General features: G+C 35.0%; 4 protein-coding genes across 8 annotated transcripts; 2 read left to right on the top strand and 2 right to left on the bottom strand.

Annotated features, from left to right (window-relative positions):
- Nucleotides 1-899: 899 nt before the first annotated feature.
- Nucleotides 900-38,683, bottom strand: LOC149776899 (uncharacterized). Its single transcript, XM_089941597.1, has 7 exons — nucleotides 38,536-38,683; nucleotides 36,456-36,648; nucleotides 32,001-32,191; nucleotides 29,468-29,600; nucleotides 17,245-17,426; nucleotides 12,250-12,423; nucleotides 900-11,372 (listed from the first exon to the last, which is right to left on the bottom strand). Exons 1-7 carry the CDS (start codon nucleotides 38,551-38,553, stop codon nucleotides 10,746-10,748), a joined length of 1,518 nt encoding a protein of 505 aa, XP_089797723.1. The 5' UTR covers nucleotides 38,554-38,683; the 3' UTR covers nucleotides 900-10,745.
- A 256-nt stretch (nucleotides 38,684-38,939) lies between these two features.
- On the top strand, nucleotides 38,940-54,121 carry LOC149776898 (tRNA-specific adenosine-34 deaminase catalytic subunit ADAT2-like). Its single transcript, XM_089941595.1, has 2 exons — nucleotides 38,940-39,025; nucleotides 53,510-54,121. Exon 2 carries the CDS (start codon nucleotides 53,589-53,591, stop codon nucleotides 54,102-54,104), a length of 516 nt encoding a protein of 171 aa, XP_089797721.1. The 5' UTR covers nucleotides 38,940-39,025; nucleotides 53,510-53,588; the 3' UTR covers nucleotides 54,105-54,121.
- A 174-nt stretch (nucleotides 54,122-54,295) lies between these two features.
- LOC149776897 (uncharacterized) lies at nucleotides 54,296-87,358 on the top strand. Its single transcript, XM_089941596.1, has 7 exons — nucleotides 54,296-54,771; nucleotides 58,126-58,351; nucleotides 59,917-60,087; nucleotides 63,077-63,236; nucleotides 67,077-67,315; nucleotides 71,447-71,591; nucleotides 74,892-87,358. Exons 1-7 carry the CDS (start codon nucleotides 54,464-54,466, stop codon nucleotides 75,020-75,022), a joined length of 1,380 nt encoding a protein of 459 aa, XP_089797722.1. The 5' UTR covers nucleotides 54,296-54,463; the 3' UTR covers nucleotides 75,023-87,358.
- A 934-nt stretch (nucleotides 87,359-88,292) lies between these two features.
- LOC149776896 (vitamin K epoxide reductase complex subunit 1-like protein 1) lies at nucleotides 88,293-104,959 on the bottom strand. Of its 5 annotated transcripts, none has more exons than XM_089941593.1 (4): nucleotides 104,770-104,959; nucleotides 103,372-103,481; nucleotides 96,639-96,894; nucleotides 88,293-95,458 (listed from the first exon to the last, which is right to left on the bottom strand). In XM_089941593.1, exons 1-3 carry the CDS (start codon nucleotides 104,946-104,948, stop codon nucleotides 96,656-96,658), a joined length of 528 nt encoding a protein of 175 aa, XP_089797719.1. In that variant the 5' UTR covers nucleotides 104,949-104,959; the 3' UTR covers nucleotides 88,293-95,458; nucleotides 96,639-96,655. The 5 variants fall into 5 exon arrangements, with proteins under 5 accessions (XP_089797719.1, XP_089797716.1, XP_089797717.1 ...); XM_089941590.1 differs by having other exon boundaries at nucleotides 96,644-96,894; XM_089941591.1 differs by having other exon boundaries at nucleotides 96,649-96,894.
- Nucleotides 104,960-115,431: the final 10,472 nt, after the last annotated feature.

The raw sequence follows: 115,431 nt of genomic DNA, 5'->3' as shown, positions 1-115,431 counted from the left end.
TATGTCAGTATTGTGTTTTCATTTAAAAGATAGCTAATATAGTTGCCATGTCAACCATCTTAAAAATCTTATTATTATTACTTCTCCAAACATCATCAGTATGGGAGATTTCCATCAGGAGACTTCTTTAATGATGTCTTGCCAGTCCTAAATGAAATTGTGCCAACATCTAACGGTAAAATATTGTTATTGCTGAAGGATATCAGAGATGGTTTCAACCTTTTAGAGTTAAAAGGAAGAAATGGTAATATCTTGAATTCCTGGAAATTATTTTTGCCCAGTAAAGCATCAGTACATTCAGGATACTCATATTAAATATTACAACTGATCCCTCTTCAGGTATCTACAGAGTTGTTGACCCTGTAACAGTTTTTAATCTTCTGTTAACTATTTTGTTTTACTACTACAGATATGTTCATTATTCTAATGGTTGGTTTGCTTTTTTAATTGGTAGGCTATATTTGCTTACATGTGAGAGTAATGCCAGTTTTACTGTTCAAGAGAGCACCACTCACCATATCCAAGCATAAACAATAAGGATGAAAACTAATCCTTAGATGGTGTGTCATTGTTGAGGGTTTAATGCCATTTGTCGGCACACAATAGACAATACATAGCAGCCAATATATTTGGTGGAGAAAGGACCCACAAAAAACTTTGTCCACTGAACAATGGGAACTTACTGGCAACCTTTCTCACATATCCAAGTTGGCCAAGACTGAGTCTCAAACCCATGCAGATAGAGGTGAGATGTGTAAAGTTTCATGAGAATATCTGGAGAGTTTCAAAAGCTACATCATGGAAAAGAAACTAATAAAATATTATATTTCACATTGTATAGATGTTGATCTTGGAGCTAGGAACCACATTACTTTAACTGATAAGAGAACTAGTTATGATATAAATCTGGACAAAGTTTAATCCAAATATCTTCAAAGAATGCAAAGATACTGACCAGAAATGCAAATGCGAACATTGTCAGGAAGACAACATCATAACAAAAGATTATAAACAAAATGCAATTTTTAGAGAAAACCAATGCAAATGTAGACCATCATGAATAAGCTGGTCTTGAAAAGAAAATTACTTTTAAGTTGAGAGACAAGTTATATTCAGATGTGATAAATCAATATTGTAACTCCATATGAATGCAATTGTATTATAATTCAGTATGAATACAAGTTTTACTGACACGAAATGACTACATACCATAGTGTAGCATACCATATATCAATTTTATCCATACACAACAGCATGCCCACTTTCAAACAGCATAGACCAAAATCTTTCATTACATTTTGCACCAGCATATTATGTTCTATGAAGGTCATCTTACTTGTGATATCATCCCACAGTACACACACTAATAGTATGCTATGGGCTGGCAGATCTGAGTTTGCACTTGTCTCAGAATTACATGCATTTAACACAGACAAATATGGTTGTCAACATTTCTGACTTAAACATACCTGCCAAATCACATTACCGAAGTTGTACAAGCACTTTCAAGTTGTAAAGTTTAGTAAAATACAGTAAGATACGGTAGAGATGGTCTGTATTGCTTACAATGTTGTATCATGCTATATAAAGCAATAACCATTTCCAGTGCATTATGTATCACAACATTATCTCATACCAATAAATCTCCTGAGAACAATGCAGTTGTTATAGGGTTTAACGCCATTTTTCAGCACACGATAGGCTATACATGGCGGCCAGTAATAATGGTGGAGGAAGAACCCGAGAAAACCCCGGAAAGAACCACCGACCCACAAGAAGCTACTGGCAAGCTTTCTCACATACCCACATTAGCCGAATCTGAGACTCGAACGCACGCAGACAGAGGTGAGATGTGAGATGGCAGTGATCCATAACATAGAGCACTTTAGACCACTTGGGGCCCCAATAATGATGCAGTAATTTTGGATACTTCACATGCGAAAATGGCTTGGATCAATGCAGCAGTCTATCATGTAGAATAGATGAATTTACCATCATGAACAAAAAGCATTTTCTTTTCAATCTGTTACATTTTCAGATATTTGAAAATAATTTTAAAACACTTTTATTATGCACTTTTACACAAGTTCAAGAAACAAATTATGAAATGGATTAAGCATAAAGAAATAAAAAAATAAAAAAATTCTCATGGAAATGAAAAGAGATTAACTAGAATGAATAAAAACATATATTATTAAAAAACTCTTTACCACCTCAAAAGTATTAATAACTGCTATCTCATGACTAACAAGATCCCTCTGAAAAGTTGAATTTTGAAAATGTGTGCATTGCACACATTTTGGTAAATATAGTAGGTATTAAGAAACAGTTTTTATACATGGTTAGTGCAGCTTTTGAATTACAGTGGTATCCCTCCTCTAAGTGCACCATTCTGTTGAAGGTAAGTGGCTCATCAGATCAGAGTGATGGCCTTTCTAGAGGGGAAACACAGATGTGAGTAATAACTACCTATAAAGTAAGAAAGGCATAATCATTTATGAAAATCACAGAAATGTTATCAGGTTATGACTTAAATGCGATAAAACTTGTATCAATGTTATTTAAAATAATTATTAATAATCAGTCATAGTGCAAAACCACCTTGACAGTAAAATCGGGTCAGAAACATACAACTGTAACTACACCTGTCCACTGATTCCGTTTTATCTCTGCAGTTGAATGTATATTGTTGATGTTTATTTGAATCTTTCTGATATTTTCTCAAAGGACATACCCCCTTCCATTTGGTCTAACTGCTTTCACATTTCATTCTAATTGAGAATCTCTGACAACATTTTGCACTTTTTGCAACAATACTTCTCCTTCACAGATAATTTGCTGTTACTGCACGAGATGGTTAGTGTTTGCAAAGGAAGTGAGCTTGTCATGTGATCAACTTTCTTTCTAAAAATCAAAATGGAGACCTGCCAACACTAACAAGACGTTCTCAGTAAAGCAAGTATATTTTGTAATGTACAAGACAGGACCCAAAACGGCTAACATGCCATTTTACTATCTGGCAAAAGGTTGTCAGACTGACAAGCTACACAACTGTGCTTCTCAGTGGTTAAGTTTAGTGGTCTTGATAACTATCAGTGGAAATAACAGCCAGTAATTACCAAAATGACATATCTAACAACAAAGGAACACAGCAGTATAGATATATTCATTACTTCCCTATCTGCATGGACTGAAGTTACTTTACTTGCATGTTCTAACAACTGTCAATGAACGTGTCAAGTTTAGATTTATATTATCAAGCTTTCTTTCTGTAAACAACAATTATGACCACTCATGGAAGGTAAATCTGAAATATATTTCATTATTATGCTATTAAAGGGGTGCTTGTCCTTCAAGAGAATTTCTGACACAAACTTATCAATGCCATGGGTTTCTGCCCATATAAAGCAGGTTGCTGCTGGTCTGGGAGGCTGTTTGAGAGTGGGACCACTGTTTAAAGACCTTGAAACTTCTTTTAGTGAATCAGCATTCTGTTTGCATTCTGAGTACATTTATATTTCAACTATTTTGTTTTTCAGTTACTGTTTAAGAAATGCATTCTGATTTTGCATTCTTTGCTTCAGTACAGTTTTTCTTTTGATTTGGTTGCTGGAGTTTCTGCTGTCTAGAGTGTGAAAGGGAGGGAACTACTGCTTTCATATTTTGTTTTTAAAAAAAATGTAAATGAATAAAACAGCAAATTCATACAATGCACAAGAGAGCACTGAATTTAAAATAAATAAAACTGCAACAACAATAAAGGTATAAATATAGCTGCAGAGTATTTGTCAGTAAAATTTTATTTTAATTTGTTAAAATAAAAATTCACAGATAAAACCACCACTGATGGTGCCATTACTTCAATAGCAGTTACATTTGCTTGATAAGAAAAATGTCATGGATTATAAGGAGTGAAAAGAATTCCAGATAATCATGCGAAACGACTTTCAATAGAGGAAATTTATTGGCAACCTGAAAATAATCAACTTTTAAATCCCTTCAGGAAATGCGTTCATATCTTATTCTGTTTTACTTATTATTTAGCATTCTTTTTTCGGCAGGTTCAATACCCACACAGGTCTAGCCTGGGTCAGTAGCCTTGGGAAACGGACTTAGCTTCTTGGCATGATGTAGCAATAATCTGCTAAAAGTGCTGTTAAAAACAAATACACAAAAAAGAATGCTCCATTTTCCTTCAAAATGGAGACCTGCCAACACTAATTAGATGTTGTCAGTAAAGCAGTTGATTTTTTTTCTCTGTAAATTGGACTATTTTTAGTAAGGCATAACATAATATAATGTACTGCTATTGTTAAGTCCAGAAGTGATATTCAAGCCTGATGCACTGATGAATGATGAGCATTATGTTCAACTCAAAGTTTGTAAAGTTTACTTGAACCTTAATTACCTCCAGTCCAGTTTCTCAAACTGAAGTTATAAACCCTATTGAGCTCAATGGCTTCTAGTTATCACTAAACTTTAATCCTTATATCAAAATAATTTTCATGAAATTATCTTTCCTACCATGTGGCATTATCATGTCCACTAAATGTAATAATTACCCTTTTCCCCCTAAGAATCTGAATATTCCCCTTTATTCTTCTCCAGTATTAAAACTTTTTAACAGGTTTACTGTCCCTTTGGTCCTGACATGTGGCTTGTTGAACCCCATTTAAAAAAATGACAGCTGGATCATGTAGACATCTTGCATTATAAAAAATGCAGTCTAAAGCATCTGAGGTACTCTTGTAATGTTAGCCTGGTTCCCTGGCCAATTCCACTAATCTAATATGTACCCTGGATCTGAATCAAACACTGTCAATCCTGTATTCTGATTTTACCACAATCATATTTCTGTAATTTGTGTTTTTATTCCATTAAGTCCGTATTTTAATGGTCGTTTCTGTAAGGCTTCTGGCAAATATCATAAGGGTTGACTATAATGTATCATTTTGTTTGCATTCATTCTAAATTTCATTTGCATTCATTTTGTATTCTGTTTTCATCTTAATGGAAATATTACCCGTTCCTGGAACTGTAAGAAAGACAAGAAAATGTTCATCTTACAGTTAATTCACATTTCATTCTACTGTTGTTCAGCATTGATAACCTGAATCTCAATCATGGTAAGCTATCAGCAGAAATATTGCCAATTATTGATGCATAGATATCAAACCACTTCCAACACAGGGATAAATATCACTGCAAAATATAATCCAAGAAAAAATCATAAGGTAATTTTGAAGATCATTTTTCCAACAAAAAAAAAAACGAGAAATATATTGAATTTTAAACCTAAATGGTATTAATTGGAAAAAAGTGGTAATCCCAAAATCTTAAAGAGAAGTTCACTGATCTCCAGCAATAATGATATAAAGCATTTATTCTGTTTTACCAACAGTGACTTTTAAATTATTTGAGAAGGGGTGGCATAGTGGGACAGTGGCTTATCATCATAAAAGGTTTTATTATTTGTAAAGCTGTGCAAGATGATTGGCTTATCATTAAGAATCAGTTCAATCATGGATTTGTCTGGTTTGGTGTTTTATGGCACTGTAACATATGAAGGCTCTTTAGTGCCAAGGCAATTGGGGCAAAGTACCATGCCCAAGTCATACAATGGCAACTGACCTGGGTTGATCTGATTTCAGTTGCAAGTCAAGGACATTAACCACTCTGCCACCACAGCTCCTTGATCATGGGAGATTTAAGGTGGTGTGAATTTGCTACTTCTCATAGGCTACCAAGTTTCATTGGTTTCATAAATACTACAAACCATAAATTTAAAATCATCACGAACAATCATCCCTCTGTGGAAATAATTCAACCCTATCCTCAATCCACAAATACTGATAAAATTGCCTCTTTTTGTAAAACCATGAAAATTGTTACGCACGAAAAGCAAATTTTTCATAAATTAGGTTTCACCTAGAATTCCTACCCAATCGTATTAACATTAGGAATATAAGCCCTACAACGCCCCCGAATCCAGCCTTCCAAAAGATGAAAATTCGTCTTAACTATTTTATAGAGACAAAGGGCAATAACTCTTACCCATTACCTCCCCTTGCCATCTACAGGTGGCATTAGCTTTAAACTGAGCGAAACATCATGTAACAAGATGCTTGCATTGCAGGGGTATTAAAGTAATGTGATTGATAGGCTAAGTATTCTAAGACAAACACAATTTATTGAAAAATTTGCTTTCACCTTCGAATACATTCCCTGATCACATTAATGTTAAGAGAATAGGTAATTGGCAGAGGGAATGTTGAGCATCCTACATATACCTTGGTTAACCTATGAGGGAAGAAAATTGCATTCCCCATATGAAGGTTAACCCAACTTGTGAGCAGCACAATTGGAGGTGTCGTGTTTAAGTCTGGGAAGAAGAAATAATATCTTACCACACAAAATTTCCGAGTGAATCCAGCGATATCGGCACAGGGTGCCCATTTGGAGGTTGTGCTTTGTCAATTTGTCTGATAGACACTTGTGCAACTGAGACTGGGTTTACCAAATCCAGAGTTTCTCACTGATGAGCTAAGTCTCACAGATAAAATTTGAGAAAGCTGACAGTGCATGCCAACAGGTGGCAACAAAAATGCTGATAGAGAAATGACCATCTAGGCAAGGAACACTGAGATTCCTCTTTTCTCCTAAGCAAAGATCTTCATGATGCTGTTCTGTTCAAGTGATACGACAGAGTATGCATAGCTTATTCCCCTCTTCAACAATGATGAGAGGGCTTGAGGGGTTGTGAGTTATTCATACCTATGCAAGTCAATGCTGAACAGAAAGTCAGAGAGGACTTTGTGGTGAATAAGATCCTCCCTGCCATGATGATGGAACATGCCTTTAATAGTAATCAAAGACAACTTTTTCTTTTACCCCTTGAACAGAGAAAGAAGTCAGCTACTTGTGGGACAGAAGCACTCAAAGTGACAATATTTGTTTTTTACTTGTACCAGTCCCTAAATATGCACTTCTTCACTTCATAAACCATTAAAGAGGCCTTCTAGCTTGTGCTGTTCTTTCCATGATTTGAACTCTTTCTGCTGCAATGCACTCTGGACAATTGTTAAAGTGAAGATGAAGATGGTCTAGGCAAGGATGTAACATGCAAGTCAGCGAAGATTCGACCTTGCTTGGGATTTTACTGGGTAGATCTATCACTTGATAAAGATCACTGATCCAGGATTTGTTCTGGTGGAGAGGGGCAATCAGAATAGATTTGAACTTCTGGCCCTTAAATTCCTGTAAACTAAGATCGCTTTGGGGGGGGGGGGGTTTCAAAGGGCCACAAACCCACCTAAATGAGAGAAAGTGTGTCAACAGACCAAGCCTTGGAATCCTGTATTGGGGAAACAAGGGTTGACAGTTTTTTTATATTCCACCTGGTTGTAAAGAGATCAGTCATCAAATGCCCCCATCACTAGCAAATCTGATGAAAGACCAACAGATGGAGGGACCATTCTGTATGGAAAATTCCCTTCTTGACAGAGAATCAGCCAAGACACTAAGTCTGCTGGGAATATGTTGGATCTGGATGTCAATGTTGTGTTAATGCCCTGACCAGAATGTAAGGTCGGGGTGTTAGGTACTGCCTTGTTTGAGGAGGTATGTCACCACCGCTGTTTTACAACATGATGAGCACCATCTTGTCCTGAAGATGGCTGCTCCAAAAATGAAAGACTTTGATGATAGCTTTCAACTCCAAAACATTGATGTGGCGACCCGTGTAATCTGGACCCCACTGATCATTGACAGTGTTAAGTCCAGTAACCAATGGGTTCCTCAAACACAGGTGCTTGCATTTATACATATGGTCATATCTGAGCATAGATGTTTGAGAGGTATTCTTGTTATGAGTCAAACTTGGTGGCACCACTGGTCCAGGGCTGATACTATTTCACTTGTTATGTTGATTCTGTAATCGAGAGGCATGGAAGAGAGATGACTTGAAATAACAAGGACATCTGCAAAAGAGTGAATTTAGAGGCAACCCAGTGGGATAAGATCCACTACTGCACAAAACAATTAAAGGAGTTGCAGAAACTCCTTGGTTGGAATACGAGGATGACAATTTTGGGACTCATGGTTATTACCATTTTATGAAAATATTGGGTAAGGAATTTGTAAAGACATTATAAGGAAAAATATCTTGAATGTAAGGACCAAACACCATCACAACTCAGCCAATTCCATACGTCCATACTGAATGAGTCCATGGATTTTTCGAGGTGTGCCGATTGGTATACTGACTTAAGTTTCCTGTTATCGGTCATTTAATTGTTTATAGTTTGATAAACAAAAACAATATATTAGTAACAGTCACAATGAAGCTGATACTACCATGAAAAAACAAGAACTGAAGCCCATCTGTAACAATCTGGATTGCCCACTCACCTGGTGGAAAGAGATGTCAATGTTGTTTGAGAAAACATGAGTCAGGCACCTACTGGATAGCTGCTTGTGGGTGGGTAGGGACATAAGTCAGTGGTGAGTGGTGAGATTGGGGAGGAGTTTGGGTAGAGAAAATTTGTTTCCGATCACCTCAATATGACTGCCTCCAAAATTGATTAGCAGATCACCTTCATGTATAGGATTGGGATCACATCTGGCATTTGGGTTGTGCAGTGGATGATGATGTTATTCCTAGTCTCCAGTCATCACATCATTGAGGATGAATCACTGATGATCTACAATGTGATGGTTGCTATGCAGAGAAATATAGGGACAGTTCTTGGGCTGCCTGCCTCCACAAATCCTCTAGCTTGTCACCGAACAGCAGAGTCTGATCCAGCAGGAGGTTTATCGGGTTATGGGTGGATGTGCATTACTGGCCTTGTCTGCAAGCCTGAAAAACTGCCACAGACACCAGTTCCAATAACTAAGATGTGGCCACTATATTACAAATGAGCTTCCAAGTGGTGTGCAGAATGTCTTTATTATTCTTATAGAAGCAGACAAAGTCAGATTGACTGCAGCTTAGTTCTTGTCTAACACCAGGAGAGATGTGAAGAAGGCACTGGAATGGATCTTATACCAGCAAGATTACAAAGAATGCTGGAAGCTGACTCTCACAAAAGGAAACAAAAAGGCTTTGGAATTGTGTAGTTTCTGGTCCTGGCAGATAGACTCTTGGCAATATCAATAATTTCCCAACTGCATGAAGGCCAAATTCCTCTTTGTCAAAAACTACTGAGATCTTGACCCTACATACCAGTGTAGAAGGGGTGTGTGCGTGTGTGTGTGGCAACACCCTATAAATTTCATTGCCACCGTATAGCTATAATGTGTCTACTCTATGGTGGGATCTGAGCACGAACCATCATCAGATTTATCTCCAAACTTGGTGTACAGGTTGTCCTGATCAATATCAATATTGATATACTTGGTGGCTGTTATCTCTATGATTGTCACAGTACTGTCAAAGACGGTAAGCCATGAGTAAATGACTAGGCTTATCAGGAGAAAGAAGTTGTTAAGTCAGCATGGGCAGCTTGTCAAAAACAAAACAGACAGTACAGATGTCAGGCATACAGATGGCAGTGTAGACGGCTGTGCTGAGTAATGGTAATCCTAGGCAGGAAGCATCTATCAAGACCCCCAGTAATGTTAACTTTCATTGGCTTAACTTGATGAGGAATATGATGTGTATTGAAAGCCATATATTCACTGAATGGTATGGATCAAGAGCTAATGGCTGAATGGTATGGTTGGCAGCTGACATGGCATTAAAACTAAGGTGCAGCTAGACAATATGGACTGTGAGCCAGATGGCTAGATGGTAGGGTTGGCAGCCATAAGAGTATTAAAACTGGGGTGTGGCTAGATGGCGTGGCTCATTCAAGTTATTTATAAACCCCATGCGCTTGTGTTTACAGGCCCAAAGGCCATGCATGGACATACAAGGGAGATATGCCAGCTGGACTACCTAGAACTGCATGGAAACTCCTCCAGGTATTGAAATTCTCCGGACGTAATGGCATCCACCATGCCTTTTTGCTCACCAAAGACTTTATGTGAATGTCCAGAACATCAGTATTCTTGGTACTTTGATTTTCCACATACTGCATGTAACCGACAATACACACTTTATATATGTGAGACAGAAGTCATAAGATTTCTCATTTGCTTGCATTTAGCTTACATTGTCATCATAGCTGATTCTGAAATGACAAAGAAAGAAAAGAAAAAATGGAATGCGCAGTTAATTGCATTACAAATGCCACAGACACCCACTATAGCAGGGTGATAAATAAAAAGTGTGTGCTAATGCAAACTTCTACACTTCTATTACAATGTAGTCATGTAGAACCATGTGGTAAGAGAACAAAGAATCAAAGTCTGCATAGTTGAAAAATATCAAAATTAAATTTAAAAAAGATATACCACCTGTAGAATAATACTTAAAATATCTTAAAATAACAAAATCATCAATAGATGTGATGGAAAAAAAAACAAAAAATTTGGGATTTCAGGATGCAAAGTGCATCATATCAAGCGAAAGCTTAAAACTTGTACCACCCATTGTCTTTGGAAGGGCTGGATTCAGGAGGTAGTAGTGCTTATATTCCTAAAGTTAATGTGATCGGGGTATATATTCAACAGAGAAATAAGTAAATTCACACATCTGTGATGCATATTAAGTATACTTTTGAAAAGAAATGGAAACAAAAGCAAACATTTGTTAAAGTTGTACTACTAGACTGCATATGGCCAAACAGTAAATATAAACTCTAGTTTTGCTTTCTTCTTTTTGTTGGTGGAGTGTCCTGAACTTCAATAACAAGTGTTGGATCATCAGATTTTATGCTGTTAGTGGAATCTTGTTCAGGTAAATGTGTTAAGACTGCCTCTTTTAAGGAATCACAATTCGGATTTATCACATCAGTTCCTGGATCATCTTCCTCCTGAGTGAAATCGGCATCCACAATTTTTACTGACAACAAAGTGCCGCTAGCAGGAGGGTCCTTCTCCTGAACAATTTCTATGTGTTCAATTTTGCCAAATAAAATGTCCATTTGTTCAGAACCTGTTTTAGCATCCTGCTCTGAAATTGTTGTCACACCCAAATTTGATGGATGCATGCCCGTATGGTTATGATTGCTGCTGTTTATTGTAAAGTTCATTTCAGAATTTGAAGTGGTACAGGTATCAGCAACTGAAACGGACAAGAGGCTACCTTGGCTGGCTGTATATTCTCGTTTAACCTGCAAAAGCTGTTGACGTAGAAGATTGCGATGCTGGATTTCCATCTGTGTCAGTACATCCTGAATACTCTGACTCATAGGGATACTTAACTGATGTAGCAGCACCTGCTCACGTCTCTCATAGTTTGCTATCTCAAAATTCTGTTGTTGTATCTAAAAAAGATAATACAGAATCAAAGATGTTATATAATTGGTTTGCTTTATTATATGTGGCAAAAGATAATGGGAATCAATTTTATATTAAGGTTTCAAATTCTCTGATACTTAAGAAAACAACATTCTTTGATACTTAAATGCTGGCAATAATGGGGTTGATCCTAGGTACACCAATAATAATTACAGTAAATAGGCAGCAATGCTCTGGAGAAACCACTGAAATAAGCAATGCTGAAATCAATATTACCTGTACCCTGTGAGCTATGGACCCAATATTCACTTCTGTACAGTCCTCACTCATTATAATGCTGTACATGGGAACCAAGTAGAATACTGCCTTTTAATGAAGTACATAATAAGCATATCCTTTAATAACTTGCAAGCATCACAGTCCATAAACATCGACAGCATAATAAAACATCGGTGCCAAATTCAATAATTTGGTGCACTAGTTAATTCCTCAAGACAGCAATTTCAAAGGTCATTGTTTCTTTGTCAACAACACATGACAGTGACTGAGTACACCCTCATGCCTGACCTAATATTATAAGTGTGTTAACAAGTTATCTGGGCACAAGATATTGAGCGGGAGGTGTATTTTCCAGAAATGACAGTGATTTCATTCTATCTAAGATATAATTTTCAGGCAAAAATGTGTAAAATGTGGTAATTTCTTTACATAATCTTGCAAGAAAATCACTAAACTTACTGTTAAAAAAGGTCGCTTATGCATACTGGAGGATACATCAGGTTCACCCTTCCTATCAGTGTTAGACACACAGAAAGAACCGATTTTCAAACAAAGGTAAATAGCTAAAACATTTTTTCAAGTTTTTAAGGCTTAGAAATGGCATCATGGCATTAATTGCTTTACCTTTTCATTCAGCTCATGAATCTCAGCCATGTACTTCTCTTCCATCTCCTTTTTCTCCCTCTCAAGCTGTTGACATCTCTGTGCTAACTCATCAAATCTTCTGTCCCCCTCCTGACTGTCTCCTTCTAGACCATCACTATCATCCCCTCCTCCTCCTTCATCTTGATCCTCATCCTTCAGGAAGATAAAGGTAATTGATGTTATGAATTTAGCTGCAGTGGGGTTGTGGAAAATGTGTTAAAGATACTTATCTCTGAAATAATGTTCCTAGCATGATAAATATGATGAGGTTGTGGTTGTCGTTGTTGTAGGGTTTAATGCCATTTTTCAGCACAAGATAGGCTATACAAGGCGGCCAGTATTAATGGTGGAGGAAGAACCCGGGAAAAACCTGGAAAGAACCACTGACCCATGAGAAGCTACTGGCAAGCTTTCTCACATACCCACATTAGCTGATTCCGAGACTTGACGACAGTGATCCGTAACGGAGAGCATGTTAGACCACTCGGCCACTCGGGGCCGCTGATAAATATGATGAGAAATTCCAAAATATTATGTCTTCCCTGTCCTCTACATAACACATATACATGTGTTTTCACTTTCAAATCACCTTGACCTTGCATGAGAGTCAGAGGAAGAGGAATACATAAATATGAAATTACTGATTTTACAGTCCAAATAAGATAGCCGTCACCTGGAATTTGGAAAATATAAAAATTAAAAAAATAACCAAAAACAATGCCAAGACTTTTAAATGAACTATACCTTGCCTTGTGGATAGACCAACTATATATGAATAATTATCCTACCTAGGTTTGAGACTTATTGCCGTAGTCATTAACAACAATATTAACAGAAAACTTAAGCAAGATTTTTAAATGACCTTGACCATGCCCGGAGGTGCAATTGAGGAAAGAGGTACAAGGACATGAAAGAGCAGAAAATCCAAATTCTACAGTCTAAGTATGACCTCCATTCCTCCCAGGTCCATACAGAAAAACTTGAACACAAAACATAACCAAATTGTGACCATGCCCGAGGGCCAGAGGGAGGATGTATGGATGTGAAATAGCAGAACATTCAAGTATGAGAGCTATACCTGCCAATTTTTGGGGTCTTATGACAGGGATCGTCCTGGGCTTCGCCAATGTCGCAAATTGCGATTTTTTTTCCTTATTGGCGACTAAAATATCCCATCTGGCGATTTTTTTGGCGACATACTTTTTGGTTATTTAATTTGTACATACAATCATGGATTTGGACTGGATAAATTAAAAGGCAGAACGAAAGGAAGCCACAAACTTGACTAAGCAATGCATTGGAATCAATCTGTTACACAAACGATCCTTTGTTCTTATTGACAACCCCATCTTTACAGTGCATTGTTACATCATAATCTGCTCATGCTGACATCTGGGCTGAGGACTGTATGCTGCGATACAGTCAATCATGCTACCGCACTATACCTACAACTGACCGACTTCTGAAGACGCGAATAGAACAGATACAATTAATTGTATGGCTAATCCTTCTGTTTTTTTTTTTTTAATACATATACCAATACAATAGTTTTGCTGAACCTTCATAGAAAACTGATAACCTTTCAAGTACCGACTACTGTGTATAAATACAAAACAAATGGAAAAAATCTCAGTCACAATTACATCTGTCGCCAGTGCAGCATTTTACTCATTGATCTTTTCCTTTTGCCATCAGTCTCGTGTTACGGCTGCAGAGACTTAAACTCCGCAACAAGAAATAGCAAAAAAAAAAAAAAAAAAAAAAAGTTTTGCATAATTAATAATAATTATTTATTTCTCAAAATACAGGAGTGAAAGAATCCCTAAATTGGGTGTGAATTTATGCTTATATATATGGTCCAGTATTGCCAGGTGTTGACTCGTGTAAGTTTCATTCGTGGGAACGGAGATCCTATTTTTCTTGTCGAGAAAATTTATACCGCATTCAGTGATCATTCTTGGGAGTTAGGAAGCAATTCGTTACAAGCTTTGGGAAGCTAGCCACGGGGGGGGGGGCTGCTGAGAGACTACTGGTGTCACCTGTCATCACTGTAGACTGTGAACGTGGATTCCGTATGATGAACCTCATAAAAACTGACATCAGAAATAAGCTCTGCATCTCATCTCTCCAGAATTTAATGAGAATCAGCATGTACAGATGTGAAAAATTAGACTTTGAAACTGCATTCAACAAGTGGGCAGCCCTAAAATCGCGACGGATCTTCATGTAACACTTTGTAACGTTTTGTTAATGCTTGTTGTAATTAAAGTATTAACTAACCCATCTTTTGTAATTTTCATTGCCTGTTACATTAATAGACTAAATTAACACTTGGAAAAATGTACACTACTTGTTTTGGCGACACTTTTTGAAAATTGGCGACAAAATATTGAGGTTGGCGATTTTTTTTGCGACAGCTTTTTAAAAGCCAGGACCATTCCTGTATGACTATACAGATTTGAACCTAAACCATAACTGATGTTGAGGCTGCCATTTTGCCATCTACAGTACAAGTGAAAGAGTGAAACCCTGCTAAATCATGTTTTGTTATAAAATGAATTTGGATATAGCAGTCATGGTGGGCCTCCTCATATTTTACAATAACTGCACTATTTTCTTTAAGTACTACAATGCTTTAGTGCCAAAACAAAATATAGTTTTATTTAGTAATTTGGCACAATGTGCTGAATTATTGAATAACAATTACTTATCAGTGCTTCTTGCTTTTATTTAAAAATTACTCCTTAACAAGCTGACAATTGATAATCTAATTATTACTGAACACTTCACAATAAAACCATTGTTTTCTCTGTGTTTGTCTATAATCCATCTGTGTACAATCATTGCTTAATCAAGGATAAACAATAGCAAACAACATAATTTTGCTCAGTCATCTGGCTTATTTATGAATCAATTAATTTACCTATCTATTTATGGGAAAAGTCCACCAATGTCTGCTCAATGAACTATTATTATCACACACATTTGCTGAAATAAGCTTACTGCCCAAAAATGACATCAGCCTTTCTGATCATCATCACACGCACCCGCTCTATATCTTCTTTATTTTCTAATCAGTTAAGCAGACAGACACTACTCCTTGTTTTTGTTCTACAGTAGTACAAACAATATAAACAACAGTTATTTTTATAATGCTAACATTAACTGGAACAGAACCATTTAGGTTGAAGAGATGGAGGGACTCTGAACTCCTGTTTTTGCTCAGCCTTAAATTTAAGTACAAGTTTCATTTTAGAAATTCCCAATCTCTGATTTCTGCAATTAATATTTATAAAAAAAATCAAAACCTTTGGACATGTGCAGCAAATATGAGTGTTTTGTTAAATAGTGTTTCATAAGATAGTACAAGTGTATTAGCAAGAAATTAAGTATTTGAATTCTAATGGAATCTAACAGATAAAAACATAGAAATGATGCTTCTTTGTGCATATTTTCTATGGATTTATTATTATGAATACAATCAAATTGCTGGCGAGTACCCATAGCCTAACTATTAACACTTCAACTGACAATTAATTTATACATGAATATTACTTCTAATGGTCCTCTACCAAAAAATAAATATTATGTATGTAATAAGTGTTTTAAGTGTTTCTCGTTTAATATGCATCAAATTTTTAACTGCATTACATAAGTCGTAAGCTTTTGCAGCTGCCTTTTCCATCACCATCTCATATAGTTGAGAGTATATACATACAATATTTTCTTGGCCGCATATTGTATGATACAGTATATAGCACAATTTCACTTTACCCATGTCTGCACTATGCTAATACAGGCACCCAAAAATACAGACACAGTAGAAAAAGATCAATTTCTGCACAAAGAGCATTCTCTTTCCCAAAGTTAATACAGAACTTGAAATACATAATCATGTGCTAAATAATATTTTCTACCAGCAACTGTATAATCACTTTTTATGAGACCTGCATTGTAAAGAATCATGATAAAAATTCAGGGACCTTTACCTCTGTAAAATTATACAAATAAATTATACACTGAATCACAAACAAAAATCTAAGAAAAACCTGGGAATGTAAAAAACATAGGTTGCAGATATAATTACCATATCTTGGTGACAGATGCAAAAATGAAAGAAACTGAAGTACCAACTAAATGAAAAACATAACATATATACCATATTAATTTTATTGGACAAAACATTTTGCCCCAACATGTAAAACGACAAAAGTTCTGGTTCATGTATAAATTACTGCACAGAATCCTTGCAACACTTCTTTTTATAGAAAAAAAAACCCTTAATTATCAAGAAATAATTATTCTTTTTCCACAGATTCATCTGAAACATTAAACTATAATTTTTGGGATTATGCTTCAGTGAAACTGTTTTGTCTGAGATAACAATACTAATATAAATTGTCCACGAGAAAGTTGTTATCTATTGTGGATAAAAATGGACTGAGGATGCAGGTCACAAAATCTTTTTTGTTTTGACATTATTTCTGAATGAAGCATTCCACACATATTTATTGTGACTTCATTTTTTCACACCCCCCCTTCCCCCGACCTCATTACACTTTGTCACCAAGTTTTGACCCCCCTCCCTCTCTCACTGCATGATGTCATATGTGAATGACCGCTGTGACTGATAGGTAAATTGTAAGAAACGATGAGCCACCTGTAATCAATATAAATGAGTTTGAGCCACGTTTTTTTGGACGGGGGGGGGGGTCTCTCACCAGAAAACGGCTTTTCTGCAAACTTTACTTGCCAATGAAACTTTTGGTTGAAATTTCGAGTAATTTACTCGCAACTTGGAGTCCTGCTTTCTATGGAGGATATTAAAAGAAAAAAGTCTACATCATACATCAACTCCAAGACAAAATTTAGAATTAAAAACAGTTAATTTTTAAGTCATGTTTTGGTGGGGCGGGGGTAGCCAACAGGTATTTTAAAACAGATTCCCCTGCTCAACATAAAATATACCCATACCCTACTGCACATAATCTGTGAGGTCAGGGTACTACTGATGTGTTCTCCATTGGAATCCTCCTGGATTATCATGATTGTCTGCGTGTCAGAGATGTCCACTGTCTCATTGGCAGCGACTGGAACATGCAAGTCATCATCAAGTTTCCCATTTGTCATGCTCACATGACTTGTCTGGTGGAAAGCTGTAACAAACATGATGTTGAAAGTAATTCTTGAGCCTGAAGCAGTATATTCCAGCAATTATCTCCAATGATACCTCATTTGCCTCATACCCTGAGTCAGAACTAAGTACAATATGGATTAAAAACGGACTGAAAAATGATTTCATTCTTGTGAACATGTATTTGTTTGGGGAGGGGGGGAGACTTGCAACTAATTTTAATTACGTAAGGCTATCAAATCTAATCCCTTTCCTAAGTAAGAGTACAAACTGACTGCCTACCCTAGGATTAGAAGTGAACCTCAATAATCCTAAAATGTCATTTTGATATTAGAAACCTAAATAAAACCTAAACAAAACCCTGAAGGAGACCTAAATAAAGAATACCAGCTAAATATCTGAAAAATGAAAGACTCTACCTGAAAACCACAAAAAATGCTTTTTTGCACACTTTTTTGTTAGGCAGTCAAGAAAGAATGCAAACTATGCAAATTAAAGACATCCAGTCATTTTATTCTATCATTCGTTTGATAATTTATCAATTTTTTAAAAATAAATGTTATACTCACAACTGAGATAATCTTATAACGGCTTTGCATCCTGAACCTAAAAAAAGTTTAAAACCTTGAAAAAACCTTACCCCCCATTGCTGATTAACAAAATTATTTTCACTTCTAACCCTGCTACTCCTGTCAGAATTGGCTGGTAGCTTAAAAGGAAACCATGCATTTACCTGATCTTTATCCCCAGACTGATAATGAACTCCACTGACTGGTGACCAGCACTTGAAGACCAGTCACCAGACAAAGACCAGTCCAGCAACAATGATCTGATGTACAAGCTTAGATCAGAACTATTAGGGCAAAAGTCACTGCACAAACATTGTCTGGAAGGCACACTGACCTTAAGAGGATGCTGCTACTCCCACATCTGAGGGTGGGGCCTTCTTATGTCTCCATTCACCCTATCACTTTAACAAAGAGTAAGAACACACATTATTAAAGCACTGTTTGATTATCAAGGTGAAAATCACCTAGAATCTCCCAAGACTGCTCAATTAACCTTTAACTATAGTGTAGTCTAAAGTCACTAACAGCAGAATCATGTGTAACACAAAGGAGTATGTACTATAAGAGTCAATTTCAGCCCAATTATTAAAGTACAACAATATATCTACAAGACCCTAAAACTGACAGCTCTCTTTATTAATCTAAGTGCAAGCCATCCACAAGGTTTGGTCAAGAAACTTACTCTGTAAAAAAAGTTATTGTGCAAAAGCTGCTGAGTTACAATGACCCTGCCCTTTTATCCCAAAATCATTAGGCATCTTCAATACCTTAAATGCAAGCCATCCACAAAGTTCATTCAAGGAATATGTTCTATGGGAAAAGTTGCAGCAAGTTGTATGCAAAAAACATTTTTCTTTAGTGACTCATGACCTTGAGAAATTCTGACCTCAAAATCAAATGTCATCTTTCTTACCTCATGTTCAAGTCATCCATAAACTTAAGAAGGTACATGGTTGAGAATTCAAATAGCTGTGCAGAAACAAATTTTGTTCTTTCAGTCAGAAATCCTGACCCATGACATCTGACCCCAAACTTGATAGCCATCTTCCCAACTCCAAATGCATGCCATCCACAAAATTTGATCCAGATATGTGAAGTAGAATAAATTAAAGTGTGCAGAAAGCATTTTTTTCTTTCAGTCACAATGACCTTACCCTCTGACCTTTTGATCCCAAAAATCTCAAGGTTTCTTCCTTACCTCCAGTGCAAACAATGTGTGATAACTGTATATGATGAGCACTTCAAGTTACTGTGTGGAAATGAAATTTGTAACAGACATGGACTGATAACATAATACAATATGGCAGACATGTAAAAACTATCAATGTGTACACATCTGATTTCATTCAAAATGATCTCATTAAAATGCAGGTAAAATGGCTCCTCAAAATCTAACAAAAAAAAGAAAACAAATCTTATAGTAAGTTATGTTTCTCCCTGAATACTTACCCAATCACATCAACGTTTGGGATATAAGCTTGCTACCACTCAAATCCAGCCCTATTTAACAGTGAAAATTCACCTATTTGGTCTATATCATACAGACAAATGACAGGAACTCTTACCCATTACCTCCCACTGCCACAGCTGTGTCGCCAATATTAATTGAGAAAACTATCACAGTGGGCTGGTTGGTAGGGTTTTCAAGTAATGTGATCAGGTAAGTATTCTCAGAGAAACATAATTTACTATAAAATTTGCTTTCTCCTTTGAATACTTTCCCCAAGCACACTAACCTCAGGAGAATAAGCAATAGGTGGAGCGCATGATTAGCATCCTATCTATACCTCAAGCATGGGGAACAAAGACTGGAATCCCTATGTGAACAATAAATCATTCTCCTGCTTAAAGCAACACAGTCTATGATCAAGTGATCTGTGATTGCTATATTTGTTAAGATGATTATTAAAATCTTCTTTCCATCAAAATTCACTCATGAATCCAGTGAAGCTAAGAGGTTGTGTGTTTAATTAGGGCTGGTGGTCACCTGACACCCAAGACACCCACCAAATTCAGATTTTGTCTCTCATATAAAAACTCGAGAAGGCTGACTCTGCATGCCAGCCAACAGCCTCTATGATGTCTTAAAATGTGCATATGAAAGTGTGGCTCACTGATATTGCTATAATTTCATGAGCTGAAATCCTGATGAGGTGACTTTGGTCATTTGAGACATAAGAGTACTCAATCATATAACCCACTTTAAGCCATGAATACAGGGGTTTAGAGGCGATATTCTGCTTTCCTACCTTCATGGTTAGATAGAGTCTTTTGCAGTTGGCACGACTTGTCTCTATATGTTATAAGGGGTGCTTGATGGTGTGGACAGGAACTTGCATGACTGCTGCTCTCAATTTATCTTCAGATCAGAGGAAGTGTATGATGACTCTCTGACTGTCCACTGACAGTAAAAGTTTCTTGACCAGGAAGCCTAGTTATGTCAAGACCACCAAACCATCCAATCTGAACTGAAGATAGCTTGGGTCACCATTGTGGCAGGAATATTTGGTTTCTAAATGAGGATACATGTGGAGCAGCCAATTGGAGTGGCAGTTCCTCAGCTGCCTGCCTCCAAATTTCTTAAATTTTTGCACCCAAACAGCATTGATGAGCAAACTGGGGTCATCATTAAAGCCAAGTGTGATACGGTTGCACATCATGATGTATCAAGTCAAGATTGGAAGAGCAATCATCCCATAAGCCAATTTATGGTCATCTGCTATGTTAATGATCCAGGCAATTCTAGGCATCTATTCCCAGGCATGTTGGTTGGTTGATTTCTCCAACAGTTGTTAAAAGAAGCCAGATCGAGCATCGAAGATGTGGCAATGCTTCGAACCAGCTTCCATGTCGAGAGAAACACATTCTTATCCACATTATAAAATGGTGGTTCAGACATGTTAACTGCTGTTACATTCTTATCCAATGCAGAGATTTCAGTATTGTAGGTGGTGGGATTTGTCCTGTACCAGCGTGACAAGAACACGGTTGGTACCTGGATTTTTGGAAAGAAAGGTTTAGCATTCCTTTGATCACAGGATTGTTCAGACAGCCAATCATTAATCTCCCTAAGGTTTGCTTACTGGGGAAGCAACAGGAAAGGAAACTCTTTCTCATCATTATGTCAACAAATGCTTCAACTTTATAGTCATGCATGGTGGTCAAGGGTGGATAGTATTCTAAGGCCAGCAACACCCTGAATAGGCCAAAACACCAAGCTTGGACAGCACAGGGACATATGCCCACTAGGAAAAATAATGTATACCACATGTTTATGAATCAGTACAGTGTGACCCCACTAAAACACGGTAGTTGGAAGTCATAGAACCTGACCGTGTTATGAATTGAACAGTGTTATAAGCAACCATGTACAGTACCAAAACATTTGTGGATTTAACGGGGTGAGTGTGTGTGTGTGTGTGTGTAATAAAAGCGGGTGTGAAAATGCATGCTTCACTGGCACAATTACCATTTTAAATCAATGTATATTAAATGAGAAAAACATTTGCAGTGATAACAGAAATTGCATATATAATATATTACTTTATTCAGAGAACCATGCATAGTTTATATATACATGTCTAATCTATAGCATGAATAGAGTATCAACACCATGTACTCACCAGCGAATCTCATAACATACATTGAATCCACAATACAAGTATTTTCATCGAAAATATCCACACACAGATGTAAAATATTCAATAATTTTGTCACAGATTATTATGTGACTGAATTCAATGGAAAAAAAATAACAAAAATTATGTAACGGGTGTACGTAACGAATGATGAAACAGTACATCCGAAGGTTAATTAACGGTGTCTGTATAAATTTCATACCACTAAACTTCTCATCCATCAATTGTAATACCTTATTATTGTTTGAAAAACTCTGTGATTTTCAGCTGCTTTCTGCTACTGTCACGTTTGCTCTTGGCAAAGTAAATTAAATTTCTCAGCTGAAGAATTCGAACATAGTCGATATCTTGCGTCTCCATCCATCTCAAAGCACACTCTAAACCTTTGAGTGCTTCTGTTGCTAATGGTGGATCATCCTCAGGTGTGGTGTCCTCGCTGTCATCATCAGAAGCATCACAATTGGTGTTATTGAACTTAATATTTTGAATAATTTCTGCATCCGAAACATGGTCTGCAACTGGGCAGTCATTATCAAAATTGAGCCATTCATCAACACTTTCACGTGACTGCATCAGCTCCCCAAATGCCCTCTCAGCCTTGAAGACATCATTCTCAGAAAATCCATCAAATAAACTATTGTCATCATCACTGATGTTCCCTGTTTTCCTGTGTAATAGGAAATGCTGCTCCAAGTCCTTTCTCCCAGCAGTTCTCAATGCAGTGTGGTGTAATGGCATCCCAAGATTTGCAGCCGAGGTACATTACTTCTTTCAGATTTAAACTTTTTAGTGTCGCCTGGACTGATGTTTCATCGCAAACAATCTTTTTCAAAAGTTCTCTTTGATAATTCATTTTAAAAACTGATATTATGCCCTGGTCCAGAGGCTGAATCCTGGAAGTTGTATTATTTGGGAGGAAGCTAGGTTTTATTTTCCCATCCTTAGTAACCAGGCTGTCGGCAGGTGGGTGTGCAGGGTAGTTGTCCAAAAATAACAATGCCTTCAGCTATATCTTCAGATTTCTGAGGTGGGATCGAAATGCTGGTACGAATTAATTTTGAAACCATTTTTCAAACAAAGCAGCTGTCATCCATGCATTTTTTGAAAATGGTTGGGTCTTCACATTCAAATGATGGAAGCACCTAGGAGATTTGAATTTTCCAATACATAGTGGTTTAAGTTTGTGTCGTCCCATTTTATTGACACAAAACAGTAACGTTAATCTCTCCTTTATTTTTTTAAACCCTTCATGTTTATGTTCATCTTTTTTCACAGCTAGGGTGGTGTCAGGCATCATTTTGTAGCACAATCCAGTTTCATCACAATTGTAAATCTGCTCTGGGGAATATCCACCTTCCTCTATTATTTCCCTCAATTCATCTGAATAGTTCATAGCAGCTTCAGAATCTGAAAAGCGAATTTCTGCATGTGACTAATCCGATGTCGCTTCTTACAACGGTTTAGCCAGCCATTGCTTGCTTTGAAGCTGGAATCTTGTGAGTTGGTGTGTAATTTTTTGGCTTGTGCCTTTAAAATTGGTCCTGATATAGGCACTCATTCAGCTCTAGTCTGGAGAAACCATTGATAAAGGGCTGCATCAAGTTGGGTGTCTCCTGCTAGTCTTGCTTTTTTCCTCATCATTCCTTCACTTTCATGCATATCCACAACCATCTCTCTTAATTTTGCTTCTTCCTTCTTCCATCCTCAAACCGTTGATTCATTCACACCTAAATCTTTAGCAACTTGTGATTGTTTAACACGGACTTAATCCTATCCAATGCTTCAATCTTTTCTTTAACAGTAAAAGCTTTACGTTTCTGTTTCCCATTCAAAATGTCCACTAATTAACACATTAACCCCTAGTGACAACTTAACGGGGCAGGAGGTAGTAGCCTACTGCCAAGCTCTGTAGCGTCATGGTCATGCATGATGCACTAAAGTGGGTGGTATTATAGAAAGGTAGACAGATGTAGCTCTTCAATAAATAATCTGCTTGCACTACAAAATACAAATAAAAAAACTCATTTTTTGGACCCGACTTTTTTAAAACCCAAAATTCACCCGTGGTCAGAATCCGATTTTGTGTCCGGATTTTAGACTTTTTCGTCTCAGATATAAGGCAAACCGGTATGAACTGCAAACAGACAGATGAGCCTTTGCAAAAAGTAGGATAAGATGGGCATTTGGAATAAAGAGTGGTCTCCATACAAAAATAATGGCTCCATTTAGCAAAAAAAAAAAAAATAAATAAATAAAAAGAACTCCAACTTTTACCCTTCTGCTCATGCGTGAGTCAAAAATCCAATGAAAAATGATGTTTCTAACACAACCAGACAGTATTTTATTGAAAGATGACCGGGGATTTGGTGTTTTATTCAGAAATAGCCTTCAAAATGTGTTTGCTACTCGATTTTCAGGTGAAAATGACAAAAAGCTCCAGGGGTTAATGTGTTAACACTTTACTCCTATCGGTTTGAAAGACTACAGCAAGAATAATTGTCATTAAACAATGGGGGTATATTTGTAGGAAATGGACGACATTATTTACTAGTCAACAGATTGCATAAAACAACAACGCCAAGCCATGCACACATGTTGGTGGCTTTTGTTTCTTTGATGTTTTATAAATTGTTGCCCCCTAATATGAACAAGTTTAGCTCGGCAGTTGACTTTGATGATGAGCAATGTACTTAAATTAATTGATTAATAAATTCTGGCAAGAATCTTTTATCAACCGCCGCATTGGGTGTTGCTTAGTTGTGCATGCAATTTAGAGAACATATGTCGGATATTATTAGACCAAGGATCAGTAATAATAATATTAACACTTATGAGCTGTCATTTTTCAACAATAAACAAAGATCAAAGTTCTCAAAAGGCCCAGCCACTGGTTCAGATACTCGTATTTCCGATGTTTATTTTGGCACAAAACTCTAAGAAATTGGTTAAATTTAAAAATTTTAGGAGCCACACAGTGATTGTTTTATATTCAAATTCATATGCGATTTCCTCCCCAAAATGATAATAAATTTTCTACACATTCTTTTGCGCACTTTTACGAAGAGCATGAGTATAATACATGTATATGATATTTCAGCCACAGTCGTCTTATATTCGAATTTATATGCAATCTCTTCTCGAAAATGATAATAAAACTCTTTACGTATTTTATTTTTCATACTTATAAGAATTTTTTGGTTTTTGAGAAAAATACCTGTAATAAGGTACCTGAAATTTCAGGAGCCATGCCACGACCATGTTATATCCGAATTTGCGTTATAACAGAGTGCGTTATAGCAGGGTCACACTGTATTAATCCAAATAAATCAGAAAATTTGAATGGATGGCTTGAATTTTACACTCAAAGCCTTGGATTAAATAGGAGGCTTTTTCTGAATGATGTTGTGTATGGAAGCAAAGCTTACAAACTGACTACACCTAACTGTGGCAAGGAAGATAACAGGCACACGTTACTGCCCTTGGTTTATTACAGACAGAAAGAAAAAAATTAATCTTTTAGTAGGGATGGATTCAGGAGGTAGCTGGTTTATATTACTAATGTTAATGTGATTGCAGAATGTATTCAAAGGAGATATTTAGAGCTAAGCATTCACAGAGACAGATGACAAAACAATAAAATAGGTTATAACATCAGTGGGAACAGAAATACAGACTAGTCAAGGTGATGGCCTAGTAGTCAGCACAATGGCATCCGCTGCCAGAGGTCCCAGGTTGTAAACTTGGTAGGCTAAAATATCTGTGTTCATGAACAGCTCCATTAGCCTCACTGGCTCATTGGCAGGTAGAATGTTAACAGTGTGCTATTTGACAGACAGAACATTAAATATTTATCTCCTCCATCAGCCTCATTGGCAGGTAGAATGTTAACAGTGTGCTATTTGACAGACGGAACATTATTTATCTCCTCCATCAGCCTCATTGGCAGGTAAAATGTTAACAGTATGCTATTCGACAGATGTGGACATTAAATACTTATCTGTGTGGGACTGTCACAACCTCTTCAGATAAAAGATCCCTCCCATTTTCATTCCAGTACCCCTGACAGTGTCTTCATGACTGGCAATTTACGCCATAACAATTTTCCCATTTTATTTAGATAATTCTGATACTGTAGGTGTTTTAAGGTGTTGCTCGTTGTTCCGTGCTGGAGAGAATTATTTGCACTTGTCTCTTAGAGAACATGACCAATATTTTTGTTGAATGAAAAAGATGCCAATGAAGACCTTCATATGCCTAAGTGACCCATACAGCAATTATACATCACCTCACTGATGGAATCATCAACTCCTGAAAACTCCTGTAATTTAAATCCAACAAAATTAAGTTTGCGACTAGTATCTTAAGTGCTGGCTGAAAAATCATGGTTTTTCAGTGACTATGACAAAACTGTACCAATTTACAGGGCTTTTCTCACTTAGATTTATATTCATGACTTTTTCTCATCTTTAAGTGGTGTGGACCTCCCACTACCACCACCAGAAATACATTTGTGTAGGCAGTGATTTGTCCGGAAGTTAATTTTTAGATGCTGAACATAACAAAAATTGGAAGATAGGCAAAACACTGTAATACTGGTTTCATTTACAAGGCTGAAAAAATTGGCAACAAATCTAACAAAAGTGGTACAGTGGCACATTACATGACCACCTGTGTTTAACAATCCTCTATGTAGATACATTAAAGTTTTGTGCAGAAACCCCTTTCCTTCTTTAAGTCATCGACCTCGACCTTTGAAATATTGACCCCAAAAATCTTCTTACCCTATGTGCAAGCCAATCACAAAGCTTGGTCTAAGTCTATAAAGAAAAACTAATGTTAGAATGCAGAAACCAATTTCTTCTTATTGTCACAAGCAGCTGCATTTTATTTGAATATATATCCAGAACCAGTATTTTATTCATAACGTGTGTTAAGTAATCTGATTTCTGTTTCCCTATGTCAGGTTTTCGTTACTGAAAGAAGTGTTGAGTAAAGTACATGTACCACTAAGGTTAATATTATATCATTTACACCTCATGAGAAGCCAAATTTATTCCATAAAAACCGAGAAAGACTCAAATTTTAATCCATACAAACAGGTAAGTACATGTAATCCAATTAGCCTTACTGCTGTGTTTTCATAAGATGTCCGGTTTAGTCACTCTGATAATTGTTAAGATTACAATTACTGAAAAGTAATAACAGCTGAGAAGTGGCAGTATCGATGTACAATACCCAAGTCAGCAGAAAAATGGTTTGATAGCCTTTATGGCTTCCCTTAGTAAGATGTTGAGCTTGTTCACTTTGATAATTAGTGGTTATTGCTACTGACAATAATTGTCAAAATTACGAATCCTAATGGCCACGGGGTCAAATCTGCGTGATGTTAATGGCACATATCGAAGCCATATTGGCTTCTCTCACTTAGTGTAAAGAAATGTATAAAAACAATAGAGTACCAGACTGCGACTAACGAATCACGTGACAACATCACTTCCTTTAAAAACACACGGCAATTTGTTTAGATGCATACAGAATTGTTTTATCAGTACTGTAGTTGGCAACACGAATAACTTACTGCAAAAAGATCAACAAGTCATCGAGGAAAATAAAAATTATCAGTTTAGAAGAGAAAGTGAAATTAATTCACCTGATTGAAGGGGGGGGGGGGGGGGTGTTGATGTTCCTTGCAGAAAACTGATGTCAGAAAAACTCAGATGAGCAATATCGTGAAAGATAATGAAACAATTCTGCAGAAGTGGGAAGGTGAAATGGACGGAGAAAGGAAGATTGTTTGAGCCAGGAGACGTTTGTAACCCGATTTGAATGACATGAAAAAGCAACAATTTTGTCAGTTGAATTGGGATATGACGACTTTACCGCAAGTAACGAATGGTTGCACAGATTTCAAGTGCGACACAATATTTTGTGTTCTGTCCTTAGTGGAGAATCAGCCGATGTTAATAATGAAGTTGTCGAAGATTGGAACAAAAGACTAAACGATATATGCAAAGGATATGACAGCAAGGATATTTTTAATTGTGACAAGACTAGTTTGTGTTTTAGACTGTTACCAACAAAGTGACAGATGATGTGATCTGTAACATAATTATAATGACAGTTTTAAAACTATATCAATGGTTATTCATAGCATTCTTTCGAAAACGATGACAGTTTGTTTTACATTTATTTCACAACTTGCATGTGATGTTTTAATGAAAATATTAAATGTTTTAGAAATAAATGTACTTGTGACTTTCTTCATATGTATTTACTACTCGCATGTCATTCCCCTCTAGAAAGGCCACCCTCATTATAAGGCCACTTCCCTGCTGCATTAGGGGTGGCCTTATAAGAGGGGGACTACTGTATATGTTCTTTTTCTCATTTTTACCTTGTATTTCAAGGGAAATAAATTATTTGTTAAATTTTACAAAGCTTGTTGTTTTCACTCTTTTCTTGTTAGTTTTGTAATAGCCTGAACACATTTGTCAGTGTTTTGCCTTTTAACCACAAAATCAATAGGCTTCTTTTTAATCCCAAATAGAGGACATCCATAAAGTTGGTTGAGGTCTGTGATTTAGAACCAATGTTATTGTGCAGAAACTATCTTCTTCTTTTGGTCACATTGAACTTGACCTTTTACCTTTTTACTCCAAAATTAATAGAGTTCTTCCATTCTCCAAGTGCAATATTTCTTCTTTCAAGAAGTGACCCTGACCTTTTTGGCTGCAAGATCAACAAGCTTCTTGTGAAAGCAATTTACAAAGGTTTGGTCCAGGTTTGTCATGGTAGAATTAATGATACTGCACAGAAACCTTTTTGCTTTTTTCAGCTACTCTCAATTTGACCTTTCAACTCCCAAAATCAATAGGCTTCTCCTTTACCCCAATTTCAAGACATTCACAAAGTTTGGTTCAGTCACAGTGACCTGGATCTTTGATCCTGTGACTCAAAAGGAATTTTTCTTACACCAAGTGCAAACCATCCACAAACTTTGGTAACCATATATGATGCAGAACTCAACTTATTGTTTCGAAACCATTTGTTCTCAGTAACAGTGACCATGAACTCTGACCACATAACCCAGAAATAAATAGGGTTATTCCTTGCAAGCTATCCACAAAATCTGTTTCATTCTCAGGCTGTTTTGGTGTATTCTAATGGCACTTTAAACAAAACTTGAGTTATTCTGATAAAACTATTTTTATTCTTTCAGTCACCATGATCATGACATTTAAGTTTTTGAGCCCCAAATCAATAGGCTTCTTCCTTACCCCAAGTACAAATCATCCATACACTCTTTTAACTGTAGTTGGTGGACAGCTCAAATTATTCTGCAGAGGAGACAAAATTAGTAATGGACTGATAGAAACAACATCTTAACATAATACACTGTCATACATAAGGCATATAAAAACTGCAGGTACACAATGACTGATTGACATATGCATCTTCAGATGTTGACCATAACAACAACCGAGTTGCACGGCAATCAACTGAAAAACTATGCAACTAGATACATTTAGAATATTCCATCAAAACTGTATTTAGCTGCAAGTATGCAATAACTCTATTAGTGAGTTATTTACTGAGTATTACTCAGTAATTTGATTTGTCAATTATGTACATCTTCAGGTATCATCTTAATTCTCAGGTTTCACAGCAATCCATTAAAACCTTAAGGACTAGCTGCATTCACAAGATTTTGGGACAGACAGAACAACAGATGGAGATGAGAAATCCTATATATCCCTGCCCCTAACAATGGGTGAATATTAAATATTAACAACGTTACTGTCATTTCTTGCTATCTGCATGTACTGTTAGGTAATAAAAAAACGTGTTCAACATACTCTGGTCAATAGCAGTAGACATGCAGGTGACAGCCTCTGTAAGAACAGGATGGATAGATAACTCTTCACTGTTGGTTGGGGTTGATGAGGTTGACTGATGCTCCAAACTTGGGTTAAATGGCTGGTTCACCTCCTAAATTATAGTTTTTAAAAAGTTTAAAACATAATGGTTAAAAGGAACAATCATCAAGTCCAATCTATAACCAGCAGCTTCTTGTTGATGTGCATGAAATAATATTTTACACATTACATTCTCAAAACCAGCTACTGACCCTTTGTCATGTGATAGAAAAGGAACAAGTTTAGAGATGCACAATGGGAAATATTATTCAAGCATCAATTCAAATAAAAGGAAATAATTTAGGATGCCTTTCATAGCTATGGTACAAAGTTTTCACCAAATCTAAAGAACTGTTCTTTTGAAATCCAAAATCAAAGATCACTACAAATATTCAAAACATCCTGGTTGCATTACATAGAAAGAGTCCCTTGAAGGGACTGACACTCTATTGAATTAAAAGACTTTCTGGAATTCAAAATAAAGTAATTTCTTCCTTTTCTCTGCTGAATGTTAAACATATCTCTAATATTCTTCTGTGATAACAAGATTTTCAAATTAGCTCTTGCAGTGGCCATATTTGATATCAGATTGGCACCATTTTCATTTTGGACCAGTTCAGGTTTCAGTGTACTAGAAACTAACCGTGTTTGTAGTGCACTACTTTCTTCATAAAAACCATATTTCATGTTTAAATCATGAGTGTGTCTTATAATGATTTAATAAATGTGAATAAATATACAAACTCAAAAAGAAAACAACCAACTTATCAATTGCATTTGTGATTGTGAACAATAAGAAAAGGCATAGAACTACATTTTGTAGCAGACACACTCACAGGGATTTGAGCAGTTCATTCACTCAGTCAATATACAATTGCCCGCAGCATATCATAACTTCATTCAAAGTGTAAATATGTATATCTGAATGTGATATAAATATAATATATGTATAGTATGAACGCTGTGTCAATGACATACCACAAGATCTATACATTTTTCATTAAAAGGAAACGAGGCTTGCATCAGATTGGAACCATTTTCATTTATGACCAACTAGACATCACGAGAATTAATCATGTGAAAACTTACATTCAGAATGAGCAGCAGTAACAAGATTTTCAAGATGGCTGCCATCGTGACCATATCAGATCAGCCAATTTACATCAAAAGAAGTCTTTCAGAGACAACCTCATGTTAATATAACTATCCATTCAGGAGAATCAGCAGTAACAATATTTTCAAGATGGTCTTTGTATTGGCCATACTGGATGTGCCAGCATCATCTTTTCATTTAGGACCAAGATAATGGAATAAATATGTGTGTAAAGTTTCATGGCATTCCTCCAAGTTGGATGTTGTGACAATAAACTTGTGCTAACAGGCAGGTGAACAATGGATAACAAACCATCCCATAAGCTCTCTTGGTCTACAGTTAGCAGAGCTAAAAACAGTTTTAAATAAACAAGACAAATGGTACATATGCATTCAACACATCAATCTTGTGTTTGAATTTGAGCTACTTCATACAGTATACAAATATGGTAATGTTGACACAATTATTCGAAATAACAGACCTAATGTGAATGAGAGATATTTGCTTATATTTATCTAAAAATCTAAATTATTTCTGAAGACTTTAAATGACTTAGATAAGCCAAAATCTTCAAATTAGACATACTGATGTCAAGAAAAGTTTGTGTCATATTTTTACTTCCGAGTTTAATCTATATACTGACAGCTCTCACATGTGATATAAAAGATATGAAAAAAGATAATTAAAAGTCTGCAATAAAAAGGAATGTTCCTGTGTTTTTCTCAGCCTTATGTTCCTTTCTTCAGTTTGATCATTATCTTAGTGCTAGCTCATCTGTAACCCCGTTCCTATGGTTTAAAATGGGTAGAGGGCTATATACATGTTGCATCTCTACTAATTATTCCTGAATAATATCCCAGAGATGCAGTCTCTTTCAAAACAGAGCTGGACATTATTCCTTATCTGACTGCAAAAGACAACTGAAACAGGGATTCAAACATGCAAATTTTACATCACACTGGGCAAGTGATTTGAAGGTCTTAACCCTCTAATCATTGATACACTTTTTATGGCCAAAACAAGAACTTCTTTTAGAAATAGCCATAAACTTCTGCAAAGCATTTCCATTTTGGTTTACTACAAACTGCATGTATATATTAGAAAATGTTATTATCAGTTTATATGCACAAGTGATACTACTTTTTCTGGAGGAAAAAAAAGCCCTTGTTAGCAGCCTGGACAAATTAAAATGCTGCTGGGCAAGTCAACTTTTGTACTTTTTCCGAATTTTATAAAGATTATTAGGAAAGTGAATTTCACCACACACTTGCATGAATATAATTTAGAAGTTAATGTCCAGCACTTCAAAATCAATGTAGCTGGCTTTGTGCTACACAGGATCATCCTGAATAACTTGGACAGAAAACTGATGTCTCATACCTGTGTAATTTGTATCTGGAAAGTAGTTTGGGGGTTGCGGAAGTGAGTTTTGTAATGCTTTATAGCCTCATCTCTCCTGTTGAATCCATTTCTGCATTTGTAGCAATGCCAGTGGGCCCCTTTAAACTTCTTTTCTCCTTTAATAATACCCACTATGTCACAATGGTCACAACATCTTAGAATCTTCAAACCTGCATTTAAAAAAATTTAAATCTGAATTTTCTCTGGATTCAATGCAGTCATAATAAGCAAATACACATCAATAATAAAATTCCAATACTTTTATGAACCAGACACTATTAAAAACTTCCTGCTGATGGTAAACTTTATCCTTCTTCATAATTCAAGTTCAATGTCAATTTCTAAAACAACTTTTACATTTATAAAGCCTTTAAAACTTAATTTTTACTTCAATACTACATGCTTACAATGTATTTATGGGATCTACATTACTGAATCTTCTGCATACATTTTTTCAGACCACAACTCAATCTCTGGCCAAAAATTCAAAACTAATCACCTTTTGTCTAAATGCTTATGCATGTGGTATAGTTTAAATGCTCACAAACACTACCTATTAGAGGCCGTCCATTTAGTATGGACACATGGAGGGTGGGGTCCACCGATAATGTACGTACGCATAGAAAACAGGGTGGGGTGTGAAACCTCAATAATAATTTGTCTAATACGTAACCTGTTCGACTGGGTTCAGTCAGCATTTGAATTTTAGCAGACACTAGACAAACTTTTTAAAGTTATGCAGCTTATTTATTTGATGCAGCCAGACATTCAACGTCAGTGGACTATGTTTTATTAAACACATTATCATTATTAATCCTTGATTGTCTCTACGTGGATTAAATATTGGCAGGTCTATAGAATTCGGGGGGGGGGGGGGAGGGGGTCAAGCGTATGTACACATGTGGTGGGGGTGTAAAAAAGTATACATGTGTAAGGGGTGGGGAGAGTGGTCAAGCTTTACCAGATTTTTGTATATGTACTAGATGGATGGCCCCTTAGGCAAAGGAAAGGCTTGGGTATGTTTGATTTCTTACTTATTTCTGGTTGATAAGAAGAAAAAAACTGCATCAGAAAACTGAACTGCAAGTGAAAATATGTCCCTGGAAACATTTCATTCCATTTACAAGCTCAGATGCCAACATCATCATATGAGAATGAAAAAAATCAATTCTATTGTTAAGATCCTCTGCATTCTCCAATTCAATGATGATGTCAAAGCCTGATAAATCAGTACTCAAAGCACCTATTAAACTTTAGTAACTACATGGAAATCAACCATTAAATTTTAGTTCTCTTTTCAAACTTCAGGATATCAAGCCCTAACAATTTGGTCACAATAAACAACAGGTGAAATCAATTAGGTGGGAAATTAATGGTAGAAGGTGACAAAAAGAAAAAGTATCACTCATGAAAAATTAAAGATCAATTATAAAACAGAAAAGGTTATATTTTTGCTAAATCTAGTAGAGCTGCATACATGCCAACCCCTGGCGAGGAAAACGTGTAATCCAAGTGGACAAAAAGAGTAATCCAAGCAGAAAAAGAGTAATCCACATATAACATGATAAAAATTCAATGAGCATATGTACAAAATGATTTATTTATCCCTCTGGACTTTTAACATCAATTACTGCTTCAAGTTTTCATATATAACACTTTGAGCTTTAAAAAGCAACAGACTTACATACTGCATTTCAAAACACTTTGTACCAGCCGAGACTATAGATGTTTTGCACACCAGTAGAGCACTAAGTACTGGGTTATTACAAAGCCTTGATCTAAATTCTGTTTTAGTTTTGTTAACAATGCTGAACAATCTGTCACAGTCAGCATTATGATGGTAAAGAACCAATATTCCTTTCATAACCTGACAAAGAAGAGGAAATTTATATCTTCCAGTTATTGGGTCTTTTAGCTGGCAAATAAGATGAAAAAATCAATTCTGTCCCCATGAAGTACATTGTCAGGTAGCGTGCCAACTTGATACTTCAGGAGTTCTACTAATTTATCAGCAGCCTTTCCAGCAGCATGGTGCATCATATGACAGACAACCTGATATGAACAATGATGGAGACATTTTTCAAAATATTGAATGCAATTCGTTTATGAATTCCAGTCATCACTGATGCAGCATCAGCTGAAAACCCCATACAGTTCTGCCAACTTATATTTATTCCAAACATTATCAAGCAAATAAAAAATTGTTTTCTCCAGTGGAATCTACTATCAATTCTAGTAATGAAAGAAGAGCGCTCTGACTTTGCCCTTTTCATTGTCAAAGTTTCTTACACAGACTGGGTACAACTTTTTTTCATCATAATCACTACTCCTGTCTGTTGCAATGCTAACAGCCCAATTTTCATGGCTTCTGCAATTTTAAGTGAAGTATCTTCTGCTAAACACCTAACAATATTAGATGATTTTGTTCTTGCACATGCATATTTTCTGCAACTTTGGAATCGGGAAACATCCATGTTCTTTTAAGAACTCGGTACATAATGCCACTCCATTTATAAAATTTGTGTCCACAATTTAGTTCTGCTGTAAAAGATAGAAGTTACCTTAGTACTGGAGTTAGTAAAACTAGCTAATTCAAGGTTATTTTGTTCTACCACCATGACCAATATTAAAATCCTTTCCACACAGCCTGCAAGGGGTGTGAAGCTGCCCTAGAATGGAACGCTATAATATGTAGTTCATGCATTCATTTCTGAATTGACTTTTCATCTTTTCTAATCCATCTGTGAAATTATTTGAAAAACATTTTTGCTCTAACACATGCAGCGACTAGAATAAATCCAACTTGACTTTTAGCGCCAAACACCTACAGACTGGTTCTGTACCTACCAGTTTTCAATTTGCATAAGGAATCTGTGAGCAAACAATACAAGTTAGAAAACCAGTCTGTTCTCTCCTAAGCCATACAGCTGCTATAAACAGAAACCAAGGTCAAAAGATTGAAAGTAGAAACGGCCTACTTCTTGGAAATAGGGCAACTGCTATAAATAGAACATAATACTGTTAGTAAAGTGCATGTAAGTCTACGGACAAGCATACTCTTATGTCGTAGTTACATAGAAGCCATCTTTTCTAGAATACAGTCTGTGGGATTAATTGAATGTTAATGAAAATGAGAAAACAAATAAATGATTTTTTTGGTGGGGAATATACCGAAACGTATAATTCGAACATGTTTATGCAAAAGACGTAATTTAATAGAAAAAAAGCGTAATGATTACACCAAAAGCTTAATGGTTGGCATGTATGGAGCTGGGTACCATCAAAAAAGTTTGCACTGCTGTATACTACAGAATTTCTGAATATACCATATGTACCACAGTATTCTGCAATTATATTAAAGACCAACAATTTCATATTCTGGGGCAGGGGCCTGACACTTTTTTGTTTAATTTCTGTCAGTCAATAGCTGAAGAATATTGTGCTCTATCTTTAGAGCAAAGTAACACCATACTATATCCATGACAGTATTTGGAAAAAATATTACTTATCTTGATATGAAAGAAAAACATCTTTCAGCTCAGAAGAAAATATAAACACTCCCCACTGCCCCCAAAATCCACAAATTTCTGATGGATAGACACAAGGAGGACGTGTTTAACAATAATGTTGCTACTTAACATGAATGAGACACTAATGCACTTTGACCATGTGAAAACAAAGTAGGAATGAAAAGTATTCTGATTCACACAACTGGCAAAAAGAAAAGACACATTACTGATTATGAAGTCTTTCAAGTTGTGCAGCATCAGTGCCAATCCGAACGGAAGTGTCCGATCAGAAACGAGGAACAGTTAAATGAATTGGATTATGACAATGACAGTGATAAAAAATTTGAAGGCTGTCACCTGAATACTTAAAAGAGGCTACAGACAAGCTACTTGATTCTGAATTTAAATATGTTAAAGCATTTAATCAATTGTTTTCATTCTTTGATAATGTCTTTTATTGGTTAAGTCTTAATATAAAAAGATATCTACATACATACATACATCCATGCATGCATGTACCCACACACACAAATACATAATGAATTAAAGGTTTACAATTACTTTAGTTCATGGAAGTTCACAATCACATTATATTATTATTGCTGACCAAATGAAACAAACTTTGTCTTGTAAATTACCAACATGATGACATTTTTACTTGAAAACAAGACAAATCTTCTTAGAATGTGCCTGAAAACGTTAAGTTCTAGAAAAAATTATAGTCAAGCAACATTCCAAAATTACAAGGCATTCAAATATTACTTTTGAAAAACAATTATGGTGTCTGAAAACAAACAATGTTGGAAAATATAATGTTAATATTTATTTTACTTGTGCCACTAATATTTAGATATTAGTGAAATGGGATAAAAGTTAAAAAACATTAAATGCACAGTTAGACACTTGTAAACTTTGAGATTCAAACCTGCAAACTCAATTCCCTTGTCTACATGTTTAACTCTGTAGTGAGCCTTGAGAATGACAGGGTCTGTATAACAATCAGTGTTGACACAAAATGGACAGTGCATATGAGGGGTCTTGTTGGGACATATCGAGTCAAAACACTGTACTGGATTGTAGTTGTTCTCTGTCCCTTTTATACGAATGCTGGGATGGGTCTGAAAGAAAATGTACAAAGGATCAACAAAATTAAAATTCAAAGTAATAATTGGTTACATACACACATACATGTATTCTTGAAGTAACTTAGCCTGTCAATGTGACATATAGATGTATAATCTTCAAACAAATTTTCTGGCTCTTTTATTGATTACTGCTATCATAACTGCAGGGATTTTGCTTCATATAACCTTGTGCTAGCCACATAAGACAGACATGTATCTTGATGTACCCATAAATATAGTAAAAGATAATAGGACTTTCCTTTTGGTAAGCAGCACACCAGTTGCCTTACCTCATACAAAAGACTCAACAATAGTCCCTCAAAAGGGCTGACACTCTAATAGCCAAGAATTCAAGATAAGACTTTCTTCCTTTTAACTGCTGAGTGTTCAAACTATTTGTGATATTCTATTTTTCAGGAATAATTTGATTTTTAAATCAGCTGGTGTAGTTGCCATAATGCATGTCAGATTGGCACCATTTTCGTTTAGGTCCAAGTAGACATAAAACGTATGCTGATAAAAAAAATCTACTGGTTTATAAGCCAATTTACAACAGTGCAAATTTAACCATTTGAAATCCTGGTTCTGTCACATGTATGCATATGCAAAAATGACCATGTTAAACTTGGGAAAGGCCAGATCAAAATCGGACTGTCTGCTATAGAACTAGTCCTACATGTAAGACATAGCACATGTTGATTTTGTTTAGGTGCTATGTCTTACTATCCAAATAACGGCCTTTTATAGTGTGTTCCAATGTCGTTGACATCGGAATGAGTAGTCCAAGTTTCAGGAATATCTCACAAATCTGGCAGCATATATCGACATTCTTCCACTAATTTATGTGTAATTAATATACTTACTATGTTGTCTTTATCATGGCAGAATGAAAATGTAACACTAGCAAATGGACACCTTTTCATGTTCGGTTGACATACATTTGAATTTGTTGCAATGCGATCGTAGTTGAGGTATGCCGAAGTATCTTTAAGTAGGTTCATGTGGCAGATATGTTTCTTGAACAAAACGAAACGTTGCTTTACAGTTCCAATAGGCATATTATATTTTTATTCGTTTCGTTAAAGAATAATATTTCCACTTAACTCGATTTCGGCATTCCGGCATTCATCGCTTTCCAGTCAAATGAAATACAGGCCAACGAAACTTGAAAACAGGTCCATTTCTTTTGTGAGAATTTGAATTTATTACAGAAAAGAGATCAAAGTAAGTAAAGTCTGACTAAAACATTATTACCGTACTTTGTAGAAAAGTGCTATTATTTTAGTTGCCAGTTGTCTGTGATATTCCTGAAAATTTGACTTTCGATACGATGTTAGTTGACATCAAAACACACTACACAGAGCCGTTAGTTAGGCAGTAAGACCCTGACGCCCAAAACATAAATGTCAGCGTCAGGTCTTACATGTAGGACTATTATAGAACCACCCAACCATGGAGTCAAACTGACCTCTTAGAGTTTAGGCCTGTGTGTTGACTATACCTTTATTTTGCAGAGTTTACTGATTATAGAGAGTATTAAATCATTTAATAAACTGTCAACATATATCGGCCTGCGCTATCCCGTAACATTTTTATTAAATATATGCCTCTTTTTGCAACAAGACAAAGAAACAACTTTAGCAATCTCTAATGAAGTGACCAGTTCAAGCTTCAACTGGTATTTTAAAAAATGCCAAATTTAAAAGACACAATCAATGAAAGAAATCGAAAGAGCATCAATTTCAGTGAAAAATGTAAGCAGGGAAATCCGAACAACTGTGACTGGTTAGCAGACAGCTCTCCTGGAAGGAGTCGACACAAGGGGCTGTTCCACTATTCCTTGCAGACAAAAGTAATATCGGCGTCAATTTATCAACTAACCACAAACGTAGAGTTCATTTTGTGACATCTGAACCATTTGCAAACTTTGTCAACGAAAAGTATTGTTGTGTTTCACAAAATTGATCAAATATTTGGGCTTCCCTCCTAACGTCGATGTGTTCACGTCATTAATATGTGGGTGCCCATGGCCGAGACTGATGACGTCATGCATGTGGACGGTGCTCAACCTTGATGGAAAAACAAATTACAGGGATGTTTCTACTGAAAAGAGTTTTATCGGGTTTGTTGCAGCAGATTTAGGTTATATATTCTATCATACATATGAAAATAATGAAACCGTTGAACATTTTATTCATTTTTATTTATAGCTGAATACCATTTAGGAACTAATTTAAGGGTATGAAATGTATTATGACACTTACTTTTTTTATTTTGTTCGTATTGAGTGATTTCCCTTTGGATATAAATTTCACGAAAGCTACGTTAATACAATTACTGGGACAATCTCATTTTAAAAGATAAATTCAGCGTACGTTAATGCTTACCATGCTTCCAAACTCATATTAGATAGTTATACTAATTATATGTTTATTAAATATTAGAGAAAATTGTATGTTTTAGGCACAAATACTTAGGTAACTTGTCATTCCATACCCAAGTTGTTTCTTACCCAAATGAGTCGTTTCGTACCCAAGGTTTTAGTTTTTATTTCATCAGAATAAACTATTTCTATGTTGCTTTTCCCCCTTTTTGATAGATAGATAGATAGAGACATACAAAATTACAAAGGTAATTGCACGAACGATCAATGCTAAAAAGAATCTACATATAAGTGGTGCAACGGCTATATATAAATGAATAATAATAATAATAATAATAACACGATTAATAATAGGAACATAATTAAGGGATAATATTATATGTATACTACATGACCTTGCATACTTTAAAGGGAAGCATAATTGAAATGTTAAGTTATCAAATGTTAAAATCCATGGATATTTAGTAAGTTAAAGCTTTCAAGCTTAATTCAATTTCATACATGTTTGATTATTTATTTGTTTTTGTTTTACTTTGAAATAATTACACGTTGTCTCTGTTTTTCAGCAGTCTTTTGATTCGGAAAAATCTTAACAAATTCTGTGTCAAGAATTATTTGACATTAATACTCAATTTACCTCAGTTGTTTACTGGGGTACTTTATCTTCGAAAATTTAAATCTGTTTTACTCAGGCACTTATAATTTAGTATAATGATCAGAAGGCAAACTTGGATTTATATAAAATGAATTAAAATTTATCATTAAGCCAAAGAGAATCAATTAGAAAATACATTCAATAATTCTCATGGGATGCATACATTGTTACTAATTGTCCCTGCTCTTACTCTTCTTTGTCGGTTACAATTGACATATGTTCCACTCCTGAAAAATATATGCCATATTAACTGGGGTGCTGTATTACAAACGTTTCAATACTGGCAGAATTAAAGCAAGCATACATATCTTCCATTATTTAAATAATTAAGTCAGTTTTAAGACACAGAAGTAAATATTTGTAAAATGCATTGCCAAGTTAAATTATCCTCTCTCTCTCTCTCTGTGCACAATTATTTATGTGCATTATATTTGGGTGGATAACAAAATAAAACATGCCAAACAGTGAAAACAAATTTTAACTTACCATGAAAAAATATTAATATTTATACCGAGTTGAAAACAGAGAGAATTTCAGTTATGCCACTAACTTGTTATTTTCTTGTGATCGGTGAAAGTTTCCAAAACTTTGCACAAGTATGCTAATGCGATGGGCAGTGTACCCAAAAATGGCTTGGCAGTCCGTATAGTATACCATGTTAAACACCTTTAAAATCATGTGATAAAAATTAAAAACACCAGTATTGTTCCTTGGAGAAGAGAAACTTAATCAAGCAACACTGTTTTATCTGCATTCAGCCCAATTTAAAAAAATATCGCAGAATTTCTAGTTTCTTTGATATGATAAAAATTTGCACCAATGTGTGCAGCCAAAATGTTCTGCAGATTTTTGCATGCTTTAAGAAAAAAGAATGGACTTACTATGTTAATTAAACCTGGCCAATGTTTTCTTTTTCTTTTTATGGCAATGTGAATTTTTGTTAATTCTTATAGTACATTGATGCTTATATACAGTGAAAACAATACAGTTACTGTAATTATTTGTGTTTGGTTAATTTTTTGCCTGAATATGCTTTGCTCATGCAGTTTTTAAGGTAGGAAAAATTTAGGCCTAGAGAGGGAGCAGTAAATATGACGATACTGTATATTTGACTTTGTAAATTAATGGGTACAAAATGCTACCACCTTGGGTACGAAACGACCAGCACCTCAGGTACAAAACGACTAGCACCTCGGGTACGAAATGACTAGCACCTCGAGTATGAAACGACCAATTTCCACTGGGTATGAAACGACTTGGGTATGGAATGACCATGTGCCAAATACTTATATGTACCATATGTCATATAAGAAGAATGCACAAATATGGGAGTGAGACATTTCTACCCCAAGAAAGTTCCCAAGGCATTTCAACCCCAGCCATGGGACAGTTTGACCCCAATTCATGCATTTCTAAAACGATGATTAGCACATTGCAGATGTTGTTGTTGTTGTTGGGTTTAACGCCATTTTTTAGCGCACGATAGGCTATGCATGGCGGCCAGTATTAATGGTGGAGGAAGAACCCGGGAAGAACAACCGACCCACAAGAAGCTAATGGCAAGCTTTCTCACATACCTACATTGGCCGAATCCTATATTCGAACCCACACAGACAGAGGTGAGATGGCAGTGATCCGTAACGGAGAGTGCTTTAGACCACTCGACCACTCTGGGCCCCCATTGCAGATGTTATTTCCCACTAATCACACGGTTATTCGTTGATGTCTGCAGTTAAAGAAAAGAAACTGCTAAATTGCCGAAAAAAGATGTCAGCAGTTAATTATAATTAAAGTCACTTTTGTTAAGTTAAACAATGCATGCTGATTTGAATGAAAAGGAAAAGGTTTGAAAATTAAGCGTACCACAAACAGTAAATTTGTATTAAAGCAAAAAAATGTCATTACATGCCAGTTTTTATCGTAAACTTTAATAAAGCTGTTTGGTGTAGATTTTGGATTAATTTCTAGTAAATATGGTCTATATTGTGACATTTCGATCGGATATATTTTGGTATAATACAAACTGAACTGTGTTAATTGTGACAGGCCTCGCCAGCTTGCTTTGTCTTGTAATAGATGTGGGGAAATGGCAGCATCGCATCTGTGATGCAGGTACATGTAATGATTCGTTATCTTTTTTATTGTATCAGTCTTCCATTCTTAAATATTTATTTATTTCTGAGTTGAACTTAGTGAGTAGCATATATGTGGTTTAAATATACATACATTATAGATATAAAAACATATATATAAAATGTTTATATTCCTTCAAGTTTACCAACTTCATACAGTTCTATAATTTATGTATTTTTTTAAAGTAATGTAAATAACTAAATATAGAATAAGTTAACGATTAGTAAAAAATTCTTACTGATTTCAGTATATAAGACTGACACCAAAATTGTTTGCAGTACATGCAAAGTATTAAATATTTGACTTTAAATACCAATATATCATGTTTTGTTGCTTCAAAAGTATTATATTTCTAAATTAATTATTACTGAGCATGAAGTTAGTAGCAAAGTCTTTGCAATAAATCAATACTATGATTACAGTTGTATATAAATTCTTTATAATATTTAACTTTGCAAAACACAATATATATATTTAATATATTTTTAGTAGTATATAATAAACAGAATACAAAAATGTTTCAAATGATTTGACATAGAATTAAATTGTTTTCTAAAATAAATCTGATGTCTTAAAATATTCAAAATGTTCCTCTTTAAATGAAAATCTGTAAAATGTAATGTAGTCAAAGGAAGTTGAACACTGTGAAGTCTTGAATTAAACTATTACCAAAGATTTAGGTGGTTTTTCTTATATTGTGAGCTCAGGCAGCAAGGAATGAAAGTTCACTCCCTTATAAGGGTATACTGGACTCAGCCCTTTGCTTTGGAGTTAAGAAATATTACAAGACCTCTTCGGACAATTTACAAAAACATCCAAATTTGTATGATTGCATCTTCCATTTTCCATAAAAGGCTTTATGATTTGGCAAATCTAGACTTCACAGTTCATGACCTTCGCAAAATGTTTTTTTTTCTTGTCACATATTTATTTTTTAAAAATCATCTAACCAGCATCCTGGAAAAATTAATGGAATTGTCAGTCGCTGAGCCAGCATCTAAATAATTTATTGAATCAGCTTTGCATCATGCTATTGAATTCGCTAACTTGGAACCCAAGAGAGATTTTTGCATTATTTTTATAGTGTATTTATGCAACAGTCACAATCTTTATGAAAATGATATAAATGTTAAGTTACAGCAATAAAAAAAATCATTTTGTAAAACTTCATTGAAAATTCAATCTGCACATGTATATTAAGTATATAAATTTTGTAAATCATTTATCTGTGATGCTTCTTGGCATCCGTCCGTCTACGGGAGATGATGGCATAGCTCCAAAGTACGCTTTTGCTTATCCTTCTTTTTAGCTCTCTTTTCAGCTTGCTTTATTCTTCTCTTTTCCTCTGCGTTTTGAACTCCCTGCCTGACAGCTAGATGCCAGCTGGAACGGTTGTTTGCACAGCTCTCCCAGTCGTTGACATTGATGTTTGCTGTCTTCATATCCTTCTTGCAAACATCTTTGTAGCGCAGATGTGGTCGTCCAGTTGGTCGTGCACCTTCTGCTAACTCCCCATATAACAGGTCCTTGGGAATGCGACCTGGGTCCATTCTCTTGACATGGCCGAGCCAGCGAAGGCGCCTCTCGCTGAGTATGGAGAACATGCTGTTCATGTTGGCGCGTTCTAGAACCTCTGTGTTGGGTACTTTGTCCTGCCACTGGATGTGCAGAATGCGCCGCAGACATCTCAGGTGGAAGCTGTTGAGTTTACTCTCGTGTCTTGCATAGGTGGTCCATGTTTCGCTGCTGTAGAGAAGTGAGCTGAGCATGCACGCTTGGTAGACATGCAGTTTGGTCTTCTCTGTGAGGTTGGGGTTGTTCCAGACCCTCTGGTTAAGTCTGGCCATCACTGCTGCTGCCTTGGCAATCCTGCCGCCCACCTCAGAATCAATGGAGAGTGAGCTGGAGATGTTAGACCCGAGGTATGTGAAGTTCTCGACAACTTCCAAATTGTACCCATCGATGGAGACAGAGGGAGGGGAGTCTGTGTCCTGTGCCATGACATTTGTTTTCTTCAAACTGATGGTCAGTCCAAATTCCTTACATGCACGGGAGAGGCAGCATACCAGCTCCTGAAGTCCATCTTCCGTGTGTAATGTCAAGGCTGCATCGTCGGCAAAGAGCAATTCACGGATGAGTACCTCTGTGACTTTAGTCTTAGCACGGAGACAGGCGATGTTGAACAGCTTGCCGTCAGCCCTGGTATGGATGTACACTCCCTCGCTGCAGTCCTTGAATGCGTACTGGAGAAGCATGGAGAAGAAGATGGCAAAGAGCGTCGGTGCAAGGACACAGCCTTGTTTGACTCCGCTGATGACAGGGAATGCTTCAGATGTTGCGCCATTGAAGCACACTGTGCTGTGCATGTTCTCGTGGAACGACATGATGACAGCAAGCAGACGTGGGGGGGCAGCCGATCTTCTGCAGGAGTCTGAAGAGTCCACTCCGACTAACCATGTCATACGCCTTCGTCAGGTCTATGAAGGCAATGTAGAGGGGCATCCGCTGCTCGCAACACTTCTCCTGCAGCTGACGTAGTGAGAAGATCATGTCTACAGTTGACCTGCCAGCTCGAAATCCACACTGGGACTCTGGGTAGACGCGGGAGGCTAGGATCTGCAAGCGCGCCAAGGCAACACGGGCGAAGGCCTTTCCGACGATGCTGAGGAGGGAGATGCCCCGATAGTTGTTGCAGTCGCTACCGTCTCCTTTGTTTTTGTACAAAGTGATAATGTTGGCGTCACGCATGTCCTGTGGGATGTATCCCTGTTCCCAGCAAAGGCAGAGGAGTGTGTGTAGGGGCTGGAGCAGTGCTGGTTTTCCGCTCTTGAGGACTTCAGGTGGAATGTCGTCGCTTCCAGGAGCCTTCCCACAGGCAAGGCAATCAATGCCTTTTCCGAGCTCTTCCAGGGTGGGCTGTGCGTCTAGCTCCTCCATGACAGGCAGGTCTGGAATGGCGTCCAGGGCAGTTCCAGTGACATTGTTTTGGGTTGCATATAGTTCGAGATAGTGCTCAACCCATCACTGCAGTTGTTTCCCCTGGTCTGTGATGACTTCGCCCGTCTTGGACTTGAGGGGGGCGGTCTTGTAGCTGGGGGGGCCTGTCGCCTTTTTGATACCCTCATACATTCCTCTTGTATTCCCGGTGTCAGCAGCTGTCTGTATACTGTTGCAAAGGTTCAGCCAGTAGGTGTTGGCACAGCGGCGGGCAGTCTTCTGGGCATTATTCCTTGCAATCCTGAGGGCTTGTAGTGTTCTGGGGCTAGGTGCAGCCTTGTATGCCAGGAGGGCTTTCCTCTTTGCCTCAGTCACGGGCTCCATCTCCTCCCAGTTTGCCTCATACCAGTCGACATTCTTTCGCTCCCTCTTCCCGTAAGCTGTGATGGCTGAATTGTACACAGAGTCACGGATATGGGACCACTTGGAATCAATGGTGTCATCAGGTGTTACTTTGGTGAGGGCTTCCTTCAGTTTGCTGATGAACTGATGTGTTTTCTCTGGGTTGCTTGCACAGCAGGTGTTGATACGTGGGTGACCCCTCTTCTTGGCGTGGTGCAGCTTCTTGGGTAATATTCGCACCTTGCTGGCCACGAGGGAATGGTCCGTGTCACAATCGGCACTGTGGTAGCTGCGGGTAAGGAGGACACTGGCCAGTTCTGCACGCCTGGTGATGACGAGGTCTAGCTGGTGCCAGTGGCGTGAACGTGGGTGTCTCCACGACACCTGGTGGATCTCCTTGCATTTGAAGAAAGTGTTGGTCACACATAGGCTGTGGCAGCAGCACATCTCCAGCAGTCGCTGACCATTCTCGTTGATCTTGCCCTTCCGTAAAAGCCGAGACAGGTGGACCAGGCCTCATGGTCAGCTCCCACTCTAGCATTGAAGTCTCCTAGTAAGTAAAGGCTTTCATTGTTGAGGATACTGGATATTGCCTGATCCAGAGCCTCATAAAACTTGTCTTTCTCCTCGTAGGTGGAGTAGAGGGTTGGGGCGTACACACTGAAGATGTTGACCGGGCCTAAGGATGTTGACAGCCGGAGGGCAAGGATTCTCTCAGTACCTGATGATGGAGGTTCAGTGAAGGCGATTAGCGTGTTCTTGACGGCAAAGCCTACACCATGCTGCCAAGGTTCATCCAAGGGCTTCCCCTGCCAAAAGAATGTGTAATTGGCTTCCCTGATGGTGCCGCTGTCAGCCAGTCGGGTCTCCTGGAGGCAGGCAATGTCGATGTTCAGTCGGGAGAGTTCTCTGTCAATGACAGCAATCTTCCGTGCATCGTCGATCTGCTGTAGGTCAGTGGTCAATCCAGGACACATGGTCCTGATGTTCCAGGTTGCAAAACGAAGAGTTGGAGTCTTTTTATTTCTTCTTTTAGTCTTTCCTGGTGCAGAGTTTTGTGGCCCACTTGTCGAGATGGTTCTCTAAGCTCCACGCACCCAGTGAAGCAGGCAGGCCATGGCGGGCAGCACCTTACTAACTGGGGGCTGCCCAGGTTGAGGCGGGCGGTAGCTGTCCAGTGAGACCTGATGATCTCTCCCACCGTCAGAAGTAACCCCTGGCGCCAAGCTCTACACCAATCAAGCTTTGACTTAGAACCGGTAAACTGCTACTTCTCGTGTTGTGCCGACGCCGTACGATGATGCTGGAGTGTCCTCTCCAGTGGAGCTATGAAGCCTGGGCAGGGTGGTATGGAGAATCAGCTGTTGTTCATGCAGCAGATCCCCCCTTTCCACGCAGCTGGTGTGCCCAAGGGAACGACGAATGCCGATACAGCTTGGCACCAACGGCGTCGCAGGAGTTGCCGGAATGACGTTGAAGTCAATGTCATACCGCCTTAGGGACTCCATCTCCGGATTTTCTGTCGGGGTTTACTCCCTTAGCCTTTCCCATGAGTGGGTATAGCCACAAGGCAGCAGAGGTTTGGAATCGGAGTTTTCTTTCTCCTAGATGAGCTACCATCCAAGGTTTACGAGTCCCATCTACCCGAAGCAACTGGTTTTAAGGCGCCAGTGGGCCGCCTTCACCCCTTCTCCTGTTAGTAGAAAACATGGTCTGCCGGGCTTCAAATCTAAGCCACTCGCGAAGGCCAGGAGCTGGATTTTAGTTGACAGAGGCAGTAAGAGACGCAGGCCGTATGGGGCATTTTGGAGGATTGGGGCGCTTGTCTCCCACTCCCACCCCGGGCAATGTCAACCTTAGACCACAAATCATTTATCTGTGATGCTTAAGGTATTGATTACCACTAAAAATATAAAAACTTGGCTTTATCAATTTACATATTAAAAAGTTTTCCTTTCACAGTTGGCATTTCTTTCCTTGGATCAATGCATATTTTTCAATCACTTTCAACCTTGACAAGGTTTGAATGACACAAGCCATTAAATACCTTGCTGTTTCTCACACCTTGTATACCATAGCTTGTATTATCTTTTCAACAGTTTGTTAAAAAGAGTTATAATCCCTATGGTACTGTTGTGTAAGCCTTAATCTAATTATCTTTGTAATATCACTTGACAGTACAAGTAATCAGATATTCCACACTGAATTAGAACTGATACACACCAACAGCTGGTTTGTGTTATACATTCACTAGGGTTTATGTTCCATGGGAAAAATACTCTCAAGGCAGTCTTTACTCCCCTTCCTAGCTGTATTGATGTCTTGTCTTTAATAAATAGACTAAGTGTAAAATGCCTTCTGCAATTATTCTTCAATAACAAATACCATTTCATGGTGGCAGCAGTAAAAACACAGGATTGAAATTATCAGAGTTAAAAATGGCTTCATTTCAATGTACAAATCCAGACAAATTTGACTTTTCGAGACCTGAAACTTGGGGAAAATGGTTTCAGCGCTTTGAATGCGTTCGTCAAGCGTCTGGACTTAGTGAAAAAGAGGAAGAAATTCAAGTAAATACCTTGATTTATTCCACGAGAAGTGAGGCTGATCAGAGATCGACTTGTAGTTGGACTGCCAATTCAAAACTGTTAGAAAAATTGCAGTTAGATGCAAATCTAACTCTAGAGTCTGTCGTTAGTCAAGCTCGACACAGTGAGGCTGTGAGAAAGCAACAACCAACTTTACTAGCAAGTGGAGAACAAATGACTGAAATGGATGCAGTAAAATTGTCTTCACTGAAATATGGGTAGTGTCAGCAGCAAAGGATGCATGAGATGTTTAAAGAAAATTAATCATTCTCGAGACCAATGTCCAGCAAGAGAAGCAGAATGCTACAAGTGTAAGAAAAGGGGACACTGCAGAATGATGTATGTCAAAATCAGCAGTTCGCACAATAGAAGTGAGAGCAGAACCTGGATTTATATGGACTATTAGCACAAAGGGTCAGCCATGGATAACGCGTGTGAGATTGAACAACGCTTCAGTTTTATTCAAGATTGATACTGGAGCTGATCTGATGTGACTGTAATTCCTGAGAAGGATTTATGAAAAATCGAAGACTAAAAACTATCAAAGTCTGATCAAAAACTGTATGGGCCTGGAAACTCTGAAATTGCTGGGAAAATTTACATGTGGACTGGAACCGAACAGTGCGTTCAGTGTATAAGACATATTTGTTGTAAAGGAACTGAATCAGGCACTCTTGGGCAAGCCCACAATTCAGGCTCGCAAGATTTTTGAACAGGTAAATATATCCTCAGTAAATTCCTCAAATAAAAACTCACAAAACTTAACTCTGGACAAAAATGCCAAACCTTATGCCTTATCTACCCCAAGAAAGGTTCCTATCCTTTTATTGAATAAAGTTCAAGAGGAGTTGGATAGAATGTAAAAAATGGGTGTTATTTCAAAAGTAGATGAGCCCACTGAGTGGTGTGCAGCAATGGTGGTTCTGAAGCAAACAGTACGATAAGAATTTGCATGGCTCTAACTAAACTGAATGAATCGGTTAAAAGAGAGAACCAACCACTACCATCAATTGAAGAATCCCTTGCAAAACTAGCAGGTACAAAGTTTTTCACTAATCTTGATGCAAACTCAGGCTTTTGGCAGATAAACCTGTCAGAAGATTCATGCCCACTTACAACTTTCATTACTCCTTTTGGTATGTTTTATTTTAATCGCCTTCCATTTGGAATCAGTTCTGTGCCTGAGTTTGTTCAGAAAAGGATATCAGAAACTCTGGAGCGACATGGGGGAGCACTCTTTCACATGGAGGATGTTCTTGTTTTTTTGGGGAAATGCAGAAACAGCATGATGAAGGACTAGAAACGGTCACGAAATCAATTCAAAAAGCCAGTGTCACTTTGAATGCTGAAGATTGTGAATTTTTTAGACTATCCATTTGGTTTCTTGGGCATGTTGTTGACGAAAATGGTTGCCAACCTGATCTGGTAAAAGTCAAAGCTATAATTGAAAAGGAAACTCCAAAATGCAAAACAGAGATACGACGATTTCTCTATGCAAATCAGCATGGCAAATTTAGTCCAAATTTGGCAGAAAAATATGTGAGCTTTTGAAAGGTAAAAACTCGTGGACTTGGGGTCCAGATCAGGAACAAGCTTTTAGAGACATCAAGCAAGAAAAGATATCTTCACCAGCTTTAGCACATTATGATCCATATAGAGAAATAGTTGTATCTGCAGATGCATCTTTTGAACTAGATGCTGTGCTATGGCAGAAGCACAATAGCACTCTGAGACTGTGGCATTCGCATCGTGAGGTATGTCAGAAACTGAACAATGCTATGCTCAAATAGAAAAAGAGGCCCATGCAATCACTTGCGTTTGTGAACACTTCAGTAGCTATTTAATTGGGTCACAGTTCAAACTTGAAACTGACCATAAGCCATTAGTACCACCAATGAGTACAAAAATCTTGGGAGATTTACCCCCTAGAAATCAGTGCTTTAAAATGTGTTTGATGAGATAACTTTTGTATAGTTCATGTGCTGGCAAAAGTCTATTAACTGCTGATGCTCTATCCAGAGTACCTTTAACAACTTAGAACTGAAGAAATCAGAAAACTACCAAAAGCAAACTGAAGAGAAAAAATATTATGATCGTCGACGTCACACCCGAAATGTGAAAAAATTTCAGGTAGGGAATAAAGTATGGATTAAAGATCATTTTCTTCAGGAATTATTAAATATGAGGCATCTACACCTCATTCATACATGGTAGTAACTGACGAGGGAGATATACAGCATAATAGGAGAAATTTAATTCCCGTGCCTACTTTATTATTGGAGCCTCTCAGAGCAACTGTTTCAAACCCTGATACTTTGACTGACTCAGATGAACACAAAGCAGTGCCACCCAGTCAAAATGGATATTTCACAGGTTCAGGAAGATTGTCAAAACAATCTGAGAGACTGAACTTGTAAAAATGAAGATGATGTAGCATGTTTAGAAATGCGGTAATCAGATCACGTTTCATTTTAATGTAAACTTCTCAGGAGGGGAGATGTAGTGTAAGCCTTAATCTAATTAGCTTTGAAATATCACTTGACAGTAAAAGTAATCAGATATTCCACACTGATTTATGTTATACATTCACTAGGGTAATGTTCCATGGGAAACATACTCTCAAGGCAGTCTTTCCTACCCTTCCTAGCTGTGTTGATGTCTTGTATTTAATAAATAGTGTAGAATGCCTTCTGAAGTTATTCGTCAATAACAAATAACATTACAGGTACTAGAACTGGAATGTATTTTTCTTCTTCTAATTATACATCATAAGTGAACTTTATTTCTTCTTTAACCTTTAACATTGTTAATATTTAGCTCAGTTTAAATCCTCACAATATGCATGCAGTGACGCATGCTTCTTTTGTGTGTAAAATTTGAACGCCTGACCCAGTGGTCTTTGTTGTATTTGACTGATCTTGTTTATAGAACCAAAAAGGTCTCTGACTGTTGCATTATTATATGACCACATATAAACATAATAAATTAAGCTGGGTCAAGTTGTCTTGGGGTTGAATTGTCCTTGGGATCAAAATGTCTGGGCCAAATTGTCTTTGGTATTGAAATGTCTTGGGGTTGAAATGTCTGATAGCCCACAAATATCATTAATGTATTAACTGCTTTGTTTAAGTGCACAGGTTATGAATGGTGTGCATGTAGGCAATTGTTGGTTTTACAAGTTTCAAACCCTAACTTGCACGCACAAAATATACACTGTATTGTATTTTAAGCTTCTATCTCAATATTCCCAGTTAGGAAGGTAGCAAAAGTGAAAGTATATTTCAAATAGTATTTGCATGGCCGCTGATTATCCTTGCTTTGTACAGTATGGTGGGTTCTATGGTATAGCATTTTTCGAAGTTTTCAGTATTTGTTTGCATTGTGTCACCTATCATGAGCTTTTCTTATATACACTGGATGACCATAAGTTACTAGTTCTGCATCACCAGTTGATTTTGGAAAAATTTCATGATTACTGTTTAGTACACTATTTTAAAAGTGCAGCCATGAATATTACTGTTTCCAAACATGGCCATACCACAAGTTTTCGAATAGAATATCTATCTTCTTAAAATCGATATCACTGTAACAGATCAGTTAACCATTTTGTTGTCTGTTAATATCCAACAATATTATGCAAGAGTTAGATCACATGATTGCCATATTTTTCAAGAAGCAAGAGGTAGCACTGCATTACCTGGAATCTACATGGCATCTGTTTGTCAATCATCTGATTTAAACTGAACATTAAATGCATTTTAATAAGGAGCAAATAACAACAAATAGACAACACCGCTCCAGTTGCCTAGTGGTTAGAGCATCCACCTCAGATGCAGAAGATTACGGGTTCAAGCCACAGCTGAGTCATACCAAAGATTTTAAAAGATGGTACTAACAGCTGCCTTGCTAGGTGCTCAGCTTTAAGAGGTTAGTGTTTGGACAGGTCAGCCTGGTGTCAGGACAATGTGGCTTGGTGAGAAATGATGCTTCATGTCTGTGGCATGATGCCCCTGTGCTAGACATCACTATAAACTGCCACACTGCAGACATTGTACCAGTCTGACTGAAACATTGCTAAAGCTACATTAAAAATCCAAATCACACACACATAAATAGACATATATATAGATCTTGAATGTAAGTATCTATTGTTCGCTGATAGCTGACTTTAAGACCACAATACCATATTACTCGGTTCTAACAACTTTAAATTTGGAGAGACTATTCACATGGCTGCTTGGTGCCCACAAGAGAAAAGACTATCCATACAGTGACCATTCAGTGCATTAGGTTTGAACCCAAAATATTCAGAATGATGTAAATTTATTTATACGTAAATTTATTTATACATGACAAATACCCATCAATACCATTACAGGTTTGGCAGCTGACTGAATAGACTACAAAACACACTAAAGAAAGGAAATTGTTCTATAGTGTCTGTTTTGTGTGGCAGCCATATGCTAAATTTTACGAAGTTAATTCCAGTGGTTGCCATTCTCTAACAATATTCACGCTGCAGACAGTACCTGTCTCACAGTTTGGATTATTATAATTATGCAATAGTGTACAAACATTTAGAGCCTAACCTGTAAATTAATGAATTTTCCAAGAGAAGAATATTTTGAAGATTCAATTTTACCTTAACAATCCAGAATATTGCTTCAGTAGAACTTATGCAAATAAATATTTTTTAATCCTATGAATCACTAGTTTAGTGGAACTATGTCGGCCTGTCATGCAAATGATCCAGTATGAATCCTACTTTTTTTAAAATTTAATTGTTATTATTATTTGTGTATGCTTTGATTTTTTTAATTATAGAAGAATGATTTTTTACTCAGATGTACTGTGGAAATGTACATTTTAAGTATATGACTGCAGAACATAAACTGTAAAAAGTAGACATTTCCTTAGACTAGCAAATTGTTCTTGAGCATTTCTTTTCCACCATCTGTCATGTCAGGCACAAAAAAAAGAGGGGGAGAACAATTCGTTGGTCCAACATTACCTAAGAAATGTACATTTTAAGTGTATGACTGCAGAACATAAACTGTAAAAAAATCGTTACCTTACATCAGGAAATTGTTCTTCACCTTTTCTTTTGCACCACCTATTATGTCAGAAAAAAAGGGGAAACAGTTTGTTGGTCCAACATTACCTAAGACATGTGCTACTTTCAAATTCTTAATACATTTTAGCTTGCCATCTGTATATATATTTTTAAAAAATTGTCCTGGGTGATTAAAAATTCTTGGTCTTGAGTGAAATATGGAAAAAGTTGATTGGGTAACAATACTGGAGTTCTTCACGCACAAAATCACTTGATATTTGTTCAAAAATTTCTTTCTACTGGAGGTGAAGGAGTATAGCATTGTGTAAATTTTAACAACAATGTCTGGCAGATGAGGAATTAAAGGTGATAAGGTGCAAAATATAAGTATATTTCACATATCACATATGTGGTCACCATACAAATAACTTGACATAAATTATGAACACAGCCGTTCGAATAGTCTTTCCAGATGTGTTACACAGCAGCAGTGAGAAGAGTCTTTCCCAGTAAGGTCAACACTGGCTGTGCAAAAAGCCTCCACTAAAATTAGGAATATAAAATGTTGATGACAAACATTTGCATTAATTTTATTAGATTTAACTGAGAATGTCTGTGCTCTGTGTTGTTTACATTGGATATCCAATTAAGGGCTGTGGGCTTAGGAATTGGAACCTCTAGTAACATGCTGCAGTTTTTTTCAGTGTGCTCCTCAGTTTTAACATCTCACAGAAGTAATTAGTCAGTCTCTAACTTTGGAGCCATTTAGTACAGTATAGAAACATGGAGACAGTTCACCAACACTGGATGGAGGAAACCTTTTTGCTGGCTGAAGAGGCTTTAAATCTTGGAGAAGTTCCTGTTGGTTGTGCTTTTGTTTATAAAGACCAGATCATAGCAACTGGAAAAAATGAAGTTAACGAGACCAAGAATGCATGTAGACATGCAGAGATTGTAGCCATTGATAAAGTTCTGAATTGGTGTGATGAAAGGGGAGATAAATCTGAAGATGTTTTCAGAGAATGTGCATTGTATGTGACAGTTGAACCATGCATTATGTGTGCAGGAGCACTGCGGCAAATTGGGGTCTCCTTAGTTGTATACGGTTGTAAGAATGACAGATTTGGTGGATGTGGATCAATAATATCTGTGCACCAGGCAGAATTACCAACCCTTGGACAAAGTTTTCAGTGTATCGGAGGAATTATGTCAGACAGAGCAGTGCAGTTGTTAAAGGATTTTTACAAAGGAGAAAATCCTAATTGCCCTGAGTCCAAAAGAAAGATAAAATCTGAATGAAACATCTGTCGTATGTTAAAAATTTAGTGCTCAGACAACAGAAGCAACATCAAATATATGTTTATTTTTCAGATATTAATGGCATTCAAGCCAACACAAGGAGAATGATATAGACATTTGTAAGCTTGATCGAACTTTCTATTCAAAGCTGTCATTAGTGAGTCAGCTTTCTTAATCTCATGTGTTATGTTACTGGACTGTTTTCTTAATAAAGTAACATTGTTTAGAGAAGTACAGTTATAGACTTCCATTTTCAATACCATACAGAAATCTCTATATATTAGCAAATTCAATGTAACTTAGGATATAATGACCTTGTTGCAATTTTTTTTGCAGGGGTGGGTGGGAATTAAATTGCAATGGACTTACGAACCAGATCTAACCTTTTTATCTGTGTATATACAGCAAAGTTAAGGATGCATTTGGTATTAAGAAAATCTAAGGAAGTCCAAAGAATGATTTCACAGTTGTGGAACCAATGCCTAAGAATGAAAAGCACTGACACAGGACGCAAAAGGTTAATAGTACTTGGAACCGGCTGGGCAAGCTACAGTGTTCTGAAATCCGTTGATAAGTGCAAGTATGATGTGATAGTTGTCAGTCCACGGAATCACTTTCTCTTTACACCTCTTCTGTGCAGCACAACAGTTGGAACACTGGAATTCAGGCAAGTATAACCCAAGAGTACATTTTATGCAATACTATGTATAAAGTATTCCCTGAGTATAGACTTCCTAGAGTAGTTCTCACAGTCCCTTATGTAACATGGTCAAATTAGTTTTAATATTTGTATTGATTGCATATTAATTTATGGAATTTAATATTGTATCAAGAAAGCCTGGGAAAACAATGGCAGTAAAAAAAACGGTAAACAAGACAAATAAATTGGAGGCAATTATGTAATTTTTTATATATCTTTGGTATGGTTTATCATGTTTTTTTTTTCATTTAATACATAATACCTATTTTTCCATACAAATATGTTCTTTCATATATGTAAAAGACAGTAGAAATATGTCTGTCAATTCAGATTTATTTTAGTTAAATTTCACATTATGCTAAATTATCATTTTGAAGAAATGCCATATGTACAAGTTAAGAATAAAGCTAATTGTATGTTACATCTCTATCCCATTCATAGATGAACATCCAAACAGGAGATGAATAAAAATGCACATGCTTTCTTCATACTATCATACCTTGATTCCTTATGCACTGGTATTAGTTAATCCAATATCAACTTTCTTGACCCAGTGTAATGCTGAACTGCCATTTTAAAAGTCTATAATGATCAATAATTTTCAACTGGAATTTTTTTTATGTCAATTAATGTGCAGATCACTCAAAAATCACAGTTGAATAAACTTTGTTATAACTGTATTATGATTAAATTGTAAAATAAAAATATGTTTTTAAATTTATAGCAGTTAATGCGCTCACATGATCTGTGTGACATCTACTATAACTATGAACATTGTAGACCAAGACTTGTCATCACATGCTTGGGTGGATGTAGTATTTCTTGTTTTTTGGGTTGAAGTTTACAAAGGTGGTTATTTTGCTGAGAGAGGCCTCATTTATCTATTTTAACATTGAAATGTTTTACAATTTTTATATGGGAAAATTTTAATTTAGTGTTTTTGATGGTTCACTTGAACCAGAGCTAATTCTGCTCATGGCATGATGCACTGACAGGTCGGAGTCTATGCTATACACTTCAAATCCAATGTTGAATGAACAGCTTGGACCATGATGTTCTAGGACATCATGTGTCAGCAGATCTAAGTTTTCTTTGCACATTGTGCATGAGTTTATGTCATAAAAACATAAGGGCTAATGGATGGATGGGATGGGATGGATGGAATAACACTTAAAAAATTGGATATTCTTGGGACCAAAAAGTTTGGCCAGCCATTGTAGAGACCCTTTCAGTTAGAAGGGGTTTTGACTTGCCTCCAAATGATGATGTCGTACAGGTATAACAGGTAAAACAAACACATGCTAGCTTAACCTGTACATAAAGTGGGATAGAGTAGTTTTATATATTTGTGTCCATTATTTATATAAATCCATCTTTGACAAGGTCCAGCTTTTATAATCTCAAGTTAATATGTAACTAAGCTTTACAGACAAGGCCCATCTGCATTAGGAATAATGTTTTTAACTTTTTATGTGTCTGTACATAGCACTTAAGGTCAATATAATTTTCTTGTGTCTAATTATCTTTGTGTGTATGTGTCTGTCTGTGCACAATTTGTAATTTTAAACCCCTCTGCTCAGCTACATGTATAGAATCGAATCACTATGGTAATGACTTAAGACTGTTAGAGAAGCTGTTATGTTGATGAAGTGCTGTTAATTAGGTAATTAGGTGAGTGATATTAGAATTTTCTGTGGATTTATTACATAGTCTCTGGTTTTTTGCACATATACCATAACATAAAGAACCCTTTAACCTCTAACAATCAGGCTTCCAACACAATTATGCATGCAGATGTAATCAGAATTCCAAGAGTACATGTATACCAAAGTAGTTAGAGACATTTTTGTTGTGTGGAATTTACTCTTTAACACTGAGCCATGCAAATGTATGTGTCTATATATGTTATAATAGCTCTTACTTATCATTATTAGTTTAGAGTTCAAGAAACAATTTTCACAATCAAATAATTATTGCAGTCGCTTTCTTTTGAGGAAACTAGATTTACAAATACAAAAGACCTATTTTTATACTTCCTTATAGAGATCAAGATTGACGATCACTGTCACAAACGCAAGTTGACATTTAGAATTATCTTAACGTTAAGAAATTACTAATTGAAAATAATTACATATACTTGATTATTATAAGGAATGTAACTATTAACCCTTTTCCCTCATTAGATAAAAAAAGTCCCTGTCAGAGGTCAAAATTGATTAACATTAAAAAGGAAGAAAATGGAGGAAAAAAAATACCTCTTTTGACATTGATTATATCAAGATTAGTAATATATGTCATAAAATCTAGGCTGATAAAAATGCTCAGAAGTTGGAAAATTGATTAATTAAAGCAAAAGCTGGAACGTAACTACCGTATTTATATGTAGTAGTTTTTAAGTCAAGTCCAACTGCAGACTGCACAGACCATGGCACATTACTAATATAAAAACCTTCAATGACTTATTAAGACTTTTCAAAAGAATTATACTAACCATGACATAACATAAACTTGCATGAAGGCCTTTCATATTTATCAAGTTATACAAATTATGCCAGTGTGCCATCAAATATGGCCACCATTGCTAAAAATAGACAACACATTTATCATATATGAAACCTCCCCAACCCCAACAGAATTGGACAGACTTTGGTACAAGGTCTTTTTTGCAAGTGGAGCATTATTTGTTCTTTTGAGTGACTCTCATAATGTAATAACCGGAAGTACATAATGTTACTATATGAAATTTGTCTCTTTTTATGATTAAAATAAAACAAAATGCATTTGTATGTTAAAGAAAGTATGTGTACTTTAATATTAATCCACTTATTTACTTTGTAGCTTTGTTAGATAAAGATTAATGTCAATATCAGAAATTGACTTATTTAATGTAGGAATGGTCTTTAAGCAAAATAAGAAACAATTTGTGGATTTCCTTGTGTGCATTTATTCAGTGATAACTTCAATATATTTGTCATACTATGGTATCAAAACTGGTAAGGGGGGAAATCAGCCAAACATACACATTGTATCCAAAGTTCACCTTCTTGAAATGGTTGCTAATTGTTAGATTGGCTTTATTTAGAATAAAATATGAGCAAACCTTCTGAAGGAAACAGGTTACAGAGGGGCCACTTTAAGAGGAATATTGCTAATTTTAACTTTAGATCCATTTTAACATTTCATATTATTACATACCTTATAAAGTTAGAGTGAATGGATAATTGGATTAAAAAAACTGTACTGTAGATATAAGGTAAAACTTCACATATAATAGAAGTGTTCTTAAATAATCTTGATATGTTGTTATTTTACCCAATACAGGTCAATCATTGAACCAATCCGGAATTTGGGGTTTCGGCAGACTGATCACTTCCATTTGTCATGGGCGGAAAGCTTGGACTTCTTAAGACAGATTCTACACTGTCAGAGTGTTCTTAAACCAGATCTGAAATATGAACTTTCATATGACAAAATCGTGATTGGAGTTGGAGCATTAAACAATACTTTTGGTGTACCTGGTGTGCATGAGCATGCATTCTTTTTGAAGGTGGGTAATATTTTTTTCTCTCACGATACATGCATGCAGTAAATTAAATTAAAGCATCTAGCAGTATTAACTTTTTAGTTATTTGGATTATGTTTAAGTCCACTGACATATACTTTTTTTACTGTTATTGAGGAATAAATATTGATAGGTAATTAACACAATCTTCACAATTCAACATATTTTATAAAATTGTGCAGAATATACCACTTTGATTATTTGCATTAACAGTAGCATCATTTTAAAAATTTGGCTCCCAAAGTCTTATACAGGCCAATGGGACCAGTGCCTTTTAAGAAAAGCTACTAGTCTTGGGTAGAATTTACTGGCCAGATTTTTGGATATTTTAGTAATAAACAAAACTTATTTTTGATGCTATGATACTCTGACCATGGGAATTTTAAACATGATGGCCTGAATTCCCATCATCTTATTTTTTGGGGAGGGGTCATTGTTGGTTTTAACATCACTAGTAGTAGTATTGGCCATATCATCATAAGGAAATGGGAGCTATGTATCTTTCATGAGGACATACTGGGGCAGATGACCAGGGCTGGCCATGGTGGGTATTGAATCTTAGGATTATGAGTCAAATGCTTTACCAAGTGACTAATCATGGATCCCCTTTTTTGCATTCACAAGATGTTAGATGATTCAAATCTGTTGCTGGCTTTTCAGATGTAAAAGATTGCAGCATACTGAACAATGCAGGACTGTCTGCCATCATACTTAGCTGTAGTGCCTTCAACCAATCAAAACTATTGTAAGAAATGTCCTCTTAACCAATAAGCTGTAAGCAGTCATACACTTTCAACACAGGGGATACTTTATTGTAATCTCCCTACAGTGAATAGTCTAGCACCTTAAAACTAATTTCATCTTTTTTCCACTCAGCCTGAGATCTTGACTGTATAAACTTGGGACCATACACAAATTATTGATAATTCAAATTTTATTGTATTGGCCATATTGAACCAGCTAAAATTGACTTGTAATGGTCTAGATCAAGTTTTACTAACCTTTGTCCACTAGACCAGGCTATTTGTTGAATATTTAGTATGTAATTAGAACTTTATGTTTTTACATTGATGAATTCCATTTACAGTGAAACCAGTATATAGAACCACTCCAGTGGCCTAGTGGTTAAAGCATTCGCCTTGGATGTGGGAGGTCATGAGTTTGATCACCAGCCAAGTCATACCAAAGACTTACAAATATGGTACTAACCGCTGCCTCGCTTGGCACTGAGCATTAAGAGGTTGGTGTTAGGACTGGTTGGCCTGGTGTCAGGATAATGTGACTGGGTGGGACATCATGCTACATGTCTGCGGCATGATGCCCCGTGCTAGACATCACTATAAACTGCTACACGGCAGACATTGTAGCTGTATGACTGAAACATTGTTAAAGCTACATTAAAAATCCAAATTACACACACACACACCAATATATAGGGGCACTTGAGGGACCACAAAAGTATATCCACCATGTAAAGGTGCCCTTAAATTTGATGATTGATTTAGCCAAGGATTTATGCCCACTAAGGCAGATTTTGTTGTATTTGACAGGAGGTGGCAGATGCACGCAAGATCCGTAACCGAATCCTCAATAATTTTGAGTTGTCAATTCAACCAGGTATTGATGAGTCAGAGAGTAAGAGACTGCTTCATACCATAATCGTAGGAGGAGGACCAACAGGTATTGAGTTTGGGGCAGAACTCTATGATTTTGTTGAACAGGTAAAACTAGAAAAGATTTATACTCCATTTGAATTCATTAAGTAAAGTTTAAGTTTTTCCCTATGTCAAAAGTGACTTGGAAGACCAGGTTCCATTTTTGTTTCACCTGTGAAGCATAAATGAGAGAAATTGCATGTCCAGTTGTGTTTTTGTTATTGTTGTCATAGCAGGGAAATTATTTGAACTCCTGTCAAACCTCCTGGCTGGGAGCATTTTCCTGTGAACATGTGACTACAAACTTGCTTAACATGCCAATTGAATAGCTAATTTGAAAACAATAGCCTAAAATTAATTATTGGAAGACACTTTGTTTGATCGGTAGTAATTCAGGATTAAAGACTTCAGTGGATCTTGGTTGGATTACTACAACACTCAAGCAATGTAAAACAATTAACATTGCTAATAGGTTCTTTCAGCAGGGTTTGGCTTCATTGTTTCAGGTTTGTTGTGATGGATTATACTGTGATCTGAAGTAACTTGTAAAGGATTAAAGATGTTAATGGATTATGGTTGGATTAGTCATTAAGAGTTCAAGTGGCATCAAAAAGGTCAGTTTGGTTTGGGTATTTAAAGTTTGTTGAGGTGTCTAATTATATCTCTCAATGCTAAAAATAAAAAATCTAAACAGCAATTTTCCACAAAATTGAATAATAGGTTGAAACAGGATTTTCACTGGTTGTAATCAGGTTCAAAGGGACATGAATATTTATTATGCCATTCCTGTAAAGTCGATTTTAAGAATAACTTCCCAAATTCAAGCCAGTAGCACCAGTCTTGAGCAGTTTGACAGGCAGATAGCAACCTGAATCTACCCACAGGAAGGAAACAATTTAAACTTCTTGATGGACTCGGTAGAGTGTACTAACTTTGCCACATTCTAATGCAAACACTGAAAGAACATTTTCTATTCAGAGGAACATTCAGGTTGACTCAAGAGGAAACCTGGAATCTGTAATGATAAACAATCTCCTTAATGTTGACATAAAACATAATGAGGCTGGCACAAGTGTAATCTAGGCATTGATCAACCAAGGAAGGCAAATAATGTTTGTGCTACATATAAAGGACAGTTTGAAAGGCAGCAGGACTGATGTGATGAGATGACATGCAGATTTAAATATAGAAAATTCTCCTGATTTGAAGTAAAAACTCCTGACCAAATTTTGCAGACCTCATCACCTGTCCTAAGCTGACCGCTGTATTTTGTCATAGGTATGAAATGCACACAGCTGACATTTCCTTGGGCAGTTATTACTTTCATGGACCTACTCAGGTCACTTGAACCTCACAGTGGAGATCAAATTGTGAAAGACGTACTACATGCTTTTCAAACTCAAAATTCTAGTTTTGATTGAATTCAAAAAACTCTGGCATTGTATCTTTCAAATGGTCAGAGATTTAATATGTGTAAACAATGATAAAGCTTCAACACATCAGATTGGGACCCCAGCACATTGCCTCAGTATTTTATACTACTTTGATGAGAAGTCAAATGTAAAAACATGCATCTAATGTTTGCCATAGGGTCTATCCCTACCAGCAGAGACTTAGCCTCTTGGTCATAATATTTGCATCTATTCACCTTATAAAAGTGTATCCACTTACACACAGAAAGACATAGATGCAAGTGACATTTTATCCCAGTGTTCATCTGCACTCCACACACACTTAGCTACTGTGTCCTAACTTGGAAACTATTGAAATCCTCATCCACAACCATATACATTTACTGGGCCAGAGAACTCAGCTTTATACATGCAACATTTATTGGACTGATCAGAAGACTTGGTACCAGGTTCATGGCTTAACATTGGTAAAGATTATCACCATTTAACCATGTAAATAAAGAGTATAAAAAGACAAATGCCCATACCATTACTCAGCTGACATTCCCCTCCCCCCCCCCCCCCGTGGGAAGTCCAACCCAAGAGGCTCTGGCTTCAGAAGCACATGGATATGTGTTTTTAAATTTAGCTGTTTACTTCTTGTTGCAGACCACTCCAGTGGTCTAGTGTTAGAGGTCCGCATCAGATGCAAGATGTTTTGGGTCAAACCACAGATGAGTCATAACAAAGAATTATACAAATGGTACTAGCAACTGCCTCACTAGATGCTCAGCATTAAGAAGTTAGTGTTAGGACTAGTCGGCCTGGTGTCAGGATAACGTTACTGAGTGGGACATGATGCTACATGTCTGAAGCGTGATGCCTCAATGCTAGACATGGCTATCAACTGCCACACTGCAGACATCATAGCGTTATGACTGATTTTTTTATAAAGCTATGTTGAAAATCCACATCACACACATACACACATACTGCTTGTGGCCATATATGATGAGCCAACATTAATACTTTTCACAAGCATCATCACTATATAAGGGCAAATTAAACAGGAAGTGTTGTGTCATAAATTGTTCAGTGATAAAGAAAGAGATATTGACATGAAAAAAGATATTGACATGAAAAGAGATAGCTTGATTGAAAGACAGATACATCAGCACTGTTGTGATGCTAGACAGATCACACTGCACTTACAATAATAAAGATGTCACGCTCTTTGTACAGTATTTAGTGCAGGGATGTTTTGGGGATCCTCAGGGGCCAAAAATAGGCCCCTATAAACAAACTGTAAAATATTTCAGAGTCATGCAAAATGTATGATTCCAGCAATATACTCCTGACGTTTTTTCCCAAAACAAAGTTTTATCCCAGTCACCAAAATAAAACCTTGGCAGTGATAGAAATAACTGAGATACTAATTGCACAGTTACAAAACATGTGACTACAATATAATTAAAACTTTATCAAAGTACATGGTTCATTAACTAACATGGCAGATACATTTTCATGTATCATCAGCTGAGTGTCAAACATGTCTGTTATTACTTTCTTCTAAATATATAGTTCTTGAAAGATTCCTGTATAATTTGTTTTTTGAAGACATTTTTTCACAAATTGAAACTACATATTTTTTTTTCAATTTCCAGGATGTCACCAGACTGTACAAAAAGAAAAAGGATGATGTTCGAGTAACTTTGGTGGAGTCGAATCAGATTCTGAGCTCGTTTGATGAAAGACTTAGAAATTTTGCAGAAAAGAAAATAAAGGAACGCTCTGGCTTCAACCTCCTTAAAGACTCGGTCACTAGTAGGTTAAATCTGTATTGCTTGGTTTTGCTGAGATTGTGTTAAGCATATGGCAAGGTGTAGATGCCACTTTTCCAGTAGTGGTAATATCATCAGTTAGAGGTGTTCAGTATGTAGAGTATACTGGTTTACCCATGTAACCTTTTTAAAACAATTTATGATAATTAAAGTATGTTTTCATTTTTCTGGACAAAATACTTCCAGAATAGTTGTATTTGTCACAAATTGATCCACTATATTTACAAAAATACTGTGGTATACAATGGTACAGAAATCTTTGTGGGACCAAACTCTATCATCATAATGAAAATCCGTGTTAAAGACTGCATGCAATGTATATATGTTGATCAATACATGATTTTCAGGAAAGATGATCTCTTACTGTTATATAATATACACATTGTATTGCAATTACATAAAATAAACTTGGTATTGCTATTAGCTAATATAAACATGGAATAACTATTACATAATATACACATGGTATTACTGTTATATAATGTAAATTTGGTAATGCTATTATATAATAAAAATATGGTATTGCTATTACATAATGTAAATATGGTAGTTCTATTACATAATATAAACATGTTATTACTATTATATAAAAAATATGGTATTGCTATTACATAATGTAAATGTGGTAGTGCTATTACATAATATAAACATGGTATTACTATTATATAATAAAAATATGGTATTGCTATTACATAATATACACATGGTATTGCTATTACATAATTTACAAATGGCAGTACTATTACATAATATAAACATGGTATTACTATTATATAATAAAAATATGGTATTGCTATTACATCATGTAAATGTGGTAGTGCTATTACATAATATAAACATGGTATTACTATTACTTACTATAAATGTGGTATTGTGATTATATGATATAAACATGGTATTACTATTACATAATATACACATGGTATTTCTGTTACATAATATACACATGTTATTGCTATTACATAATATAAACATGATATTGTTATTACATAATATAAACATGATGCCATAATATACACATGGTATTGCTATTACATATTATATACATGGTATTACTATTACATAATATAAACATGGTATTGCTATTACATAATATAAACATGGTATTGCTATTACATAATTTACAAATGGCAGTGCTATTACATAATATAAACATGGTATTGCTATTACATAATTTACAAATGGCAGTGCTATTACATAATATAAACATGGTATTGCTATTACATAATTTACAAATGGCAGTGCTATTACATACTATAAATGTGGTATTGCAATTACATAATATACACATGGTATTGCTGTTACATAATATAAACATGGTATTGCTATTACAAAATTTACAAATGGCAGTGCTATTAAATAATATAAACATGGTATTGCTATTACATAATATAAACATGATATTGCTGTTACATAATATAAAGGGGGGCCCGAGTGGCCGAGTAGTCTAACGCGCTCTCCACTACGGATCACTGCCATCTCACCTCTGTCTGTGTGGGTTCGAGTCTCAGATTCAGCCAATGTGGGTATGTGAGAAAGCTTGCCAGTAGCTTCTTGTGGGTCGGTGGTTCTTTCGGGGGGTTTTCCTGGGTTCTTCCTCCACCATTAATACTGGCCGCTATGTATAGCCTATCGTGTGCTGAAAATGGCGTTAAACCCTACAACAACAACAACACCATAATATAAACATGGTATTACTATTACATAATATAAACATGGTATTGCTATTACATAATATAAACATCATATTGCTATTACATAATATAAACATGGTATTACTATTACATAATATAAATGGTATTGCTATTACATAATATAAACATCATATTGCTATTACATAATATAAACATGGTATTACTATTACATAATATAAACATGGTATTGCTATTTCATAATGTAAACGTGGTATTACTATTACATAATATACACATGGTATTACTATTACATAATATAAATGGTATTGCTATTACATAATATAAATATGGTATTTTACATAATATAAACATGGTATTGCTATTATATAATGTAAACGTGATATTGCTATTACATAATATAAACATGGTATTACTATTACATAATATACACATGGTATTACTATTACAAAATATACACATCATATTGCTATTACATAATATAAAAATCATATTGCTATTACATAATATAAACATGGTATTGCTATTTCATAATGTAAACGTGGTATTACTATTACATAATATACACATGGTATTACTATTACAAAATATACACATATTGCTATTACAAAATATACACATCATATTGCTATTACATAATATAAACAGCATAGTATTATTACATAATATAAACATGGTATTGCTATTGCATAATATAAACATGATATTACTATTACATAATATACACGTGGTATTGCTATTACATAATATAAACATGGTGTTGCTATTAAATAATATACACATGGTATTGTTATTGCATAATTTACAAATGGTAGTGCTATTACATACAACGAATGTGGTATTGCAATTACATACTGCAAAAATGTTTTTATTATTACATAATATAAATATGCTATTGCTATAACATAATATAAATGTGGTGTTGCTATTACATAGTATTTGTGGCATTGCGATTACATACTATAAAGGTGGTATTGCGATTATATGATATAAACCTGGTATTACTATTACATAATATAAACATGGTGTTGCTATTAAATAATATACACATGGTATTGATATTACATAATATAAGTATGTTATTTCAGTTACATAATATATGAAAGTTATTGCTATTGCCTAAGATAATCATGTTTTTGCAATTATATAATATAAACACTGGTAGTTCTGTTACATAATAAATACATAATAATAGTATTACATAATGTGTACATATTATAAAATGTATAAATAATAATGTTATTACATATTGTACACATGAAAGTATTGCATAATGTATACAGGGTATTACTGTTACATAATATACACATGATCACATGGTATTACTATAACTGACACACAGAGACATACATACATACATACATACATACATATATAGTATTACTATTGCATAATTTATATATTGTATTACATTTGCATAATGTAATGGGATCCATGACTATAACCACCACAACATAAAATGGAATCCATTATACTGAGGCACCTTATAGTAAGGTAACACTGAATAGTGTTTGGTACAACTCTTGTATTACCTGTAAAAACAAGTGAGATATTGATTTGATTTCCTACAGATATATTTTTGATTTTCAATTATGAAAATCAAGATCTATTTACAAGAAACAGGTCTGATAGGTACTGATTTAATGTATTGTTCTGCTTAATTGTTTTACTCAATAGTTATAGCTTTTCATATTTTCTGAAGTGCTAAAAAACTTTATATCTGAGACACTGCTAAAAATAAAATGGACAGGAAACTTCGAAGATCACCAAAACATGAACTTTTATTGGTGCATGTCCAATTTGTGCAATGTCAGAGATCTTACTTTTAATCAGACAAGTCATTTTCATAACTGGTACCAGACAAGGACAGTTTTTCTTGTACTGTTTAAATCAATTTTTTGCAGATAGGACACAATTTTAATTGGAATACCTCTCTAAAATAGAACCATTCTCAGTGTAAATTTGTCCAGAACTTTTATTTTTGTGCCAAGGCAAAAAAAAGCATTTCAAATAATACATTAAAATTTTCTTCATAAATATGATTCTTTTATTAATACAGATAATTAAACAAATTATTTTCAGTCATTAAAGGTATGATTCTTGCACTTGACTCCAAGATGGAATTTATCATTTTTGTCATGCAAAATTTAATTTTCATTTTGTATCAATAGGTGTATCCAGTGACCATGTTGTCCTGAAGAGTGGAAAAACTATCCCATGTGGCCTTATTGTCTGGAGTACTGGCTTGGCCCCAAGATCGTTCGTAGTAAAACTGAATGTTGCCAAGAACTCAAGAGGACAGATCCTTACTGATAAAAACCTAAGGATCTTAGGTGATCCCAGTGGGAATTCTTTTGCATTAGGCGACTGTGCAGATATACAGGACATGTCTTTACCATGCACAGCTCAGGTATTTATGGCATAAAAATGCTCACTAGTATGATTCTTTTATTACATAAACATTTTTATTTTAAATCTTTGTTATGGCATTTGATACATATATTCAGTCCATATTGCCATATACCACAAAAACTATCCATATCACGCATTCACTGGGATCCACTAACATTGACCTTGGTAGAAATGAGGGCACAAATTTGCAAGGTAAACTCAAATTCTGTTTAACAGTTGGGGGCAAAAGGATGGTGCTAGCAAATGTTGATGATAGATGAGAAACATAATCTTTAGTGCCCTACACAAAAATATTGCTCTGATGGATGCTAAAATAATCAGCGATGAAATCCATAAAAATGTTATTCATATTAATTGACTGGTGTCAGATATTCAATATAAATCAAGTTGACCTCCGATACTCGCACATTTGTGCATCAGTGAATTTGGAGTCCTCTCCTCAAAGTCGGAACATGTATTTCCACTATAAGCAAAAATATTTACAAAGAAACTAAGGCTTTATAGCTTGGATTACACTCAGAAACCACCAGAGTCATGTCTATCAAATCACTTTCACAGCTCAGTTCCAAAAGAGAAGGAATTTAAATATCAGCATAAACTACTTTCTTGATATGACGTGGCCAAGGACTGGGTATGACTCCTTGTTGTTTCTTATAATGAACACATTTGGCATGTAGCACTGGCATGGTACCAGCATACCAACAACAAATTTTAGAAATAAAGATGAAAGACAAAGATATGTGTTTCACACTTGCAAGTTATTCTCAAATATATCACTTCAAATATTGAAGAACAATCCACATGTTACCATAGGCAAAACTTAGATGTTGGCTGCGGCATGTTATTATATCAAGAAATCAGGCTGACACTACACCTGGATGTCAGTGTCAGCACCTTTCATGCACTGTACATGGCTGGAGACCATTAATCAGTTAATTAACACCTTTTATGTATTGTGCATGGCTGGAGACCATTAGTCAGTTAATTTGCACCTTTCGTTAATTGTACATGACTGGAGATCATTAATCAGTTAATTAGCACCTTTCATGTCTTATACATGGCTGGGGGCCATCAGTTAACACCTTTCAAGTATTGTACATAGCTGGAGACCATTAATCATTTAATTTGCACCTTTTGTGTATTGTACATGGCTGGGGACCATTAATCTGGGGACCATCAGTTAACACCTTTCATGTATTGTACATGACTGGAGACCATTAATCAGTTAATAAGCACCTTTCATGTATTGTACATGGCTGGGGACCATTAATCTGGGGACCATCAGTTAACACCTTTCATGTACTGTACATGGCTGGAGACCATCAGTTAACACCTTTCATGTATTGTACATAGCTGGAGACCATCAGTTAACACCTTTCATGTATTGTACATGGCTGGGGACCATCAGTTAACACCTTTCATGTATTGTACATGGCTGGGGACCATCAGTTAACACCTTTCATGTATTGTACATAGCTAGAGACCATCAGTTAACACCTTTCATGTATTGTACATAGCTGGACACCATTAATCAGTTAATAAACTTGTGTCAACAAAGCAATAAAACCAGATTAGCCAGTAAGTAGGTTTATTGTAACTACTGGAGTTTTTTTTAGCCATTTTATCTCATGATGTTTCTGGTGCCCAAATCGTTAGACATGAGGCTTAGAAGACTTGTGCCAGATGATATTTTCTTATATATTTCTTTTTATATCTCCAGCATTAAAAGATAATACAGCATTTTAGCATTTGAAATGTTGTGTGAATTTGGGATATTTAGTTTGATTGGACTTTTCTGAATTGTCAACCTCCAATAGAAAAAAATCTGTTCCATGGTTATCATCATGTTATATGAGGATTCAAGAGTTTTTCAGGTACATATCAGAGTGGGGAGGGGGGCAACCAAATAAATGGCTGAGTGGTATAAGGCACTTGCCTCTATAGATCACTCACATCTTGACTCTCGTTCTCTCTTGAATTTGAGTCTCTGCTTGGGCAATGTTTTTATGTGAGAACGTTTGCCAGTAGTTTTCCATGGGTCATTGGTTCTTCCTGGGGAGTTCATGGGTTCTTCCTCTACTGGGCTGCTGTGCATAGTTCATGGGTTCTTCCTCTACTGGGCTGCTGTGCATAGCATATCAGGTGCAGAAACATTGCATTAAACCCAGAGCCAAATACTGTAAAACTTTATTTTCATGTGTTTCAGAATCTTGGTTTGGGTTAAAATATACATATTCATGGGTACCTAATTTCATGGGTCTGTCATTTACCCCCAAAAATAATGCATACTGTCTTGAGCATAAGTCTACTAGTATACAGACATTCATTTCCATGTGCAAGTAAACAGGTTTGATCCATACTGTAGTGATGAAGTTGAGAAATCGAGTTAATCATTGCAATCATCTGGCATAAATGCAGATATCTGAAATGAAATGTCAGCTTCTATTCCACACATGTTTGAGCTAATACATTTAATACCACTATTGTAATCTTAGTAATTAGGTCCTGAGGTGTTCTTAAACCCCACTATCGAAGCATACAATTCTCAACAATTAAAGATTAGTCACTTGAACAAAGCCAATGACTGTAAATAACATACACCTGCCAAAAATTGTTGCTTGGGTACCCCTTATTGATGGATGATGTTGTACTTGTGATCTAAAATCAAATCCGTAAAGTACAGTTTTATTAATGCACATATTGTGATGACTGGTGCCAAAAGTATTGTTACAGAATATGACTGCATGAGTGGTATTCAACACAGCTAATTGAACTGGAAGACAGTGGAGATTGTACATTCAAATCAGGTCTCATTTGAGCTGAAGACATCTAACCATAAGCCAGTTCACTCAAAGTGGCTTTTAATATCTGCAGACACAACAAAGTAGCACTTTGGAGAGACCTGATTCATATGAGCTCTGTGAAAGTTGGACTAAACTGCTGATTGTGTACTTATTTAGCAATTAGATGAGCAAATATGTATTCCTAAGTGGGAATAGTATGTGCTTTGAGAAATAAAGAAGAATGCAGACTGTGGGTAAATCTGTTTTTATTACTATACTGTACATCAGGTAGATTCATTACAATCTTCCTGAATGTTTCATGTTCATGAAATACGTATTTGAATTATAATTGCTCAGTGTTCCTCATCATTCATGTACTTATACTAATGTATATTTCACATTCTCAGCACTCTAGGTAGCCATGGTATTAAAACAAAGAAAAATGTGATGCTTTTCGGTTGCATTGTCAGAGGGAATGGGTGAATGTCAGCTTGGTTGATATTTCATTTTGACTTTAAATTCTCAGTCTGGCTTACCCATGAAAATCATGAAATTTGGAAGCCCATGAATTTAAAGTGTGTCACAGTGTATCGAATAGAGGTGTATTTTTACTATTCTGTACCCCACATGATAGGTCAACCCTTTTGTAATGTTGCCTTTGTATTTTAGAATGGGTGATCTGGTCTCATAATAGGGGAGCAACCCTTCATTTTAAAATGACATTGAGAAATAGAGAATCTTACATAAGACAGTACTTGTTTCAGATGAAACCTTAATGAATAAAAGAAAATATTCTAAAGAAAAGATTTGTTAATTTATTTTAATTGATCACAGATGTGAGATTCTGTTTATCACATAATGAAAAATACTGATTTTACTTAAAATAACAGGGAAAATTATGTCACTTTATATGCTGTAGTGACTTTGCATATTAGGAATGTACCCTGGAATAGCAGGCAAGACTTAGCATTCTGTGTACTTCTGATCATGACACTGATGCAAGGTCACACATGGCTGTCTGAGGATGCCTACGTGTGGTTCATAATGTAAAAGTGCTACTCATAATTGGTTTCTACTACAAAATACTCTAAATTATTTGTCATGTATCAGTTTATGTGGATTTATCAGTACCTACAAACCACAGAATGAAAGAACCTATGGCAAGACCCATTTTGGACCTATAAAACAAATGGGACCTTGATAAGCATATAGTTGAACTAAGTATCAGTGAAAATATCAATGCTTGCTTTTGTTTTTGTATTTGTTTGCATGATCCGTAATAAAATAAAATAATTGCTGTCCCAAAAAAATGGATTTACAGTAGATGGAGGTTTCATTTTTAAAAGGTAGCTGAGAGGCAGGGAAAATATCTTGCAGAGCAGCTGAATGGAAAAGGAGATGGAGAGCCATTTAAGTTCACTAGTATGGGAATGCTTGCCTACATCGGTCAATACCAGGGACTCTCAGATCTCCCAGACTTTAAGCTGCAAGGTATGCGTGTATCCTGTTTGTCTCTTGGCGTTGTCTCATCCAAAATGAGACAAAATTATCTTTTATTCCATATTTCCATTGGACATAGTTCATGATATTACATTGATCCCCAACAATGTTGCTACTTAGGGGAGGTAATTTTATGCCAAATACTGTGTTATATCATAATTATTAAAGCTCTCCTCCATTATAACACACCTCATTATAACGTGATTCTGGATATAACATAGTACTAATATGGACCCCATGACCCAAATCATACCAGTGTATAATAGTAAGGGTTGAAAGAAAACAAGGTGAAACTTCATTTCCTTTAACAAATTTTGATTGTGCCCACTGCACCACAGCCCCCACATTACACTATTCTCAATATATCGTGGTTCTGTATATATTGTAGTTCTTTGTATAATGCAGTCTGTTACATAGTTGGGTTTAGTGCTATAGGACCCTGACTACCTCTTTATAACAAGGGAGATCTGTATTTGTACAAATTTTTACCAAGCCTTTGTAACAACATCTTGAATTAATTCAAATCCCACCATGGGAGTTAGAAAAATTGAAGTTATTATTCGAAGATAATAAGTTCGTGTTATCAGAAAAGAACTACTTTCACTATGCATGTTCGGGTTTCTATATTTATCTAGCCATAGAGCTATGTAAAAGTTCACAGTTAATCACCCTACCATGTGCAGTCAGATTCACTGAAAAGTTCGTGTACACTTTGGTTTCAGTAGATACATTAGTATGATCATGTAAACCTGTTTCTGTATTGTTTGTCAATCTATTGACTGAATTCATGCTCCCATTTTGTGTGCTTTCATAATATGTGTAAGCAGTGGTTACAGAATAGTTCTGGTATTTGTAAATGTTGTTTCATTATTATTTGTATATAGTGAAACGTTGCAAACTGAAAATTCAGTAAACCAAAATCCCCTTGAAACCAATCTTGGTTCTGTTCCAGAACTATTCAGTAAAAAACACATTAAATTGAAACCCATCTGCTCTGAAAATCGAAAGAATTTTTCAGTTCCATGTGTCAATTTCACACTTTAAATGAACTACACAAAACTGGAACTCCTTCAGACCAAGTTGCCTGAAAATGATCTGTAAAGAACATTAGACCATTCAGTGTCAGTAATTCAAATATAGAAGCACATAATGGATGTTTTGAAATCCTGATTTTCAAAAATATTAATAGTTCATTTGCTATTGATTTTGTTTCTTAACAATAAAATTTACTTGTATATCAGATATTATCTGACAACATTTCATTTTTAGGTGAAAATAATGAACCTAATAAGGACTGTTCTTTTTAAACATATAGGTTACCCAGGAAAGGCAGTTTTTAAAAAATATGTCCCATGGTACTCTGATTTCTTGAAGAGCTCATATGAAATAATACAAAATTCTAACCTGCTTATATGATTGACTATTCCATGTTGAAAGTGTCTTCTCAAGGTCCCAAGTATGTTTTACATGTACAGCAAAAACCACTCAAGACCAAAAATTTTAATTTGGTCCCTCAACATTTTATTCTTGGAAGGGGGGGGGGGTAACTGTAACTGTTTGTAATTATAGGGACTGAACTTAATGCTCTACAGGATTCATGAAGTCCTGAAGCTTTCATTTAATTGGTGTTTTATATGGAATATTAAACCATGTTATGATGTATTGTGTGAAATTATGTTAAAATATGTTTTAATAAACTAAGTTTCTACACTAATGAATTAATGGAAACTTTGAGGCTGATCAAATCCCATACCTCGACATCCAGGATTATTCATTTTCAAAGTCAGACAAATAAAATTGTCCAAGTGTTCATTCCTGCTTCAAAACAAGTTGGGCAAGTGCAAATGTTCATACTTTAATCTCATTATCTACCTTTATTGGGCCAGTTATGACTTCCAGGCATTCTGAATGATTAAACCAAACCTTCATTTTTTCATCAACATCCTGTGATACTACAAGAAATGATGATTGGGAACTGTCCTTTGTGGACCAGTTATTAATGCTTGACTGCATATTGGACTAAGCAACCATATTATCGGCCAATCAAAACACTTCATACAAAACATATCCGGTATGGTTAGTTAACAGTGTTTTAAACAACCTTGTGTTTACTCAACCCAGATAAACATGAGTGGCTCACACTTTGAGTTGAATCCACCGAGTCAGTGCAGTGAAGTTATTGAAGACATTTTACTGACATGAGTGACTTGTCTTTCATTTTTTTTAATTGGTTATAGAGAGGATCAGCTTCAATGAATGATATTGCATTTGCATTAAACAAGTTAAGTTAGGAGTAATTGGTGGTCACATTTAAACAACAAAATATATATTATGATCACTTTATTAGAAGTAGTTGTCAGATGAAGTGATCTTTCCTTTTTGGATAAGAAAAGTTAAGAGAAGGAAAATTCTTTTAACAGTAGAGGGATAAAACAGTAGGCTGCCACTTAGTTTGAGGTAGCTATTTCTGCCAGAGTCACAAGGGAGACTCTCTGGCAGCAAAAAATATGAAATATGACACAACTTAGAGAAAAAGAAATTTCAGTTATATTGGGTTGGTAATTATTCATGGCTTGAATTTACCGACTCTAAAGGAAAGATGCTTTGCAGCTATTGCAAACAATATCCCAAACTGGCATGGGTTAGATATTAAGCCGATGTATTTGTCAATGTAACTGACAAATTCAGGTTTTAATCAATCACTGCTCATGAGTTTTGAATTTCATAAAACTGGTCCAGCACAGTATATTCATGATGCTAGCCGGAATGTGAATAAAATCCTGAAGTTGGAGTTGCTAACAACATTTTTTTTGTTGCCTAATCAGGTTTTACTTTGCAAAAGATTAAAGAAGATACATGCTATCTGATCTAAATTTCAGGACATTTCATTGAAAAAATTAACTTCAGTCCAGTGCTTTGAAAGTTTGGTTATTCAGACCCTCATCTGTTGAAGGTAATAACCAAATTTATTGCAGTACAGTACATGATGTCATCAACAAAGTAAAGTACGCCAGATTTGTCAATTTGTCAGTCATTATGTTATCTCAAAGTACTTTAAATAGGATGGAAATCATCACTGTTTGATCTTTATTTTAAATCCATCACATTTAAAAAATGTTAACCATAGCTTGGCATTCACGTTTAAAACACTCATGTAGTAAAAGTTTTTCAGCATGCAGGAGTTTCATTTAAAACAAAAATAACAGAAATTGACATGCTTACAGGGGGTCCTCCTTTGTTTACTTTGTAATACTTTTATGGATATAATCTCAGTTTTTTGTCAATTTTCAGGTTTTCCTTCCTGGTTTCTATGGCGATCAGCATACTTGACCCGTCTGGGTAGCTGGAGGCTCAGAATGCAGGTGCCTCTAGACTGGACTAAGACACTTCTGTTTGGGAGAGATGTATCCAGATTTGAATAATCGCTAGTTTAGATTACTGTAATTCTATACGCACATATTTTTACATATATAAATTAAAAATTATAACAAATTACTATATTTACATGATCAGTCCTCTCTGTCATAAATCTTTAGTTAATAGATGTTACACTTGATTTGGAAATATGGCATGAAATACAAATATAAAATATTAATACAACTTTCAGATTGGTCAGAAAGTTTGAAGTAAGATTTGGATTCAAGTAACATTTTATGATGGAGGGGGTCAGAGTGGCTTTTATGAATGTGATTTTGTGATGACAATTGTACTTAGACATCAGAAACATATATACCAATTAATTATAGTTAAGTGAACTTAACAGGTGTAGTTTCATGTATGACATTTAAATTACCTTATAGACAGGGAGTAATTCACTGTTCTGAAACATTTTCCTAATTTTCTCAATTTAAGATTTGGTCAGATTTTCAATGTGTACAATTTTTGCAATTTTTGAAATATTTCTTTTCATTTGGTAACTTGTGTTTTTATTACAAAATTTTTAAAATCACAGAAGTTAAACAATTAAATTTCCCATGTAATCCCAAAGACGTATATAACACAGAGATTGTCAACTGAACCATTTAATTTTCTAATGGGCTGCCATTCTTATGTAAATGACCCATTAATAGCGATTGCGACTGTTTGGAAACTAGCAGTAGAGAATTTCTTGTGTCAGCGGTGATAGGTGTAATCAATATATTGATAGACTAACACAGTGTCAGGATTTGTTTTTAAAGAATTAATTTGTTATTACCTACAGTATCACAGTGTCAGATCAGAAGATAGGTGTTAGTTTTTGTTGGAAAAAGACAAATATCAATATTTTTGTTTTGGTATTGCACGTGTCAGTGTTGCTTTCAGACTACCCTTGATGGGATGATCTCAGTCTTGAAGATATTCTGGTGGAGTATACTGCTTATGAATGTTATCAATTTCTTTCTAATTATAAAAGGACATGCTCTGAACAAATTTAAGTCTTTATGTGAAACACTGAAAGCAAAATAAGGTAATTGCTAATGGAAAGTAACATTTTTCATAATATGAATGTTACCCAAAGACATTTGAGACTAAACATCATTTTCATTTTCTTCTCTTGAGTGCTGGCCAGTCTGCAGCCTAATTTTTCGTATAAACATCAGTCATGAAAGAATACAATGAAATAACAATATCTTTGCATTTTATATACTAGTGAGCTTTGTGCTGAAATAAATCTTTTTGTAAAATGGAAACACAAATTGAAGAGCTGACTCTAGCTGTGGATACAAAAAATGTTTATTCCTGTTGTCCATGCACAGTCTAATCTGCTTCATTGATATGCAGATTTAAAAAAACAAAAACATAGATACATCAAGAATATATTCACTCCAGGTGGTTACAACAATCCATAGTTTGAACAGACCCAGAGTTGTTTTTCTAAGACTTTTAAGTTTTTAAAAACTTTTTAAAAATTTCAAGGAGTGTGTTTTCTTAATGAGATTGAACATTCTTCATGTTATTTTGTTTATCACTTAATAAATAACTGAAAATGAAGTTAGAAGAAAACCAAGTTACTATCATGCAATTACAGCAAAAATACACATTCCCATTTGATTTCGTTTTCCTCTTGTAATTTTCAAAGTGTTTCAAAGTCACATTTTATTCAAATGTTAATGTAAATGCTTAAATTTATCAATCATGCAGCATGTACAACTTGAGGGGAGAGAGAGAGGGAGAAAAATATCTTAATATGTGAAACAGTATGATGTAGCACACATACACATGTCAAGAATTAAAAAGATTGTCAGACAAAGCACAAAAGTAGAAAGATACAGAGGATACATGATATAATAAAACAATCACACAAAAAATAAAATAGATGAAATATTTTTTAAAACACAGTTGCCTAATGTATATATGCATCTGTGAACAGAACTTTCAGTTCTTTAACAATGCCTCTTCCACTTGGATATTCTATATTATTATTTTCCCTATTCTCAGCATTTTCATTGTTTGAATGTTTAATATTTCCTTGGCAAGGAGCAAGTGATTGCTCTAATTGTAGTCAAGGCATTTCAGACCTGATAGACTGTTGGTTTATAGTTGGGACCACCTTTTTGTCTGTAGATGAAAAAATGTTAAAGTGGGTCTTGATTAAAGGTATGTGTTAGCACCAAGTCGTTCCTTCATTAAAAATGAAATGAATACACTCAGCAACATTCTTTACATTGGTGCACAATGTTAACTGCCTCATGCTCTACTTTGTATGAATGTTCTGCAAAGCATTACCAACTTCTGTCAGCACCTGATCATTTTTGTTATCAGTCTTCATGACTCCTGGACTGACTTTGGATCTAGATCAGCAGTGTTGTAGTACCAATACTTTCTTTTCAATGCAAGCTTTGATTATTTTTTGAGAGGCATTTGAGAACAATGTATTTATTGATCTCTAAAACTTCTGATAGAGCAAAACCTTTCAAGAAAAATATCAATCTCTTAACAAATTGGTACTGAAAACAAATGTTGATATAGTTTTCTTGGACTTGTTAGTCCACACACATCAGTTGCTACCCCAATAAAGAAATGGTGCAAAAATACAACCAGTTTATCTATCTGTGCATAAAAATGTGATATCAACAATGGCAATACTTTTTTGAATTTTAAAATAGTTGCACCACCTCCCTTCATCTTGGGTCAAAAGTTTTTTTAATCATTGTGTAAGATCCCCTTGCATAAACATATGAACATACTGCCGTTGTCTCTAAAAATGCTATGAACTTTATTCTAGTTTTCACAAATATATAGCAAAATTAAACATCGTGATTTGAAAATTAACAACCTCATTGAAACAGCAGCAATAATTTCTTGAAATTGCATAAAGTTCTTGAACTTCATTGGCATGGTTAAACAATTTAGTCTGAGTTTTATTTGTATAAACTTATTGACATTTTTTAATTTTTTTTTACTACACAATAGAAAATGGATTATATTTCTTAAAAATACATAACAATATACTATTCATATATTTAGGAGAAAATGAGGGGATTTCTCTCCACTGTTTCTCTGACAAGGCAGCTTGAAGAATCTGTGTAGGGACTGTGTGATGCACTGGGTTAGTCAATTTAAACACAAAAAACTACCCCAAAGCAAAATTAAATATTGTGACTTGAAACTCAGCAGCCTCAGAGGCACAAAACCAATACTTTCCTGAAATTTTAAGTTCTACATACTAAAAGGGTACTTCTTCCCCATACATTATCAAAAGGTTCTTAAATTTTAGTTTTATGAAGAAAGAAAATACAATTTAGTATGAGTTTGTTAGTATAAACCTATTCACATTGTGTTTTAAAATGTTACCACACAATAGGAAATTTGTTCTAGTGTTCATACATGTTTAGCAATGTACTACTAGTCATGTAATTAGTTCCAAATACATAAAATAAGGAAGTGCTTCCTCTCCATTGTTTTCCCTTTCAAGATAAAATGGAGAATCTGGGTAGAGGTTGTGTGATGCACTGTATTAATTCTTTAAAATTTCTCACTAACCCCCCAAGCAAAATTTTAACATTGTGGTTTGAAAACTAATAAGCTCGTAATACCTTGTTGACACAATAATTATGTACATTATAATTGGAAAAAATATGATCAAGGATGCTGTTTGCACATTCAAGACATGTTCTCCCAGATTCCAAGCACTACATATTTTGGTATGGAACATTCAGAACTAATCTACCATTAAATAAAACTACATTCTTGCATTATTGTGACATGAAAAGATCTTTATGTTTAAACATGAAAATAGCATGTTATTATTTTTTCAAGAAGTTATTCAACTTCAAGTTATGCCCTCTTTAAGAAGTTCTCACATATAGGCTGCATAGTCATACTGTTTACACCCTTTACACTATATAAATTGAGCACACATTGCAAGTGGCTTTACTATATTACGTTAAGAAAGTTAAGGAAACTTACCACAATGGATTATTAAAACAGAACACAGAAAAGATTTACACTGCAACTAGAATTGTCATGAATGCAGATAGCAAATCTCACTATTTAGTCTTGAAGGATCACATTTTATTTTATGCACCAACATGATAGTTCAGGGGCTCTTTTTGTTCTCATGCCAAGTTGCCAATCTCTGTGTTATATGTCTCTGGTAATCCTTTTAAAAAAATGGGAATCTTGCGGGTGTTTTGTCTACAATATATGGTCCCCTCAGCTAAAACCACCCCATCTGTACTGAAAATCTGACCTTATAAGCAGCAATGTTTTTTAGTGGAACAAAATATTACCAGTGCATTTTTTTGCCATTGGGCAAGGTAGCCTCTTTTCATATGGGCCTGTAAATCATTGGAGTAAAGGCTGTAGTTCAGGACTTAATCTGTTGTGGTATTGTTTTTGTTTTTTGTGTCCTGATGTCATTGATATTCATAAACCAGTTCTTTACTCTTTAATAAATTATTTTTAAAAATAGTTTTTAAACCAAATTTAATGATTTTTCATGTTTGGTTTATTTGATTTATCTCACATTGTAATGTTTATACATTTTAAAGTTTTGGAAATTATTTTAAAGAATCTACTTCCTTTGTCTCTCATCATTTTGTATATATTTTTTGTGTTTATTTATTTTCTTGTTATAAAATGACATTATCCAATAATTTTACATATTTTATCAATTTCTAAAATTTCAAGACATTCTTATTATACTGATACCTGTTACAAACTGATGTATATTTTTATGATAATAGCTAAAAGATATTGTTTAAACTAAGATCAACTTAAAAGTCTTAAATTTTACTTATATTTAATATTTGTTTATGATTGTGTTCTTTGAATGGTTTACTTTTACCTCTAGCTGCATTGTTTTAGAGCGTCCACCTGGGATGCAGGAGGTCGTGGGTTTGATCCCCAGTCAAGTCATAGCAAAGAATAATAAAATGGTACTAACAACTGCCTCACTTGGTGCTTACCATTAAGAGGTTATTGTTGTTGTTGTTGTGGGGTTTAACGCCATTTTTCAGCACACGATAGGCAATGCATGGCGGCCAGTATTAATGGTGGAGGAAGAACCCAGGAAAACCCCGAGAAGAACCACCGACCCATGAGAAGCTACTGGCAAGCTTTCTCACATAACCACATTGGCCGAATCCTGGACTCGAACCCACGCAGACAGAGGTGAGATGGCAGTGATCCGTAACGGAGACCATTAAGAGGTTATTGTTAGGATTGGTCGGCCTGGTATCAGGATAATGTGACTAGGTGGGACATCATGCTACATGTCTGTGGCATGGTACCCCAGTGCTAAACATAACTGTAAACTGCCACACTGCAGCGATATGACTAAAACATTGTTAAAGCTACGTTAAAAATCAAAATCACACACACACACACATTGTTTTATATACTCACCAGCAGAGTGTATCCTGTTAAGATTTTGTCTGTGCCATATTTTATTTTCTGCACAATAGTGGGTGTTCTCAACAGTCTGCCTTTTCATCAGACTTTTTTAATAGTTTGCATTTGAGGCAAGAAAGAACCTGTCAGTTTTAGGCTCAAAGGTTAAAGATGAAAGTCACAGAGATTGATAGAAGAAAAACTGTCTCCATGCTCTGTACAGTAACTTGATTTTTATACCAAATACCTTGACAAAACATTGTAATTTCCTTGCATTTGAGGTAGTAAAGACATCTATTTTTAAGTCAAAAGGTCAATGGTCATGGTAATAGTGATTTTAGAGAAGAAAAAAAACATTTTTGCAAAATATATTTAGTTGTATATCACCCTCTTCAACCAATGCTTGTGACTAGCTTGCATTTTATACAAGGAAGACACCTATTTATTTTGGGATCAAGATCACAGACTGGAAGTAGGAGAAACAATTTCCACAAAACTTCTCAAGTTCCATATCACATACCTTGATTAAACCCTGTAAATGACATGCATTTGGAATGAGGAAAACATCAATTGATACTGGGGTTAAAATGTCAAAGGACTTTTAACAAAGTACAAGTTTCAACAAAATCGGATGCTACATACCACGACCAAATGTTGTGGATGGCCTGCATTTGAGACAAAAAAAGGTACTTTTGGCTTTTGGGGGTCAGTAACAAAGGGCAAGGTCACCATGACTTAAAGAAGAAAAATGAATTCAGCACAAGGCATATAATGTACCATTTACAATACTCTTGTTTACAGTTGTAGTAAAACTCACATAGCTTATATACATGCTCAGAGTAACGTTTTTGCAGGTATCGGTGTCATTTTGGAGAAATTGATTACACATACCTTTGAATGGCAATTAATCACATTATTTTGTACCTTGTCTGTCAAAATTCCATTGAAGATTACTCTATAAATTCCTTGAAAATGCTTAACGGCAAGTTCAGTGATAACGTATGTCAACATTTTTTAGGCACAGTCAAGCAAGCAAGGTGAACCGGTTTAAACTATTAATGTCTCATGCTAAGATGTAAGAGGGAAAGTACCTGCAGGTTGGAAAGAAATTGTACTACAAACAAAAACACCCCCCATGACAGTGTTGTCATTTTTAAACAAAGCCTGGAAAAACTCGGGCAAGAAAAAAAGAAAGGCACACAAGTCCAATAAATCGGAGGCAATTTTTGTAACTCTGTGTATATCTTATGTATTGTATGTCATGTCTTTTGTTTAAATAAGTACATGGTACTTACTTTTCCCATACAGATATCTTTTTCCTACATGTAAAGGACAGTAGAAATGCGGCTGTCGATTCAGATTTATTTAATTTAAATTTTACATCATGCAGAATTATTGATTTGAAGAAGTTAAGAATAAAACTTATTGCATGTTACTCCTCTATCCCATTCATAGTTGAACATCCATACAGGAAACGAATGAAAATTTGCGCATCTTCTTGTTTATGCAATCATACCTCGATTCCCCCTACACTAGTAATAGTTCAATCCAATATCAAGTTCTAGACCCAGTGTAACACCTAAACTGTGAAAGTCCATAAAATTCAGTAATTTTTCTTTGGAAATTTTTATATGACAGTTAATGTGCAGATCACTAAAAAATCGGGATTGGATAAACTTTGTTATAACTGTATCATGATTAAATTTTAAAACTAAAATTAGTTTTTAAATTGATATCAGTAAATGTGCTTATATGATCCGTGTGACTTTTACTGTAACAAATGCTGTCTATACGGGTAGTGTTAAGTATTTTTGTTTGATTGTGATATTCCTGAAAAGAAGAACCTTATATGAGTGGGTTTAATATGAGCTAGCCCTAGAATATTTTATTGGTAACCTACCGAGATATTAGATACATTAAATTTTCAAAATATATGTATGAAACTTGGTACCCATGTTGGTCTAGTGGTCTACATGTGCCTTTTCACATTTCTTTGGTTTCAACGTTTTTCTTTTTGCCCATCCATCCACCCATCCCATTCTCCACACATTTTAATATCCATGTGAATGTTTATATATATTAGACTTGTTGTTTAGACTTCCCGTTTGCTATTCCCAAATCTTCAGTATAACTAATTGTAATGCTTTCATCCATTTGATCATGCATCCATCATCATACTTTTGTTTCCAGAGTGCAAGTTCATTCAAGATATACTGGTGGTCTAGTCAGGCTCTTTGTTATTCAGAAATCTTCAGTTTTCAATATTTTTGTTATTTCATCCACCCATCCATTATCTGCAGTTTAGCTTGCAGGTGCAAACTCCAAAGCCATTTGCAATATCTCTGTGATATTTGGTATGTCAGGGTTCTGACATTACCAAGTAAACATGAAAAAGTTGGTAATAAGATTAGACTTGTCCCTGGCTGGATTTTTGCAGTAATTGGGGAAAAGCCTGGATGAACTTTTAGGTAAATCATTTGGAGAAAGAATTTTTTAATTAAAATTTAACTATAATTGATAATAAGATTAGAGTGTTAAGTTTTAAAATGGGATGTGAAAGGTAAGGGGAAGATCAACCTACTCTTCCCTCAGTCACTATAAAATCACTTTTACCTTCAAAAACTACATAGGTGACTACTAAGAAGCATCCAAAATGATTTCTTGTAATGTTGTGTTTCATTATATATATGTATATACAATTTTTCGTTCTTCATTGTGGTTTCCAGCATTCTGTTGGCCAGGCCTTTCTGAATTTTTTTTCATACCTTTATGAGTGGAGAAAAACAAGTATACTATTTTAGTCCATCCACTGGCACTCATTTTTCTGACCTTTGGATACAATTAGGTGTAAAATATTTGCAACCTACTGTTATGTATATTTTATTTAATTATATCTTATTAATATATATGTATTTAAATTTAATTGTTTGTCAGTTTTATTTTATATTTTTTTCATTACATGCTATTTCAATGTAAATTTATTCATTAGAGATACCATTTTCAGAAAATAGTTTGACCTTGACATTTTGTTTTGTAAACACCAGGTGTTGACCTAGATCCTGATCTTGATTCAAAATTAGTAGCAACCACATAAATAAGTTGTTTTTATTTTAAAATGATTGGTTGTTGTTGAGTTCATGATGGGACTACATGTTTAAGATGTAAACAATTTTTTAATGTTTTTATTAGAGCAAAATGATTGGCTTTCATCAGGGCTACACTGGGTGTACATGATCTTTAACAAGTATATAATTTTGATGCGGTTCTGGAACATGATCATGTGACTCCCTTTTTGTGTTTTAGAATACGATATAATCTTTTTGGAGATATATTCTCAGTGTTAATTGGGCTCTTACACTGGAAGTTTTATGTTTTGCTGTTTGGAGTTATTTCAAATTATTTGGATTCAAAACTGATTCTTTTTTTCCTGGAAAATACATGTGGTCAAATGAAATTCCTAAGCAAAGACAGCTCTTATAAAATTTATTTGGATTTCCAAAACCGGAGTGATAATTCCTGTTTTTGCAAGGAACTGCAGACTTCAACAATACAGGTTACAGCATACATCATCTTCCATCTTAGATTCTTCATTTGGACTTGAACTTAAAATCATTAGAACATTTTATTATTAGGACTACTAAAATTTTATTTGTGGATTATTTTTGGTTTTGATTGTTAAAACCGTAAGTTCATTTTTTTCTTCTTCATTTTTACAGAATTTTTTCCAGGAAAATAAATTATTATATTTTTTGAAAGCTTGTTGTTTTCACTCTTTCTTGTGTTACTGTTTATTTCAAGCCTAAACATGTAACATAAGACTACACTGACATAATATTGGTTTAGATTAATGAGGACAATGTGATCATATCTTGTTTACACTGTATAAGAAATAATCCTGTGAATGAAAATCAAACATAAAAAATGCAGAATATATAAACCAGAAATATGAGTCTGATATAGAATGTAGATAATCCATGGACAGAGAGAGGAAGTCTGCAGCAGGCCTTGACATTCAAAAAGTTTGTCCAGATTAACTTTCTGACCTGTACACTAAAAGGAAAGTGGATCAAGAAAGCAAATCGATTTTTTAAATTAAATTTTGGTATTAGAAATACATTTTTCAAAAACATGTATGTATCACGTTTCCTGAAATCACTTTATTTGCTGGACATTTCCAGCACATTCTAAGCAACTGGACATCAGTCATAGCATATTATAAATATTGTAACAAATTGTCTTTGATTGCTTATACATGAAACTATCTAACAAATTGTAACAAAGTAAAATTTAAAGATCTATATATATAGTTTACTGATTATTTCACTGTTGAACAGTCAGTTAGGATGTCATGGATTAAATTTAATTCAGTGGTGACTAGGTCTGGTTTACACTTGGTTTCTCTGTCAGACAATTAGAAGAGGTGTCACCTACTAGGCTTGTTACCGCTCAACTGCTCACAGTTGGCTGGTTAAATGAGGGTAGAGAAGGGTAACAATCCTTTTAATACTAGTGTGGTAAGTTTCAAAGATCAGTTTCTCAGTCAAGATGCGTGGTTGTTATTCTATATAAAAAAATGCTGTAGGGAAATCTATTGCAAATCATAAGGATAATCTTATTACTTGCCTCCATCAGGCAAGAGTAATGGAGAGGGTCTAAAAAGTTTTATTTTAAAGAAATGTATCATATTATGTTAATATATTAAGCGGTTGATTCATGTGTGCCTATGAAGTAGATCAAAATGTTCAGCTGCACTGGGGAAAACGTAAGAATATCTGAGTATGTATGTATGTATGTAAATGTTTGTACATGCATACATGGAGGGGTAGGTTAGAAAGATTTCATAGGTATAGTTTTTGAAAAACTAGGGGACAAAAATGATGTACATCTTTATTACATTTATGTTTTTTTCTTCTTGTAACATGCATTCAAACTAAATTAAGTGATTTCTTCTTTTGTACCATGTCTTGTGTGAGATATTGAACAGAATTTTAGGTGTCACGTAAATACTTTGGTCTTTCATTTTAGATTCCTTCATTAAACTCTCTTACTGTGCAATGGTTAATTCTGCTTCAAAGTCTAATACCTACACTTAAAAATACATTCACAACATTTTTGTGCTTATTTTTTTACCACCAGAAAATCATCACCCAACTTACCACCGTAACATTGACTTTTTGTAATCCACATCAGAGGCAATATTAACATCCCTTTGTAAACTTCACACAATGTACAGATCATACAAGTATATGGCAGATAATCCTCAAACACTTTCATCAATGTCTCTGGAGTTAACATGTAAACAACTGGTCCTCTGACCTTCATGTTTGACCTCTATTCTTACACACCATAAAAGTTGACCATTTGATTATGTAGGTTTATTTAGTATTTACGAGCACAAAAAAATGCAATTTTTTTTTCTAAAGTCTGATTTTAAAAAAAAAATTAAAGATAAAGGCATAATTAATATATGGTCTCTTACTCCTAATCAAACTGAAAAATATAGAATTGCCTAAGTGTAGACAAGCTAAACCAATCAGCAACCCTGTTAGTACATGTGGGTCTTGCTCATATGTGTGACAAGCTAAACCAATCAGCAATCTCGCTCATAACTCTACTCCTCGAAGAAGACTGCTCCGGTATCCTCATGGTTAGAGTGTCCACCTTGGATGCAAGAGGTCACGGGTTAAAACAGCAGCAGAATCGTACCAAAGACTGATAAAAATGGTACTAACATCTGCCTTGATAGGTGCTCAGCATTTAGAGGTTAGTGTTAGGACAAGTTGATCTGGTGTCAGGATAATGTGACTGGGTGGGACATCATGCTACAAGTCTGCAGTATGAGACATCAATATAAACTATGCAGATATCATAGTGATATAACTGATTTTTTTTTTTAAAGCTACATTAAAAATCCAAATCAGACACAGACTCTTCCAAGAACTTGATGATTTAAATGTTTCAATTTTTTTCAAGACTGGATCAGAAATACAGTCTCTATGGTTTTAACACGGTCAGCCAGTCAAATGCAAGATCACTTCAATAATATTTACCTTAGTACAATTCATGGATTTCATTCTCTTTTGAATTCATGCAAGAACTTGATCATATAGACCTTTATTCCTAGTCTTATCAAAGATTACATTCAAAATATATTTTCCAGAGTCATAAGAGCTCATCTGATCACCTCAATAATATGTATGAATTTTACCTTAATCAAAGCCAATTTGAACTTACTGATACAAGCCATATTCCAAACTGCACCAGAAACAGGGATGGTCCTGGCTTTTAAAAAGCTGTCGCCAAAAAAATCGCCAACCTCAATATTTTGTCGCCAATTTTCAAAAAGTGTCGCCAGAACAAGTAGTGTACATTTTTTGAAGTGTTAATTTAGTCTATTAATGTAACAGGCAATGAAAATTACAAAAGATGGGTTAGTTAATACTCTAATTACAATAAGCATTAACAAAATGTTACAAAGTGTTATATGAAGATCCCTCGCGATTTTAGGGCTGCCAACTTGTTGAATGCAGTTTCAAAGTCTAATTTTTCACATCTGTACATGCTGATTCTCATTAAATTCTCGAGAGATGAAATGCAGAGTTTATTTCTGATGTCAGTTTTTATGAGGTTTACTGAATCCACGTTCACAGTCTACAGTGCTGACAGGTGACACTAGTTATCTCGTGGCAGCCCCCCTCTCCCCCTTACGGCTAGCTTCACAAAGCTTGAAGTGAATTGCTTCCTAAATCCCAAGAATGATCACTGAATGCTGTATAAATTTTCTCGACAAGCAAACTAGGATCTCCATTCCCACGAATGAAACTTACATGAGTCAACACCTGGCAATATTGGACCGTATATATAAGCATAAATTCACACCCAATTTAGGGATTCTTTCACTCCTGTATTTTGAGAAATAAATAATTATTATTAATTATGCAAAACTGTTTTTTTCTTGCTATTTCTTGTTGCGGAGTTTAAGTCTCTGCAGCCATAATACGGATTGATGGCAAAAGGAAAAGATCAATGAGTAAAATGCTGCACTGGCGACAGATATAATTGTGATTGAGATTTTTTCCATTTGCTTTGTATTTATACGCAATAGTCGGTACTTCATAGGTTATCAGTTTTCTATGAAGGTTCAGCAAAACTATTGTATTGGTATATGTAAAAAAAAAAAAAAAACAACAGAAGGATTAGCCATTCAGTTAATTGTATCTGTTCTATTCGCGTCTTCAGAAGTCGGTCAGTTGTAGGTATAGTTCGTAGCATGATTGACTGTATAACAGCATACAGTACTCAGCCCAGATGTCAGCATAAGCAGGTTATGATGTAACAATGCACTCTAAAGATGGGGTTGTCAATACGAACAAAGGATCGTTTGTGTAACAGATTGATTCCAATTCATTGCTTAGTCAAGTTTGTGGCTTCCTTTCGTTCTCCCTTTTAATTTATCCAGTCAAAATCCATGATTGTATGTACAAATTAAATAACCAAAAAGTCTGTCGCCAAAAAAATCGCCAGATGGGATATTTTTGTCGCCAATAAGGAAAAAAAATCGCAATTTGCGACATTGGCGAAGCCCAGGACGATCCCTGAGAAATATGGCCAGTGGAGTGGTAACAAGCAATTTTTGTTTGATGAAGCGATTTTGGACAACACAGATTCAGAACCATCCATAAGCTTACTTGGTCTTGAAACCATATAGTGAATCCCTGACTCACAGAAATGCATTTATCTGGACTTTCTGTTTCTTAAAAAAGTGATGTCTAAATAACATTTAAAACTATAAATGGGATTTGCAGTGCAGAAGTCCAAAGAAAACCCCTTTATTTCTGGTCTTTTATAAATTTGTTTCTGGCAAGACAAAAAAACACATTACTTGGCACAATTTTTATATTCTGCAATTATAATGCAACATATGAACTACACAATGTGGTCCCTCATTTCAGGACATCCATAAATGTGAGTTACAGCATAGACAAGATTATATTGGGGTATACTGTAACCAAGGATATGTAATAACAAGTATGTTTAATACAAAACCTTATGATGGGATATAGTTAATGTGAAATCAAGATATAATGAGTTAACATACAAAATGTACCCTTTCACATTAAAATTATGAGAAAATAAATAAAACCTTATGTAATGGCATCCATGACCATACCTGTGTTATATCAAGGACTGCATTATTATGAGGTATCTTGTTATGGGGGATACCTTTACTTCAGACAGTGATTATAATCTCAAATTACATCCTGTATATTGGACTAGCTTTTACACAAGACAATTATACATATATTATACATTAGCCTGTGAGCTGAATCCAATAGCAAACTGTAGAGACCCAGACCTACCATTGCAAAATGCCTTTTAATGGGAAAGCAGATCTGGGACTGTGCAGTTTGTTATGAGTATTCAGTAGAACAAACAACACAGACCCTGATCTAACCTTACATTATGCAATGGCAGTTACGGGTCTGTGTTGTCTGCAGTTGGATTCAACATACAGAAGATACTGAAGAATTTAAGTTTATGTTACAGACCCCAAAAAGGGGCCCCAAGTGATCTAAAGCACTCTCTGTTACGGATCACTGCCATCTCACCTCTGTCTGCATGGGTTGGAGTCTCAGATTTAGCCAATGTGGGTATGTGAGAAAGCTTGCCAGTACCTTCTCGTGGGTCAGTGGTTCTTTCCGGGGTTTTCCCGGGTTCTTCCTCCACCAATAATACTGGTCGCCATGTATAGCCTATCGTGCTGAAAAATGGCGTTAAACACTACAAGAACAACAGACCCTAAATGGGGTAATTTTACTAGTGATGTGAAAATGCAAATGCAAACAAAATGCAGAAATAAATACCAACAAAATTATTTATGCATTTTTAAGAAAACGGTGCAAATGCAGAACAATGCATGAGACAAAAATGAAATGGATTTGAAAATCTATTATTTTGAGGTTGCCACTAAATTTAAACGAAGAAAAACCCATGACAACATAATCCACGATCAGATTAATTGAACTATGATACTGTTAATTTTGAGCCAGACATAACACTTGCTACTGGTATGAATACATCAATCAGGGTTAAATTAGGCTGCACTCTTGCTTCAGTGACCACTTTTCCCCATTTTTTACATGAGAAATTTCTTTCCATGGGGCTCATAAGGCACAAAAAAGACCAAAGTAATAAAAGAAGAGATAAAAAAGCATTACACTTGAATGTAGAAATACCGAATTGAGTACATCCAAAATTAACGAATTGAGTGCACTCACTGCCAAAAAAGTTGAAAGAACTTTCTTGCTCATTTTAAATAGCTCATGCACCAATAAGGTCAATGAGCACTGACAGACAATGTAATGAAGATGAAATCTTCAGCAAAAGCACTTATGTAGAACTGAATGTTCAAAATAAATTCGAGAGGAGAATAGTTGCCTGAATATGGAATTTGAATTCAACTGGTAGACCCTCAACAGAGACATGGCTGATAATGATGACACATGTTAAGGGTGGGGATTTAAGATTTCATACAATAAATACTGCAGAAATTAATAAATCTACTATGCTGTGATAATGATATGGACATTAATTTCTTCAATAAACAAGAAACAGATAAGAATATTTACAATCCCTAGGTTTTTTACTTTTCTTGATTAACCCACTTCTTCCATTTTTGAAATTAATACATTAACACCAATGGCAATACAATATTTATTTGAATGAATTGAAACACACACAAAAAAAACAATCTAATAAATATACTACTTTATTTTGACATTTACTGCAGTTACTATATTTTAATTTCCTGTAAATTTGATGGTATCCTTAGTATTTTGTCCATTTACTACTTTATTGAAACATTCATTTAATCAGGCAAGATGCAATGTTAATTGTTCCCTTTTTCTTAACTCTCTAAGTAACAGAAAATCAGACTTTGATAACTTTTTTGTTGTTGTTGCAAATGAACAAAAATGAAAGAATGCAATAAACATCAAATTAGAATCTATTTCTGAGATCAAAAATGAAAAGAGGAAAGCTAAGAATCAAATAGTAATGGAATGTAAACAAAAATGAATCCTGAATACATTTCAAACACAAAGATTTTGTAAGTTTAGCGATTTCAAGGTATGTAGTGCAAATTAGTTCTGCCTGACAGCTGGTTGTAGGCTGGTGAAGTCTGATGATTTGTCAATTTAATTTCATAATCTGTTGAAATGATACTGTCTTTAGAATTTGAACCTGGTAAAACTTCATTAATTGGTCCAAATGGAAGACATAAGTGTACAATGAAAGTGATGTTTTACATCTAATAATGAAGGTGGAATTTTTAGGAAAAAGAACCAAAAAGTCTTCAACAAAGATACTCCACTTCGTGAGAATTTTTGGAAGGTGAATATGATAACAATTTGCTACTCAAGGTCCACTTTGCTATCATAAACAAATTTTAGTTGCCTCCCTTGGCATAACTTACCTGAAACTGGCTATACATAATGTAACAATGGTACTAATTTTATTAAGACCAAAAAGTATGTTACTATTATTATTAATACAAACTATATTTGGTCAAAAGAATATTGTCACTATGCCATTGGGATTGAGGGATTAAAAAACCAAAAGTATATTAAAAAAAGGCATCCACATTTTGAAATATTTAACAACAAATACAGCATCTTGCTAATTAAAGATTTTTCCATGTACTGTTTTACAACTAGACTTTACAAAGTTGTTTCTTTGAAGCATAACTGTTTCTTTCTAATTTTACAGAGAACAATATATGTGCTATACCAATGAGTTCTGGCAGCAACACTTAAAACAATAATAATAATTTAAAATGAGTGAGTTCATAAAAATGTATATGACAAATCAATTGAAAATGCTTTACAATTATATATGCACACAGAGTAGGTAAGTACAGACTAGATCTCAATAGCTAATTAACAATTCAATTTTTGTCAACAAATTGGAAGTGATTTTAAAATCAAAACTGCGCATGGGAAAACAACGGTGATCACTGAGGAAATTACTATGTCACTTTATTTAACAGGTAATTCTGAAACAGGAAAAAGAATTACCGACTTGTGTTCAACATTTTTTTAACATTGTTGTTTATGTAAAATGCACACTCATTTTTTTATCGGTGCATACTGGTATCTGCTGTTAAGTATTGCTTTTAATGACACGAGACTCCCCTTTGTTAAGCCAACTATGTATTTAAATAGAAACATTAACCTTAGTCTACAGTGTGGAAGAATGTACAGATAGTTGGACATGTACGTGGGCATGAATAGGATTCAGGCTAAGTTGAGCCTTTATCAGGGCAGTCTCAGCAATAAGGGTCTACAATGTCATCCTACTCAGAGCTTGAACAGCAATGGCCTGGTCTGTAGACGTATTATGAAATGGCTGATTTCAGACTGTACTTATTGTAGTTCTATTAAAGCATTCTGCAAAGAACCACTAAAAGCATCTTGCAAAGAATGAACCACTTTTTTCTAGGGTAAGATAGAAAGAAAAGCAAACATAAAACTAAAATAAAAAACTGATTACTGGACAAATGTGAAAAACAATCAGTAATGAAGATGAACCCCTGCTAATTTCAGATCAGTATTTCTCTCAACTGCCAAATTTATTCTTCTTACTTAAAATATTGAACTCTGCCTTAATAAGGGAATCATTTCTGTAAAAGACATTTTGAGGAATCTTCTATGAACATTCATTTATGATTGTCTAATCTCAATGCATAAAAAGGACATTTCAAGCTAAATCAAAATATACATACTCCTGTGACTGACCCATTTAAACGTACAAATATACACTTGCCACTTGTCTACCTGAACCAAATTGGAATTAACAGTGTATGTTCACTATATGCAGTGTAGCTCATGTGATTTTTCATTTTTCCACACATTATAGTAGGGTAATTAATCCCTTAATGCACCAATTACACTGAAGCTTAAGATGAAGGGGTAAATATATCTAAATCATCACCACAAATCATCAAGCACATCATGTGCAAGTCCAATGTGGAGATGGTCGGTGGATATTACTGACTGATAAGCATCATGACCACCTGTTGAAAGACTAAGGCATGAGAGAGATTTAGAATCAGATACCATCTGAACTATCAATTTTCTCCGTGTCAGTCGTATGTGTGGACTCCAAAAACTAATGTTGAAAGAATATTGTATGCGTGCTAAGAAAAAGTTGATCGGCTTCTACCAATACTTTTTTTTGTAGATGTTGACCATGTCATAAATTCATGTTCATTCTCAATTCAGTTTAAACAATGGAAACCAAGAATTTTACATCATGATCAGTGCAAAGCAGATCACTAACACTTCTTACTTTATTTAAGGGAATTCAAACAAACTTATGTACTGACTTGACAAAAAGGCATACCTTCTCTTAAACATATCCTACTGTTACAAACAATAAGTAATCCTCCAAGAGAGAGACAGATGAGTTCCAATGACAACCACTGCTAATTAAAATAAAAGAATGGTTAACTCTGAATTAACACTGAAATGCAAACCACATGCTTGATAGTCCTATAGAAGTAATAATAGTAAACAGCAGGTGTTCACAAAGCTGAATATACACAATTTTCAGCCTGCCAGATGCAGATGCAATGGGCCAACTGCATGTGTATTGTAAGGTAAGGATGATTTAACTTTTGGTGGTGGGAGGATGAAGCTAGGAATTTCTTTTGGACTGTGATATATTTTTTTCTCCATTTATTACAGGATAAAGAAAACTTGTCTTCCAGCAGATTGATGCAATGAGCGTGTTTTCCCCCACACAAATAACAGCAAGACAATTGCTTTCAACCTTCTAATGAATCCTAATACCCCCTTAGAAAAGTAAATGGTCTGTCCCTAAGCAAGATTTGACTTATATAGATGTTCTACAGAAATCATTGTCAACAGTGTTATAAAATATTGACAAGAATTAGATTCAGACAAGGTTGTCATTTTTTGCTTCAGAAAGGTGTCATCATTATATGAAGATATCTGACATGGATATTCAAAAGCCATAAATATAACCCAGTAATTAAAAGTGGAAGCTTATTAATTGTCCATAGTTAAAATGAATTAAATATATTGCTGAAATGAATAATCTTATGGATCAATTCTCAAGATTTCAAGACTAATCCCTCTCTTGGTGATAAATTTAGTTGCAATATAAGTCAAGATTGTATTTTTCAACAAATGAGAAAAACCTCTCAAAATCAATTTTTCTGTTTTAGCATAAATTTATATGACGTTCAAAGACCACTACATTTCAGTATCCAAAACAATCTCTCCCTCTTTAGTGTTAATTCAATTTCTGGTTTATTTAGTCAGCAAGATGTGTAGCTATATAAGCTACTGTACTGTGGGTATGGGTCAAATTTGAATTTCTTTATGTTTCTTACACAGAGAAATATATCAAGTGCTTCGTTCAGGAACACACAATAATAAGCAGACCTGAAAATCATCTGCAACTGCTTTGGTACCTAAATCTTGATTGGGGAGGGGGCTTGACTGCTAGTGTGACCTTTCCCTGAATTCATGCACTGCTGTGCCACATATCCCAAATTAAACCAAATGTATGTCATAATATGTATATGTTAGGATTCTGTTAATGAAAATTCTTATTGTTGATATACTGGATTGTTTTGTATACCTCCAGTTTTAATAAAAATAAACAGTCATTTAGAAGCCTGTCTTCAGCACTTCTACATGCAGCTCCCTCTAACTCACTCCACAGAACTCAGCAGATTCAGTAAATGGTATTTTCAGCTGACTTTCACCTGATAATGAAATCGAGTATGTCATGTTGAGGCAATGTACACCCAGTCCTTTTGCAGCCAACATTACTCCTTTCATTCACAAAGCCACTGCAGCTCAGTGGTTAGCAGGCTGGACTTTCAACTGAAAGGGTGTGTCTCAAATCCTACCATCGAGCCAGCCTGGGTAAGCTACTATGGTGTGTCCTTGGGCAATGCACTTTACTTGCATCGGCACTAATTAACATTCTTGTGCTGCTCTGCCCATAAAGGATTGAAGCAAACCAAATCCTTTCATGCACTGTTTGTTCTCTCCTCTCTTATTCTCACACTTTAATTTTATATCTCCTACATTAATGAAATTGACTTTTAGATGTAACCTGTTGTCCTGGTGCATTTTTCAGTTACCATGCAAAACTTCCTCTCGCTCTTTCGTTCCATGTTATGAATTTAGCTTATGATGTACTTCTTTTTAATAAAATAGTTTAAATATAAAAATGTAAATGTAGTTAAAAATGTCCTCACCAACATTTAAACTTCAATACAGATAAACCTGGTTCAGATATATTCTTGTGATGAGAACCTTGTTTAACCAATCTGATATGCATTTTTTAAAACAAATAACTGCAAATGAAATGTCTTCATTCAATATATGGTACTGTTTATAGCCTTTTTTAAATGTAAATATGCATGTCTCATGAAAATAAGAGTATGGCTTTGCATGTCATCAGCAGTTCTGAGCATACTGCCTCTGTCTTTCTCTTGCACATGTGCAAAAGAATCTTGCGATTTGGCAAATTGGATTTTCATTTCACATTTGGCTGATAGTTCACCGATTTTGCATGAAAAGATTTGATCTAAATAACTCATTTTTTAACAATCAAAGAATTCCATGTATTATTCTTAAATATTTAATGATAGAGAAATTGTCAATGATTCCAATATTTTGGGTTTAAAATAAATCATAAATCTGAATCCTCTCCATGCTCTTTCTACCCGAATGTCATGCATGGAGCAATGAAAATTCATGTGAGCTGTACTGTAGGTGAAGTCAATATAGATAAGCCAGTCAGGGATAAATTGGATACAAAATAACTACATTTACCAGTAAAATAAATAAATTCAAAGCATATATCATGGTGAACTTCATATAAAGTTTGCCTTTATGTACAGGATAAACTGGATCAGTCCCTGAACTGTCCCTTCCAGAAAGGTTCCAATGTAATCAATATTTCTTAGAGTATGCATTGTCCAATCTGAGTTTTAATTCCATCTGCAAAGAAAATCAGTAATTGTATTCTGGAACATATAAAGTTCTATTATGTTTTGCTGAAAGAATGGCTGAAAGAATGGCAAAAACAAAACTTCAGTACCTAATCCTGGTCAAATATCATTTAAATGGGTTCAATAATTTATCATTTTATAATTATAAAGAAATGTACGGATGTACATTTTATGCAGGGTCATACTTAAAGCTCACTTTGTCTTATGACTTGATGAGATACAAACCGTACATTAAATAAATGCTCAAAATGGACCTGACAACCATCACTGTACAGTAATATGCTGATTATTGGGACCTATCATAAGACCATGGTTCTGTCTGCTATCAAGTGGGTATTTTAGATTCCTTTCAAGTCCCTGAACCAAGCAACCTGGATATTTACATAATATTCTACTTCATTATATACTCTAATTTTGTCCTGAAGACTCAACATGATGCGATACAACTTTTTACATCATAGTGTCATACAACTTGCCCGACATATTAATTTAACTAATGAACGAACTCATGTATGAAGCTGGGTAAAAAAAATTAAAAAAGCATACTGTATATTCTCTAATTAATGCACTGGGGATGAATGAAATTTTCCAAATGGAGGGCATTTATTGGAACACAATAATGAAAGCCATGTTGTTCTTTTGATGTACTCTTATAATGACCACACATACATCTGGGGGTCTTCTGCCTCTGAATTCAGTCTTTCTAAATATCATCTCAGTTAAAATAATCAACACATGTTAACACTCAGCAGCTGTTTGAAGTAGGACATGCCGCCCAGCTATTGCATTATGTCCAACACTATGCATGTGACTGTGATTTTAGTAATTTATACACCGATATATAAACGGCATCAGTGTGATCAACTGAAACTGCTGCAGCATTTTGTTGTGATCTTGGATCTGAAGCAGTTTTAAATTTTCTCTTCTTAAATATGGGGTGGGGGCGTATATTAATTAGGGAATATACAGTATTTCAGCATTTGTAACTACTACATATAGTAATGTCAAGAGTTTTGGTAACTGATGCTAATTATAAATTAGAGTATATAATAAACAGTTTATTGTATGAGTACTGTCTGAAATCATTTTCCTTTGTAAGCTTATTGGCCACATGCCAAAATAACTAGTTCACTAAGATATCAGATATTACATATGTGAAATTTAATTACATAACCTCGCACAACACTTATTTCTTCTTCTTCGTCTTCTTTGACTCCTGCTCTTCTTTCCGGAGGCCCACAAGAACCATAACTCTCATCACAGAGCACAGAAGAATAAATGCATTTACGATATAGGATGAGATACACACAATGCACATGTCCTCGAGCACGAAGTACAAAATGTAAGCCAAGTATACACATCCCAGATTTGCAGAAACAGCTAATACTAGTTGCAGCCAGACAATTGAATCAAATGAGAAAAAAGCTGAAATAGAGAAATGAATAAAAGTGGCTGAGTAACAAAGAATTGCTCCTACTATGTCAGTGAGCATTTATTACATATTAATTTCAAACAATAACTTTTAATGTATGCATCAATTATTTACAAAACTCTCAACCAGCATTAGAGACATTAAATGATTTGCAAAGCACTTTGAGTTTCTCTTTACAAAATCTCTGACAATTTCATAAGACCTTAAAATATTTGAATATGTGTTTCAAGATCTTAGTAAAAACAACAAAATCTGCCTTTGGGGAACATCTCCCTATACAAAACACCTACTTATAAAGACTGCCATTCTAACAAACCTTTGTTCATTTTCATTTATTTTCAACTTTATTTTTCATTGTCAGTTTACCATCTATACCAGGGGTCTCAAACACGATGCCCTCTAGTCAGCTTATGAGCCAAGTCATATGCTGTGGCCCACAAAATGATTGGCCTCACAAGGTGTTATGAGAAATAACAAAGGTAGTGCAACCCTTTGGCCATCAAAAATGCCATCATGCGGGTGATTTAAGTTTGAGAACCCTGATCTATACAATGGAAACATATCCATAATGGGCAATTTCGTTTTCCCTGTGCATCCATGACAGATTTCATGTACATGTTTAATATATTGATAATCCATTTATTATAAGCAAAGTCTGTGAATATTTGTTTTCTGTCTGCTATGGTGGGGTTACAGAAATTTATAATCATGAAGTCTGACTTTGAACTTGAAGACTGAGCTGTAAAGTTACTAGGTAAACATCAAAACAAACCAAGTTTTAGAAGAAATGTGAAGAAAACAAGGCCAAACAAATTACATGTATCAGTGATCTTGACCTTGGAGATAATACCTTGACACTGATACATGATATACTATCAAACTAAGAAGTATAAGTGTACCATAGTATATGCCTGTACCTCAAACAGATTTTATTATATAAAACAGACACAAAAGACACTTAGAAATACTTAGCTGTGATCATGTTAAGACCTCATGCAACAAATCTTTGATTGTGAATTTATTTGTTTACCAAGCTTCACCCATTTATTTTGAAGAGTAATTAAGTTAATAAGCAAAATGGCAAATGTGACTGAAACCTAGGCTACTGACCAGTGACCTTGACCCTGATGATAGGACCTGTGGTACACAATTCACCTTTAAGTGACATTATATAGTTATATACCAAAATTCATCCTTTCTTTTCAAATGACTCTAAAATTCTCAACAGGAAACAAAAATACAAATGAAAAATATTCAGCACATAATACCACATTTTAATTTCTGTAGAACATTCAGTAAAGTGGAGTCTCTTTTTGACTCAAAACATTCAATTTTCTAAGGGTGTGGGATTCTTTTTATAAAGCTTGTATTACTTATTAACTTCTAATATCCGATCTTGAATAAGTGGTTATGTTACCCAAAGCATGCTACATGTGTCTTTCTATGAATGCATGTTTAAAGTTTGGTCAAAATATAATAAAAAACTGTCACTGTAACTCTAATTTTTGCATATTTGAACCATAACCTTCTTCCAGAAACCCCTCGGTGAAAGGCCTCGAAACAATGCAACTCCTGCTGATGGTTATTGCTATAATGACTGTTAAGTCTTGGGACAGTAAGTCTTGGAACACCCTAAATTACTTTCAAAAGTAATTTTTAATGACCTATAAATGTTAGAACAGAAAATTATATCAGTTTTTTCATGTACTACAAGTCTTGGGACACATTCTACATTTTTTTTTCTATGAATCAATCAATGTATTTTTTCTTGATTGTATTTGCAACATTAGAAAATAATATGACCATGGGACAATCATCATGAATTCTAACATAAAAAAATTTATAAATTGATAAGCTGTACCGATGTCATTTTTTACCAGTTATGCCAATACAGTGTATATCCAACTATTAAAATTGCCGATACCGATTACAAGACCAATTATTTCATTACTATTTGTTTTATAACAACGATTGGTTCAGAAACATAAACTTGTTAGTGCAATGCAAGCAGATATTTTGCCGTATGAGTTATAACAAGGTTGTTTATGCAGAAAGTGAATTTGAACTTCTATAAAAAATATAAACAGAAACTGGATAAGAAGTACATTGCTATTTATAGAAAACAATAATCACACAAACATAAAACTTGAAAAACTTTAAAACTAACACTGATAATGTATTAAGCTAGTCTTTTAACTTTCTAGATTTCAATAAATGACTAAAAAAAATATTAAAAATGATAGCCCAATAATAATTAAATTAATAATACTCATGCTTTAAGAATAAAGTTAGACATCACTGTATGCTTTCTGCAGCTAATACTGAAAGTCTAGTTGAGGTACATTGTATTTAAGCAACAGTAAAATTTCTCCCTTCTTGCCAAGCAACAATCCAGGGTGATCCGAAAAAATCTAGCCTGCACCACTAAACAGCTGCTAGCTTGGAATGCTTAAAGCTGGTGCAGACAAATAGCATCTAGCTAATTTGGCCCATTAGGGGAGATGAAACCTGTGAGCATCCCACCAGCCGTATATGTCTTCTTCTCATGGTAACAGAGAGCTGGCCAGATACAATTCAAGCATCATGTCAACGACGTCATCCACATGGGTTGCTTCATTGATGGTACAGACAGGTTCATCTCAGGCCACAGAAAACAAATCCCAGAGATATGACGTTGATGGTCCAGTGGCGTTTGTTTCATTTGCAGTTTTTCTGTTTTTGGTTGGGGATTCCACCTGCTTGTCAGCATTCAGGCTCCAAGCCATTCTTTGGATCTGGTCACAAATAATTCTTCGCTGAATAGGCGATGTTTGGATCGTGGATCCAAGATGGTGACCAAGACCAGCTTCTTGCTGCTGGCAATGTCAGCTAAGTGTGTGTTCAGTAACATCAACATATCACAGTGCATTGTATGAATACCTTCACTTGCTTTATGCTCTGAAGCCAGCAACATTCATAGCATTTTCAGCATAAGAAAAATGATGGATACTGATGTTTGGCTATCACTTACTTCATTGGTAATGTCTGCAAATGGGCCTAATGTGTCCACAGTATTGTTAAACAAGAACACTGTTGGGCTGTTAGGCTAGGTAGGTCATAGAGAGTAGTGTAAGCCCACAAAACTTATTTTTGTTATTATAACAAAACCAACAAATTGTATGTAGAATTCTGGCGTGTCTGGACAACCTGGATGAGTTTCTTATGGGCACAGCCAAATTTTCCTACTGCTCTTTGAGCTGCTGTTGTGCCAGGAAGGAGTGCTGGAACTTGCTGACTATGGATTGAGAGATCATCAAAACATCTTTGACAGCTTGTTGTGGCATAATACTATCACTGACAATGAGCTGCAGTGTGTGTGCAAAACAGCTGATGCTGTCGATTTCAGCCAGACGCATTGCTTTAAACATGTCTGCACCTCCATCACACAGAAGAAAATGGATACAAGTTTTGGAAATGTTATATTTCTTGCATTTGTCCAGTTTGCTCGCCAAATATTCTCCTGTATGTGCTTCATTGAGAGGCATTACTGCTAAAATCACCTGTTTCCACTAAAAGTCTTCTATCAACCAGTGTTCCATAACACTCAAGGCTATGACAATGGACAGGTCTGACCACATATCAGAGGTCAAACTAAGGTCAGATTAGACAGAAACTAAATTATGCACCTTGCTTTGTATCACCTTATGCATGCCAGGTATCAAAGATGTGGAAAAGTACTTCCAACTTGGAATTTTATAGCGCGGCTCTGCCTTGGCCATCAGATGTCGAAATCCAATGTCTTCAACAACAGAAAATGTGTTGCACATCTACTGCCATTAACTCTGCAATAGCTTTGTGCCAATGAATAACTCTCTGGTCGTCAAATGCAAATGGCTAGTCAGAGATGAAAAGTTACTGCAGCTGCTGAGGTTAACTGTGCAGCATCCTTTTCTTTTGTATCCGCCAGAAACAGGCCATGTTCGATGATATAATTGCAGTGCAAGTGCTACACAAGATTTGATTATAGTTTTTAGAATCCTTTCCACCCCTGGAAATGCATGCTTTGCAAAGTGTGCAGTTTGCTTTGAACATATTGACTGCATTTACTTTTAAGTAATTCCAGACTAAACTTGAGTGTTTTGAGTTCAACATTATGCAAAGGCTTGGTAGTATATTTAATAGTGGACAATCGCTAGTCACTATTAATAATCCAATCGATTCGCGCTCTTGAAAAAATGTTTTAAATCAAGTTACTGCTAAGTTGTCCATGAGGCTGGATGGATGCACGCACCATGCTGCAGCAGCTTAGCAGCTGGGGTATCCAGGGGTAACGTTGCTGGTGCTGGCATGCCATTATCAATGGTGCATAATATTTGTATGTCAGCATTCAGCTGCTTCAGCGTGCGACCACTATTTGTTGACTAGTAGCATTGCAGGACTGGCTAAATAACAAATCAAACAGTGCGAGTCATAGTTTCGTAGTAGTTTGAAATTTCACTAGCTATCTAATCTGCCTAGATCTCTGCTAATGTGTATGCTGAAGTTCAACAGCCACATGAGGCCTCATTTGCTGGTTGGCTGCTGTGATTAGGATGAGTGCATGAATGGTATTGATAATTTGTTGTGTGCAGACAATCAGTCATAGTTAACAGCAAGTGTGGTAAAAAGTATTTACTTTTAAGAATATAATGTATATCAATTAACCCCCAAATCAAATGTTCATTCCTTATTTCCACTATTTAATTCCGATTTAAAATTCAAGACATGTGAAGATGAATGTTATGATTACATTTATATTTTGGAAATTTGTTTACATCGGCACTGATTATTTCTGCCAATACCGATTGTTCTACTAATCTGCTCAATGAATATGACTGATTAATCGGAATAGCTTTAATAATCTGTTTGCAAAGTCATTAAATATATTTAATTTTCCTGTTTCCTTATTTTTTCTGCCCAATTCAAATTTGTACAATTTGATTGATGACAAGAGTTGAGTATTAGCTAGCTGCTGAAAGCATTTACAACAGTAACCTATCCCCTTTGTTTTCAGTTTATTATTGTTTGTTTAAGCAATACTGCATTAGAATATTACATCAATACACCCGTAATTACATTTTTATTTTGCTTTGACAATGTAAATACTTAACAAGTTAATAATGTGCTCCCAGTATGACAAGAATGAAAAAAAATAGCATTTGGTTCAACACCCACATTTAGTGAACAGGTTTATATCATAGTATCACTGCATGTACATTGAAGATTTTGACTTGCAGTGAATACATCCCCTGGATTCAAATTATAGGCACCACTGCACTAAACTTAAATACTATCTCCAAAATACCACAATGAGGTTTCAGAAATAATACTTTGAAAATAACTGTAACACCTTAAAAACTCAAATGAAGTTTACTTTGATGTAAGCGAACATAAATAAGCACCTGTTTACTCGGCTACCGTAATTGTATTAATCAACCAAGTAAGTATTCATACCTTAATTGACTGACAATGGTTAGTCAGTACAATATCAGTTATGGGAGCCAAATAATTTAATTCTACATCAAGTATTTTGGGGAATAAAAGAGGATATAGCTAACACTACATACAATTTGTACTGTGCAAATACTGTTCTGTACACCACACATAGTACAGGTTGCCCAGTAATTGCCCCTTGAATTATTAAGTTTTTATTTACCAATATTTTAATTCATGTTGGAAAAATCGGAAAGTATGCACATGCAAAAAATAAGATAAAACAATCATAGTAGTTTGTAACAGTTTATTGACATGGTAAATGAACAAGAACTGGTCACTGCTATAAACAAGCAGCAATATGGCGACCATGCCAATTTTGTCTTGACATTTTGTTTTTAGGTCTATAAGTGTTGAGACACCAAAAGATGATTTTTTTTATTTTAAGCATATAAATACTGAGACACAAAAAATAAATTATTATTTGTTTCGTGTCCCAAGTCACTATGGTACATAGCCTACTAAGTTTGGTGAATTTCCATCCATTAGCTTAGGAGGTGTGGTTAAGGGCAGATGACTGGACAGACTGATAGTATCGCAACACTCAACACAAAGGCATAGGAATAAAAAAAATTGACATAATGTACTAAAAGTTTTTGAAGTTGTACTAACCATACCATTTGTACAAGCTTATAAGAGGAGACCATCTCCAAACTGTACATATCAGATCTGCCATTGCATAATGCACCAACAGATCTGGGTCTGTCCAGTTTTTTAGGAGTAATCAAAAGAACAATGTAGACCCTAATCTGCAGATGCATTATGCTATGACTGATCTGGATCTTTTTTGTTTGCAATGTCACTTGACTTATAAGTGTATATATACGGTATACTCAATTGTCCTATTTGGCTCATTTAAAAAAGCTTCAACCATATTTTGTTCTAAAAGTAGAAAATATAATTATTATTTGTGCTCTTAAGCCTTTCCCTTTTAAATAAAAATGAAATCAAGAATATACCCAAGACTGTCTGCAGTAAGTAAAACACCATTCCATATACACTATTGGGCTGGTTGAGAAAACTCTCTTTTCCAAAAATTCTGTCAATGATCCCAAAACCTTTTCCATACCTGTGAAGAGAAAAAATTATTTAAGTCTACACTGAGAATAATGATTTGTTCTGTGGGTGAATATACATATTTTGGGTGGAAAAAAATCGAGTCCAAAAAATGAGGTTTTTCCCTCTGTATTTTGTAGTGCAACTAGAACTTCCAGTTTATTTGGTATCATTGTAGAACTACATTGGTCTACCTTCTATAATACCACCCACTTTAGTGCATCATGCACAACCTTGACGTTACAGAGCTCGGCATTAGGCTACTACCTCCTGCTACGTTAACTCGTCAGCAGGGGTTAACGTGTTAACATCAAAGCCATATTTTATGCTGATTGAGCTCTATAGTAATCTGACCATAATTAATTAATCTCATTAATCCAGACTTCTGATCACACAATGTATAATCCATGTCAACAAACTTAAACACTGTAGTTAAAAGGACCCTGCAGACATAATCAACGGGATGTTAATTGTTTCAACCTGCCTGAAATTAGCAACTAAATCATCTTGCCCTACTTAAGTCAGTTCAGTCACAAAATCACCGTTAATATCCTACAGTGTAAATTGCAAGCAAGTTGTAAAAAAATGGAAAAATATTTTTTCTTATAAAAATAATTTAGCACACACAGGAGATGAAGGGATTGATGTGAGTCACCCCTCTTCTCAAGTGAAATACCCTCCTGTCTGGGAGGTTCACAATTATGAATTTGACTTTGCAGCCAACAGTATGAAATACATTTATTTCCAGTCTATGAATATGTATATGTATGTATTGTTCTACAATACCTCAGCACAAGAGTCACTACAGTACATGTATATGCAACATGTAAAAAATCGCTTTTTGTATAACTCATTAATCCCTGTGGCCACAATACATTCAAAGTGTATTATTGATTGTTAAATGTTCAGTAGAAAATTCTAAGGAAGGAAGGTATATAATTGGCAAGTGCTGTAATCAGACCAATCCGATATCGTCATTCACATGAGCACACTCAAATGATAATTTCTTGACTATTATTGCAGCTTTTGATGTAAACACCAGTGCATCTCATTCCCAAAACTGCATTTTTTTAATAATACCTTATCAACCTGTTTAACTTGGAAATCTTGGGATTTTTTGCAATTCTTGTTTAAATGCAGTTCGTACATGAGGCACAATGAAGCATTTCCTGCAAAGGCTTGAAATTAAACCATGATTATAAAATTTAACATATCTGAATTACTATCTCTATGAATACTGAAAAACGAAATTGCCTTTCAGTTCATCGAAAATACATAACACATCTGTAACATCAACGCACCTGGAGGAAAATACTTTGGTACAACTAATTCTTTCACTTATATCACATAGAGCCCTGAACGATGGGTCTTTCTCAACAGAGACCTCGACATGATACGCATACACTGAAATTATCATGCCCAGAGTACTCAGCCAAACACTGCCAACGAGCAGAGCCCGTGACGAAAATTGCGCCGCCATATCGTTTGTACTACTACTTCCTACGACAGAACGTTTAACTTCGGTGACGATGAAGACATTATCTTTAGGTGGATCGATTTACCGGAATAAACCAAACCAAAGAAAATTACCGAAACAATAAATAAATAAATTACGGGAACAAAAGATAATATTCCTCACTATTAAACAATTAAAAAGTTCACGCTGTAATTAAAAAAAATTTCAACTTACGATTCTTCCAACATGTGCTTTTTTGTTGACATTTTCTCTATTTTTTGTCTTTTGAAACGTTATCAAAGTACCTCATTTCTCGAATTTTGTCTTTGAAACTTGATCAAAGTACCTCCTTCTCGAATTTTGTCTTTTGAAACGTTTAAACGTGATCAAAGTACCTCATTCTCGAATTTTGTCTTTTGAAACGTGATCAAAGTACCTAATTTCTCGAATTTTGTCTTTTGAAACGTGATCAAAGTACCTCACTTCTCGAATTTTGTCTTTTGAAACGTTATCAAAGTACCTCATTTCTCGAATTTTGTCTTTTGAAACGTGATCAAAGTAGTGCAGAACTTTGATACTTGAGCAGTGACACTCTGGATGTCTTGAGACACGAAATCAAAACAGACGTTGTTGTCCTCACGGAGGTAAAATAGGGGTAGGGGGAGCACAAACGTAGATTTCTGTTTTCACATCTAGTGTGTGTATATATATATATAAATAAATAAATAGAGATAAACAGTTTTTGTAACAGTTGTATTATGTATAACGCATACTTATTAGAGGTACAGGAAATAAATAAATAGAAAAAAGAAAAAACAGAAGAAGAAAATAACGAAAACACGAAATAATATTAATAAAATAAATATAAAACTAGATAAATATATAAAATATATTCCTAATCTAATTTGTACAGCAGTTAAATAAGTCATTAGAACTCAATTTATATAATAAAAAATATGGTGTGCATAATGCTTACTATAAAGTATTTTATAAATAATTAATTATATTGTAAAGAAAATTAACTTACAACTGCAATTTCATTTTTAAAGAATTAGTAAACTTATTTTTATGTTATTAGATTATACTTTTAGCAATTAAAAGTTTTTGCAAAGTAGAATAATCTTATCTAATTGTACACAAGGGACAGAATTCAGGAGAAACAATATAAAAAAATATTAAAATCTTTTTCACTTAATGTCATATAGTGTTTTTGAATTTAGACCTTTTGGATATTCCGTATTAAGACGGTGAATCCAATAGGTTTCCTTTAGTAGACGTTCCATTTCAGGATCAGTTTTAACAATAGGTTGGAAGGAGAAATCTTGCAATGTATGGGAATTTTTGTTAAAATGTGTGGCAACATGAGATGAAAATGATTGATCGATATAATTTTTTATATCTGATCTGTGTTGGTTCATACGTTTAGATATTTGTTGACTGGTTTGTCCAACATATTGGATGCCACATTTTTTGCATGTTATCAAATAAATAACATTTGATGTTGCACAATTAATATCACAACACATATTAAAAGTTTCTTTCGTATTATTACTATTGAAAGAAGTATTTTCATTAATAAATGAACAGTGTGAACATCTAGGTCTATTACAGTTAGTTGATGATCCTATTTTATATGATGGTTTTTCTAATTTAGAATTAGTTAGGAAATCTTTAAGATTTTTAGTCCTTTTATAAGCAAGTGTAGGTTTGCTTTCGTGTAGCGATTTAACACTTGCTTTACATGATAAGTTTAATAAATCCCAATATTTATTGATAATCTTACCTATATTAGGCAAACTTGGATTATATTCCATAACAAAAGGAACGATATCTTCATTTCTACTTTTGATTTTATATTGTAAAGATTCAAGCTGTGTAAGAGAAGATACTTTTTGGAAAGCAGTATTAATGATGTCAACAGGGTAATTTCTATTTTGAAAATGCTGACCTAGTTCTGTCAAAGATGATTTAAAAACAGCATCATCCGAAATAATTCTTCTGTATCTTTTTGCTTGACTATATGGTATCCCATTTTTACATGATTTAGGATGGCATGAAGAATATTCAACATATTGATGAATATTCGTGTTTTTAACATGAACCATGGTAGTGATGTCATTATTTTCATTTTTCACGACATCTACGTCCAAAAATGAAACTTTAGTTTTAGAGACATTGAATGTAAATTTTATTGTTGGATGTAATTTGTTTAAATTGTCTATAAAGTAATAAAGGTCTTGTAATGAATAACTCCAAATCATGAAGATATCGTCTAAAAACCTTAACCATACATCCGGTTTTAAGTGGCATTTATTTAGAAAATCATTTTCTAATTTTGCCATAAATAAAGATGCATAAGCAGGTGCCATAGGACTACCCATTGCTGTTCCCATTTTTTGAAGATAGTTTGTATTACCAAATTGAAAAAAGTTATTTTCGAGCACAAGTTTTATCAAATCACAAATATGTTCTTTTGATAGTTTATATGTATATTCGTTTTCTTCAAAATAATTACACGCTTCGATACCATCATTGTGTGGTATATTCGTGTAGAGTGAAACCACATCAAGTGTAACAAGGAATGAATTTTCAGTTAGTTTCGGTAAAGATTTCAATTTGGTAATTAAATCAAAAGTATCTTTGACGTATGAAGGTAGTGATTTCATTAGTGGTTGTAAAATGTGATAAATATATTGCGATATATTATTTGTAATTGAGTTGTATGTAAAAATAATGGGTCTACCTGGATATCCTAAAGGTAGTGACTTATCAACCGTTTTATGTGTTTTTGGTAAAATATAAAACTGAGGTGTGCGTATTTTATTTGGGAAGATATCAAGTTCATCATATATGAAACAATTGTGTACAGAGATTTGATTAATACATTGGCTTATTTTTTCTTTCGTTTCTTCGGAAGGATTATAGGAAAGTTTTGTGTAATATTCTTCATCATTTATTTGTCTTTCTACTTCTTTAATATAATCCTGCTTATTCATTATTACTATGGTGTTCGACTTATCCGCTTTTTAATAATAATACTTTCATCTTGCGATAAGCTACGTAAAGAATTTAGTTCTTCTTTAGATATGTTTGTAAAATGTTTTCTTTTAGGACTGCTATTTAAAATTTCTTGTTTAGTTGCTTCAATATAAAAATCGAGATAGATATCTCGTCCACTAGAAGGTGTAAATGTTGATTCTTTTTTATTGTAAAAGGGCTTATTTTGCAGATGAAAACTATTTTCATATTGTGAAGATGTACATGATTGTGAGAAAAATTCTTTTAATTTTAACGATCTTGTGTATTTGAAAAATGCTTCTGCTAAATTAATATTATCATGCACTTTGGTTCTCGGACAATATGATAATCCCTTACCCAGAAGAATGTAATCACTATTAGTTAGAATTCGTTTAGAATGGTTTAACACAGTTTCTTTTCCTCTTTCGATTTCCTTTTTTCTTTTCTTTTGTTTCCTCCATCTGTTCTTGTTTTGTATTCTAATGAATCTCTTATTCTTTCTTCTGTTTGTGTTGTTTTCAACAGATCTTTGAGGGTTTCCATTAGACTTTCTATCGTTTCTATAACGGTTCTGTTGGATTCTTGTGTAGTTTTCTTCGCCCCATTTTTTACTGCATCTGCATAGGTCGCCTTTTGTGTGCCTGGGGCTGTTAAGTATTTTGCTTGATCATTTTTGCAATTGTTTCGAATGGATCTATGTTTTGTTTCAATGTGATTTGGTTGATAGGTAATTCTTACTCTTGGTGATGCTTGTTTTATTTCCTTTTCATGTTTTGGTTGTTGGTTATTCCGTGTGTGATTTTTAGTTACTACACGTTTTTTTTTTACATTGATGAAGTCAATATCATCTGCTGATTTATTTGGTTGTTGATTAGGTTGTTGATTATCTCTCTTTGATTTTCCTCTAGTTATTTTCGATGCCGATGTTTCTCTTTGTCCAGGAAAATTGTTTTTCTCTCTCTGTAAATTATGTAACTTTTTAAGTTGATTTGATAAAAGTTCGTCTTTTTTGGATTCAGTTTTTTTAAAAAGTTCTTCATCAAAAATGCATGTATTTCCTTTTATCAGACTTTTTAGTTCATCCCTATGTTCTTCTAGTTCCTTGCCTATCTTGATAACTCTCCTCTGATGTTCTTCTTTTAGTCTCTCACATATTTCCAAAGAGACCTATTCCAAAAGGGAGTCAATAGATTCTTGGAACGTCTTTGATGCTGTATCATTCCCAGTTTGAATTTTTAATTTCAAACGCAATCCCGTTGGCACAAGATTGTCTTCCAGACAATTTTCAAGAAAGCTTGCGTGTAATCCATTTTTCATTTGTTTCTCCGCTAATTTTTCCATTGTTGTTTTTAAATAAGTCGTTCTATTGCTAATTCGTGGATCATATGTTGATGCCATGGTGTTGTCAAGGTTTTCTTGATAAATTATAAAATAAACAACACCAACACGTAGAATGTGTGACCGGTTTCGCTTTAATGCTTCATCAGACTGAATTCAAACTCACTGAGTTTGAATTCAGTCTGATGAAGCGTTAAAGCGAAACCGGTCACACATACTACATGTTGGTGTTGTTTATTTTATAATATATATATATATATATATATATATATATATATATATATATATATATATATATGTGTGTGTGTGTGTGTGTGTGTGTGTGTGTGTGTGTGTGTAATTTTTATGTGGTGGTAATCTTGATAGTTTCCAAGTTAGGAGCCAAGGTAATGACTCGGGAATGTATTGGACGCAAAAGTGCATTTATACCCACTTAGCCATTAAATGTATTGTTGTACGGTGAGGATTTTAACAGTTTCAACGAAATGAGTCAGCATCAAGTTTCCAAATCCAGGTGTACAACCCAGTGTCTGTACTGGATGTTTGTCTAAATCTGTTTCATGCACTTCAAATATATTTATAGTTATAATGTGTGGATCTCAACAGGTTGCAAGTTATTACTCAGAAGCAAGCTGTTTACCCGGGCTTTATACGTAACAGTTGTATGATTTCTTATCAGATCTTTCAAATATTATAGAAGGTGGGAATCTTACTTGTTCCAAGCTATGACCCAAAGGCAAGACCCCTGACTTAAGGGGCATGGCCTATGGATATGTCTGATCTTGCTTCGCGTCCTTCAAACCTGTATATAGGAATCTCAACAGTTTCGAAGATGTGCCCCAGGGTTAGCACCCACAGAGGGTTCTCCTCTGGGGCAAGTCCATGAGTGTGTAACCTAACCTTAAAACCCGTTATATAATGATATAGCTTGGACTTTGACGATGACACAAGGAAATTTTAAAATCTCCACCTGCACTGCTTGTTATAACAATATTAAAAAAGAAAGTATTTTTAAAAAGTCAATAAACAAACAACAGCCATTCCCATTTCGAGATCCATTCCCATCTCCGAGGGTTATATTCAAATCTCAAAACCACTGTGCGCGTCTAAATCCCCCCCCCCCCCCAACCCGTCTTTCTGGCTTAATATACCAAAGTTTCACGTCTGTATTTTCAACCTTGTATGATATACTTTACATTACTAATAGATAGACAAGCTGGTGGGAAGACATACTTTCCAGGATTAAAAGTCATTGTTCATTTTCTAGAAAACTTATTTAAACATTACATGTAAGCAATACTTATGAAAGATTTTAAAAACGATAAACACTTATATAAAACAAATTTGATCGGTTGACGAGGTACACCTTCCATGAAACATCTTGTTCATGACATAAGGAACACGGATTACAAATGAACATCATTTGAAATTAAAGATACAGACATAAAGTGCATTGACAAGACCTTAATTTTAATTTTGAAACCTTATTTTACTTTCATCACTGCTATAAGCAACAGAAAACTCACTTAAATATTTTTCCATGTATCCTATTAATAGTATATTCTACGTATAAAATTGCTATTTTCCTTTCCGTTATAGAAGGAATGGTTGTGAAGTATATACAATTATTGAGCGGGAAAAGAACTGTATATACAAAAGTAATTTTGTCAACAACAAAAAATGCATACTGTATGGTATTTGAGTCTTTTGTGTGAAGCTGTCAGTAGAAGATTTCACATGATACTATCCTAATTCCTCAGAGAATTTAGATATTTCTCCCATTCAGATGATAATCCTAAAAGATATTGAAAATGTTATCTATAGATACAAGAGAGCAATATTGTTTTACATGCATCATTTTCCTCTCTTCAAGAGCGCAATTTATTTAAAACAGAAACTAAACCCACTCATTGGACAATTATTTACAAAGGTACAAATGTTATAACATTAAAACAATCCTTCGTCATAACAGATAAAATTCTATCAGCAAAAGCTAAGTTCAAAATGAGTCTTAGCAGAGAAACGGATTTCGGACTCTAATAAACGCGAGTCTATGCCATGCCTCTACTATGATGGCTTTAATAGTTTTATTAAACAGGAGTTTTTCACGTTCTTTATGTGGTGTGTTACATGACAAAGAAAAAGGAAACATTGCGTGAATATGGAATATAAAGTAAAACGAATTCATTAAGTATGATGCCCTCCTGAAATACATTCAATGCGCAAAGAAGAAATATTAAGTAAAGCAACTGAATGGTGGTTTAACAGTAACTGTTTTTACATTCTACTATTGTTAATAATAATAATAATAATAATAATAATTTTGCTCTCAGATGAGATTTATCTTTTTTATTTGCAGAAAGATTTATGCAATGCTTGTCCAGATTTATTGAATTTGTTTCATCTTAATTTAGCTACTTGGAGCAAGCCATCTTTCTTTTAAATTTAAATTATTATATAAAAATGCCTCAATTATTACAGCACAGTGAAGTATTGACGTCTGCATAACTCTCTATCTATCTATCTATCTGTCCGTCTGTCTGTCTGCCTGTCTGTCACACTCACACCAAACAATTGTCACGATCTCAGATTATGACATTAAAATACTGGAATTATTTTATCAGAGAGTGATATTATATACATACTTTCTGAATTAAACATTGCTGTATGCTCATTACGTTTCTCAGTTAACTTTACATTGTTAGAATCGTGCATTATTTTTACATATTTTTTCATACTGCACGACACGTGTGTCTAAAATAGTATAGTGTATTAAGTACTACTTTGTAAATAAATAATGCACGCTCATTTAGGACACGGTTTAGCGTTTGGTTTATTACTTTTACTTGTGGATGAACTAAACAAGCTCTTTCGTCCATTTGAAAGTAGAGATTATAAAGTTAACGATGCTGAAGAATTCACTGTTTCACAAATGAAACTCTAAAACAAGTAAACGAATTAACGTAATCCTGAAAATACAATTCTGATCATTTGAATGCATACGTCATATATAACCCTCTTGCAAAAGTACTTAATAGCTAGTTCCCGCATGCAACTTGGACTCGGGTTACACTCATTAATTCCGGACTTCCAATGTAGCCTTGTCTATCGTTAGAGTGATCTGTCTCTTCTTGGTGTTGAATCTAGGCTTAGCTGCAGCCATTCTTGTTATTAATTGAAAAGGAAATTATTTATTCTTTAAAATATGAGTATTATATTGTGATTATCTTCGTGTATTTTGACAACAATTTACAGTGAGAAATCAGGCATTGGTGTTTGCCTGCAACTGAACTCTGTGACCCATGCCAAGTTGTTTTTCTTACAGCTTTGCCTCTCAAAACTACCGGAAAACCTACGATAAGAACATCACTGTAAGTTCATCTTTGAATCTACTTTCAACTAACATATGATTTATTAAGATTTACACACAGTTGAAAGATCAGTACTGACAATGAAATGTAGGTAATATGTAGAGAAAGCAACTGTGTAGCGAGTCGATTCATTTATTACAGCGGACTTACTGGAACACGAGATCGTCATTTGCAAGTTTTTCTGCCATGGCTAGAGTGTTATTTTTGTAACAGAAAACAACATGGTCTGAAATATCGGGCACATCTCTTCCATTTCGATGTTGTCAGCTGTAAAATTATGTCACCACCACCAATCCATTCATATTCCCCCTCCTTTCCTAGGTGCATATCACCACTGAGCCTTGGAAATGGGTAGGCCATCTCATAAACTTAATACAGTCTTACAATGATAGACTGTCTTCCACTGGTATACTTGACAAATTCAGTGCCTTTGACAATTGGTCAAAATCACCTGTAGGATTTAAGATATAAAATAATATTTTGATTCTATTCAACCTTTGATGATTACTGAAAGCACCAAAAAAAAACCATTGTCCATCCACTGTATCACTCTGGAATAATTTGACGATTTTGGTAAGGGAAATAACCCTAACTATAAAGTATGAGGACAAACCTACCAACCAAATATAATCTTATGAGTGAACGAGAGTGTTCCCCTTATTCAAGCAAGGCATGAAAACACATATAGCTGTCTGAAATTATCATGTATTTGTTACTCTTGTTTCCTCAACTCCTAAGTGTCATTCTTCTTGGGGTATCTTAAAATTAAAATATATATATCACTTGTTTGCTCTGCGTCAATACCGAAAGCTGATGTGCTTGTTGTAGGGTTTAACGCCATTTTCAGCACAAGATAGGCTATACATGGCGGCCAGTATCAGTGGTGGAGGAAGAACCCGGGAAAACCCCGGATAGAACCACCGACCGACGAGAAGCTACTGGCAAGCTTTCTCATATACCCACTTTGGCCGAGCCCGAGACTCGAACCTACGCAGACCGGGGTGAGATGGCAGTGATCTGTAACGGTGAACGCTTTAGACCACTCGGCCACTCGCTGAAAACTGAAACTCGATACTATGTTAGAAGAACGTGTGGCTTAATCCCATTTTAACTGGTCAATAAAATATGTTTAAACTGAAACAAAAATGGCGATATATTATTTGATATATTATCGCAGCTTTCCCCTCAGTTGCCAGGCCTGGTTTATTTGATGTACTAATAGAGGTAGATTAAAAATCTAATTAGTCGAGCATGCAATTGAATAACTAGTGGCGGGAATAAATAACTTGCACGTAACTTGTAAATCGTGTCTGGGATTTAATAAGTTCCGCGAAGAAAATAATATATTGCGCGCGCAAATTAATATATCGCTAAGATCATCTCTGGCATGCCAGTGTATTACCGAATTTTGGACCATTAATATATTGTTACGATTTTAAGTCCTTCATGTAGGTAACAAAAAGAAATGAAACCAATGATTTTTGTATAATCAACTACTGTAATTCTCCAAGATGGAAGGTGAAAATTTAGGAGAAACTTGCAACATTGTGAATAAAATTCCAAGTAATCCTAAATGTTTTGTCACACGTCCAAACGTTTAGAGTTTTCCAAATGAATTTCAATCCCGAATGTGCGGATGTACCAATAGTCTTTGATAGTTTGATGTACAAACAGTTTTGATTTATCACAATGAAATAATCTAGAATGTCTTTGAATTAATTCACAACAATCCCAAGTCAGCGTGTATCCCGATAACTAGAACTTTAGTAATTCCAATGATTTAAATAATTCCTTTTGAATTATATATGAACACAGCTAAATGTGATTCGAACGGACTGATATTAAAACAGGAATGAACAACTGTGTTTCTCAGAACTTTATATAAAAACGTAAGACACAATATGATAACCAGGATGGGGGTAACAATTTAGCTTCTAGAATTTTCTAAGGTTAAATAGCCATGTAAACATGTTTACAAATAATACTTTAATGTATAACCCACAATCATGGACACAAAATAGCTACCTAAACATTTGTTTACAAATGACCATTAGTTTAAACTATAACCTACAATTATGGATTAAAGTTCAGCACACAAAACTAGATATACATAACAATATACAACAAAATGTGGAGAGCATTGTCTAGTTTAAAGCAGAGTAACTTGCTATCACCTGCCAACCAAACACGCGATTCCACATAGAAGCCGAAATAACTGGTTCTTTATTGATTATCAGGGATAAATTTCCACGTCATAGAGGATAGGGACAGGCTGTGTTGACAGATATTTGGCTGCAACATCCTTGCACACGCGAATCAGTTAATAGCTGGTGGGGAAATTAATAAATTCTTTATGAATTAATAAACTGTGCGAGGGAATAAAAAACTCGCACGTGAGATTTAATAAGTCGCTCATGAGAATTTAACAACTCATACACGGAGTATAAATAACTCGAGCGCGGTGAGTTATTATTTTCCGCACCGAAGGATAAATTAAATCTTGTGGTCGGGATAAAATTACCGGTGATGCAATTCAGATAATATTGTATGCGTCCCAAATGAATAATAGTTTTAACATATGAAACATACATGCAAAATGTTAAAGCTTTCTCTTTTCAGGACGCATATTTTCACGTGGATTAGTTTTGAGATACATATATTTCTTTGAAATGAAATTTTGTTACTTCAATAAAATCTAAACAATAGTGATTGGTGTTCATGGTAATTATTTCGTCTCGGTATAATCGTTCCTGTTTTAACATGGGTATTATATTATCTAT

The sequence above is a fragment of the Sinohyriopsis cumingii genome, chromosome 18 (assembly GCF_028554795.1).
Source record: "Sinohyriopsis cumingii isolate HCF-2022 chromosome 18, ASM2855479v2, whole genome shotgun sequence".
Lineage (NCBI taxonomy): Eukaryota > Metazoa > Mollusca > Bivalvia > Unionida > Unionidae > Sinohyriopsis > Sinohyriopsis cumingii.
Note: the sequence above shows the minus strand (reverse complement) of the source record. Positions and strands in the feature narration are given on the sequence as shown.

What these genes read in the sequence shown, in the direction of transcription:
- LOC149776896 (XM_089941589.1), bottom strand. Translation starts at nt 104,948, where the DNA reads ATGGCGGCGCAATTTTCGTCACGGGCTCTGCTCGTTGGCAGTGTTTGG. An exon ending in ACCAAAGTATTTTCCTCCAG is followed by an intron (nt 103,482 to 104,769) that starts GTGCGTTGATGT and finishes TTCTCTTCACAG; the next exon opens with GTATGGAAAAGGTTTTGGGA. An exon ending in CTTACTGCAGACAGTCTTGG is followed by an intron (nt 96,895 to 103,371) that starts GTATATTCTTGA and finishes TCTCTATTTCAG; the next exon opens with CTTTTTTCTCATTTGATTCA.
- LOC149776898 (XM_089941595.1), top strand. Translation starts at nt 53,589, where the DNA reads ATGGAGACAGTTCACCAACACTGGATGGAGGAAACCTTTTTGCTGGCT.
- LOC149776899 (XM_089941597.1), bottom strand. An exon ending in CAAGGGAATTGAGTTTGCAG is followed by an intron (nt 32,192 to 36,455) that starts GTTTGAATCTCA and finishes TTTTAAATGCAG; the next exon opens with GTTTGAAGATTCTAAGATGT. An exon ending in GTCTACTGCTATTGACCAGA is followed by an intron (nt 17,427 to 29,467) that starts GTATGTTGAACA and finishes TGTTTGTTACAG; the next exon opens with CTTTCCACCAGACAAGTCAT.
- LOC149776897 (XM_089941596.1), top strand. Translation starts at nt 54,464, where the DNA reads ATGGACTTACGAACCAGATCTAACCTTTTTATCTGTGTATATACAGCA. An exon ending in AGCATGCATTCTTTTTGAAG is followed by an intron (nt 58,352 to 59,916) that starts GTGGGTAATATT and finishes TGTATTTGACAG; the next exon opens with GAGGTGGCAGATGCACGCAA. An exon ending in CCTTAAAGACTCGGTCACTA is followed by an intron (nt 63,237 to 67,076) that starts GTAGGTTAAATC and finishes TTGTATCAATAG; the next exon opens with GTGTATCCAGTGACCATGTT.